Source organism: Eleutherodactylus coqui, unplaced genomic scaffold (assembly GCF_035609145.1).
Source record: "Eleutherodactylus coqui strain aEleCoq1 unplaced genomic scaffold, aEleCoq1.hap1 HAP1_SCAFFOLD_256, whole genome shotgun sequence".
In the NCBI taxonomy this organism is placed as follows: Eukaryota; Metazoa; Chordata; class Amphibia; order Anura; family Eleutherodactylidae; genus Eleutherodactylus; species Eleutherodactylus coqui.
The window spans coordinates 8,970-153,148 of NW_027102521.1; the positions used below are offsets into that span (position 1 = coordinate 8,970).

Genomic DNA, 144,179 nt, shown 5'->3' on the forward strand with positions numbered 1-144,179 from the left:
AACTTGTTCTGAGGAGACTATGCACAGCACCAAATGCAAGTATACAAGGATTGAGGTAAATTCTACCCATATTTATAAGTGCAGTATCTCCATTATTTTTGGACATTTGCTCACGATCCTCACACTATTTGTAAATGAAAATTTAGCCACTAAGGTATACCATCTATTATTAGTACGTTTTATGGGACTCGAATGTACCTATGTTAATTTTTATTGGTGTTTTCAACAAAGTATGATGGCTGAACAAGAAACAGTTGTCCGGGCCAGGATGCAAAAATTATTTCTGTTTCAGGACAATATACAAAGTATGCATCCTGACACAAAGGGGTTAATCCAATCATTAACCAAATATAAGAAATCAGAATTACAGACTTGGTGGGACCAACACTCCCTGAATAAATATTTGGATCTTACAATGATCCCAAGAGGATTGTGTTTGAAAAAATACCAACAACAATTTATGATGATGATTTTCTGTCCAGTTGGAATGATATCCTCTCCGATTGCTCTGATGAGATTGATAGTTGATAATGAGCAATTAAAATTAAATAAATTGCAGAAAGACATACAAGACATTGAACATAAATTGAGAGCAACTTAGAATTCCACAGAATGGGATAATCTAATACAAAAAGAGGATATGGAACTACATAAAATGGAAGAAAAGATAATTCACATAAAAAAAACCAAACTGGAAAGAGACAGACGCGATTACCAAGATGACAAAGTTTACAACTGGAGTTCCAAAAGGATTCAAAAACCCAAATCAATTCTCAAGAAACAATCAATGAGAAGTCATACAGGCAATTTGAATAGTGTCACATTCTCCTCCTCAGAGTGGGAAGGGGACACATCCCATGTATCATCAGATGTCTCCAGTGGTGACCCTCAGGTATTTGAAGAACCAACACAAAGAATGCAGACTATGGGGAGACTGTCAAAAAACAAGGCACCGAGAGGGGGCCATATGCCAAGAAGGAGATACCCCAGCCGCAGACCAACCATTCGGAATTAGCGGACAATATAATTTTTTTCACACCCCGTATTCTCTCTAACCAGCAATTGGAAATTATCAATAAGGGTAGGAATTTTGTACCTGACTGCACGTTTGACCCTTTCAATACTATGCTGGACCTAAACAAATTTGTTCGGGACCTCATTGTAAAGAAGTATTTCTGCGAACAAACCAGAATCAATGGGGCAAACAGAACAGCTTCTTAGGAGTCTGCAAAACAAGACGACAAACATGGAGACCTAACAACAAGGGACACTGCCTTTCTCTGGGATTTAGAACAACTAGAAAAAGAACAGATGGACACTGATATGGCACCAGATTCAATTCCAATGCCATCAGATATGAGGATTCCCAATCCCTCTTTTTACCCCAAACATCTCAGAACTAGATGGCTGGATGATTTTCAAAACAGTATGGAAAGAGATCTTAAAGGAGATGTCCCGAGGCAGCAAGTGGGGTTATACACTTCTGTATGGCCATAATAATGCACTTTGTAATATACATTGTGCATTAATTATGAGCCATACAGAAGTTATAAAAAGTTTTTTACTTACCTGCTCCGTTGCTAGCGTCCTCGTCTCCATGGTGCCGACTAATTTTTGGCCTCCGATGGCCAAATTAGCCGCGCTTGCGCAGTCCGGGTCTTCTGCTGTTCTCTATGGGGCTCCGTGTAGCTCCGTGTAGCTCCGCCCCGTCACGTGCCGATTCCAGCCAATCAGGAGGCTGGAATCGGCAGTGGACCGCACAGAAGAGCTGCGGTCCACGAAGATAGAGGATCCCGGCGGCCATCTTCAGCGGTAAGTATTGAAGTCACCGGACCGCCGGGATTCAGGTAAGCGCTGTGCGGGTGGTTTTTTTAACCCCTGCATCGGGGTTGTCTCGCGCCGAACGGGGGGGGGGTTTAAAAAAAAAAAAACCCGTTTCGGCGCGGGACATCTCCTTTAATGACCTATATAGATCCAGTCAGAAGAAAGATGCATCCAAATATTAAAATGTTAACATCTCAGTGTCCCAGAGACGTGACTTACAGAATCTCATTAACGATACTGATTTAATAATTCAGCAATCGGACAAAGGGGGCACCATTGCCATAATGGACAATGCATTATACAGTTTATGTGTTGAAAAAATACTCAATGATGATAAAACTTATAGAAAATTAGAGATTGATCCCACCGTAACATTCACCCATTCATTGTCTGATTTGATTACCAGAGGGGGCTCAATGGGGGTATTAAGTGACAAAGAAATGGCTTATCTAGTTCCCAAAAATCCTATTCTTGCAAATTTTTATGGGATTCCCAAGTCTCACAAAAATGTATTTCCACCTCCCATGCGCCCAATAGTTTCGGGACGAGGATCCCTATGTGAGAGACTCAGGCTGTAATTTTCTATGTACCCAATTGCTGTGGTAGTTCAAATCCCCGGATATATTCCTAATAGCAATAGTGTCATTCAAATATTAGCAGGACACAAATGGGGGGCAGATAAAACCTGGGTAACTTGCGATGTCAAAGCATTGTATTCCTCTATCCCTCACCATTTGGCGCTACAGGCACTTGCATTTCACCTTAGGTCTCATGCACAATATAATGATTCTCTAAGAGCCTTTTTGATGGAAGCAACATTATAATGAATGCAAACTTGGGACAACCCCTTTTAAGATCAGGCTTCATAGGCAATCTGCAATGGAAGCCCTGGGAGTGTGCAGAAGGCCCCCAGCTGCCATTGTAACCGTTAGGGACCTCCAAACTTCGATCGGAGCATTTAAAGGATTAATATGTTGCAGGCGGGTGTCAGCTATACCAGACAGCATTGTATAGAGTAGGATCGGCCCAGAACCCATTCCATACAAAGCCCAAACCTCCATGACTTAACAGTACATCATGGAGCATTAAGGGGTTAATGTTGTGCATAATTTATATGCGACCTTTATGGTCCCATCCACTTTGCATGTAGTGATGCGACCGCTTTCATCATCATTTGCGATATAACAAGATGGCGGCCTGTGGAGCACTTATTGTGACATCATAGGATGAGAGAATTCTAAACATTGTGACATCACCGCATTCCAAGCTAACCCTGCAGCGTGGAAAGCCTGGAGCTCTGATCACGAGGCGAGGACAAAGAGAGAGGATCCAGCGCAGGTAACACCATCACTTTCCGGAAGTCGCAGAGCTGCTGGCTACCAGGCAATGTGCGTGAGGAACGGGCCAACCTAGACGGACGGGAAGCAAGACCCGAGTTCATGGCATCCAGTGAAAGATTAAGGAAGATACTGAGGAACTACCCAACACCACACGCTACCAACCCGCCAAGCATGGACGATCTGTGAGTAGCCCAGCCCATGCCCAGCCTGCGCGCCACCACACAGCGCCCTCACCCTGCAGGCAGCCTCACAGCGCCCTCACCCTGCAGGCAGCCTCACAGCGCCCTCACCCCGCAGGCAGCCTCACAGCGCCCTCATCCCGCAGGCAGCCTCACAGCGCCCTCACCCCGCAGGCAGCCGCACGGCGCCCTCACCCCGCAGGCAGCCGCACGGCGCCCTCACCCCGCAGGCAGCCGCACGGCGCCCTCACCCCGCAGGCAGCCGCACGGCGCCCTCACCCCGCAGGCAGCCGCACGGCGCCCTCACCCCGCAGGCAGCCGCACGGCGCCCTCACCCCGCAGGCAGCCGCACGGCGCCCTCACCCCGCAGGCAGCCGCACGGCGCCCTCACCCCGCAGGGAGCCGCACGGCGCCCTCACCCCGCACGCAGCCGCACGGCGCCCTCACCCCGCACGCAGCCGCACGGCGCCCTCACCCCGCATGCAGCCGCACGGCGCCCTCACCCCGCACGCAGCCGCACGGCGCCCTCACCCCGCACGCAGCCGCACGGCGCCCTCACCCCGCACGCAGCCGCACAGCGCCCTCACCCCGCACGCAGCCGCACAGCGCCCTCACCCCGCACGCAGCGCACTCACCCCACACGCAGCCACACAGCGCCCCCCAGCTCTACAGAGAGATGCTGCAATAAAGCAAGCATTATCCTCCATTTGCTGTGACAACAATTCTGAATGAATGAAGGCTGTAATTCTGGAAGTACTGATCATGTGACCATGACCTGACAACCAGGATCGCTCATTCATCCACTGGAACAGCAAATGATTCTTCCCTTGAACGGGTACAGTCACACAGCGTCCCACCCTGCGCCCCGCCACACAGCGCCCTCACCCAACAGGCAGCCGCACAGCGCATTCACCCTGCACGCAGCCACACAGCGCCCCCCAGCTCTACAGAGAGATGCTGCAATGAAGCAAGCATTATCCTCCATTTGCTGTGACAACAATTCTGAATGAATGAAGGCTGTAATTCTGGAAGTACTGATCATGTGACCATGACCTGACAACCAGGATCGCTCATTCATCCACTGGAACAGCAAATGATTCTTCCCTTGGACGGGTGCAGTCGCACAGCGTCCCACCCTGCGCTCCGCCACACAGCGCCCTCACCCAACAGGCAGTCGCACAGCGCATTCACCCTGCACGCAGCCACACAGCGCCCCCCAGCTCTACAGAGAGATGCTGCAATGAAGCAAGCATTATCCTCCATTTGCTGTGACAACAATTCTGAATGAATGAAGGCTGTAATTCTGGAAGTACTGATCATGTGACCATGACCTGACAACCAGGATCGCTCATTCATCCACTGGAACAGCAAATGATTCTTCCCTTGGATGGGTGCAGTCACACAGCGTCCCACCCTGCGCCCCGCCACACAGCGCCCTCACCCAACAGGCAGTCGCACAGCGCATTCACCCTGCACGCAGCCACACAGCGCCCCCCAGCTCTACAGAGAGATGCTGCAATGAAGCAAGCATTATCCTCCATTTGCTGTGACAACAATTCTGAATGAATGAAGGCTGTAATTCTGGAAGTACTGATCATGTGACCATGACCTGACAACCAGGATCGCTCATTCATCCACTGGAACAGCAAATGATTCTTCCCTTGGATGGGTGCAGTCACACAGCGTCCCACCCTGCGCCCCGCCACACAGCGCCCTCACCCAACAGGCAGTCGCACAGCGCATTAACCCTGCACGCAGCCACACAGCGCCCCCCAGCTCTACAGAGAGATGCTGCAATGAAGCAAGCATTATCCTCAATTTGCTGTGACAACAATTCTGAATGAATGAAGGCTGTAATTCTGGAAGTACTGATCATGTGACCATGACCTGACAACCAGGATCGCTCATTCATCCACTGGAACAGCAAATGATTCTTCTATTGGACGGGTGCAGTCACACAGCGTCCTACACTGCGCCCCCCCACACAGCGCCCTCACCCAACAGGCAGCCGCACAGCGCATTCACCCTGCACGCAGCCACACAGCTCTACAGAGAGATGCTGCAATGAAGCAAGCATTATCCTCCATTTGCTGTGACAACAATTCTGAATGAATGAAGGCTGTAATTCTGGAAGTACTGATCATGTGACCATGACCTGACAACCAGGATCGCTCATTCATCCACTGGAACAGCAAATGATTCTTCCCTTGGACGGGTGCAGTCACACAGCGTCCCACCCTGCGCCCCGCCACACAGCGCATTCACCCTGCATACAGCCACACAGCGCCACACAGCTCTACAGAGAGATGCTGCAATGAAGCAAGCATTATCCTCCATTTGCCGTGACAACAATTCTGAATGAATGAAGGCTGTAATTCTGGAAGTACTGATCATGTGACCATGACCAGACACCCAGGATCGCTCATTCATCCACTGGAACAGCAAATGATTCTTCCCTTGGACGGGTGCAGTCACACAGCGTCCCACCCTGCGCCCCGCCACACAGCGCCCTCACCCAACAGGCAGCCGCACAGCGCATTCACCCTGCACGCAGCCACACAGCGCCCCCCAGCTCTACAGAGAGATGCTGCAATGAAGCAAGCATTATCCTCCATTTGCTGTGACAACAATTCTGAATGAATGAAGGCTGTAATTCTGGAAGTACTGATCATGTGACCATGACCTGACAACCAGGATCGCTCATTCATCCACTGGAACAGCAAATGATTCTTCCCTTGGACGGGTGCAGTCACACAGCGTCCCACCCTGCGCCCCGCCACACAGCGCCCTCACCCAACAGGCAGCCGCACAGCGCATTCACCCAGCACGCAGCCACACAGCGCCCCCCAGCTCTACAGAGAGATGCTGCAATGAAGCAAGCATTATCCTCCATTTGCTGTGACAACAATTCTGAATGAATGAAGGCTGTAATTCTGGAAGTACTGATCATGTGACCATGACCTGACAACTAGGATCGCTCATTCATCCACTGGAACAGCAAATGATTCTTCCCTTGGTCGGGTGCAGTCACACAGCGTCCCACACTGCGCCCCGCCACACAGCGCCCTCACCCAACAGGCAGCCGCACAGCGCCCTCACCCTGCACGCAGCCGCACAGCGCCCTCACCCTGCACGCAGCCGCACAGCGCACTCACCCTGCACGCAGCCGCACAGCGCACTCACCTTGCACCCCGCCACACAGTGCCCCCCAGCTCTACAGAGAGATGCTGCGATGAAGCAAGCATTATCCTTCATTTGCTGCGACAATTCTGAATGAATGAAGGCTGTAATTCTGGAAGTACTGATCATGTGACCATGACCTGACAACCAGGATCGCTCATTCATCCACTGAAACAGCAAATGATTCTTCCCTCGGACTATAAGGGCGGTGCAGTCACACAGCGTCCCACCCTGTACCCTGCCGTACAGCGCCCTCACCCTGCACCCCGCCACACAACACCCTCACCCTGAACCCCGCCATACAGCGCCGTCACCATGCACCCCGCCACACAGCGTCTACTAGCTGTACACCCAGCCAGCAACTTCATTTGGACACCCACACAGCGCCCCCCCCCCCAGCTCTACATGTACAATGCCCACCATTATCACACTATCATCAGCGGCTCTGATCCAGGGTTCTAGGACTGATCGCCTTTTCCCGGGGTCAAGAAGGAATTTTTCCCCTGTGACACAAATTGGCTAAAAGTGTCGAGGGATTTTTCGCTTTCTTCTGGATCTGCAGCCTTAGGGAAGCCATAACACTAAAATGTTGAAAACCTTAAATAAATAAAGTCTTTTATAATTGACACTTCTCTTAAGTTTTTATTTTGGAGCATGCGAGAATTTATTTTCTGGTGTCTAATTTCTGGTGAAGGCTGATTTTAGACAATACTTTCTAAATAAACCATTTCTTAAATTTATGGAATTGAATCCAAATACATATGGGTGAGAAAATGGTTGTTTGCAGCAAAGTTGTAGCTAGACGGAGGTCAGGGAGGGATCAGAGGGGGCATGTGCCCCAGGTGCCAGGGGGGGGGCCTTGGTGAGGTATGTAAATGAGGGATGAGAAAGGGCATGTGCCCCAGGTGCCAGGGGGGCCTTGATGAGGTATGTAAATGAGGGATGAGAGGGAGCACGTGCCCCAGGTGCCAGGGGGAGGCCTTGGTAAGGTATGTAAATGCAGGGCAAGTGCAACAAACTGAATATTTGCCCCATGTGAAGGCAATTACAGCTCTGGTTTCCACAAAGATATGAATATTAACACGTAAGCCACAAACTGCAGTGCAGCCTGTACGGCAAGCCCAAGGGAAGATATTGTATGTGTAAACCCAGGATCAGAGACACTTGAGATGATCACAGATCCTGGGCATAACCAGACAACCAACCCATCATGTCCTCCTTCCTGATGTGAAGCGATACACTGATTAGTAACATGTAGGGTGGTGAATCCCAAGTGGTTCCCCATTAGGAAAACAACTGCAACCACATTTAGTGTAAACAACGCAACTTTACTAAATGCAACCGCCAACAAGTGGTACAGAAACCTAAAGAAAAGCTTAAACGTTGCAAGTTTATAATACGAGAAAGACTGTTTGTTCTCCTCTACTCTGTTCCTGCTTACTTCACAGGAGCCCCCGTAGAGCATGTTGCTTCATAGAGGCCTGATTGTCCTATAATCCCCAATAGTGTCCACATCCCTAAATTAGGCCACTCACACTAGCCAATCAATCCCATGATACAGCTCTTCCCCAGCACGCATGCTCGCTATCTCTGGCAGTTCCATAGGGATGTAGAAGAAGCAATGTGTATGCTTGACCGCCACTCCATTCATCCATGAAAAACAAAGGACCCCAATTCTTTTCATTGGTAGGTGTACTAGCAACTGGACCTTCACTGATTAAACACTTATTCCCTCATCCTGTGTATAGGGGATAAGTTATAATCTTGGTAGAACCCCTTTAAGGCCCTGGGACCAGAACTGAACTTCATGTGTAGCAGTAAGGAGAGCTCTAAGGCCTCATGTCCACTAGCTAAATGGAATTGCGTAATCCGCAGCGGATTTTGCCCATAGGGAATCATTGGCCATCCACGGTCCGTTAAATTGAATTTTGCACCTGCGGATGGCATTTTAAAAGAATTGCATTTTTCATGCGCGGGAGAAAAAAAGCGGCATGCTCGATTCTGCCGCGCATTCCGCGCGGATCGGCAACATTGCTATCACATTGATAGCAATGTGTGCAGATATCTGCATGCAAAAAAAATACCACTTAAAGCAAATCCGCGGCAGATTCTGCGCGGATTGTATTTTTCAAGTGGACATGAGGCCTTAGGCTTTGTCCGACACTTCTATGTACCCAGTTGTGTGTCCGCATGGCCTCAGCTGGGGTGGTAGAGATGGCCATAAACATTATATATAAGACGTTTAGTTCAAATTAGTTTTCCATACTAAAGCATTTCAACCTTTTTAAAAGTTACCTTATCTTAACATTTCTCACCTGAACCCATAAAAACATTAAAAGAAGTGCAGGGTAGTTCTGTTGCTGAACTGGAAATAGCTGAACCCACAGAAGCCCTGTGCAACATATAATCACTTTGGTCAAAACTCCCTAAACCACTTAGGGGCACCTCACAGTGTGAAGTGAAATACATTTGAACCCGTTCTTCTACCCTAAACCACCAGGAAAACTAGGAGATAAATGTACGAGGCTGGGAGACCGACCACCGGGACCTCCAGTGATCACGAGAATGGCAGTACCCTAGCCCCCTTGTGAATGGAGTTATACTGCTAATGTGTGAGCACGGCTCTATTTCCATGGAACTGATAGATAGCCAACCATTTACTACCTTGTTCAAGCTGCAATTGATAAAATATCAATATATATAGAATATATACATCAAAAGTATATGTAAGGAATATGTTGGCAATTAAAGGGTTATTCCGTGCTTTTACCATTGATGACCTATCCCCAGGATAGAGCACCAACAGTCAACCAGCGGGGATCCGCCGCTCAGGATCCCCGCTACATTAGTTTATCCTCTGGCTCACTGTCAGTACAGCGGGCTGGATATAGTCATTGGTAGTCAAGGCTAGAAATGCAATAGATGGCTTCCCCCCTCACCAAAACCAACAGGAGCGATGCCTCCCATTTCACCTTTGGCTCTGACTGCAATGAGAATCCGGAAGTGTAATTGAAAGCATCACTCCCACTGATCTCAATGGGAATGAAGCCACCCACCACACTCCTGACCCAGACCACCAATGACAATGTCCAGCCTGCTGCACTGACAAGCCGGACAATCAGCTGATCGGCGGCGAATCAAAGTGGCGGACCCCAGCTGGTCAACCACTGACAACCCATCCCGAGGACATCACATCCTCAGCATTAGCCTGCAATACCCCCTTATAGTGGAAGGATTGATTTTGGGACCCACTGACACAAGAGAAAGGACAATAAAGCAGACCGAAGTATTAAAAACAAATAAAAAGGTCCCTTCCATTTCTGGTCTATAGCGGTCCCCAAAAACTGCCATCGCTCTAGAGACCCAGAGCCCATTGTAAATGAAGCCCTGGATTTCTATCGAGGCAGGAGTCACGTCAAATCAGGGTAAAGGTCCCAGGCATCTCATCAGATCCATAGGCGAGCCTGCTGCCCATATACTCTCAGCCCGTCTTATATACTATTTACAAAAATGGTCTACACGCTCGTGTGCACATAGACATTTTATTGTTCATCGTGCTGACTCATCTTAATTCACTATTACCACTGGGGCCGCTATGGGGGGTTGGGGGGCACTATTACTACTTGGGCAATTGTGGGGGTCGCTGTTACTGCAGAGGCCACTGTGGGGGGGGCACTATTACTGCAGAGGCCACTGTGGGGGGGTCACTATTACTGCAGAGGCCACTGTGGGGGGGGGGGTCACTATTACTGCAGAGGCCACTGTGGGGGGGGGGGTCACTATTACTGCAGAGGCCACTGTGGGGGGGGGTCACTATTACTGCAGAGGCCACTGTGGGGGGGGGGTCACTATTACTGCAGAAGCCACTGTGGGGGGTCACTAAACTGCAGAGGCCACTGTGGGGGGTCACTAAACTGCAGAGACCACTGTGGGGGGAACACTTACTGCAGAGGCCACTGTGGTGGTCCCTTTGGGGGAACACCATTACTGCAGAGGCCACTGTGGGGAACACTATTACTGCAGAGGCCACTGTGGGGAACACTATTACTGCAGAGGCCACTGTGGGGAACACTATTACTGCAGAGGCCACTGTGGGGAACACTATTACTGCAGAGGCCACTGTGGGGAACACTATTACTGCAGAGGCCACTGTGGGGAACACTATTACTGCAGAGGCCACTGTGGGGAACACTATTATTACTGGGGCCACTGTGGGGAACACTATTACTACTGGGGCCACTGTGGGGAACACTATTACTACTGGGGCCACTGTGGGGAACACTATTACTACTGGGGCCACTGTGGGGAACACTATTACTACTGGGGCCACTGTGGGGAACACTATTACTACTGGGGCCACTGTGGGGAACACTATTACTACTGGGGCCACTGTGGGGAACACTATTACTACTGGGGCCACTGTGGGGAACACTATTACTACTGGGGCCACTGTGGGGAACACTTACTACTGGGGCCACTGTGGGGAACACTTACTACTGGGGCCACTGTGGGGAACACTTACTACTGGGGCCACTGTGGGGAACACTTACTACTGGGGCCACTGTGGGGAACACTTACTACTGGGGCCACTGTGGGGAACACTTACTACTGGGGCCACTGTGGGGAACACTTACTACTGGGGCCACTGTGGGGAACACTTACTACTGGGGCCACTGTGGGGAACACTTACTACTGGGGCCACTGTGGGGAACACTTACTACTGGGGCCACTGTGGGGAACACTTACTACTGGGGCCACTGTGGGGAACACTTACTACTGGGGCCACTGTGGGGAACACTTACTACTGGGGCCACTGTGGGGAACACTTACTACTGGGGCCACTGTGGGGAACACTTACTACTGGGGCCACTGTGGGAACACTTACTACTGGGGCCACTGTGGGGAACACTTACTACTGGGGCCACTGTGGGGAACACTTACTACTGGGGCCACTGTGGGGAACACTTACTACTGGGGCCACTGTGGGGAACACTTACTACTGGGGCCACTGTGGGGAACACGTACTACTGGGGCCACTGTGGGGAACACGTACTACTGGGGCCACTGTGGGGAACACGTACTACTGGGGCCACTGTGGGGAACACGTACTACTGGGGCCACTGTGGGGAACACGTACTACTGGGGCCACTGTGGGGAACACGTACTACTAGGGCCACTGTGGGGAACACGTACTACTGGGGCTGACGCCAGGAGCAGCGGCACGAGACGGAGGCACGAGCGGGGGGCTGAAGGGGACAGCGGAGCAGCTCAGCAGCCGATACCAGCGCCGAAGCAGGTGCGGGGGCAGCAAGGAGAAGACCGGAGCGCAGTAGCCGGCGCCAAGAGGCCACCAGGAGTCCAGCGCCAGCAGCAGCGGAGGGGACCAGAACAGAGCAGCTGAGACAGGAGGGCAGAGTGAGCGGCCGCCGGGACAGCGGGTGACGTCACCAGGAGGAGTGGAGGAGCTGATAAGTATCTTCTGTTTGTGCTTGTGAGCTAAGTGTGTGTCTTCTGTGTATCTGGTTATTTGTGTCTTCTGTGTGTGTGTGTGTGTCTGGGGGTCTAAGTGTTTGTGAGGGGGATAAAAAAAATAAATAAATTTGTGACCAGTTGTGCATAAGTCTCAGCGGGTAAGAGGTTGCGTGAGAGCGGCAGCGTGAGTAGTTGCACAGAGGCAGCAGCGGGTGAGCGGTTGCAGCAGCGGGTCAGCGGTTGCAGCAGCGGGTCAGCGGTTGCAGCAGCGGGTCAGCGGTTGCAGCAGCGGGTCAGCGGTTGCAGCAGCGGGTCAGCGGTTGCAGCAGCGGGTCAGCGGTTGCAGCAGCGGGTCAGCGGTTGCAGCAGCGGGTCAGCGGTTGCAGCAGCGGGTCAGCGGTTGCAGCAGCGGGTCAGCGGTTGCAGCAGCGGGTCAGCGGATGCAGCAGCGGGTCAGCGGATGCAGCAGCGGGTCAGCGGTTGAGCGGTTGCAGCAGCGTGTGAGCGGTTGTAGCAGCGTGTGAGCGGAGTGTGATCAAGTCTATCTTCACTACTTCCACAAGTAAATTGTAGATCCCCATTAGGATGAGCTCCATGTCTGGCAATGTCATCCAGTGTGCTACTTGTGCAATGTATGCGGTCCTTGATCAGCCGATCGAGGGTGCATACTGTTGCGCAAGATGCGTGCACGTCGCACATTTAGAAGCCCAAATTCTGGATCTAAATGGGCAACTGGCAACACTGAGAGCCATTGACATCATGGAAAGGAGTTTGGTGCTCACTGAGCAGACACTCGCTGGGGTAGAGGCGGGGGCGGATGGTAGTACGGAAGTGCAGGGGGAGCAGGCAGTCAGCTGGGTGTCAGATAGAAGGAGGCGTAGAGGGAATAGATCCAGGGAGGCTGGTCCTGAACTGGCACAACCCAACATGTCTGCAACGTTGGCAGATGAGGGCGATGCCATTACAGAGCCAGCACCGCTGCAGCACGACATGCCCTCTGAACGCCAGGGGGATGACTGCTCCAGTGAGACGGGGACGGGGAGCGCAGGGCAGGCTAGACAGGTTCTAGTGGTGGGGGACTCAATTAGGGGGACAGAGAGGGCAATCTGCCATAAAGACCGGGATCGTCGAACGGTGTGTTGTCTTCCTTGCGCTCGAGTTCGACACATCGCGGATCGGATTGACAGATTACTGGGAGGGGCTGGTGAGGATCCAGCGGTCATGGTGCACGTTGGCACCAATGAACAAGTTAGAGGTCAATGGAGGGCCCTCAAAAATGATTTCAGGGACTTAGGGTCCAAGCTTAGGGCGAGGACCTCCAGGGTAGTTTTCTCGAAAATACTACCTGTACCTAAAGCCACACTAGAAAGGCAGCAGGATCTTAGGGAGGTAAACAAGTGGCTCCGGAGTTGGTGTAAGAAGGAGGGATTTGGGTTCCTGCAGAACTGGGCTGACTTTGCTGTCGGCTACAGGCTCTACCGTAGGGACGGGCTGCACCTTAATGGGGAGGGTGCAGCTGTGCTGGGGGATAAGATGGCTAGAAGGCTGGAGGAGTGTTTAAACTAGGGACTGGGGGGGGGGTAAAATGAGAAATAGTGGGGTAGCCAGTGTAACTAGCGATCCGGGTCCAAGCAAAGGGAATGGGGGTCGAGCAGGGGGTGGGGTTAGTACAGATAGAACTGATAGATCAGCCATAAGTACGAATAGCAACAAAACAAATTTAAAAAACAAAAAAAATGCTATAAATTGTATGACCACAAATGCAAGAAGTCTGATTAGTAAAGTGGGCGAGCTTGAAGCGAGAATGACTGATGAAAACTATGATATAGTCGGAATTACGGAAACATGGCTTGATGATAAGTGCGATTGGGTGGTGAATTTGCAGGGGTACAATCTCTTCAGAAGAGACCGAAGGAACCAGAAAGGGGGAGGGGTATGTCTGTACGTCAAATTGAACTTGAAGCCGAGGCTACGGGAGGATATACAGGTAGGAGACGAACAGGTGGAATCTCTGTGGGTAGAAATACAGGGAGGAAAAAATAACAAAATCCTGATAGGGGTCTTCTATAGACCACCAAAAGCAACAGAAGAAACTGAAAACTTACTACTAAGGCAGATAGAAGAGGTGTCAAAGCGAAACAAAGTAATTATCATGGGGGCCTTTAATTTTCCAGATAAAACATGGGAGAACGAAACCTGCAAATCTCACAGGGGTGATAAATTCTTGAGAGTAATTAAAGACAATTACCTGAACCAACTTGTGCAGGAACCGACAAGAAGGAGGGCCATTCTGGACCTAGTACTAACCAACAAACCGGAACGTATAAAGGGGGTGCAGGTTGAGGGGCACTTGGGGAACAGTGACCACAATATAATCAACTTCCAGCTGTCAATCAATAGGAAGCCTTATCAGGGAGTGACAAAGAAATTAAACTTTAGTAAAGCAAAATTTGATGAGCTTAGAACTACTATCGGTAACATTAATTGGGACAACATCCTGAAAAATATCAGTACGGAGGACAAATGGGAAAAGTTCAAAAGAATCCTAATCGCCTCATGTGAACAGTTCATTCCCTTTAAAAATAAAAGAAACTCAACTAAAAGAAAACCAATGTGGCTCGACAAGACGGTAAGCGGGGCAATAAACGAAAAAAAGAAAGCGTTCAAACTACTAAAGCAACAAGGCAGCGAAGAAGCGCTAAAAACATACAGGGAAAAAAACGAAATATGCAAAGATACGATCAAAACTGCCAAGGAGGAAGCAGATAGACGGATCGCCAAAGAGAGCAAAAACAACCCAAAGCTATTTTTCAACTACATTAACAGCCAAAGGATTTGCAGGGAGAGCGCTGGCCCTTTAAAAAACAATGCAGGAGAAATCATTGATGATGACGACGGGAAAGCAAATCTACTAAACAGTTTCTTCTCAAGTGTATTCACAAAAGAAAAGGAAATGCCACACGAGATGCAGGGGAATAAAACGAACCCCTCACAAAAGATCTCATACCTAACGCAGGAGGAGGTGCGGAAGCGGCTAAAGAAAACTAAAATTGATAAATCGCCGGGCCCAGATGGATTACACCCAAGGATACTAAGGGAACTAAGTGACGAGATAGCTAGGCCACTATACCTAATATTTCTAGACACTATCAAGACCGGTGTAGTACCATTGGATTGGTGCATTGCCAACGTGGTTCCAATTTACAAAAAAGGGAGCAAAAGTGAGCCTGGTAACTACAGGCCAGTAAGTCTCACTTCAGTAACGGAAAATTTTTTCGAGGGGATTCTGAGAGACGCCATCGATGAGTACCTCAAGGAGAATAAGGGAATAACTCCTCACCAGCATGGATTCATGAAGGGTCGCTCATGTCAGACAAATCTGATCAGTTTCTACGATGAAGTAAGCTCTAAGCTGGACCAGGGAGAATCTATTGATCTTGTATATCTGGACTTCTCTAAAGCCTTTGACACCGTGCCACATAATAGGCTAATATACAAAATGAGGAAGCTCGGACTAGACGAAAACGTGTTTAAGTGGGTAAAAAATTGGCTCAATGATAGAAAGCAGAGGGTGGTAATAAATGGTGCGTATTCTGATTGGACCACAGTCTGATTGAAACACAGCTAGCGGGGTGCCACAGGGTTCAGTATTACGCCCCACTCTGTTCAACATATTTATCAATGACCTGATAGAGGGGCTGCACAGCAAAATATCCATATTTGCAGATGACACAAAATTATACAACATAATTAATGCAACGGAGGACAATGTGCGGCTACAAATGGACCTGGATAAGCTGGGGGCTTGGGCAGAAAAATGGCAAATGAAGTTCAATGTTGAAAAATGTAAGACTATGCACATGGGCAGGAGAAACGGATGTCACAAATATTCACTTAATGGGGTACCACTAGGGAAAAGTGATATGGAAAAGGATCTGGGGGTATTAGTGGATAATAGACTAAACTGCAGTAACCAATGCCAGTCAGCTGCTGCAAAGGCAAATAAAGTCTTGGGGTGCATTAAAAGAGGTATAGGGCCACTGTGGGGAACACTATTACTACTGGGGCCACTGTGGGGAACACTTACTACTGGGGCCACTGTCGGGAACACTTACTACTGGGGCCACTGTGGGGAACACTTACTACTGGGGCCACTGTGGGGAACACTTACTACTGGGGCCACTGTGGGGAACACTTACTACTGGGGCCACTGTGGGGAACACTTACTACTGGGGCCACTGTGGGGAACACTTACTACTGGGGCCACTGTGGGGAACACTTACTACTGGGGCCACTGTGGGGAACACTTACTACTGGGGCCACTGTGGGGAACACTTACTACTGGGGCCACTGTGGGGAACACTTACTACTGGGGCCACTGTGGGGAACACTTACTACTGGGGCCACTGTGGGGAACACTTACTACTGGGGCCACTGTGGGGAACACTTACTACTGGGGCCACTGTGGGGAACACTTACTACTGGGGCCACTGTGGGGAACACTTACTACTGGGGCCACTGTGGGGAACACTTACTACTGCGGCCACTGTGGGGAACACTTACTACTGCGGCCACTGTGGGGAACACTTACTACTGCGGCCACTGTGGGGAACACTTACTACTGCGGCCACTGTGGGGAACACTTACTACTTGGGGCCACTGTGGGGAACACTTACTACTTGGGGCCACTGTGGGGAACACTTACTACTTGGGGCCACTGTGGGGAACACTTACTACTTGGGGCCACTGTGGGGAACACTTACTACTTGGGGCCACTGTGGGGAACACTTACTACTTGGGGCCACTGTGGGGAACACTTACTACTTGGGGCCACTGTGGGGAACACTTACTACTTGGGGCCACTGTGGGGAACACTTACTACTTGGGGCCACTGTGGGGAACACTTACTACTTGGGGCCACTGTGGGGAACACTTACTACTTGGGGCCACTGTGGGGAACACTTACTACTTGGGGCCACTGTGGGGAACACTTACTACTTGGGGCCACTGTGGGGAACACTTACTACTTGGGGCCACTGTGGGGAACACTTACTACTTGGGGCCACTGTGGGGAACACTTACTACTTGGGGCCACTGTGGGGAACACTTACTACTTGGGGCCACTGTGGGGAACACTTACTACTTGGGGCCACTGTGGGGAACACTTACTACTTGGGGCCACTGTGGGGAACACTTACTACTTGGGGCCACTGTGGGGAACACTTACTACTTGGAGCCACTGTGGGGAACACTTACTACTTGGGGCCACTGTGGGGAACACTTACTACTTGGGGCCACTGTGGGGAACACTTACTACTTGGGGCCACTGTGGGGAACACTTACTACTTGGGGCCACTGTGGGGAACACTTACTACTTGGGGCCACTGTGGGGAACACTTACTACTTGGGGCCACTGTGGGGAACACTTACTACTTGGGGCCACTGTGGGGAACACTTACTACTTGGGGCCACTGTGGGGAACACTTACTACTGGGGCCACTGTGGGGAACACTTACTACTGGGGCCACTGTGGGGAACACTTACTACTGGGGCCACTGTGGGGAACACTTACTACTGGGGCAACTGTGGGGAACACTTACTACTGGGGCAACTGTGGGGAACACCTACTACTGGGGCCACTGTGGGGGGGGGGTCACTATTACTGCAGAAGCCACTATGGAGGGGTCACTATTACAGCAGAAGCCACTGTGGGGGGGTCACTATTACTGCAGAAGCCACAGTGGGGGGGGGGTCACTATTACTGTAGAGGCCACTGTGGGGGGACACTATTACTGCAGAGGTCACTGTGGGGGGGTCACTATTACTGCAGAGGCCACTGTGGGGGGTCACTATTACTGCAGAGGCCACTGCGGGGGGGGGGGGTCACTATTACTGCAGAGGCCACTGTGGGGGGCCACTATTACTACAGAAGCCACTGTGGGTGTCCCTTTGGGGGAACACTATTACTGCAGAGGCCACTGTGGGGGTCCTTTTGGGGGAACACTTACTACTTGGGGCCACTGTGGGGAACACTTACTACTGGGGCCACTGTGGGGAACACTTACTACTGGGGCCACTGTGGGGCGGGGGGTCACTATTACTGCAGAAGCCACTATGGGGGGTCACTATTACTGCAGAAGCCACTGTGGGGGGTCACTATTACTGCAGAGGCCACTGTGGGGGGACACTATTACTGCAGAGGCCACCTCTTTAAGACTCATCACATCCCCCATGTACTGTCTGCTGCTCCTCATCACATCCCCCATATAATGTCCTCTCACCTTATCCCATCCCCAATATACTGTCCTCTTCCTTCATCACATTCCCCATATACTGTCCTCTCCCCTCATCACAGCCCGCATATACTGTCCTCTCCCCCTCATCACATCCCCCAAATACTGTCCTCTCCTCCTCATCACATCCCTCATATACTGTCCTCTCCCTCATCACATCCCCCATATACTGTCCTCTCCCCTCATCACATCCCCCATAACCTGTCCTCTCCCCTCATCACATACCCCATATACTGTCCTCTCTCTCATCACATCCCCATATATTGCCCTCTCCCTCATCCCATCCCCCCATATACGGTCTTCTTCCCCTCATCACATCCCGCATATGCTGCCCTCTCCTCATCACATCCCCCATATACTGTGCTCTCCCTGATCACATCCCCCATATACTGTCCTCTCCTCAACACATCCGCCATATACTGTCCCATTCCCCCAATCACATCCCCCCGTATACTGTCCTCTTCCCCTCATCACATCCCGTATATGCTGCCCTCTCCTCATCACATCCCCCATATAGTGTCCTCTCCCTCATCACATCCCCCATATACTGTCCTCTTCCCCTCATCACATACCCCATATGCTGTCCTCTCCCCCTCATCACATCTCCCATATACTGTCCTCTCCCCTCATCACATCCTTCAAATACTGTCCTCTCCCCCTCATCACATCCCCCATATACTGTCCTCTCCCCTCATCACATCCCCCATATACTGTCCTCTCCCCTCATCACATCCCCCATATACTGTCCTCTCCCCTCATCCCATCCCCCATATACTGTCCTCTCCCTTCATCCCATCCCCCATATACTGTCCTCTCCCCTCATCAACCCCCCTATATACTGTCCTCTCCCCTCATCACATCCTTCAAATACTGTCCTCTCCCCCTCATCCCATCCCCCATATACCTTCCTCTCCCCTCCATCCCATCCCCCATATACCTTCCTCTCCCCTCATCACATCCCCCATATACTGTACTCTTCCCTCATCACATCCTTCAAATACTGTCCTCTCCCCCTCATCACATCCCCCATATACTGTCCTCTCCCCTCATCACATCCCCCATATACTGTCCTCTCCCCTCATCACATTCCCCATATACTGTGCTCTCCCCTCATCACACCCCCTATATACTGTCCTTTCCCCTCATCACATCCTTCAAATACTGTCTGCTCCCCCTCACCACATCCCCCATATACTGTCCTCTCCCCTCATCACATCCCCATATACGTCCTCTCCCCTCATAACATCCCCCATATACTGTCCCCTCCCGAATCACATCCCCCATATACTGTCCCCTCCCCTCAGCACATCCCCAATATACTGCCCCCCTCTCATAACAACCCCCATATATTGTTCTGTCTCCCCCTCATAACATCCTTCATATACTGCCCTCTCCCTCCTCATCATAGCCCTCATATACTGTCCTCTCCCTCCTTATCATAGCCCCCATGTACTGTCCTCTCCGCTCATTAGAGACCCCATATACTGTCCTCTCCCCCCTTATCACATTCCCCATAATCTGTCCTCACTCTCATCACATTCCTCATATACTGTCCTCTCCCCCTCATCACATCCCCCATATGCTGTCCTCTCCCCTCATCACATCCCCCATATACTGTCCCCTCCCCTCATCACATCCCCCATATACTGTTCCCTCCCCTCATCCCATCCCCCATATGCTGTCCTCTCCCTCATAACATCCTCCATAGACCGTCCTCCCCCTCATCACATCCCCCAACTACTGTCCTCACCCCCCTCATCACATCCCCCATACACTGTCCTCTCCTACCCTTATCACAACCCCCATATACTGTTCTCTCTCACCTTATCACATCCGCCATATACCATAATCTCCATTCATAATATCCCCTATACTGTCCTCTCTCCCCTTATCACATCCCCCATATACTTTACTTTCTTTCTTATCACATCCCCACATACTAACCTCTTCCTTCATCACATCCCCCATATAGTATGCTCTCTCCCCTTATCACATCCCCTATATACTGTCCCCTCCCCTTATCACATCCCCCATATACTATCCTCTCCCCTCATCATATCCCTTATAAATCACAATTATCATATACTGTCTTTTCCTTTCTCATCACATTTCGCATATACTGTCCTCTCCCCTCAATTACAGACCCCATGTTGTCCTCTCTCCCCTTATCACATCCTGCATATACTTTCTGGTACTGATTTACTTTGAGCCACTGGAAGTGGTGGATGTACACCACTGCTAGGCTGCTTGACAGCCTCATCACATCTCCCATATACTGTCGTCTCCCCTCATCACAGCCCCCATATACTGTCCTCTCCCCCTCATCACATCCCCCAAATACTGTCCTCTCCCCCTCATCACATCCCCCATATACTGTCCTCTCCCCCTTATCACATCCCCCATATACTGTCCTCTCCCCTCATCATATCCCCCATATACTCTCCTCTCCCATCATCACATTCCCCATATACCGTCCTCTCCCCTCATCACATCCCCCATATACCGTCCTCTCCCCTCATCACATCCCCCATATACTGTCCTCTCCCATCATCACATCGCTCATATACCTTCCTCTCCCTCATCACATCCCCCATATACTGTCCTCCCTCATCACATCCCCCCCATATACTGTCCTCCCTCATCACATCCCCCCATATACTGTCCTGCCTCATCACATCCCCCATATACTGTCCTCTTCCTTCATCACATCCCCCATATACTGTCCTCTCCACTCATAATATCCCTTATACTGTCCTCTCTCCCTTTATCACATCCCCCATATACTGTCCTCTCCACTCATAATATCCCTTATACTGTCCTCTCTCCCCTTATCACATCCCCCATATACTTTACTTTCTTTCTCATCACATCCCCACATACTAACCTTTTCCTTCATCACATCCCCCATATAGTATCCTCTCTCCCCTTATCACATCCCCTATATGCTGTCCCCTCCCCTTATCATATCCCCCGTATACTATCCTATTCGCTCATCATATCCCCTATACATCACAATTATCATATACTGTCTTCTCCTTTCTCATCACATTTCACATATACTGTCCTCTCCCCCCAATCACAGACCCCATGTTGTCCTCTCTCCCTTTATCACATCCTGCATATACTGTCTGGTAATGATTTACCTTGACGCCACTGGAGGTGGTGAATTTACACCACTGCTAGGCTGCTTGACAGCCTCATCACATCTCCCATATACTGTCCTCTCCCATCATCACAGCCCCCATATACTGTCCTCTCCCCTTCATCACATCCCCCAAATACTGTTTTCTCCCCCTCATCACATCCCCCATATACTGTCCTCTCCCCTCATTACATCCCCCATATTCTGTCCTCTCCCCTCATCAGTGAACAACTGGACGATTCTGATCCAGTCGTTCATTTTCTGCTTGCTTTTACATGGAACGATTATCGTTCAAAACCCCGCGGGAGAAAGCAAGCTACTTCCTAGTTGTAAGAGGCACAAGCTACTTACTATTGACATCGTGTGACATTAGGCCAGTCTGTTGGTTGAACGCAGATCTTAGGAGCGAAAATGTCCAAGTCACCTAAAAATAAAAATAAAAAGTGTTAGAATGGGAGTACACAGCTTTATTTTTGTGTATTGGATGTGGATTTGGAGCCTTCCTTAGCAGCTCCTACCATTAACAATGGTTTACTGTCTTTTGCAGGTCACTTGGAATACCATTCACTGATCATACCTATGAAGACTGCAGACTAATGCTAACAGCTAGAGACCTGACTTTACCCATGGAGGCTGGGCTTGTGGAGTTCACAAAAATCAGCCGGAAGTTTAAGTGAGAAGCAGTTGTTCCCTTTTTTTTGTATAAAAGTTGAATTTGAGTTCTCATTACTTGACTCAATTTGAGCTAGATGATGAGCGCAGGTCATCAAGATCTGCGCTCATTTAAATAGTCTTTACACAGGCCAATGCAGATTGTATGGGAGATGAGTAATCCTTAATACTACCATTCGACCCAAACACACTTTCATCATTGTCGCCACCTATTGATGCATGGAGGTGTGTTGCTGATTGATTTTTGTTAAAGGCTTCTGCAGGCGAGCGCAAGCGCAAATATGCATGCTCCTGCGCAACGTATTTGGGCAATGAAAGGCTTACATATCTTTTTTTTGTTCATGCGCTAGCAATACTTCATGCTGTCATCAGTCACCCAGCCCCCAGTAATCATCCATAAATAGTCCATATGTGTGGCCAACAAAATTGCACGACATCTGTGCACTGCGAGACACACCAATCTCACAAGAATATGAATTGCAGTGTGGGAAAAAAATCGTGGCATGCTCTAACTCCTCACACTCCTCAGAATGCATCGCCACAGCTTTAATGCCTCGCATTGCTCTTGCATTACATGCAATGTGCATGCGAGTGCGATGCAAGGTTGCCATTTAAATCAATGGAAAACGCTTCCGATCCTCTATCGCACCTGAAATTCGTGCAAGAGGATCGGAACTTCACCAATGTATTTATGCCTGAGCAATGCCTCATGAGTGCGGTATCGGGCAGCTTCATGGCCCGACGTCTCACTCGTCCTTGTGTAGGAAGTCTAATGCAAAAAAATAACATGGAAGTTTAAACAAAGCCACAGGTTTCTGAAAAAGTTTTTTTTTGTGCCGCTTGACTTTTCTTTTCAGTGTACAGATGCCTTGGTCTTAAGCTTGACTCTTAGCGCGGCACACCGTCATCACGTTGCATTATCAGGGTGGTTTACTGACACTTGGAATTGATTCTAATGGGTTTTGTTGTGTTAAGATAAGAGAACAATAGGTTTGTCATGGGCAAAAACTTCCCAAATCTTTGAATAAGCTCTTTGCTTTAGACCGCCTTCACACTGGCGAGAAAATCATGCGAGACGCACAAATATAAATCCCGTTCTTTTGAATTGAGTCCTACACATGAAGGATGTTTTCCCGCATGGCACCACAATGCACTGCAGGTAACCAACTGCAGCATGTTCTATCTTGCTGCATAAACTTACATAGCAGTCCCATTGTTTTCTATGGGGCCGGCGGCAGCATCGCACCACATGCTAGGCGCACACGATGCAATGCGAGGTCTCCCATTGAAAACAATGAGAGAAACTCTGCGATCCTCTGCCACGGCTATTAGCTATCCTCCGGCACGGCTACTTACCCGAAGTGATGCGAGGCGGTTTTGAGATAAAAATGCCTCACATCCGCGGGGAAATCGCATGTCGGTGAGCGAGTGATTCACGGCCCGATATCGCACTCGTCCGTGTGTTGTTAGCTTTTTTTTTTTTTTTAAACTTTGTCTTTATTAAGCGGGTCTGGACAAACATGTAACATTACAGTATTTTTGCAGGTTCTTTTTTCCGTATCAGTCTTGGCTGTCCCAGCCTGCATTTTTTATATTATTTATATTAAACTAAACAAAATAAAACAAAACATTGAAACAGACAGATTATATACATGAAATCTAACCTTTGACCCATTTTGACCACGGATATTTTTGGTCTACTGACCTGTATGTTGAGGATCTTCAAAGTTTTCGGAGGCCCCGCAGGCTATGGCACGATTTGTAGATCACCCTAAATTAGTGTGTCTCCCATTGCTATCTGTTCCTGGAACCAGCAGGTTTAGTAGAAGCAGTTTCTTAATTTGTCTTTTACCCTTTGTGGTAATAATTGAATGAAGCTCCCCCAGGTTTCAAAGAAGGTTTGTACCTTCTTTTCTTTGAAAAGTGAAGTTTCCGCCCAATCCATCTGGAACAGGAACGCTAGCTTGTCCAGGAACAGTCTGAATGGGGGCCCTGATGGTTGTATCCATGTTTGTAAAATGGCTTTTAATCCCGCTGCTGCTATGAAGTGCAGTAGTTTTCTAACGCCTCTCGAGCAGTGGTAGACTTCAGAGTCTAAGTAGCCAAATATTGCCCATGTTGGTTCTTGTGGGCAGAAGTTCGTCAGGTGTGTTTTTGTGTACTCTCCTATCCGTGTCCAGAAGTCCTGTATTGGGGGGCATGTCCATAGGTTGTGATATAAGTTTGCATATGGCGCCTGGCATTTGAGGCAATTTGGGGTGTCGTAAGTTCCTATTTGAAATCCCCTACTTGGGGTTATGTATGATCTGTGGGCAATTTGCAGTCTCATCTCCAGAAATCTGGCTGATGGTAAGTATCTGTGTGCTGAGGTCAGAGACTTCATTATCAATGTTGGTGTGAAATCAGGATTGTCCCTGGCCCACTTACCAACCCCCGAGTCAATGTCATCTTGCTCCCTCATATTTCTTATTATCCTGTACAGCTTGGAGATCATTCCCTGTGGGCCTGTTTTCCTAGCCGTCCATATGTCATTTGCTTGTACCCAGTCAGGTTCTCGAAGTCGTGGTATGAGTTCTGTGATATAGTGTCTGACTTAAAGGTATGAAAATAGTGGGATTTGGATCTCAGGGTATTTTTGTTTCGTTTCGTCATATGTTAGGATTCGTTTTTCCTCTGTGTGCAGCAGTCTGTCTATTGTGTATATTCCTTTGGTCTCCCATTCCGCGAATATATTATGGGGATTACCGTCTTGAAAGTTGGGGTTGTTCATTATCGACAGGTATGGCGATACTTGGGGTGATGTTTGGTTATCTTTGCGCAGTTTATTCCATGTTTTCCAGGCCGTTAATATCAGGGGGTTCTTTTTGATTTTTCCTGGGAGTTCTGCGTATGAGCAGTGGAGGATATTCTGGAGTCGTGTTGGGCCGGCCATTTCTTGTTCGAGTGGTTTGTTTGTGAAGTGTGACTTGGAATGAATCCAGTCATGAATGATTCGTGTTTGTGCCGCTAGGTTGTAGTCTCGTATGCTGGGTAAGTTGGTTCCTCCGTTCTCTCTGTGCTTATGTAATATTTTGAGCGCGATGCGTGGTCTTTTCCCTCCCCATATGAATCTCCTGTACAGATAGTTTATTTTCTTTATGTCTTTTAATTTTAGGAATATGGGTAGTGAGTGTAGGATGTATAATAGACGTGGAAATTCTATCATTTTTAATAGGCTCACCCTTCCCAGAAAAGAAATCGTGAAGTTTTTCCATGTGCTTAGGGTCGCTTCTAATTTTTTGATATGGGGATCTATGTTTGTGTTATATAATTTGGAAGGGTTTCTTGTGATTTGTACTCCCAAGTATTGTATTGCGTGTTTTTCCCACTTAAATGGATACTGCATTGCCCATGGGGGTTTGGCCTGTCCCCTAAGAAGTAAAGCCTCTGTTTTGTCTAGGTTTAAAGTGTAACCCGAGAGTTTGCCGATTTTTTCCACGTCCTGTAATAGGGGTGTTAGTGTTTCCCTAGGGTTGTCTATCACCAGTAAAAGATCGTCTGCAAATGCTTCTACTTTTATCTTTGTCCCTCCGCATGTGGCTCCTGTAAATAGCGTTGTTTGTGTCAAGTATCTAAGCAGTGGATCTATTGATAGATTAAACAACAGTGGTGAAAGGGGGCAGCCTTGTCTAGCCCCTCTAAATAAGTCTATGTTGGGAGTATTAAGGCCGTTGACTGTGAGAGTCGTGGTGGCCCTTGTGTGCATTGTGTCTATATAGTTCATAAAAATCTGTCCAAAGCCTCTTTTTTCCAGCAGTCTGTTTAAATATGGCCAGGCCATTTTATCAAAAGCTTTTTCTGCGTCCAGACTCAGCAGCATTGTAGTCTGGCTCTCGGGGTTTTGTGCTATGACCGTCGCCGCTATGGCGGCTCTGATGTTTTTTAAAGCACTTCTCCCTTGTGTAAAGCCTTTCTGTGCTGGATCTAGTATGGACGGGAGGATTAGCTGGAGTCTGTCGGCTAGTATTTTGGACAGGAATTTATAATCGCAGTTTAACAGCGCTATTGGTCTGTAGGATTTTGGTTCTGTCTGGTCTTTGCCCGGTTTGGGGAGTAGTATCGTTCTTGATACTCCAAAGTCCTCTGCTTGTGTGTCGTTTTTGTATATTGTGTTGTACAGTTGGGTCAGTACTGGCACCATATCTGTTATTAGTATTTTATAATATTCCGTCGAGAATCCGTCGGGGCCTGGTGTTTTTCCCCCTAGTGCCCTCGAGATCGCCCCTCTTACTTCTTCCTCCCGTATGTCAGCGTCTAGTAAAGATGTTTGTTCTTCTGTTAGTTTTGGTAGGTTCACAGATTCTAGGAAACTGTTTATGTCCTGCATGTTTGTTGGTTCTGCCCTGTATAGGTTTTCAAAGTATTCGTGTAGTATTTGAGTCACTTCTTCTTGTTTTGTTGTGAGGTTATCTCCATTGGCGTGTCTTAGTGCCAATATTGGTTTGTGTGGTTGTTTTTGTTTAGCCAGGTTGGCTAGCAAGCAACCTGTCTTGTTGCCCCACCTGTAGAACTTGTTTTTTGTTAGTTGTGTTTGCCAGTGTGCGTGTGTATGTACGAATGTGTTTAGTAAATGTTTTGCTGTGAGGAAGGTTTGATATGAATTATCGTCATGGGAGTTCATATGTTCTTTTTGTGCCTCCAGGAGGGAGTGATGTAATGTCTCGAATTCTGTTTGGAATTTTTTCCTCCTATGGGACAGGTAGCTTATGATATGGCCCCTCATCACTGCCTTCGAAGCTTGCCAAAATAGGTTTATGTCCTCTATATGGGCCCTATTGTCGTCTGCGTAATTATTCCAGTTTATTTTCAGGTATGCCCTGAAATCCTCTGATTCCCACAAAAATGAGGGGAATCTCCATATTTTGGTTAGCCTTCGCGGGGCTATCAGTTGTAGTTTCATTGTTATCGGTGCATGGTCACTGAGGGATATTGGGTGGATTATTGATTGGTGGTGATATTCAAAAGTGCTGTTTGATATCAGGAGAAAGTCTATGCGTGAAAATGAATGGTGTGCATTGGAGCAGCACGTGTATTCTTTATTGGTGGGGTTCAGGAGTCGCCACGGATCACATAAGCTGAGTTGTTCTTTTAGCGTTAGTAATGCATGTGTGATTGAGGTTGTTTGGGTGGATGGCCCTGTTCTGTCCAGTATTTCGTCTTGTACGCTGTTAAAGTCTCCTCCCATGATTATTCTATCGTTTAGATACGGTTGTAGTTTTTCTATTAGCGTGGCACAGAATGCCGGTTGATTTGTGTTGGGGCCATATACGTTCACCAAGGTATATATTTGTTCTTCCATTTTGATTCTCATTATTAGATATCTGCCCTGCGGGTCGGCTATATTTTGTAGTATTACATGTGGTGTGTTTTTCCTAATCAAAATGGCTACTCCTCGTGATGCTGATGTATGGGAGGCTGTATAACATGCGTCTATCCAAGGTGCTTTTAGTTCCCCTTTTCCCTCTTTTTTCCAGTGTGTTTCCTGTAAAAACACTATATCTGGTTTATATCTTTTTAAATGTGTGAGTACTTTTTTTCGTTTAATGGGTGTGTTTAGTCCGTCTACATTCCAGGACAGTATTTGTATCGTGGAGGGTGTTTGATATTCAGTTGTCTCTAAGTCTGTGGGCATATTGGTATGTGTCGGTTATAATTACCGTGGTTTTTGCCTCTTTGTTGTCGTCACATCCTTCGGTCCCAGCGAGCCGTGGATGCAACTGGGTGTTGATTGTGCCATGCCTGCGGGGCTCTCCGATCCTCCTTTCGGTCCGTTTTCTAAAGGTCAAATGGGTCAGAAAAAAAATAGAAAACATAAAAAACATGAAAAACATAGTTATAAACATATAAACTTTCAGTATTGAATTCTTTTTCTTTTGCATAACGGGTGCCACATCCACGATGTTTCGAACAGGGTCATAATAAAGAGCAACTATGCAGTTCCTTTTTTCCCCATCTTTCTCATCCCTGTTCTCCGTCTTCTTCCATGCGCAGATGTCTTCTGGCTTCCTCCGGGGTGTTGAATATTAGAGATTTATTGCCATCTTGGATTCGGAGCTTTGCCGGATATAGCAATTGGAAGCGTGTGTTTTGTTCATGTAAGGCCTGGCAGATTGGGGTAAATAGTTTGCGTTTTTGTGATACTGCCACTGAAAAGTCCTGGAACAGTAAGATCTTTGATCCTTGTATTATTAGTTCTCCTTGTCGTCTGTAAGCTTGTAAGATTGTTTCTTTTGTTGCCCAATGCATGTATTTTGCTATCACTGGGCGAGGTCTATTTCTGTTGTTACGCCCCTCCCCCGGGGGGCCAATTCTGTGAGCTCTTTCTATTGTTAGAGGGTCTTTAGGTATGTCGAGCTGGAGTACTTGTGGTAGCTCAGTAGTTAGGTAGGTTATAAGCTGGTTATTGGTTACTGTCTCAGGTATTCCCACAAAGCGAAGATTATTACGGCGATGTCTATTTTCTAGGTCGTCGATTTTCTCCCGAAGCATTTCGGTTTCTGACTGATTTCTTTGTAGCGAGGCTTCCAAGCTTGCTATGGTTTGTTCTGTATTCTGGGTTTTCGCTTCTAATTCCGTCAGCCTTTGGGTGTTGTCCGTGATTTGGGATAATGCTGAATTTATGGATTTATGCAATGCCTCTAATCTGTTATCAAATAGGGGGAGAAGCATTTTTGACACCTCTTGTGCCACCAGTGTTGCCTGGGTTATGTCCATGTTGTTATTCATTGGTTGGTCATTAGTTTGTATGGCGGAAGTGTCCATTGTCTCGTGGTCGGTGTCTGGTAAGACCGCGGTACATGGTGGGGGGGTTCTTCAAAGGGGATGTAGGTTGGTGTGTGCTTTTGCTTTCTCTTTCTTTGATGTTTTTGGCAGCTTTGTTCTTTTGTTGTCCTCCCATAGATGTTTTGTCTGTGTTTGGCTGGCGTGTTGCCCTTGTTGAGGTGCCTGCGTTTTTTTCGTTTAGATATTTGTCCATGTTTTTTTTTTTTGTTTTTTTTTAAGTCGAGTGGTTATGCGGGTTGATTTGCTGAGATGTCTTCCCTGTTCTTGAGGTTTTTCTGGTTTTATTGCAGTTTAATTTTGTTGTGGATGTGGCTTATCTTTCATTATCTATTGCTCCATCTCTGTTTGTCTGGGGTCTTTGGTTCGCTCCGCGACTAATGTTCCTGCTGGTTTCGTTTTGTCGCTTTTATCTCCCCCACTCCTGTTTTTGGTGTACTTTAATTATTCTGTTTTGTGCTGTCTGGGCTTTCTCTCCCCTCTTTTCCTTATTTCCCCCCCCCCCCTGTTGCTGTTTTGTTCTTTAGGGATTTGTCAGGGGTTAAATTCGAATGATAGTCCCTTGGGATCTTTTCTGTGGTATGTACTGGGTTTTGTGTTTTTCTTGAGGTTGGGATGGGGCTCGTGTGGTAGTTATGGTTGCCCACTGTTCTTGGGCTGTTTCCCCCCCCCCCCCTCTCTCTCTTTGAAGGGGATCTCTGTGCCTCTGTTGCGTTCTGGGGCCCTCTCTGCAGCGTTGGTGTGGCTGTGTGGTGTCTTCACACTTCTTTGCTGCCTCTCGGCTCCTTCCCCTGCCTGGTGTAATGGGCGGGGCTTATTGTGGGCATCGCTGTCGAAATTTAGGCTGTGGCTTCTGCTGCCGCTAGGCCGCTGCGTCCCCACAGGTTTTCGGGGGGGGTCGCCGGTTCAGGGGGGGGTTTCTCCGGTTGTCCGGGTGCTCTCCCGGGCTATTCTCCCCGTGCGGAGCTGGGCTATGTCTGTCACGGCCCGGGTGTTGTGGCGCGATGCCCGCTGCTGCCCGCTTTGGTGTTCCGGTGGGGTATCTACTCTCGGGGGGTCTCCCCTAGTCCTCTATGGCTTCCCGAGGTCTTCCCCCCTCTCGCGGCTCTTACCGGGCTTGGTCGCGGTTCTCGCGGCCGGAAATTTAGTCCGCGGCTTTGGGCGCGTCCAGGCCGCAGTGTCCCCGGCGCTCCCGGTATGTCTTGGGCGGGGGCCGATGGGTCTGCAGACCTTACCGGAGATCTTCGGCGGAGGTAAGGTCCCGGCTGGCTATGGGTTGGGCGTCCCGTTTCCTCGCCTCTGTGCCCCGGTTCTCCTTTCCCGCGGTCCGCGTTTGGAGGTTCACGGAGGATCTTCCGGGCCCCTTGCCGGTGTTGGGACTTCTGCCTAGCAAGCAGGGGAGATGTCCGTCCCTGCAGCTGCTTTTTTGTGGGTCACTAGAGGGTCCCGGTGTCTCTGGGAGTTGTGTCACGCAGGAGCTCTGAGAGACACGTCCTGCTTCCTCTGTGTCCTGGGCGGAAGTCCGTGTTGTTAGCTTTTATAGTCGGGGGATAGTTCAGGTATACACGCTGACTTTTATAGTCGGAGGGATAGTTCTGGTATACACACTGACTTTTATAGTCGGAGGGATAGTTCTGGTATACACACTGACTTTTATAGTCGGGGGATAGTTCAGGTATACACGCTGACTTTTATAGTCGGAGGGATAGTTCTGGTATACACGCTGACTTTTATACTCGGAGGGATAGTTCTGGTATACACGCTGACTTTTATACTCGGAGGGATAGTTCTGGTATACACGCTGACTTTTATAGTCGGGGGATAGTTCAGGTATACACACTGACTTTTATAGTCGGAGGGATAGTTCTGGTATACACGCTGACTTTTATACTCGGAGGGATAGTTCTGGTATACACGCTGACTTTTATACTCGGAGGGATAGTTCTGGTATACACGCTGACTTTTATAGTCGGAGGGATAGTTCTGGTATACACGCTGGCTTTTATAGTCGGGGGATAGTTCTGGTATACACGCTGACTTTTATAGTCGGAGGGATAGTTCTGGTATACACGCTGATTTTGTAGCCTAGATGAGCTGTGAATTGAGGTGAATATATATTTTGGCAAGTAAGTCAATGGACCTAAAAGAGGAGTCAAGGCAGGAATTACCTACTTGGGGCTAATGCCCACGGATGGATTTCTGCCGCGTTTCATGAACCCAATAGCTTACTGCCTTTAAATGTTCACGCAGCATGAAATAAATCGTGGCATGTTCTAATTGCGGAAAAACGCGCAGCCGGCGTCCATTGCAGTCAATGGAAGCCATGCATCACGTGATACTTCCGCTGTGAGCACAGCGGAAGTATCGCATGATTACGCGGTTTTTTTTCAGCCTCACTGCGGCTGTAGATCGCTGCGCCTATGTGAGTCCTAAAGAATATTTAACATTAAGCAAAAACTAGTGCCAGATTCTTGACAAGCACACACGCTAGCGCTAATCTCTGCGCCAAAACTATGCCAAATGATTGTGCCCCAATACCTTTACCTTACTTATATTTGTTACTGTATTACTTACTTTCAACAATTTGTTTTCAGCCTAAAATGGAACAATTTTGAGAAACAGCTGGAAGTGTACGCATCTATTGCCGACTTGTCAAAGGGAGGAAGGATTGGAATAGAAGAGTTTGCCAATCATCTCAAGCTGCCGGTGTCGGATCTACTAAGAGAGCTGTTCGCACTGTTTGACCGGGTAAGTCTTATATTATAAGGCTTACTATAAGATGTCACAACTTGAGACGTGTAACTTTTGGGAACTTGGTAGCATATAGTGTTAGGCTGAAAAATGACTTGTGTCCATCTAGTTCAGCCTGCTATCCTGCAATGTTGATCCAGAGGAAGGAGAAAAACCTAATGAGGCCGAAGCCAATTATACTCACTTTAGGAAAAATATTCCTTCCCAACTCCAATCTGGCAATCAGAATAATCCCCGGGTCACCGACCCTTCTGAAGTAATCAGTGACTATAACATATTATATTGTAACACCCAAGAAAGGCGTCCAGGCCTCTCTTGTACGCTTATCATGTTCACCATCACTACATGCTCAGGCAGAGAGTTCCATAGTCTCACTGCTCTTACAGTAAAGAACCCCCTTCTATGTCGGTGTAGAAACCTTCTTTCCTCTAGACGTAGAGGGCGCTCTGTTGGCACAGTCCTGGGTATAAACAGATGATGGGAGCGATCTCGGTATTGTCCCCCGATATATTTATACATAATTATTAGGTCGCCACCCCCCCCCCAACCGTCTTTTTTGCTAAACTAAATAACCCCAATAATAAAACTTCAGTCTTGTGCAAAACTCCACACTGATCATGATCATATTATATCTGTTTAATGGCCGAAGCTCATTTTTCCTGATATAATGCTCCAGTCCCCCTCTATAGACAGACATTGTCCTTGTATTCGGTAATTTCGGTGTTGTCATTGAAATAAATGGAATGCATGCATGTCCTCCATTTCTGTGGGGACAGTCAGGACCGCCATACTCAGGACTCGTGGGAACCCCAGTGGTTACACCCCACTGATCATAGAGTTACTCCCCATCTTCTGAGTAACTTTAGATCTCTTTATATCTTGGTACAACCCCTTAAAGCACATCCTCTGGTACTGGCCAAACAATGATGGCTGGACCGCTTTTTCGACTACCTGATGCATACTGTGTGCATGCAGATCTCACTGGCCAGAGCCGCTCATGTGGGCAGCACTAGTCAATCACAGCAGGCGTAGTGTCTTAGGGATCCGGCACACGGACGTATTAACACGTGTGGATAAAATGTACATGTGCAAAATGCAGAGACGCATGGGTTCGTACACATTATCCTTTTTTGCGTGAGCAGAAGTCTATGCGGGGTGGACAAATGTACAATGGGATCCGTGAAAGAATGCGCATTTAAATCAGGGCGGGCGTGTATCTTGTGCCCATGTGAAGATGCTCTGTGCATGCAAACACGCTCACAAATGCCTTGTGCTAGCAAAAACGCATACGCCCGTGTGAAGCCACCCTTAGACTCAGGCCTCATTCACACGGGTGTATTTGCGCTCCAGATTACGCGCTTAAGGGTGCCCACCCACTAGCGTTTTTTTACTGCGAAATTCGCAGCGTTTTTTTTTTTCTGCAGGGGTCTTTGGGCTATGGGACATGCAAAGCTAAAATCGCAATCGCGATATCGCGGTAAATCGCGATTTTTACATTACAAGTCCCATAGACCCCCTGCAGAAAAAAAAACCCTGCGAATTTCGCAGTGAAAAAAAACGCCAGTGGGTGGGCACCCTTATACGGATAGCATAAACGCCATTGATTTGTATTAGGGCAATCAGACTTGTGTTTTTCACACGTGTATTTTACATGCGTGAAAAAAAAAAACGCAGTACGTCCGGTTATGGTCTGTATTACTGATCGAAATTGTTCATTCAAATCAATTAAATTCAGTGAATCTGTGTGAGATTTTTGCGCTTTTTTTTTTTTTGTGTGTGTGTGAAAAATTGTAGTTTTATACACCTGCAAAGAAAACCACAAGAAAGACCAAATACAGAGTGAGGGCGGTTCCAGATGAGTGCGGGCACAACTACACTCGGCAGTACGGAGCTGCGGTGCGCCTGAACGAGGGGAATTTCTTCCCATTCGTTGGGTTTTCAAACTCCGCATCCGAGTGCAGGAGTTTGAAAATAATCACGAGAAGTCTGATGATGGTTTTGTGGTGCGACTAGCTTCCCCCCTCATGTGAAAGCTCCCTAAGGGCTCCTGCACACTGGCGATCGCGATATCGTGGCAAAATCGCTACTTTTTTCCCCGCAATTTTTTTGAGCATCAGCGCTGCTTTTTTTCCCAAAAACATGGCTGCCGTTCGCGATTTATGAGTCAATTGGACTTTCTAATGTTAAAAAGTCATCGCATGGAAATCACAAGTTGGTGCTTTGCAATGTGATAAAAAGGAGGCGCCATAGGGAAACATGGGAGATAAACAAAGCGCAGAAAGATAGAACACGCCGCTATTTTTTTTTCTTGCAACATCGAATGAGTGAAAACATTGAAAATGTTCTAATTTTGACGCCACATAGACTTTTATGGGAGACTATGCGAGCCAACCGGCAAAGGGAGGGGGGACGGTGTTTAACATCCCTGTGGGGATAAAGGGAGTCCCTACGGGGATGTTAATCTCTTTCCCCCTTCCTTTGCCGATGAAGGTCGTCCCAAGCTGCAGGGATTCCCTTCATCCCTGCGGGGATTCCTTTCAGTGAGGTAGATGGGAGATGCGATGCGAGAGCTCACCCAAAGATAGGACGTGCCGCGATGCGGGAAAACATCGCTCATGTGTATGAGCCCATTCAAAAGAATGGACTTCACATCCGTGCGTGTTTTGTACGCATTGCATCACACAGAAATTGCACAAGTTTCTCGTTCGTGTGAATAAAGCCTTAGGCCTCATGTCCACGGGGAAAATCAGGCCCGCTACGGATTCTCCATGTAGAATCTGCAGCGGGTCCCTCCTGCCCCGCGGACATGAGGGCTGAAAATAAGAATAAATGAGAATTAACTCACCTCCCATCCGCTCCGTTTCTTCTCTTCGCCGCGGTGTCATCTTCTCTGCGTTGCGGCCGGATCTTCTTTCTTCGGCTCGGCGGATGCGCATGATGACGTCGGTGACGTGCCCCGCGCATGCGCCGTCCCGAAGAAAAAAGATCCGGCCGCGACGGAGAGAAGATGGCGCCGCCGCGAAGAGAAGAAACGGAGCGTGTGAGTAAATTCCGAATTTTGTCTCCCGCGGATCCGGACGGCATCCATAGGCTTCAATAGAAGACCCGCATGAAAATGGAGCATGGTCCAGATTTTTTCATGCTCCATTTTTTTTTAAATCACTTTTATTGACGATCCGCGGGTATTTATCTACCCCGCGGGTGGTCAATGCATCCCTATGGGGTGCGGATCCGCGGGCAGGAGAAGAGTTAAAATCCGCTGCGGATTTTAATTCTTATTTTGCCCGTGGACATGAGCCCTTAGAGATCAGTGAGGGCTCTTTCACACGAGTGCTTTTGCGCGCTGAGAATCGGCCGTGGGAACTGCAACCACTGGTCAATTTCACTGCTGGTTGTGTCCCTCTCAGGTGTGAACAGGGCCGCCAGTGCAGAAAAGGACACTTACCTGCGCAGGAACGCTCACAAGACGAAGTGATTGCGCTCCATTTTAGAGTGAAAATGCGTCACACACTCGCGTGATTGCGTCACGCGCGTGTGAAGGAGTGCTAAGGGCTTTACATGGGCGTATGCGTTTTTGCACGCAGTGAACAATTTTTTTTTTACGTGTATTTTACTGTCATTTCTGTGTCACAGGGCCTATTCATTTGCGTGCTGCAAACGAGCCCTCCCCGACTTAAATGGGTATTTACCCTAGTGAGTTCCAGGTGTGTTATTTTTCTCGTGGAATTGAACAGCGTATTGCACGCACATTTGCGCACTCCCTATAGACTTTAAATGCACACAAAAGTAGAGCATGCAGCGGTTTTTTCGCATTTGGGCAAAAAAAAAAAAAGGAAATGAAAACCAATCCATTGAAATCAATGGGTTTTATTCTCTGCGTATTGTGCTCAGAAATTTTGCGCATGCTAACACACGCGTGTAAATGTCCATGTGCAGGAACTCCTGGCTTCACATGGTTGTGTTTGCGTGCGCATTTACGCAGCGAATAGAACCCTGTAGATTTCAATGGGTTTGTTCACAAATGCGCGTTTTCACAATTCACGCAAAAAAATATGCAACATACTCTATTTTGCGGCATTTTTGCACACCAAAAGTCCCCATAGAAGTCAATGGGGATACACAAATATGCATGTGATATGCCAGGAGGTGCGTGATACGCTGCGTAATTGCGCAGGAAAGGAACGCATCCAGAACTCGTTAGACTAATTTCAATAGCTGGGAGCAGCGGTGGGTATTTTTCTGAATGCACAAAAGCCAGCAAAATATCTGCAGATGCGAATACACATACGCGGGCAAGCGCAATATCGCTATTAGAAAATCGGACTGATATCGCACTCATAAAGCTGCTTTCATACAAATGTTTTCTCGCAGATAAACTTCGCCCACAAATCGCCGCCATGTGAAGCATTGGACTGCAATGCATTCATTCACACGGGCGATTATTACCTCCCCTCCCGCACAGCATCAAAATGCTGTATGTAACACACGGTGAACGGAGGCAATAAAAATCTATGGACTTTCACTCTTCCATTCACACCTGCGTGTGGTCACTGCGTATTGACACGCAGGAGAAATTGCAACTTGTTCTATTTCTCCGCGTATCAAACGCAGTCCTTGAATTGGGTGCATATGAAACGCTGTCAATAGAGAACAGGGCGGGTATTTCAAAAGGAAAAATAAAAACCACACTGTACATGTCCGTGACATCAGATTCGCAGCCCTACACAATCTCTGCCAGCAGAGTGTATGGGCGTACAATTTTGGAGTATACTTACAGTGTTGTACGCATATGCCCATGTGAATTAGCCCTAATAGCGCGATGACAGCTCTGGAAAAAAACTACTAAGAATCTACATAGATTCAGGCCTTGTTCACACGAGCGTGGTTTTAGTGCAGAATAGGCGCGTGGAAAAAAAACCTCATGTAATAGAATCAATGGTTTCCTATAGAAGCGTTTAGCTGAAGGAAATCTAGACACGCAACAAACCTTTAAAAATAGGAGATGCACCGTCGCAATACACGCATCTAAGGTCTGTAGTGCGTGAAAAGATAGGACTTGACCTATCTTTGGTGCGTGATGTATGGGAGTTTCCATAGACTCCTGTGGTAGCTGGATAACACGCAACACGCAGCTCCAATCGTGTGAATGGGCAATTTCACTGCTAATTAAGCTGGAGACTTGATAGCTGGAAATCGCCCGTTCACGCTATTTTTTGAGCAGTTAGTCGCAATTTTTTTACGCGCCTTATCTGCACTAAAACCACGCTCGTGTGAACGAGGCCTAAGAACAACATTGCCTTTGTTATTTTAGCAGGGATGAGTGGGTCTAAGTATACATCAGGGTCATCAGTAATACCTACCGCGTTTCCCTGAAAAGAAGACCTACCCCAATAATAAACCCTACCCAGATTTAATTTTTGGGAGGCAAGGGGGTTGTTTGAAGTATAATCCCTCCCTCGAAAATTAATCCTAGCTACAATACATGGGGGGAAAAAAAGCAATATTCACCTAGTAGACGGCATTTGGGTCCCTCTTGCTGGGCTGCAGCGCTGTTGCAGGCTTTCGTGTAGTCCTGAACGCCGCCAGAGCATTTCTTCCTGGTAGCAGGGCTTGAATACTCCGCCTCCAGCCAGTGATTGCTCTGATTGGTTCATTGAGCACCGCATCAAGCAATCAGAGCCGGCGTTCGATTAACCAATCACAGCCATTCAATGATGTCATTCAATGAATGGCTGTGATTGGCTATAATCAAGTGCCAGCTCTGATTGGCCGACGTGGTGCTCGATGAACCAATTAGAGCAATTGCTTGCTAGAGGCGGGGTATTTAAGCTCCGCTACCAGGAAGTAATGCTCTATCAGTGTCCAGGAGTCCACGGAGGCCTGCAGCAGGGCCAGAGACCAGCGTGAGGGACCCGAACACAATCTACTAGGTGAGTATTATAAGACACCCCCTGGAAATAGTGTGTCTTTTGGGGCAAAAATTATATAAGACAGTGTCTTATTTTGGGGGAAACACGGTACATATTCTGTTTTATACAGTTGCATCATCACTAATGTAAAGATATAAAAAGTCAATCTAGTATGACCAATTATCATGGAGTGTTTGTAATGTCAGAGAAGAAGGCAAAAATGTTATTCTGTGAGGCAATTACAATAAGAGTCTTTTTACTATAATTTATATGGCAAGAAGAATATAGCCATTAATTAGTTACCTACTAGAGATGAGCGAGCATACTCGTCCGAGCTTGATACTCGTTCGAGTATTAGGGTGTTCAAGATGCTCGTTACTCGTAACGAGTACCACGCGGTGTTCGGGTTACTTTCATTTTCTTCCCTGAGAAAGTTGCGCGCTTTTCTGGCCAATAAAAAGACAGGGAAGGCATTACAACTTCCCCCTGCAACGTTCAAGCCCTATACCACCCCCCTGCAGTGAGTGGCTGGCGAGATTAGGTGTCACCCGAGTATTAAAATCTGCCCTCCCGCGGCTCGCCACAGATGCCTTCTGACATAAATCAGGGAAAGTGCTGCTGCTATAGGGAGACCGTTAGGAGTTATTTTAGGCTTCAAGAACCCCAACAGTCCTTCTTAGGCCATAGAAATCGCAGATCGCACCTATGTGCGATCTGCGATTCCTGTTCTCTTCTCTATATGCGCTTAATGGGGCCGGCGGCAGCAGCGCCGACCCCATTGAGAACATATAGAAGACAAATCATTCTTCTCTGCCACAGCTGTAACAGCTGTGGCAGAGAAGAACGATGTTTGCCCATTGAATTCAATGGAGCCGGCAATACAGCAGGTTCCACTGAAAGCAATGGGCTGCCGGCGATCGCGGGATGAATTGTCGGGAAGCGCTTAAATATATAAGCCCTTCCCTGCAATTCATCCAGAAATGTGTTACAATAAAAATATATACCGGCGTATAAGGCGACGGGGCGTATAAGACGACCCCCCAACTGTCACCTTATACGCCGGGAATACAGCAGAGCAAAGAATAAAACTCATTACTCACTTCACCGGTGCTTCTGCGGTGCTCCTGCAGGCTGTCGCTCCCTCCTGGTCCCCGGCAGAGCATTGCTTTCTCTACGAAGGGCTTTAAATCCCCGCCTCCAGAAACACACGTGCCTTCAGCCAATCACAGCCAATGACAATGATGTCATTGAATGGCTGTGATTGGCTGAAGGCACGTGTGTTTCTGGAGGCGGGGATTTCAACCACTGCGTCCAGAAAGCAATGCTCTGCCGGGGACCAGGAGGGAGCGACAGCCTGCAGCAGCACCGCAGAAGCATCGGTGAAGTGAGTAATGATTTTTATTCTTTGCTCCGCTGTATTCCCGGCGTATAAGGTGACAGTTGGGGGGTCGTCTTATACGCCCCGTCGCCTTATACGCCGGTATATATTTTTATTGTAACACATTTCTGGATGAATGAAAACCTTAGCGAGCATCGGCGATATACAAAAATGCTCGGGTCGCCCATTGACTTCAATGGGGTTCGTTACTCGAAACGAACCCTCGAGCATCGTGAAACGTTCGTCCCGAGTAACGAGCACCTGAGCATTTTGGTGCTCGCTCATCTCTATTACCTACGCAAAGTATTGCGGATAATGTATTACTAAGACAAAGAAAGGTAAAACTATGCTCTCATTACTAGGCCTGTTTAGTACATCCCATGACTTTTATTTTGCTTGGCAGAAGCCGCCTGGCATTGGTTGCTTCAGTTCAGCTATTTTCTACTTTCACAAAGCAATTTCCATGTTTTTTTATTAATAATAATTTATATAGCGCCAACTTCTACTGCAGCACTTCACAAGCTGTAAAACTAAATCAAAATTGAATAATGACTGAGGGCGCTGCTCTCAAGACTTACAATCTATAAGAAAATTGGGGTGACACGAGGAAAAAGGGTTTGTTCTGTACAATTGTCCATGTTCTTCCAAATAGTGTAGTATAAATAAAGCTGTATGGGCCGATCACCAGCCGGTATCTGCATATCCATGTGGCAGCAATAATGCATTGGCATGCTGTTTTTTTTTTTCTATCACTGAGAAAAAAACTATTCATATATACAAATCTAAATTGTCCACGGTGTTGCGGTATCCTGTGGCGAAGCCCTGCCGCGGGAGCCGCCGCCCGAGAGCAGGGGCTGCTGCCGAATCTCCGCCGGTCAGCCCTATCTGATAGATAGGCTGACTGCGGAGAATCGAGCCAATTCACAGCATGCTACGAATTGCCCGCCGCGAGCAGAGAATCGCAATGATTCTCCGCTCGTGGACAGGGGGCCGGCGCTTTCCATAGCAGTGGCTATGGAAAGCTTCAGAGGACGTGATTCACCGGCAAATCACGCCCGTGGACAGGCACCCTAAATCTCATTAAAATATTGTAGTCCGAGCCAGTGTTGAATGCTAACACAAGGATGGATGGACACTGATAACAAAAACATTAGAAACAATTGGCTGAAGGGAGAGAAAGTACTCGTACTCAACAAAAATAGGAACTCTTCCTCTTCTAACCCAATCGTCACTAGCAAAAGTCCAAAAACCCAACAGATCACATTGCATTCTCATTCACACCACATGGCATGTGAGTGTAAGACCATTTTTTTAACGATCTCATAGAAACTAATTGGTGATTCCATGTGAGGAATTGTCCAAAGATTTCTCAATCTCGCAGCATCGCTGAGAGAAAAACACATTGAAACCAATGCGCACATTGAATAATACACATGAAAATAGAACATGCTGTATATTTTTTAGGGGGAAAATGAAATGCGCACGCAAAATACACTTGTGAGCGAACCCATTAAAATCAATGGGTTCTATTCACTGCGTGTTGCATACACTGCGCAAATGTGCTTGTGTGAATAAGCCCTTAGTTTGAGGAACTAAATATACTGTAGACAGAGGGGACAGGACTGAAACCTTTAATTACATTAAACAGGTTGTGTTGCCGTGACAACATCCTTTAAAATGAAAATGGCGCAGTGATCCGGTTTGCCTTCTGAAACCCCCAGTGATCCACAGTTAGCTCTAGGGGAAGTTGTGGCCAGCCATATAGGTCCTTCTGTAGTATTACGACCAGCGTAGTTCGTACCGCTCTGCTTTGGCCCATTAGTGAGGGCTGTCACAAGTGGAAGGTCCCCATTTTATGATGTCCCGTAGGACATACGGGAAGGCTCCAACCAAACCCTTGAAGGGATTGAATGATAGTTGGTTCTCTTTCTACAGCTGGTAAACCAAAAATAAGGGGGGGCACAAGGTAACTTTAGAAGATCAGAGAAAATTGTTTTACACTGAAAAAAACAGCTTCCTCCCCATGTGATAAGCACTTTACCAAGGGTGTAAAAACATCAATGACAAACCCATCAAAAAGGACAGAAACCAAATCACAGGACTGATGGGGAAAACGGGGCAGACTAGTTGGATTCTGCAGCTGTATTTCTCTTCTGGCTAATCTGTGTGTGGGAGTATTTTCTGTATATTTCATGGCTACGGTTTCATGTCTATTAAAAAGTCCATGTTTAGCCTTTTTACCCAATCACCTTGCTTTAATCCATTCGACTTTTAGTTTTATTTAGAGCGATATAGCTTTCTATTTATGGAGAGTCCGGCTGCTTTTTCCATATAATATACCTAATGATAACCTGAAGGTTTGGGTGACCTTTGTTTCTAATGTGGTAATACCTGTTTAATCTGGACCTTCCATCTGTTGTCTGGGCAACCTTCACACATTGCTTTAGGCCTTCAGGCAGGTAGGTTTTTTTCCTTCTAGGTAATGTGCATTTCCTTTTCTTCAAGCATTAGAGACATACCGAGTCGCGCACTGAAGTATCAGGCGGGCATAAATTCCATAGTGCAAAAAGAATCCTAGACTGTGGTGCACAAGGTAGGACTGACACCTTTACATAAGGGGCACGGCTGAAAGTGTCTGTATGTACACCCATCCTATGCACAGGCCCTATTGGAGTGTAATGGGGGTCTGACCATGTAGACTGGGTGGTGGATGGAACCGGGTCCAGAAGTAGGAATATTCTAGAGGTGGATAAAACATACCTGCAGATGGCAGGGGCTCACTGAGCAAACTTTAATTGCTGCAGGCAGGTAATCACGTTTCGGTCAGGCTGACAGCCAGGGAAACGCTTTCATCTACCTCGGTAGGATGAAGATACAATCACCTGGTACACTTAATAAGGCCGGCTGCACAACCGTATTTGAATCGCGGAATCCGGAGCAGGCATCTGCAGCAAATAACTTCCATAGCATGTTATGGAAAAGCGCTTTTTCTGCACACGAGCGGAAATCAATCGTGATTTGTTTCCGCTTGCGGTGGAAAATTTGCAACATTCTCTATTTTTAAACAGATTCTGCGCGAACGGCTTCCATTGAAGACGGCGAGCCATGCAGGCCATCCGCTGTACAGAAGAGAAGAAGAAATGAGAGGTACGTGTGAACGCTGGCCGGGAACAGGGTGCCCGCAGTGGAATCCGCAGTACAGAAGAGAAGAAATGAGGTACGCGTGGATGCCAGCTGGGAACAGTGTGCCCACAGAGGAATCCGAACTGCAGAAGAGAAGAAATGAGGTACGTGTGGATGCCAGCTGGGAACAGGGTCTCGGCAGCGGAATTCGCACTACAGAAGAGAAGAAATGAGAGATACCCGTGAATACTGGCCGGGAACAGGATGCTCGCAGCGGAATCTGCTGTACAGAAGACAAGAAAAAAAAGAGACTTGCGTGTGGGTGCCAGCCAGGAACAGGGTGCCCGCAGCAAAATCCACAGTACAGAAGAAAAGAAGGAATGATGGGTACCCGCAGATGCCGGCTGGGAACAAGGTGCCCGCAGCGGAATCCGAGGTACAGAAGAGAAGAAGAAATGAGACGTATGCGTGGATGCCAGATGGGTAAAGGTTGCCCACAGCAGAATCTGCAGTACAGAAGAGAAGAAGGAATGATGGGTACCTTTAACCCTTTCCAATCCACTGTCTGACATCTGAAGACATTATGATTTAAGGCTATACAGCTCCGATGTTGAAAGACGTCAGTCGGGGTTGTCTTACTGTATATTGCCAGCCCTTTCTGCTGTCGGAGCCTATCCAACATGTCAACTAATTCAGTACTAGCTTTAGCCAGCAGATAGCGCCGTTTATATAACGGCAGAAAAAGAGTAAGCAACCTAGGAAAACCAGGATACAAATTGGATTGAAAAGGGTTAAATGCCAGCTGGGAACAGGGTGCCCGCAGCAGAATCTGACCCGCTCGTGTGCAACCAGGCTAAGCCATGACTCTGCGAAGCGACACATAAAGAGGTCAGGTCTGCTGGACTTCACGCCGGACTACTGCAAACAGCAGTGCGTCTTCTCTATTTACACTACTGCATACTTTGCGAAAAGCTTCACTCCTAGAAACTCAGTACCCCATGCTGTGACGTCCGCCCCACTGATATACCTCGCCGGGCAACGCCAAGTCTCTTAAGTCCTGGACTCTTCTCAGCTACATGTAAAGAGGTCTGCTGGACTTCACGCCGGTCAACCACAGGCAGCAGTGTGTCTTGTCCTCCATGTACATTACTTTGTACTTCGCTAAAAGCTTCACCGAAAGAAACTCCCCATGCTGTGATGTACATCTTCCTTATATACCCCACCGGGCAACAAATTCAACTTCCTTTTCACTTACAGCAGGGTCTCGCCAGCCTGCAATATTACATTACCACATAACAAAACTTATTAACAGGATTGTCAAACCTTTTGGCATCTCTGGGGCAGAGAAGAGGAGTTGTCTTCGGGCGAACAGTAAATACACAATCACTAACAAAATCTGATAAACAAAACAGATCTGTGCATAATTTTCGTGATATCTGCCATCACAGATAAGTAAAAAAATCCTCCCATAATAATCCTAATCTTCAGTCATCCTAACAACCCCCATCATCCTCCACATAACTCCCATAGTCCTCCACAGTACTCTATACAGCTTCCATCAACCTCCACAGTCCTTCACACAACCCCAATCATCCTCCAAATAACCCCCGCTGCTGCAAGGCCATGCATGCAAGCCTAGACACAGAAGCCTGTGCAGACTCGCATGCAGTTTACAGCCATGGGCCCATTTCTGACAACAGGGAACACAGCGTTGGCCGTCCACTATGAGACCACGTCTCTCGTCCTCACCTTATTACTGGATTGGCAGCAGTCAAGACTTGGAAGGACAAGGAGAATCACACTGGACCTGGAGTAACTCAATCACAGCAAATGCCAGGTACCGCAATGCCACTGCCAGGTACCACCTGCGGCCTCGCCTCCTCCAGATGCAGCCTCCCCTTTGTGTGCCACATTAATAGCCATCCTGGGCCACAGATTCTACACCCCTGCCTTATAACCTAATGCTATTGATAAACACCAGACTTTATAGTAGTCATGCACTTACCTTGAAAGGTAGCAATGCCACCTGTTAGATTTCTTTGCACAATCATAAGGAAAACAGTAGATCTTAAAATGGTTATCCAGGGTTAGAAAAGATGTTGTGTCCCCCCCCCCCCCCCAAACAAAGCAAAACAAAAACAAAACAGCCCATTCATTGTCTATGACCCTGCACTATGACTGATACTGTAGATTAGGCCCATGAACTTGAATGGGAATGCACTGCAAAACAGACAAGAGTGGTGCTGATTGGAAATAAAGTGGCCTTCTTTCTCTAAGGGTGCGTTCACACGAGCGCATAAACGGCGCGTTTTTGCGAACAAACGTATATACGTGACCATCTGAGGCAATGGTTTCGAATGTATTCGTTCACATGGGCGATTTTACGGCGCGTAAAAACGGCAACCTGAAAAAAAAACGGAACATATGCGACCGAAATACGCGCCAACGCATATTCGATGGCCGAAAAGATAGTTTGCAAAGTAGGAACAACCGAAAATACGCTTTCTAGCTCTGGTCGTGATCGGTGAAAAACGTTCTCTCGGGCGATTATACGTTGCGCTCGTGCGAACGTAAATACGCCTACGCTCGTCTGCCCGCACCCTAACCCTTGCTAGCCTTAGGTCCTGTACACATTCTCCAGTCCCCGGACTTGGATGTGACTGCAAGACGCTGATCTATCCCTCAATCTTGCACTCGCCTTACATTCAGGATGCAAACTGAGCATAAAATGCCCCTCAACACACCCCAAGATTCTTGCTGCCATCATTTCTGATGCCAGCACACATGACTCTCCAGCAGACAGGGGCTTAACACATCAAAGGCGATAGATTCAGAGCCACGAGGACTAAGCTTATTAAAGTTATCACATGGGCACGAGTGCAGTTATGTGCACATTTACGCCACATATTTGCAGAATTTATGTTGCATACTTGTATGTGCAAATGCATGTCTTACTTTACTACTTGTGTGCACAAATTGTGTGCATTTGCGCAGCAAAACCAACATGCAACCATACTCCTATTCATTGAAATGGGTAATTAAGTCTAATAGTTCTATATCTGCTATTTGCCTGTGCAAATCCACAGGAAGATAGAGCATGCAGCGGATTTTGTTTGAAAATTTGCACGCAAGATATGCGCACGTGACGAACCCATTGAAATCAAGGCGTTCTATTCATTGCATATTGCGCACAAAGAAAACATGGCAGGGTGGGTGAAGATTCTGGGTCTCTGGTTTTTGCACTCACCTGCCAGGTTGTTCTTCTCTCTCCCCCATCTCACAAGCAACTCTACTCTGCCTGGTGCCTGGCGTCTGGCTCCTCCCACATTCCCGGGGATTGTGATGCCTTGCAAAAAACTGCTAGAATTTAGTTTTGCAAAAACTGATGCACTCTGCAAAACTTGCTGAAGATCTGCTTGGTAAAATCACATCTCTTCTGTACAGTTTAAAGGGGTTGTCCCGCGAAAGCAAGTGGGGGTATACACTTCTGTATGGCCATATTAATGCACTTTGTAATGTACATCGTGCATTAATTATGAGCCATACAGAAGTTATTCACTTACCTGCTCCGTTGCTAGCGTCCTCGTCTCCAAGGAGCCGTCTAATTTCAGCGTCTAATCGCCCGATTAGACGCGCTTGCGCAGTTCGGTCTTCTCCCTTCTGAATGGGTCCGCTCGTAGCTCCGCCCCGTCACGTGTGCCGATTCCAGCCAATCAGGAGGCTGGAATCGGCAATGGAACGCACAGAGCCCATGGTGCACCATGGGAGTAGACCTGCGGTCCACCGTGGGTGTGTGATAGACATGATAATTACCTGTGCACGCTACTAGTATTGTAACATTATACTAGAGCGAGAAGAGAGACCCCTGGTGGTAGTTTTGATCTACACGTATACATTGACATCATAGGATAGCCAAGGGGGGTACCTGACGAGTTTTAAAAATTAGAGACCAAGTTAAAACTAGATTCGAGTCCATTTTCCTGATCATTAGGGTAAATAAATGTTGACTGGATTAATTATGTTTATTATAATTAGCAGTGGTTTATAAATTATACTAGAGACGCCTTATAGGGACTAGTCGACCAATAGGACCTACCTCGACTATGACTTTTTTTAAAATAGAGTGACCTTAGATATGACTTTAGCTAAAAAGGGGAGTGTCTGTAAGATGATAGGGGAGACTTGTTGTACCTACATCCTAGACGACACGTGACCCGCGGGTAAAAACGCAGTTGCCATTAAGAAGCTGACCGCACTGACTAAAAAGAGCTAACTTTTGGGACCAGCACTTGCCTTGGATGAGCGGGTGGTAAAGGATCCTGGCACAGACGGGCGTCGCCGTTGTATGTGAACTGATGGTTACCTTTTCTGTTCTAGTCTGCTGTGTTATTCCCTGTGTCAGAGAGACCTGTGAAACTGATGCTGGAAAAGCCGCTCCCACCATGAGTTTGCTGAATGCATCCCCAGAAGGAGTGGACAAGTCCTACACCCCCTTGAAGACCCTAAAACGAACCTTCAACGCGCTCCGGTTATAGGCTCATGCGCAGAAGACTGTGAAAATTAGATAAAGAATTAGAGGATAGACATTTTAAGGGGGGATTGTGATAGACATGATAATTATTTAGTATAAAATGTCTATCGCTATTTGTATATAACCCAAATGTATTTTGCTATTGTAATGACTTTCAGCTCTGAGGAGTTCAAAGGACACACACACAATCTAATCATAGTATTTGCTCTAAGTACATAGAAGTTGCTCAACCAGTTTCTAAGAGTTAAAGGGCCATAGTGTCGTGTATATCCTGTGTTTAATACTGAGTGTTTGTCTAGCCCCCTTCCACTCCTCATCCTGAAGCTAGGTAAACAATGATTCATCACTACACGGAGATGACTTCAGCTAGAGGACGAAGTCCATACCACCTCAACACTTGGAGGGGGTGGGCAGAGAGGTGGGGGATTCTATATGAACCGACAAATGAGAATCTTATATGTTACTGATGTAATCTCTTGCACGCCCATTGAAGGGCGGTTGTCATGTGTTATAATAAAAGGCTTGAGCCTCTACACATTGTAGAGACTCTCCCAGTTTTAGACCAACATTGGTGTCTGATTCTGGTTCGATGATGTGTGCACACGATACTCAATTTGGAAGCGACAAAATACCCCAAAAGCCTGCTGGAGAAATCATATTCCAGAACAGTGGAGTCCCTGGGTGAGCGAGTGGATCTGTGAGGTCACAGCCTGGAACGTACAGAGATCGGCAGATGGCACGCAGAACTCAGGGGCCCGAAAATCTACAGAACACGGTAAGATTGCTTTATGTAAATCTACCGATGTGATCTGGGTTCTGACTGCTTTTCTGCCTGTTCCTGATCCAGACTGGACCTTCACTGAAAGACAGGTAATAACTCTAGTTCTGTCCACTCGGAAAAATCACCACGTTACCTGTCTAGGGGTATTTTGTATGCTGTGTATATTATGTCTGAGACGGTTAAAAATTGTGTATACAAGACCAAGAGATAAATTCTGTGAGGGTTAATGTGTCGGGAGGGCGGACTCGGCTGTTTAAGTCTGAGGGAACACGCCAGTGACACGTGCTCCTAGGTAAAACTAGTGTGAGGTTAGAAAGATTTATGATACGTATACTTACGTTTTATGATTGAGCGTGTTATGTTCTCATATGTGGAAAGGTATATACTGTGAAGTATAGTCGTGCTTTGTGACGGCTGATTTCTCCAGAATATTATTGAGGTTTTGGTCATTGAAAATAATCGTCAGTCTCTGTGTATAGCTAAATGTCCTGTCTAGATCGTGTACAAGGAGTGCTCTTGGGGATTACTAGTATACGGTGGGCTGTTATAAAGGTAGATGAGATATATACCTTGAGCCGTTGTGGGTATTCTCCAGTAATCCCGTCTGTCTGCTATTATAGAAACAATGTGCAGTGTTGATTATTGGGGGAGGGGTGCTGGTAAGAGAGTGAACTGAAAGCTTTTTCAATTAACCCTTTCTGTTTCCTTTGTCTTTTCTGAGTGGGAAAGAGGGGTTATATGGGAAGGATTTGAAGAAAGCAGATTTTACAAGAGAAACACTATTGTGTCCAGAAACTTTGAATAGAATAGAATAAGCAGGTAGCATAAAGTTGAGCAGATTGAGAAGGTTCAGGCATAGACGCAGGTTGTTTAGAGAATGGGGAGCAAAGTGAGCAAGGACAAAGGTCATAGAGCTTGTGATTTGGTTACTGAACAATGGGAAAGGATCAGGAAAAGTTGCAGAAAGAAATACCAGGTTATAGACAGATAAGATAGATTGTAGAAAGTTTTCAGAAGATGAGCAGGAAGCCTAGCAGAAAGAAATGTGTTTTTAGATTGCTAGGAGGAGGTATAACATAGTTGAGAGATTGAAGAGGGGAAAGCATGTAGGGGGGTATGTGTATTGCTAATGAACAATGTAATGTCTTTGTGTTGACTACAGCCCCTCCCTGTAATGGCGGCCGCGCTTGCAATGTTTACAATCCAACATAGTGTGACTCTGCAGAAAATGTAGTGAGGCCTGCCCCCACCCTGAAGTTACTTCCCCCCCCCATGTGCTCGCTTTCAGGGTGTGTGATGTTACTTCCGGTCCCTCCCCATCCGGGACAGGACCTGGCCCCGCCCCTTCCTCCTCCAGCGGCCATCTTGCCTCACCTGGAAGTGCTGCTACTCAGCAGCCATTTTGCCTCACCTGGGAGTGCGGCTGCCCCTGGCCCCGCCCGTTCCTCCGGCAGCCATTTTGCCTCACTTGGGAGATTTGTAGCCCCGCCCCTTTCTGCCTCTGGCGGCCATTTTGCTGCATTTGGGAAGCCTATATTTCCCAATGCCACTGTATCCAGTGCTAACATCATGATTGTCTGAAGTAAGGTTTTGTTTGACCAGACTTTGTTACGCTCCAAGATGTGGCCACTTTGGATGTGTGATAAGTTCAGGGAAACAAACCTTTGTGGAGATGCAGCTTGGGACATAGTAGATGACTAAGCTGGTTTATAGTGCATGGAAGATTGGAGTTGATGCATGGGGGACAGAGGCCAGGAATACATGACAGGGGACGCTCTCTCATGTTCCCAGGGGCTCTGTTTTCCACTGCCCGCTTCTCCAATGGATACTCAGACCGATGATGTTATGGAAGGCTCCTACAGATGAAATAATTTCCCTATAGTCACCCAGCAAACTTTTTCATGCAATTTGGTGAAGTAATTTTACTTTTTATGTGAAGAAAGAGGGACTGAATTGCCCAGAGTAGGATGTTAATTCATCCGTATTCTTTAGTTTTTTCTTTAAGTCTTTTGTATATTCTAGTGTCAGTTTACACTGAAGCTATAATTATATTCCGACAGGAGAGTAAAAGCTAAACGCTGGCCATACCCTGAAATACTATTACACTGGGTGACGTAAAATTTGAATTGTGTGGCGCCCCCTTGTGTTAAAAAAATACTAACTGCGACCTGAAAGGGAAAAAAATAAAAAAATTTTTTTTTAAGGAGATTTTCGCTCAGACTTCGCTGCATACAATGTCACCTTGACCTACAAAGTGCTTGTTTTTGTGCCTCTTGGTTTACTAGTTTGAACGCAATGACTCTTTTTCCATTGAGTATTGCGGTTCAAAAGGGGGGAGGCATAGGTGATCTGGGTCATAGATGACCTAGGTGTTGTAGATCAGCTATTGGGTTTGAAAAAATAAATAAATAAATGATTTTGTGCTACAAGATTCCGAGCCATGTGAAATAGAACATCAGAACGATTATTTAGCACTAATACAGTAAGAAACTGCAGGTATGCAAACAGTTATCAGAACCTCTGTTGATAATGCATATGTTGAGCTTTTTGTAGATGGTACCAGGGTGAGGATTGATGACTCCACATCGGATATGCAGTGGTCACACAACAAGATGTCCTAGAAGCAGAAGCTCTGCCTCCGCATGTCACAGTACAAGAAGCGGAATTGGAGGCCCTCACTGAGGCGTGTAGAGTGGCGAGAGGTAAGACGGCAACCCTTTACACTGACTCCTGGTATGCATTTGGCACAGCTCATGATTACGGCCCAATATGGAAGGCCAGACAGTTTTTACCTTAGCAGGACAACCAATTGAGTATGGTGCAGCGGTGCAGAGTCGCATGGAGGCCCTGCTTCTACCTGACAAAGTTGAGAGTTCGCACCGAGTCCTACACTGGAGAGGCGAGAGACGACACCCTCGCTGACAGCGCAGCAAAGGCAGCGGCCCTCAAGCCGTGGAAGAAAGAAGAAAGATACTGACAGCATGAGTCAGTGGTAAAAAAACTTTGGACATTGACAAAAATTTGGACTTTGATATGCTAAAGACTTTTACAGTTACAAGCCAGCAAGGAAGAAAAGAATAAATGGACTAATATGGGAGCAGCAGAAACAGGACAGCGTGTGGTGAACAGTCAACAGCACTTGCCCACCACAGTTCCTGTATCCCATGATGGCCCAGCTGATGGACGCAAAGACCCACCTAGTAAAGCAGTAATGACGACGACGCTTGAAAGAGGTTGGGCGACTTCTGGGTTCTCTGTAGCTGCTGCATCATTTGTCCGGTTTAGCATGATCTATGCCATGGGTAAGTCAGGGCAGAAGTAAATTTGCCACACCACACTTGCCGGGACCACTCTACCCATTTCAGGGATTGCAAATTGACTACGTTCAGCTCCCACTTGTTGGGAAGTATGACTACGTGCTTGTTGTTGTTGATGTCTTTGCAGGTTGGAGGCCGACCCTGTTACCAAGGTAAACAAGTAGGTAACCGCAAAGAAGCTCATGAACGAGGTAAACTGTGAATATGGGGTACCAGAGGTGATTCAGAGTCAGACAGAGGTATAAACTTCGCAGGTGAATGTAACATGTCATGTCTGCTCTGGGTGTATCCCAGGCCTTTTACATACTCTACCATCTTTAGAGTAGTGGAAAGGTGGAGAGACGTAGTGGCACGCTAAAAAGTAAGATACTTAAAAATGACGCCACTTTGGAAAGACTGTCATCCAATAGCCTTATACAGTGTTAGATATGAACCCAGGGGGGATTATACATTATCTCCCTACGAGATTGTTTGGGCTAGCCCCAAGGCTAGGTCGTTACTATCCTCAGTGGTTACAATTACAATCTGATGTGTTGACTAATTATGTGATTTCCGTTGTTAAAGAACTAACCAAAGCCTATGCACAGGTGTTCTCTTCCAGACTCAGAGGCAGACACTGGGACACATATCTTGCAGCCTGGGGATTGGGTGTGCGTCAAGAAGTTCCTCAGGAAGCACCCTCCTGAGCCCCGATTTGATGGCCCCTACCAGGTGCTTCTGACTACTGCCACAGCTGTGAAACTAGCCGAAAGACTTACATGGATCCACGCTTCATACTGTAAGAAAGCTTCAGATCCGGGAGACCAGTCTTAGTTGTGCCAAAGACGTTACTCTGGTTAGGGCTAGTGAGAGAGGAGGGTGGCAACTGGAATCCTTAGTCGGAAAAATATGAGGGTATGGTTACCTTCTAGTATAACTCGTCCAATGCTCAAGTAGCCGCATATTCCTTCGACTATTGTACTGTGGTCCCGTGTCTAGGCGCAAGATCCCACCGCAGGCCAGATTTAGCTCAGTCCGGCTGGTTATATGACTTATATACCCGGGGAATACAATATGTTTGCGCCACTGATAACGTCTGGGGAGAAGACTGCCGTTATTGGGGATTAGTGGGATGTAACACAGGAATAGACTGGTCCTATAAACCGCGAAGTGCCTTAAATAAGAAAGATAAGAGCGGGAAATCCCTAATTAGTCGTATAACCCTCCTTGAGAATAATAAGGACAGCAGGTATTGGAAGGCTGAACTTAGTATGTTGCTTGGTTTTAATGCGGTTTTTACATTAACCATGGGAGATCCAAGCCCGGGGGACGGGGAGACTTATAGTCTGGGGACATACCGGTACGGGAGGACAGATCCCTTAGGGAAGTTTAAAATAAGGGGTATGGTAGATGCAGCCGAATGGAAGCCTTCACTTAGTCCCGTGCCCATAATTAACCCCCTCCGCCGTAAGATAAAGACCTTGACGAACATGATGATCATAGCCAACCCTACCTTTGAGGACACCTTGACAGTAGCGACTGGCTACTCTGACCAGAATCTCTGGTTGGAGTTGATGAGGTACAATGCTAACAGGAGCAACAAGTCTAACTGTTGCATGTGCGGTAGTGCCCGACTACACTCGGGGATGGTCCCCCTAAATCTCCCTGTAGATGCTGAAGAGTGGTTTATTAGTCTCTTCACGAACATTTCCGCTAATTTCACTGTCCGTGAGAAATGGAAGAAGGAATACTCTATAACTACTTAAGTGTTTTGCACCGGAGAGAGTATTACTGACTACCCTGGAAACTACACCTGCCGGGCAAATAGGCAGGGTGGAGGGAGATTTTTGGGGAACTCACCAACGGGTATTGCTCCTCCTACAGTATGATAGGAGGGGAATAGATGCAGAATCAGGTCCAGTCCTTAGGAGACGTTTACTGGCTTTGTGGAGACATGAGGTAGAGGACCCGCCTGGAGGGTAATTGGACAGGGGAGTGTGCCTTAGTAAAGCCCTTATGCTCCTCCACATCCTGTCAGACACCAACGTTTCCCTTGCTTGAAAAAGATGAAGAGCCGGTTCCGATAATGCCAACCACATACGCTACCAAATAAAAGGAGAAATGTACTAGTACTGTGCCTGCCCCGATCTCCTAAGATGGATTGTCAGTGGAATTCCCATTTGCCTAGGGATAGTGCAGAAGACCTTAGGTTCCGGCGAGGGCACACCCTGTGGGGTGTTAACTTGTACAGATAGAGGGTATGGATGCCCGTAAATGAGCCCAGGGAATCCATGGCCTCCCTCTGAGGTGAGGTAGGGATCCCCCCCTCCTAGGAGTAGGGACTTACGGGCAGTGGGAAAACCCTGACGCAAGGGTGAGGCGACTTGGACGTGTTCACCATTAGGACTATCTCCAGGAGGGACATTGGTGTGGGTGAAGATTAGGGAGTCCCACGCCGTGCGTACCTGTGCACGCTACTAGTATTGTAACATTATACTAGAGCGAGAAGAGAGACCCCTGGTGGTAGTTTTGATCTACACGTATACATTGACATCATAGGATAGCCAAGGGGGGTACCTGACGAGTTTTAAAAATTAGAGACCAAGTTAAAACTAGATTCGAGTCCATTTTCCTGATCATTAGGGTAAATAAATGTTGACTGGATTAATTATGTTTATTATAATTAGCAGTGGTTTATAAATTATACTAGAGACGCCTTATAGGGACTAGTCGACCAATAGGACCTACCTCGACTATGACTTTTTTTAAAATAGAGTGACCTTAGATATGACTTTAGCTAAAAAGGGGAGTGTCTGTAAGATGATAGGGGAGACTTGTTGTACCTACATCCTAGACGACACGTGACCCGCGGGTAAAAACGCAGTTGCCATTAAGAAGCTGACCGCACTGACTAAAAAGAGCTAACTTTTGGGACCAGCACTCGCCTTGGATGAGCGGGTGGTAAAGGATCCTGGCACAGACGGGCGTCGCTGTTGTATGTGAACTGATGGTTACCTTTTCTGTTCTAGTCTGCTGTGTTATTCCCTGTGTCAGAGAGACCTGTGAAACTGATGCTGGAAAAGCCGCTCCCACCATGAGTTTGCTGAATGCATCCCCAGAAGGAGTGGACAAGTCCTACACCCCCTTGAAGACCCTAAAACGAACCTTCAACGCGCTCCGGTTATAGGCTCATGCGCAGAAGACTGTGAAAATTAGATAAAGAATTAGAGGATAGACATTTTAAGGGGGGATTGTGATAGACATGATAATTATTTAGTATAAAATGTCTATCGCTATTTGTATATAACCCAAATGTATTTTGCTATTGTAATGACTTTCAGCTCTGAGGAGTTCAAAGGACACACACACAATCTAATCATAGTATTTGCTCTAAGTACATAGAAGTTGCTCAACCAGTTTCTAAGAGTTAAAGGGCCATAGTGTCGTGTATATCCTGTGTTTAATACTGAGTGTTTGTCTAGCCCCCTTCCACTCCTCATCCTGAAGCTAGGTAAACAATGATTCATCACTACACGGAGATGACTTCAGCTAGAGGACGAAGTCCATACCACCTCAACACTTGGAGGGGGTGGGCAGAGAGGTGGGGGATTCTATATGAACCGACAAATGAGAATCTTATATGTTACTGATGTAATCTCTTGCACGCCCATTGAAGGGCGGTTGTCATGTGTTATAATAAAAGGCTTGAGCCTCTACACATTGTAGAGACTCTCCCAGTTTTAGACCAACATTGGTGTCTGATTCTGGTTCGATGATGTGTGCACACGATACTCAATTTGGAAGCGACAAAATACCCCAAAAGCCTGCTGGAGAAATCATATTCCAGAACAGGTGAAGATCCCGGCGGCCATCTTAGCAAGGTAAGTAAGAAGTCACCGGAGCGCGGGGATTTGGGTAAATACTATCCGATTTTTTTTTTTAATACATGCATCGGGTTTGTCTCGCGCCGAACGGGGGGCCTATTGAAAAAAAAAAAAAAAACCCGTTTCAGCGCGGGACAACCCCTTTAACCCTTATAATTGCAGAACCTTGCATAAGCTCAGGCTATGATGAAATATAAGTACAAACAACATTCTGCAATGCAAAGTACAAGCTATATATACTATTATGCATGTGAAAAATATGCCTTATGCAACCAAACGGCAACTACCATAGTAATAGTGACCCCCCCAAAGTGGTCTCAGTAGTAATAGTGACCCCCCTCTACAGTGGTCTCAGTAGTAATAGTGACCCCCCCCCTAGTGGTCTGAGTAGTAATAGTGACCCCCCCCCCCCCACAGTGGTCTCAGTAGTAATGCTGACCCCCACTACAATGGTAATAGTGACACCCACCCCCACTACAATGGTAATAGTGACACCCACCCCCCCAGTGGTCTTAGTAGTAATAGTGCCCCCCCAGTGGTCTTAGTAGTAATAGTGGCCCCCCCACAGTGGTCTCAGTAATAATAGTGACCCCCTCCCCCAGTGGTCTCAGTAATAATAGTGACCCCCTCCCCCAGTGGTTTCAGTAGTAATAGTGACCCCCTCCCCCTCCCACAGTGGTCTCAGTAGTAAGTGACCCCCCTCAGTGGTCTCAGTTGTAACAGCGACACCCCGCCTCCTCAGTGGTCTCAGTTGTAAGAACGACCCCCCCCCCCGCGCGCGTGCAGTGGTCTCAGTTGTAATAGCGACCCCCACCACAGTGGTCTCAGTTGTAATAGCGACCCCCACTCGCAGTGGTCTCAGTAGTGTCAAGTGTGTGTGCCTGGAACACTTCCTCCCTTCTCCTCTAATTTCACATGAGTATTAAGGGTGCATTTACGTTTGCTTATACGAGCATAAATGCACCTTTAATCAGAACTGAGAGCATCATAAGGCTGCCTTCCACGGGCGAGGATCCACTTGTGATAAATCGCCCACGGATCACGCTATGAAAAGCTTTCCATAGGCTAACTATGGAAAGCACAGCCCGACATCTACGAGCGGAGAATCATAGCGCTTCTACGCTTGCGGGATTGAAATTGTGGCATACTACAATTTGCCGCAATTCTACACGGTGAGCTTATCTATTAGATAGGCTCATCGCAGAGACCTGTCAGTGCTCCCCCACCCCCTCCTCCCCTGGAGCGGAATATCGCTAGCGATATTCCATCACGGCCGTGGACAGGCAGCCTTAGACCCTCTGAATTTAGAGTAGTAGACCTGTAGAAAGGCTGGAACAGTTGTCTATCTTACGGGCGCATAAATGTACCCACAGTGTGCTTCTATGAAACTGGCCGTAACGAGATTTTCTGCTCTATATACAATTAACTCTTAGTCACCCAATAAATAAAAAGTTCTAAAACTTTATAATGTAATTTCTCACCATTTACAAGATATTAGTTTGCTGTCGGTGAATGAGAACTCTTTTGTGTACATTAGAAGGAAGCAAAGCTGTCCATGACCATACATTGCCTCTATTGGATCAGATGATGTTCTTAGTCTGTAAGGGTTTTAGCAGGCCCAGAACAGTTCTACTTGTTATCAATGTCACCACAGAGGGCTATTTTGCCCTCTCTTTGGAGTTCCTAATGTACAACAAAGCTTTTTATGACCTCATAAAGGAAAATTGTGTGCAAATTTTTTTTCTATAAAAATTAGTAAACACATCTAAAATCTACAAAGAAAACCCAAAGTTACTATTGGGTTAAAATAAAAAACCTGCCAACCCAAACCATAACCCGACACTATATGTAGATACTTCAAAAATCAACCTTCACACATTGCTTTAGGCAATCAGGCAGGTAGTTTTTTTCCTTCTAGGTAATGTGCATTTCCTTTTCTTCAAGCATTAGAGACATACCGAGTCGCGCACTGAAGTATCAGGCGGGCATAAATTCCATAGTGCAAAAAGAATCCTAGACTGTGGTGGACAAGGCAGGACGGACAGCCTTACATAAGCCACCACGTCTGAAAGTGTCTATATGTAACTCATGGGTACGTCCATCCTATGCACAGGCCCCATTGGAGTGTAATGGGGGTCTGACCATGCAGACTAGGTGGCAGATGGAACCGGGTCCAGAAGTAGGAATATTCCAGATGTTGATAGAACATACTTGCAGGTGGCAGGGGCTTCACTGCGCAAGCTTTAATTGCTGCAGGCAGGAAATCACGTTTCGGTCAGGCTGACAGCCAGGGAAACGCTTTTATCTACCTCGGTAGGATGAGGGGCACAAGCGGGATGAAATTACAATCACCTGGTACACTAAATAAGGCCGGCTGCACAACTGTATTTGAATTGCGGAATCCGGAGCGGGCATCTGCAGCAAATCACTTCCATAGCATGTTATGGAAAAGCGGTTTTTCCTGCACACGAGCGGAAATCAATTGTGATTTTCTGCTCGTGGAGGAAAAAATCGCAGCATTCTCTATTTGAGATGGCTTCCATTGAAGACGGTGAGCCATGCGGGCCATCCGCAGTACAGAAGAGAAGAAGAAATAAGAGGTACGTGTGAACGCTGGCCGGGAACAGGGTGCCCACAGTGGAATCCACAGTACAGAAGAGAAGAAACGAGAGGTACGTGTGGATGCCGGCTGGGAACAGGGTGCCCGCAGCGGAATTCGCAGTACAGAAAAGAAGAAATGAGGTACACGTGGATGCCAGTCGGGTATAGGTTGCCCACAGCAGAATCCACAGTACAGAAGAGAAGAAGGAATGATGGGTACCCGCAGATGCCGGCTGGGAACAGGGTGCCCACAGCAGAATCCGCAGTACAGAAGAGAAGTAATGATGGGTACCTGTAGATGCCAGCTGGGAACAGGGTGCCCACAGCCGACTCCGGCTCGCTCATGTGCAACCAGGCTAAGTCATGACTCTGCTAAGCAACACATAAAGAGGTCAGGTCTGCTGGACTTCACGCCGGACTACTGCAAACAGCAGTGCGTCTTCTCTATTTACACTACTGCATACTTTGCGGGAAAAGCTTCACTCCTAGAAACTCAGTACCCCATGCTGTGACGTCCGCCCCACTGATATACCTCGCCGTGGTAGGCGGGAAAGCGTTTTCACGCTATCCTCCGCTGTGTTACAGCAGGAGATAGCGTGAACGGACGGCTTCCATTGACTGCAATGGAAGCCGTCAGCGCGTACACCCGCGGCAAATAGAGCATGCCGCGGGTGAGAACGGGAGATTTCACGGTGCGGAATTCCGCGGTGGAATTCCGCACCGTGTGCCCTGAGCCATTAGGTTCAATAGAACCTAATAGCTGCGGGCAACGCAGCGGATTTTTGCTGCGAATTACGCAGCGGAAATACGTTCGTGGGAAGGAGGCCTTATAAGCAAACAAAACAGATATGTGCATAACTATAGGGATATCTGCCACCACAGATGAGCAAAAAAAATCCTCCCCTAATAATCCTAATCCACAGTCCTCCTAACAACCCCCATCATCCTCCACATAACTCCCATAGTCCTCCACAGTACTCTATACAGCTTCCATCAACCTCCACACAACCCCAATCATCCTGCAAATAACCCCCACTGCTACAAGGCCATGCATGCAAGCCTAGACACAGAAGCCTGTGCAGACTCGCATGCAGTTTACAGCCATTCTGACAACAGGGAACACAGCGCTGGCCGTCCACTATGAGACCACGTCTCTCGTCCTCACCTTATTACTGGATTGGCAGCAGTCAGGACTTGGGAGGACAAGGAGAATCACACTGGACCTGGAGTAACTCAATCACAGCAAATGCCAGTGCCAGGTACTGCCTGCGGCCTCGCCTCCTGCAGATGCAGCCTCCCCTTTGTGTTGGGCCACATTAATAGCCATCCTGGGCCACAGATTCTACACCCCTGCCTTATAACCTAATGCTACTGATAAACACCAGACTTTATAGTAGTCATGCACTTACCTTGAAAGGTAGCAATGCCACCTGTTAGATTTGTTTGCATTTCTTTGCAAAATCATAAGGAACACAGATCTTAGAATGATTATCCAGGGTTAGAAAAGATGCTGTGTCTCTCCCCCTCCCCCCCAAAAAAACCCAGCCCATTTTTTGTCTATGACCTTCCACTATGACTGATACTGTAGATTAGGCCCATGAACTTGAATAGGAATGCACTGCAAAATAGACAAGAGTGGTGCTGATCTGAATTAAAATGGCCTTTTTGTCTAATCCTTGCTAGCCTTATGTCCTGTACACATTCTGCAATCTCAGGACTTGGATGTGACTGCAAGAGGCTGATCTATCATTTAATTTTGCATGCACCTTACACTCAGGAAGCAAACTGAGCATAAAATGCCCCTCAACACACCCCAAGATTCTTGCTGCCACCATTTCTGATGCCAGCACACATGACTCTCCAGCAGACAGGGGCTTAACACATCAAAGGCGATAGATTCAGAGCCACGAGGACTAAGCTTATTCAAGTTATCACATGGGCATGAGTGCAGTTATGTGCACATTTACGCCACATATTTGCAGAATTTATGCTGCATATTTGCATGCGCAAATGCATGTCCTACTGTACTTTTTGTGTGCGCAAATTGTGTGCATTTGCACAGCAAAACGAACATGCAACCATACTCCTCTTCATTGAAATGGGTAATTAAAGGAGATGTCCCGAGGCAGCAAGTGGGTCTATACACTTCTGTATGGCCATAATAATGCACTTTGTAATATACATTGTGCATTAATTATGAGCCATACAGAAGTTATAAAAAGTTTTATACTTACCTGCTCCGTTGCTGGCGTCCTCGTCTCCATGGTGCCGACTAATTTTCGCCCTCCGATGGCCAAATTAGCCGCGCTTGCGCAGTCCGGGTCTTCTCCTCTTCTCTATGGGGCTCCGTGTAGCTCCGTGTAGCTCCGCCCCGTCACGTGCCGATTCCAGCCAATCAGGAGGCTGGAATCGGCAATGGACCGCACAGAAGCCCTGCGGTCCATGAAGACAGAGGATCCCGGCGGCCATCTTCAGCAGGTGAGTATGAAGACGCCGGACCGCCGGGATTCAGGTAAGCGCTGTGCGGGTGGTTTTTTTAACCCCTGCATCGGGGTTGTCTCGCGCCGAACGGGGGGGGGGGGGGTTTAAAAAAAAAAAAACCCGTTTCGGCGCGGGACATCTCCTTTAAGTCTAATAGTTCTATATCTGCTATTTGCCTGTGCAAATCCACAGGAAGATAGAGCATGCAGCGTATTTTGTTTGAAAATTTGCGCGCAAGATTGCGCATGTGAACGAACCCATTGAAATCAAGGGGTTCTATTGATTGCATATTGCGCACAAAGAAAACATGGCAGGGCGGGTGAAGATTCTGGGTCTCTGGTCTTTGCACTCACCTGCCAGGTTGTTCTTCTCTCTCCCCCATCCCACAAGCAACTCTACTCTGACTGGTGCCTGGCGTCTGGCTCCTCCCACATTCCCGGGGATTGTGATGCCTTGCAAAACTGCTAGAATTTAGCTTTGCAAAAACTGATGCACTCTGCAAAACTTGCTGAAGATCTATCTGCTTGGTAACCAAAATCACCTCTTATCTGTACTATTTAACCCTTATATTTAAGCATAGCCTCAGCTTATGCAAGGTTCTGCAAGTATAAGTACAAACGATATTCTGCAATGCATACCGTACTACAAACAATATATATTATTATGCATGTAAAAAAAATGCCTTAGTCCCCCTGCACATGGGCAGAAATTCCACGGCGGGATTTCCGGCAGAATTTCCGCCCGTGGAAGCTGCCATAGGATTGCGTTAGAAAACACGCAGAAAACAAATCAAAATGTATTAGAAAAATTGCATAAAATATAGCAATTGGGCCATATCTGTCTGTTTTAATAGCCTTACAAATGGCAAAATTGCAGAAAAAAGTATCATTAATGGACCTGTTAACACTTATAGAACAAAACTGGTAGTTCTTAGATAAATGACATTCTGTAAAACATTTGTAAGTCATATGAGTATTACTGCTGTGCTTACATAAGACATACGGGGGGGTGGACAAAAATATGGAAACACCGTACAAAATGCATGTTTAGGATTATAATCCATATTTCAATAAGACATATAGAGACCAATTTTAAGTGGAGGTAATAGGACATATATGCTGCTGGGCAAAAGTGAACATCTGCCTGAGCAACAAGGTTCCTTTAATCAGGAGTTTGAGCCACTCAGCTTCTGTTACCAGCTGGCTCCCAAAACCACCCAGAGCAGGGCAAGAGGTAAAGTAAACACAAATTTAGTGGAAAGCTCTCCACTAAGCAGGGGCCGATAGGGCAGCTCAGTGCTAATGATTAAAATCCTATGCATTTCGTTCAGTGTTTCCATATTTTTGTCCACCCTTGTACATGTGGTTGATCAAACGTTCGCTCAAACCCTGGATCCAGTTTATTTGTGTAAAGCACTTGCTATAGGCTTGTAGATGATGAGTCCTGCAGTTGTTTTTTTCTCTTAGGCCGAGGCGAATCCACTTGCGGACGGTAATCCCGGGATTAGCCAGCCATGTGGACAAGATTTTTCAGAAATCTTGTCCACATGGGAAGGCAAATTCATTGCAGCAAAGGTGGCAGAAGCAAGTGCTGTGGCGCAGATTCACTGGCCACAGCATGTCCATTCTTTTATTTTTTTCATTGCGGCCGCGCTCTCCTCTAAGTGCCGCGGGTTTTGAAGTAGCGCTTTGCAGGCGGAAATCTCGCGGTTTTTCGCTGTGGCCAAACTGCGATATTTCCGCCAGGAATACGCCGTGTGGGAACCCAGCCTTAGGGCTCATGCCCACGGCCGTGACTGACTCCGCCAGCGGAATATCACAGCGCAGTCCGCCACGCCCCCTGCACCCCACCACAAAACCTCCATACTGACCGCTCCGGATCCTCTGTACACGTCCCGCATGGAGGGCCAGCAGGCATTCACAGTACAGTGCATGACGTGCCGGCAGTGTCAGATGACGTGGCCAGCGGTGGGCGGGGCCATGTATTTACAGTGGGCAGGGCCACGTATTTACAGTGGGCAAGGCCACGTTGTCTACAATGGAAGCTGGCCACGCATATTCCTGTGGCATTTAAAACTCCGCTGCATGAACATTAAGCTATTAGGTTCAATAGAACCTTATAGCTGCAGGGCAACGTCGCGGAGTTCCGTGGGCATTAGCCCTTATTACTTTTCTCTGTCTCTGTACAGGTATAATAATCACATACAGCTGAGTCTGAAGTAATTACAACATATATCACATGCCATTATAATGTTTTGCTTTACCCTAGTTATTTGATATTGATGGCGATGGCAGCATCACAGAAAATGAATTCAGTTCCCTGTTAAGATCTTCACTTGGCGTTCCAGACCTTGATGTTTCCAAACTTTTCCAGGATATGGATGCTGATGAGTCAGGAAAACTCTGTTATGGTAAGAAAGACCAGAACTAATACATTATCATCACAAAATGACACATTCAAAGGGGATCTGTCATTAATAAGGAGGAATCCCTCCTACTGGCCATGTCTGTGAAGAATGGAAGACCGGACAGTAGTATAAGCATGTGAGGGGAGTTGTCCCACTGTGCAGAAGTCTTGAGAGATGAAGCACATTTTGCAGCAAACTATAACAATGTTTACTTTAAGTTGTACACAATAAACATACAGACCCTTTAAGGGTTGGTCCAGTGGTAGGCTTCTGATGGTCTGTCCTCAAGATGGTTATCAATAGTAGACTGGAATGGGCCTGCTGCATGGGATTCTCACCAATATGCTGTTCTCTGGGCTGGTGAGTTTGTACACTGAGCTGATATTACCAGGAAGCAGACTGCTTCGTTCCCTGGCTACTGCAGTGGAAAAGGGGCTGTCTGCTTCCTGCAAAAATTGGCTCAGTGCATGAGAGCAGTGGACCAGAGAACAGATGATGAGAGGTAGTCCCAGGTGGCAGACACCCACGGATCTGCTATTGATGGCGTTTCCTGAGGATAGACCTTCAATAGCTTACAATTGGACACCCCCTTTAAGTAGCATATGTTTTCAAATGTTGTAATACAGTTTTAAATCCTTTGTCAATATAATTCGGAACACTCAACTACACAGGCTTAGAAATCTTTTTAATGCTGTATTTGCTAGCCAGTCTTTGTGGAATCAACCCCTTAGTGACCAAGCCTGTTTTCGCCTTAATGACCAGGCCAAATTTTGCAAATCTGACACGTGTCAATTTAGCATGGAAAAACACCAGAAAGGTTTTGCATATCCAAGCGATTCTGACATTGTTTTTTCGCCACATGTTGTACTTCATTTAGGTGGAAAAAAAGACCGATAGAATTTGTGTTTATTTATTAAAAGCGCCAAAATTGGGAAAAATTTTTAAAAATAGTCATTTTTTCACATTTCCAACTGCAATATCTCAAATATGTGTAAACATAATATAGAAATTTTTGCTAAGATATATATTTCCATCCGTTTACTTTATTTTGGGCGCACATTGGAAAAACTTTCGTTTTTTTTTTAACCATTTAGGAGACGTACAAATTTAATATTACTTTTCAGCATTTTGAGGAACAGTTTGTTTTTCTACACCAAGCCAAGATTGGAAAGGCTCATAGAAGTCAAAATGATAGATACCCCCACAAATGACCCCATTTTTAAAACTACACCCCTTAACGTATTCACTAAGGGGTGTTATGAGTGTTTAAACCAAACAGGTTTTTTTTAGGAGTCAATGCAATTTAGAAGAGAAAAACTAAAATTTCATATTTTTGCAAATATGTCATTTTAAAGGCAGGAATTATTTCTATAGTACACATGAAAATGAGGATTTGCACCCCAGAATGGATAAGCCTGTTTATCCCGTGCTCAGAAACATACCCATTGTGGCCCTAGTATTACGCCTGTATGCACAATGGGGCCCAAAATGAAAGGAGCAACCGGTGGCTTTCAAAACAGAAAATTTGCTTGAAGGAGATTTAGGCCCTATTGCACACTTGTAGAGCCATTGAGTGACCAAAACGATGGAGAACGCCCACAAGTGACCCCATTTTGAAAAGTAGACCCCTTAACGAATTTATCTAGGGGTACGATGACAAACGCAATCCTATGCAGACGGCTGCAGTTTGGCCGCGCGGCAAACAAACCGCGGCATGCTTTATTTCTGTGCGGGGCTCGTAGAGCAGAAACGTCACTGTCCGGCCACCGGCTCTGGTCTGCGCATGCACCGGCTGCCCAGCAAGCCGGCACATCAAACAGCTGGAGCCGCGGGCGCAGGTGAGTATGCGCCGCTCTCTGCAGGCGCTCGGGTCGGATCCCGTGGCGAGAAACCTCGCAGCCGGATCCGACCCACCCATCTGCAGGCGGCCTAACACAGTCAAGTTACTGGTCTACTTGCAGTCTTTATGATGCTAGTCTATCTCTCATGGACTGCTCAAACCAACAAGTCCCAGTTCAGAGCTACGGTACCATGGTCCAAACTGTCTATGCATTCTCTTCCTCAGGACAAGAGGTTCTAGTAAATTTTCTCACTCACATTGTTTACCAGTATTAGTGTAGTATGTCTTCATCAGAAGTGTGGGCGTGACCGGGCTGAGCTGCAGGTAACGGCTAGGTCACGCCCACAGCTCCCGATTGGCTGTGGCACACATACACCTTCAACCTGGGGTTAACAATGGGAGTCACTGCTCTAATGCACCCTGCAGCTGATGCAGCAGGAGGCTAGCTATCACTGACAGCTGGCTCCCGCTGCCAGAGCTCGTCACTGTGGGGGCTGATAGCAGAACAGGACGCCTGTATCTGGAATCCTCTTGCCATAACAACCCATCGGCAGTACACGATTTTTATCTCGGGGGTCCGATGACAAAAACAGAGGGAGCTGCCTCCCTCTAAGAAAACCCTTAAAGGGGTTGTCCCGCGCCGAAACGTTTTTTTTTTTTCCCAATAGCCCCCCCCCCCCCCCCCGTTCGGCGCGAGACAAACCCGATGCAGGGGTTAAAAAAGAAAACCGGAGAGTGCTTACCTGAATCCCCGCGCTCCGGTGACTTCTTACTTACCTGGTGAAGATGGCCGCCGGGATCTTCACCCTCGGTGGACCGCAGGGCTTCTGTGCGGTCCATTGCCGATTCCAGCCTCCTGATTGGCTGGAATCGGCACGTGACAGGGCGGAGCTACAAGGAGCCGCTCTCCGGCACGAGCGGCCCCATTCAGAAAAGAAGAAGACCGGACTGCGCAAGCGCGTCTAATCCGGCGATTAGACGCTGAAAATTAGACGGCACCATGGAGACGAGGACGCTAGCAACGGAACAGGTAAGTGAATAACTTCTGATAACTTCTGTATGGCTTATAATTAATGCACAATGTACATTACAAAGTGCATTAATATGGCCATACAGAAGTGTATACCCCCACTTTGTTTCGCGGGACAACCCCTTTAACAGCGTCTCTATGATGCACCGAGCTTTTGGCAGCTCGGTGAAGGTGTGTATGCCACAGCTAATTGGGAGCTGTGGGCGTGACCTGGGCATTACCTGTAGCTCAGCCTTGTCATGCCCACACTTCCGGTGTAGACATACTACACTAATACCCTGTTTACCTTCACCCAGCCTCTTCCCCACAGCAGGCGTCACAGAACTTCACTTGTGACTAATGACTATAGGTTGCATCAACTTCTGTTTGAACCTCACAATTCTCTTGCGCACTTCATCAGCACAGAAAACGCAACCCTCAGCTGTGCACCACACCCTGCCTATCATACCCCAACAGGCACCTTCCCACAGAATCAGACTTGATCCACTATTCATCCATCCAACACACATACTCTGCGCAGCACGATACCCGGGGAGAAACACCCAAAAAATGACTGGGATACAAACTAATCCTATGACGTCCATGGAGGCTATGACAGAGACTATCACACTTTCTAACTGCATGGTCACAAACAATACTCATCATCAGTCAGGCAGTAATCATCAGCCGAACTCTCATGTCAGCAATTACATCAAACAGTTGTATAATACACAATTACAATATCCAATATACCTCTGTAGTTATGTAATAAACAACACAGTATTTGCTATGATAAACCTGAGTATTTCCTTTACTAAACACTAACATCTGTGTAATAAACCATATTTTTCCCATTAAATATAACGTTAGTATCACTTTTCTTCATATACATTAGTGTTTGCATTAGTTTCTTCACTTTTAGCATTAACATCACTCCTCTAACTATGCTCCATTCAACAACATCATTTCTACAAAAGCATTCTATCTAGAGATGAGCGAGCATACTCGATAAGGCAAACTACTCGAGCGAGTAGTGCCTTATGCGAGTACCTGCCCGCTCTTCTCTAAAGATTCGGCTGCCGGCGCGGGTGACAGGTGAGTTACGGCGGTGAGCAGGGGGGAGGGGGGGGGGGAGAGGGGGAGAGAGATCTCCCCCCTCTTCCTCCCCGCTCTTCCCCGCAGCTCCCCGCCGGCACCCAAATCTTTAGAGACGAGCGGGCAGGTACTCGAATAAGGCCCTACTCACTCGAGTAGTTTGCCTTATCGAGTATGCTCGCTCATCTCTAATTCTATCACCAATGACATTTGACTATCCAGTCTGCGTTACCTTTTCACATCCCACTTACATACAAAGCATTAGAGGTCATACAGATCATACACATTTTCCAAATGTGTATAAAAGAAGAGGAATATATGGCAAGGACAATACATATATTTTCATTAATCAAATGCCTCCCTCTGCAAAACCATTCCCCACACAATTCTCTCCCCAGGGGATATAACCCAGCCTAACACATGTGATTATTATATACTTACTAATGGAGGAGTTCAGTGTCTTGTAATTTCATGTCCCTCTCTACTTAGTATGCCAGTTCTTTACTTTTATAGACCTTCAAATGTATCTATGAAAAACATTTTATTTGGAGTGTTAAATGGTGAGAGCTTTAAAATCCCTTATTTTGGAGGTGTGGTAGACATGGGAAGTATTCAAATGGATGCCCATATATTGCAAGATTGCCCCATTTGTCTGGCTTTAAAGAGGACCTGTCAAGAGGCCCGACATACCCGTTTTGGTAAATAATTGTATTCCCCATTATTGTCGCGACCTTGGAGCAGCTTTACTTATAGCTCTTTGTTGTACTATTCCTTTATTGTTCCTTCCACTTCTATGGTATGAATAGCTTGACCACTTGGTGTTACTAGTTGGGGGTCGTGTCCCTAGACATTCTCACACTATCCAATCAGTGCTTGACAGAGTCAGGTTGTGTAGAGCAATGGTCCCCAACTCCAGTCCTCAGGGACCACAAACAGGTCATGTTTTCAGGATATCCTATAGAAAGAACACCTGTGCCAATGTCTGAGGCACCAACAATAATTACATCACCTGTGCATCACTGAGGAAATCCTGAAAATATGACCTGTTAGCGGTCCCTGAGGACTGGAGTTGGGGAACCCTGGTGTAGAGACACACCCGTTTCACAAGAGGAATAACAGAGGAACAGCACAACACAATGTTATAAGAAACTATGTTCTAAGATGTTTCATGGAGAAAAAAAGTATTAACTAAAATGGACAAGTCAGGAGAGCTAACAGGCCCCCATTAACCCCTTAGTGACCACTCATATGTGTTTTTACATCCTGGGTTTCCGGGCTTTAATCCCCAGGGCTGTAAAAACATGCTTGCCCTGGATATTAAGGCCCCGGGGTCTGTGTGGGTGACAGCTCCCTGCTAAAGTTTGCCGGAGGTTGCTGATAGCCTGTAGTTGTGATGGGTCACACGATTGTGATTATGCAATAATGGCGATCGCATAAAAGTAAAAGAAAAGTTGGAGAAGGTTAAAGTTTCATGTCCCCACACGGATTGGATCCATAGGAAGAGCTGAGAGTCCTTCCAGGACCTGACACAGTCTTCTGCACATGTGCGTCGGTTTTCAAAATGGGGTAATTTGTGGGGTTTCTCCATCATTTTGGCCACTCTAGGGCTCTACAAATGGGCAATGGGGCCTTAAACACTTTCAAGCAAAATTTCTGTTCTGAAAGCCACCAGCTGTTTCTTTCGTTTTGGGCCCCATTGTGCATACATATATAAGATTAGGGCCACAATGGGTATGTTTTTGAACACAGGACAAACAGGGGTATCCATTTTGGGGTACAAATCCTCATTTTCATGTGCACTATAGAAAAAAAAACTGTCTTTAAAATGACATATTTTCAAAAATATAAAATTGTTGTTTTTTTCTCCTCTAAATTGCATTGACTCCTGAAAAGAAACTGTGGGGTCAAAATACTCAAAACACCCTTCGGTGAATATATGGGGTCAAGTGTGAGGGTATCTGTCATTCGGACACCTATGAGCCTTTGCAATCTTGGCTTGGTGTAGGAAAACAAAATGATTCTCAAAATGTTAATGTTAAATTTTGTATGTCTCCTAAATGGTTAAAAAAAACAAAGGTTTTTCCAATGTGCTTCCAGAATAAAGTAAACAGATGAAAATATATATCTTAGCAAAAAAGTGTACAGTATGTTTGCACATATTTGACATATTGCATTTGAAAATGTTAAACTGACAATTTTCTCAAAATCTTCCCAATTGTGGTGCTTTTAATAAATATACACAAATTCTATTGGTCTGTTTTTACCTAAATGAAGTACAATATGTTGCTAAAAAACAATGTCAGAATTACTTGGATATGCAAAAGCTTTTCGGAGTTTTTCTATGTTAAAGTGACACGTCAGATTTCCAACATTTGGCCTGATCATTAAGGCACAAACGGGCTTTAACACTAAGGGGTTGAACTATCAGCCAGTTTTCTAAACCAGACAACCCCCTTATACACTGTATGCCTTCAACCAAACCAAGTCTTTTAAATTTACTGCTGTCATAAATTAATGTCAGATTAATGGTGTTGTCCAACTGGAAACTATTGATGGCCTATCTTTATCCAATAGCAGATTGGTGGGGTTCCGCTGCATTGTATTCCACCAATCACTCTTTGCGGGGCTGCTTTGTTCAAGTACTGAGCTGATTTCTAAAATAAGCAGATAGCTTCAGTTTCACTGTAGTGGACCAGCTTGGTATTACAGAAAATGTTTCTAATTACTTTAATGGGAACCTTGGCTGCAATACCAAGCCTCACCACTACAGTGGGAAAGGAGCTGTCTGATTGCTGCAGAATTCTGCTCATTGCATTAGTGCACTGGCTTGGCAAACAGCTGATGGACAAGGATCCTGGGCGGCAGACACCCATTAATCTACTATTGATGGCCTATCGTAAAGATAGGCCAACAATAGTTTACAACTGGACAACTTCATTAACTATATATGCACCAACCTACAAATCTAGAAATACTAGAAGTACAGTAGGCAAAATATGTAACTTTATTATAAAAAATAAAGGTAGTACAGGTATGCTGAAAAGCAGTAGCCACGGGTAAAAATCAGTGTATTTTTTAGCTCTGTCTTCTATGGAATACCATGTTTGTCTGCCTCATGTACATGAGATGCTGCAATAATATGTTTATGGTTGTGCACCAAAATTCTTCATGGCTTATTTTAATTCTATTTCTATTTCTTGTAGAGGAGTTTAAAAACTTTTTCCTGAGTCATCCAGAATATTCAAAATTGTTTACAACCTACCTTGACCACCAGAAATATTACTTGCATGTACTGCAGCAAGAGGAAGAGGAAGACAAGAATTTAGAACCCTTCATAGCCGGAAACCAGGGCACCAACAGCAGCATAGAGGAAGCTACTAGTTCATCAGACAAAAAAGTAGACTGAATGAGACTAAAAAGAATAAGGATTTTTAAATAAAGTTGTGCTTTATATCTGTGTTAGGACGCAGGGGGCTTTTCCCCACTTTTTGCCTGTGTGATACATTACTCATTGAAGATGATTATCATAGTTCGCTGGTTTATATTTAGTTTCTCCTTTTTTGAAATTTAGGGAACCATGTCCACAATTAAAACCATAAGTTTTATGCAGAGCCCAATGCATGGGGCCTGTATGGTAGTGCATGAAGGGCAGGTAGGTCCTTAGTATGGAGTCGCCCCACCTCTGAGCACTGTCATTCAGTCTCAATCAGACTCCCTATGTAAGGAGAAATAAGCTAAGGCACAGCTATAGTAGAAAATCTCTGCACAAAAATCCATGTAATTTGGTTTGATTGTTCCTGCAGTATGTGCATGGGGCTTTTAGAAACCAAATTCACCTGCGGAATACATTTTTACTGCAGAAAATGTTCTGCAACAGATCTACCTCAAGGGAGCATACATTTAGGAGCCGATTTTTCTTTTTGAGGAAGGGAGGGGCAAAATAAGAAGTCACCAGCAAAACACACCAAAACGGGGCTAGGTGAGCAAGACCTTAATTGGCTGTCTCATTACGAGTACCCCTTTCGTTACGCCCTTTTTACTCTTTCTAGGCATATGGTTTTCTCTACTGGAGTTGTTCCAGATTATTCAAGTATTATATGGATGGCTCTGCATTTTAACGGCTTTAATTGAAAATATACAACAAGCCATAGTTCCTGGGGCTGGCCTCAGTCTAAATTCTTTTTTTAAGTGTTCTAATACACCTGAAACTAAAAGCAAAGGAACTTTGCATAAATTTAAAGGGGTCTTCCAGGAAGAATACTACTGATGATCGGTGATGATCGGTCATCAATAGTTGATCAGCTGGGGTCCGTAGCTTGGGGCCCCGACCGATCTGCTAAGTGGGCACATGCTGCAAATACAGAGATCGGAGCGGAAGTCTCTGAGCCGACCTCTGTGTAGTGGCTGGCACTTGTAACTGCAGTCACAGCTCACATTGATTTCAATGAGAGCCATGCCTGCAGTTACGAGCGCCGGCCACTAGACTGAGGTTGGCGCGGAGACTTCCACTCTGACCTCTGTGTATTTGCGACGCTGACAGCATGCGCCCGCTCAGCTGAACGGTCGGGGTCCCAAGCGGCAGACCCCAGCAGATCAACTATTGATGACCTATTAAAAGGACAGGTCAGCAGTAGTATTCTCCCTGGAAAACTCATTTAAACATTTCCTACCATTTTGTTTCTGCAGCTCCTATATAGTTCTATGTGTCTCTATGGTAACAGACTACAGATATGCTCTGTGTAGTCTGATCCAGTTGTCATACATTTTTTCTGTCCCTTTTGTCATGATTATCTACTGAATGTACTTTACCAAGATTTAGCGGACATATATAAGGATGTATGGCATCAACAGAAACATCAGACAACGTAGGTTGTATTTGTTGTTTGTTACAAAGGGGAAGCATAGGTCTACATAGGAGCTGTAGAAAAACATTGTTTGCCAAGGTGGACATAGCCTTTTAGCACAACATAACCTTATGTCTGAACCCTACCAAATATTTCTCATTGTACTGTGAGGTTGACCCTAGTGAAATACATCATGTTTTTTTAAAATAAAAAGTGATTAAAAGATGTAAGTAAAGTGAATATTTCTGCATATTTTGTAAATTTACTGTGTAAAAGTATGATTCTCCTTTAACGTTATTATTAGAGATGAGCGAGTATACTCGTTTCGAGTAATTACTCGATCGAGCACCGCGATTTTCGAGTACTTCCGTACTCGGGTGAAAAGATTCGGGGGGCGCCGGGGAGCGGGGGGAGGCATGGCGGCGCGGGGGTTAGTAGCGGGGAACAGGGGGGTGCCCTCCCTCTCCCCCTCACTCCCCGCTGCAACCCCCCAGTCACCCACGGCGCCCCCCGAATCTTTTCGCCCGAGTACGTAAGTACTCGAAAATCGCAGTGCTCGGGCGAAAAAGGGGCGTGGCCGAGTATGCTCGCTCATCTCTAGTTATTATTCATGGTGCCATGGTCCAAACGAAAGTTCACAAATTCCATACCAAGTTTTCAGCTCACAGTATCCGAATAGAGCGCTGGATCTGGAACCTATACATTTCTTCATACCATGGTCCAAAGCCTCCCATAGCAGCCATCAATATAAAAAACAATCACAGTTCTTTCAAATGGAGAATATTTACATGCAATATCTATCTACACCAGCGATCTAATTGACTGACAACTGTCGCCCCAGCCTCATATATTTCACATCTGCTTTAGGGCTTTAGTTATAATTTCATTCCTCTACTCCATTTTTTTTGGAGCATAGAAGCGGAATTAAAACAGAAACTGATTCATTTTTTTCCACCATTTTAATAGGGCTTTTAAAAATGGAAAGAAAACTGAAAGCTTTTGTTTGCTTCCATTACATTAGGGCTCTGTTTTTTAAACAGAGCAGATAACGCTGCTCTATTTGTTGCATTTAAAAAAGGAACAGACGCAAATAGCAGCTATTTTTTGCTTTCAGTTTTTAAAAACCCCATTAATATCAATAGTTGAAAAAACAGATCAGTTCATTTCCGTTTTAATTCCATTTCTCTGCTCCAAAGACTGAGAAGAGAAACCAAATTATAACTGAAAACCTAAGGCCCAGCTCTCACAACCATTCAGATTCTGCATGCTGTGAGCCCGGCCATTGACCCTGCGTACGGAACTAACCTGTACTGCATATGGCCTCCTAGGCTTGGAGGCGGTCATGCGTAGTACAGGGGGGGGGGGGTTGTTTGTATTTCTTGGGCAATCGCTTAGTGGATTAATTGCATGGGCTGCGGGTCGAACACCTCCATTGACTTTAATAGAGGCTGTCTGTGCAGAGAGCATGCTGCGATTTTTCTTCTGCTTGCAGAATACACAATACGTATGCATGAGTGTGAGGGAAAAGAAAATCGGAACCACATGGCTTTCAATGCCTGTGTTTTGCTGCGGGAATCCACGCAAGCGACAATCGCGGAATCCGCATTTCAAATTTGGCTGTGTTAGGCAGGCGCACATAAAAATGCCAACGGCCATGTGAATAAGCCCTTTAATAAACAAACCAAGGGGGCAGTTTTTTAATTGGCTCAAAAAAATTTTTTTATTGTCCCTATGTGCATCCTCTAGTTATGATATCAACTAAACACCTAGTAAGTAATATTACTGTTATATAGTATATAGTTTGTAAGACTGAAAAGAGACATAAACCGACCATAATATACTATAGTGCTGATCCAAACTAAAGCAAAGACCCCCATGAGTCAAAAGCTATTTTTCATCTTGCCCCATGGAAACTGTTGCAGACTTTGCTGTTCAGTGAGGTTGTCAAGGGTTAATCGCTTCATTGACCTCTTGTGCACCAATGGTATTCAAAAATTGAGAGCCGCCTTGAAGTACAGTAATGAGGAAAAAGAAAAGTTTAAAACATGGTGCGTTAGGGCTTAAACAGGTGACAGTGATTTTGTCCAGCGTTGTGGTGTGAAAATCACACATGCAAAACGGAACGAAACGAAGTCATTGATTTCAATGGCTTAGTTCTCACAGCCGTGTTTCTCGAGTGCAGGAACTGCGTGTGAGAAAAGACTTTTATTTTATGCCTAAACATGTCTGTCACTGACTCCCAAAAGGGGTATACTGTACATTGCTAAAGTTGTAGGTAGCTGTGAAAAAAGGTTGCAAAGTAAGAAATACTTATGCTAGAAATTAATTGATTTGGCACGAGCATTTCTATATTTGATACTTTCCCAGAAGAAAAAGTGTACAAAGTGTGTTATTTTTTTTCTAGAATGTTTGCAGAAGACAGCAATGGATGCTCCAAAACAGCTCAGGAGGGTTTTAGCTACATAGATTTCAGGGCACTATAGAATTCCCAGCCCTGTACTACAGTGAATCTCACTGAAGCCTGCACCATCACTCACCATATGCCAGCCCTGACTGACCTTCGTAACCTGCCTCTTCTTTACTTTCAAGGCAGGTTTCAAATCAGTGGACTGGTGCGGGAGAGCCCAGTGTGACGCGGCATGTCTACTCCTTACATTGTCTTAGATGTTAGGGCGACTTGGTTCTCTAGGCCGCCATTCTGTAGGACCCAGGGTGCATTCAGGGAGAGCTGCCTGTGATTGGCTGAGCACATCAGCCAAGCATATTCAGCTCTTTCAGCAGCCGGGGATTTAAAATCCCCGACTGCTGATAGATCAGCACCACAGTGCAGGGGACAGGAGGAGAAGCAAGGTGAGTATCTATTTTTTTGTTTTTTAAACCACTTTCACTTGATTTTCAGGAAAGGGCTTATATTTAAAGCCCTTCCCTGAAATCAATTGCTGGCAGCAGAATCCTCTACCGCAGCGGACATGTGTGACAGCTGCGGTAGAGAATTGAAGAATTCCTCTGCTGCATCTGCCACAGATGTGGCAGATGTAGCAGCAGGGAATTCTTTTAACTAGTGGGGATGAAGAAAACATCTGTCGCATGTGGCAGATGTATTCTTCATCCGTGCAAGGGACACAGCAGCGGCGGACAGGTAACTAATATTTTTTTTTTACACTAAAATTTTTCTTTTTCAGGGAAGAGCTTATATGGAAAGCTCATCCCTGAAAAACAGTTCAGTGGTGCCAGCAGACCGTTGTCTCCAATGGAACCACCGGGAGCAGCACCGGCTCCATTGAAGAGAATGGCTGCATTTTTTTTATTTTTACACTAAAATTTTTCTTTTTCAGGGAAGAGCTTATATGTAAAGCTCTTCCCTGAAAAAGAATGCAGGGAATCGGTAGATCATTGTTTTCAATGGAGCTGCCGGCAGCAGCCGCGGCTCCATTGAAGACAATGCGTGCATTCAAAGTACGGACATGTGCAAAGTACGGACATGTGCAAACACCATAGGGAATGCATTGTTCCAAATAGAAGTGTGTTTTTGTGCATGCAAAATGTGCGCACAAAAACACGCTCGTGTGAACGCCCCCCTAGAGTGGGTTCACACGAGCGTGTTTTTGTGCGCACTTAGGTGCGTACATACGGGCACACCTAGGTACGAGCAAAAACATGCATAAACACAGCTGCGTGCTTGTTGCCAATGGAGCCGCGGCTGCTGCCGGTGGCTCCATTGAAAACAATGCTCTGCCGGCCCTCTGCATTCTTTTTCAGGGAAGGGTTTTACATATAAGCTCTTCCCTGAAAAAGAAACATTTTAGTGAAAAAAAAAACAAACTTACCTCTGCACCACTGCTGTGACCCCCGTGGGCATGAAAAACACATCTGCCGCATGCAGCAGATGTTTCCTTCATCCCCACTAGTTAAAAGAATTCCCTGCTGCTACATCTGCCACATCTGTGGCAGATGCAGCAGAGGAATTATTCAATTCTCAACTGCAGCTGTCACTGCGATAGACAATCCTGCTGCCGACATCTCGTCAATGGCTTTTCAGGGAAGGGCTTCATAAGCCCTTCCCTGAAAAGCCATTTAAAAAAGTGTATAAAAAAAAAATCAATACTCACCTCCCTTCAGCTGCTGGGGCTCAGCCGCGACTTCTGGCGCTGTCCCCGTCTCTGTAGTTCTGAGCTATCAGCAGCCGGTGATTTAAAATCCCCGCCTGCTGGTAGCTCTGATTATGATTGGCTACCAGAGATACCAGCAGGCAGGGATTTTAAATCTCCGCATGCTACTAGCTGAGAACTATACAGCTGGGGACAGCGGCAGAAGTCGCCGCTGAGCCAGGGCATCCCCGTCAATGACTTTTCAGGAAAGGGCTTCATAAGCGGCGAACAGGTAATTTTTTTTTTTTACACTAAAATTATTGTTTTTCAGGGAAGGGCTTATGTTTAAAGCCCTTTTCTGAAATCCAATGACAGGGAGCAGCAGGATCCTCTACCGCAGCTGTCATGTGTGACAGCTGCAGTAGGGAATTGAAGAATTCCTCTGCTGCATCAGTCACAGTTGTGGCATATGTAGCAGCAGGGAATTCTTTTTACTAGCGGGGATGAAGGAAACATCTGCCGCATGTGGCAGATGTGTTCTTCATCTCCGCGGGGGACACGGCAGCGGCGGAGAGGTAAGTTTATTTATTTTTTTTATTACACTAAAATTATTGTTTTTCAGGGAAGGGCTTATATGTAAAGCCCTTTCATGAAAAACATTTAAGGTGCCCGCGGCTCCATTGAAAACAATGCAGAGCATGAGTCACCTTGAAAAATGCTCGAGTCTTCCATTGACTTCAATGGGATTCGTTACTCGAAACGAGCTCTCGGGCATTACAAAAAGCTCAGCTTGAGTAATGAGCACCCGAGCATTTTGGTGCTCGCTTATCTCTATTGCTAATTTTTAAAATACTGAACCCAGCTAGTCTAGCATACTAGAGAACAGTGGAGACAATGACATGCATAGCAAAGGATGTCTACAAATATCTGAAGGGCTGTCACAGTGCAGAGGGATCAGACCTATTCCTATTTGCACAAGGAAAGACTAGAAGCAATGGGATAAAACACAGATTAGATATTAGAAAAAATTTTTTGACAGTCAGGGTGATCAATGTTCTGCCTCTATTCACTGAATGACTATCAGTCCTGTAAGAAAGCAGGAGCGATAAGTCTGGGGATGATTGTTTGGCACTCATGCACCTGACAGTCATCCCATGTAAAGTAACTTTAAGATCCATAGTCCATGACCTCAATCTGAAGAGAAGTGGGAACATGCAACAAGACAATGACCCAAAGCACACAGGTACATCAACTAAAGAATGGTTAAAAAATTAAAAGATTGTTTTCCACTGCTCATAGTCCGATTTTCACTCTCTTTTTTCCCCTGAAGTCTCACTCTTCTGCCTCTCTTAGGGTTCCTCCACACGGGCACTGCGATGTTCGCTCACGACTGCAGCGTAGCCAAAAATCGCATGGAAGGGAGGCAGCTGTCACCACGTCACGGCTGCATCTCCTGTTTATGCGCCCATTCAGACTGCCTAGGTGTGGTGAGTATATGCTGCACCCAGAATACCGCCAGGTGGGGAAGAGAGTTTAGCTCCGCTAAAATTCCTCCCCCTTTTTGCCCCTTGATGGCTGTTGGCAAAGGGAGGGGGCAGGATCTAATGTGCTAATCTCCCATCCCGCCCCCTCCCTTTGCCAACAGCTGGCAAGGGATGGAAGGGGGAGGGAGTTTAGCAGAGCCACTGCTATAGGGAGAGTGTTAGTGTCTACAAGAACCACAACGGTCCTTCTTAGGGCCACAGCTCACCTAGTGCATTACTGTTGTGGCTGCTGTGAGCAGTTTTGCCCTTTTTTTTTTGTGTATCGGCCGTGCAGGCTATAGCGTTCTCAGGCTGCAGTCTGCACTACGTAGTATAGGGGCAGTATTGGTCAGGCAGGGACAGTGGTAGTGTAGAATCCTGTCTACAAAACCCCAATGGTCCTTCTTAGGGCTACCTGTGACCGTGTGCATTTAACTCCGTGGTTGCTTGGGGTTGTAGTACCTCAGTATTGCACAGCAAGGCCTGCGTGCAGCCTTCATTTAAATATTTTTCTGGGTGCAGTTAGCGTAACGTAAGCGCTGTCTGCCTCCAAGTGCACGCCAAGAAACCACAAATTTTTTACAGTGCTCTGTGTTAGCCCTCAGCTGCCTTCACAGTGTACGGTGTCAGACACACATAGAGTGAAAGTCCAATACACACTGCATAGCCTGCATTGCATAGAAAAAATATATAATAAATAAAGAAATCCTTTTTACGGCTACCGGTGACCCAGTGCATTTGACTGCGTGGCCTGTGGGACTTCAGGTGCATCACAATTGCATATTGCACAGCTAGTCTTGCTTGCATCCTTCCTGATAATTTATCTCTGGCTAAAATTTTGCATTATATAACCGCTGGCAGCCACCAACTGCGCGGCAATAATTCACAAAAATGTTTACACCGCTCAGTGTCTGCTCGATTCTTAATGCACCATGCTGAGGGGTAGGGGTAGAGGACGTGGACGCGGTCGAGGATGCGGAGTTCCACGTGAGAGTGTGGGCATAGGCCCAGTTCCTGGTCCAGGTGAGAGGAAAGTTTCTGGGGTCCCCAGCTTCATATCACAATTTTTGGGTCCACGTCGTAGACCTTTATTAAAAAACGAGCAGTGTGAGTGGGTCCTGTCGTGGATGGCAGAAAGTGCATCCAGCAATCAATCGACCACCCAGTCTTCTACGCCGTCCACTGCTGCAACTCTGAATCCTCTCGCTGCTGCTCCTCCTTCCTCCCAGCCTCCTCACTCCATGAAAATGACACATTCTGAGAAGCAGGCAGACTCCCAGGAACTGTTCTCGGGCCCCTGCCCAGATTGGGGAACAATGATTCCTCTCCCACCTGAGGAGTTTGTCGTGACCGATGCCCAACCTTTGGAAAGTTCTTGGGGTCCGGGGGATGAGGCTGGGGACTTCCAGCAACTGTCTCAAGAGCTTTCAGTGGGTGAGGAGGACGATGGGGATGAGACACAGTTGTCTATCAGTGAGGCAGTAGTAAGGGCAGTAAGTCCGAGGGAGGAGCACACAGAGGATTCGGAGGAAGAGCCGCTGGACGATGAGGTGACTGACCCCACCTGGTGTGATAAGCCAACTGAGGAGAGGTCTTCAGAGGGGGAGGCAATTGCAGCCGCAGGACAGGTTGAAAGAAGCAGTGGGGTGGCCAGGGGTAGAGGCAGGGCCAGAGCGAATAATCCCCCAGCTGTTTCCCAAAGGACCCCCTCGCGCCAAGCCACCGTGCAGAGACCAAGGTGCTCAAAGGTGTGGCAGTTTTTCACTGAGAACGCGGACGACAGACGAACACTGGTGTGCAAGCTTTGTCGCGCCAAGATCAGCCAGGGATTCACCACCATCAGCATGCGCAGGCATATGATGGCCAAGCACCCCACAAGGTGGGACGAAGGCCGTTCACTGCCTCTGGCCTGCACCACTGCCTCTCCCCCTGTGCCCCAACCTGCCACTGAGATCCAACCACCTCTCAGGACACAGGCACGAGTGTCTCCTGGCCTGGACCAACACCCTCACCTCCGCTGTCCTCGGCCCCATCCAGCAATGTCTCTCAGCGCAGCGTCCAGCTGTGACTAAGAGAATCATTGGAGCGAAAGCGCAAATACGCCGCCACGCACCCGCACGCTCAAGCTTTAAATGTCCACATAGCCAAATTGATCAGCCTGGAGATGTTCCCGTACAGGCTTGTGGAAACGGAGGCTTTCAAAAACATGATGGTGGCGGCGGCCCCGCGCTACTCGATTCCCAGTCGCCACTATTTTTCCCGGTGTGCCATCCCAGCCCTGCACAACCACATCTCCCGCAACATTGTACGCGCCCTCACCAACGCGGTTACTGGCAAGGTCCACTTAACAACGGACACGTGGACAAGCACTGGCGGGCAGGGCCACTATATCTCGCTGACGGCACATTGGGTGAATATAGTGGAGGCTGGGACCAAGTCAGAGCCTGGGACCGCTCACGTCCTACCCACCCCCAGAATTGCGGGCCCCAGCTCGGTGCTGGTATCTGCGGCGGTGTATGCCTCCTCCACTAAACCTTCCTCCTCCCCTTCCTCCTCCTCCTACGCAACCTCTGCCTCGCAATCCAGATGTGTCAGCAGCAGCACGTCGCCAACAGTCTGTGTCATGCGGCATGGCAGCACAACGGTGGGCAAGCGTCAGCAGGCCGTGCTGAAACTACTCAGCTTAGGAGAGAAGAGGCACATGGCCCACGAACTGTTGCACGGTCTGACAGAGCTTTCGCCGCTGAGCCTCCAACCGGGCATGGTCGTGTGTGACAACGGCCGTAATCTAGTGGCGGCTCTGCAGCTCGGCAGCCTCACGCACGTGCCATGCCTGGCCCACGTATTTAATTTGGTGGTTCAGCGGTTTCTGAAAAGCTACCCACACTTGTCAGACCTCCTCGGCAAGGTGCACCGGGTCAGCCCACATTTCCACAAGTCCAACATGGACGCTGCCACCCTGCGGACCCTGCAACATCGGTTAAATCTGCCAGTGCACCGACTGCTTTGCGACGTGCCCACATGGTGGAACTCTACGCTCTACATGTTGGCCAGGCTGTATGAGCAGCGTAGAGCTATAGTGGAATACCAACTCCAACATGGGCGGCGCAGTGGGAGTCAGCCTCCTCAATTCTTTACAGAGGAGTGGGCCTGGTTTTCAGACATCTGCCAGGTCCTTGGAAACTTTGAGGAATCTACCCAGATGGTGAGCGGCGATGCTGCAATCATTAGCGTCACCATTCCTCTGCTATGCCTCTTGAGAAGTTCCCTGCAAAGCATAAAGGCAGACGCTTTGCGCTCGGAAACGGAGGCAGGGGAAGACAGTATGTCGCTTGATATTCAGAGCACCCTCATGTCTATATCTCAGCAGGTTGAGGAGGAGGAGGAGGGGGAGGAGCAGGAGGGAGAAGAGACAGCTGGGCCCACTGCAGAGGGTACCCATGCTGCTTGCCTGTCATCCGTTCAGCGTGTATGGCCTGTGGAGGAGGAGGAGGATCCTGAAAGTGATCTTCCTAGTGAGGACAGCCATGTGTTGCGTACAGGTACCCTGGCACACATGGCTGACTTCATGTTAGGATGCCTTTCTCGTGACCCTCGCGTTAGATGCATTCTGACGACTACGGATTACTGTGTGTACACACTGCTCGACCCACGGTATAAGGAGAACCTTTCCACACTCATTCCCGAAGAGGAAAAGGATTCGAGAGTGATGCAATACCACAGGGCCCTGGTGGACAAACTGATGGTAAACTTCCCATCCGACAGCGCTAGTGGCAGAAGGCACAGTTTCGAGGGCCAGGTAGCAGGGGAGGAGCGGAGATTAGGCAGCATGTTCAGCGCAGGCAGGGGAACACTCTCCAAGGCCTTTGCCAGCTTTAGGGCTCCCCAGCAAGACTGTGTCACCACTCACCAGTCAAGGCTGAGTCGGAGGGAGCACTGTAAAAGGATAGTGAGGGAGTACGTAGCTGATCGTACGACCGTCCTTCGTGACGCCTCTGCTCCGTACAACTACTGGGTGTCAAAGCTGCAACTGCAGATGGAAGCATTGTTCTCTATCACCGTAAAAAAAAAACCAGGGACCTTTACCTTTATCAATCTGTGTACGATATTTGTCCTCCTCCTGCTCCTCCTCCTGAAACCTCACGTAATCACCCCGAACTGGCAATTTTCCGGTGGCCCAAAAGGCTCATATAACTTTTGTAAACAATATTTATACGTTTCAATTCTCATTAAAGCAATGAAACTTCCACCTGAACCAATTTTTATTTTAACTGGGCTGCCTCCAGGCCTAGTTACAAATTAAGCCACAGTAAGCGAAGCGATTAATGGGTTTCACCTGCCCTCTGGGTTGGACATGGGCAATTTTTCTGGGGTACATTTGTACTATTGGTACACCAATATTTTGGGCCCTCGCCTACAATGTAATCCAAGTAATTTTTATGGACTTCGCCTGCACTCATGGTACACCAATGTGTTTGGGGTTGGCCTACACTTTTGCTACATAAATGTAACTCTGTTCTGCCTACCTATACTTCTGCCACAGTAATGCTAGAGGGGTCTGACTATACTTCTGAAATGTTACTTCGGTCTGCCCATAATTCTGCTTCTGAAATGTTACCTTGGTTTGTGTATACTGTTACTACTGTAATGTTACTAATACTGGCCTCTGGCTATACTGCTGCAACGGAAATGTTACTGGGGTCTGTCTATACTGCTACTACTAAAATGTTACAAATACTGTGCTCTCCCTATACTGCTGCAACAGAAATGTTAATGTGCTGCTTTGCCCTTACAGTTGCTACGGAAATGTTACTGGGGTCCGTCTGTACTGCTACTACTGAAATGTTACAAAGACTGTAATCTCCCTATACTGCTGCAACGGAAATGTTACTGGGGCTGTCTATACTGCTACTACTGAAATGTTACTAATACTGGGCTCTGCCCATACTGCTGATATGGAAATGTTACTGAGGGCCTGTCTATACTGCTACTACTGAAATGTTACAAAGACTGTAAACCTCCATATACTGCTGCAACGGAAATGTTACTGGGGCCTGTCTATACTGCTACTACTGAAATGTTACTAATACTGGGCTCTGGCCATACTGCTGCTACGGAAATGTTACTGGGGCCTGTCTATACTGCTACTACTGAAATGTTATAAAAGACTGTAAACTTCCTTATACTGCTGCAACGGAAATGTTACTGGGGCCTGTTTATACTGCTACTACTGAAATGTTACTAATAAATGGCTCTGGCCATACTGCTGCTACGGAAATGTTACTGGGGGGTGTCTATACTGCTACTACTGAAATTTTACTAATACAGGGCTCTGCCCATACTGCTGCTAAGGAAACGTTACTGGGGCCTGTCTATACTGCTACTACTGAAATGTTACAAATACTGTGCTCTCCCTGTACCGCTGCAACGGAAATGTTAATGTGCTGCTATGCCTATACAGCTGCTATGGAAATGTTACTGGGGCCCGTCTATACTGCTACTACTGAAATGTTACTAATACTGGGCTCTGCCCATACTGCTGATACGGAAATGTTACTGGGGCCTGTCTATACTGCTACTACTGAAATGTTACAAAGACTGTAAACTTCCTTATACTGCTGCAACGGAAATGTTACTGGGGCCTGTCTATACTGCTACTCCTGAAATGTTACTAATACTGGCTCTGGCCATACTGCTGCTACGGAAATGTTACTGGGGGCTGTCTGTACTGCTACTACTGAAATGTTACTAATACAGGGCTCTGCCCATACTGCTGCTAAGGAAACGTTACTGGGGCCTGTCTATACTGCTACTACTGAAATGTTACAAAGACTGTAAAACTTCCTTGTACTGCTGCAACGGAAATGTTACTGGGGCCTGTCTATACTGCTACTACTGAAATGTTACTAATGCTGGCTTTGGCCATACTGCTGCTACGGAAATGTTACTGGGGGCTGTCTGTACTGCTACTACTGAAATGTTACTAATACAGGGCTCTGCCCATACTGCTGCTAAGGAAACGTTACTGGGGCCTGTTTATACTGCTACTACTGAAATGTTACAAATACTGTGCTCTCCCTATATTGCTGCAACGGAAATGTTAATGTGCTGCTCTGCCTATACAGCTGCTATGGAAATGTTACTGGGGCCTGTCTATACTCCTACTACTGAAATGTTACTAATACTGGGCTCTGCCCATACTGCTGATACGGAAATGTTACTGGGGCCTGTCTATACTGCTACTACTGAAATATTACAAAGACTGTAAACTTCCTTATACTGCTGCAACAGAAATGTTACTGGGGCCTGTCTATACTGCTACTACTGAAATCTTACTAATACTGGCTCTGGCCATACTGCTGCTACGGAAATGTTACTGGGGGCTGTCTGTACTGCTACTACTGAAATGTTACTAATACAGGGCTCTGCCCATACTGCTGCTAAGGAAACGTTACTGGGCCCTGTCTATACTTTTACTACTGAAATGTTACAAATACTGTGCTCTCCCTATACCGCTGCAACGGAAATGTTAATGTGCTGCTCTGCCTATATAGCTGCTATGGAAATGTTACTGGGGCCTGTCTATACTTCTACTACTGAAATGTTACTAATACTGGGCTCTGCCCATACTGCTGATACGGAGATGTTACTGGGGCCTGTCTATACTGCTACTACTGAAATGTTACAAAGACTGTAAACTTCCTTATACTGCTGCAACGGAAATGTTACTGGGGCCTGTCTGTAAATCTATTACTGAAATGTTACTAATACTGGCTTTAGCCATACTGCTGCTACGGAAATGTTACTGGGGCCTGTCTATACTGCTACTACTGAAATGTTACTAATACTGGGTCTGCTCATACTGCTGATACGGAAATGTTACTGGGGCCTGTCTATACTGCTACTACTGAAATGTTACAGACTGTAAACTTCCTTATACTGCTGCAACGGAAATGTTACTGGGGCCTGTCTATACTGCTACTACTGAAATGTTACTAATACTTGGCTCTGCCCATACTGCTGATATGGAAATGTTACTGGGGCCTGTCTATACTGCTACTACTGAAATGTTACAAAGACTGTAAACTTCCTTATACTGCTGCAACGGAAATGTTACTGGGGCCTGTCTATACTGCTACTACTGAAATGTTACTAATACTTGGCTCTGCCCATACTGCTGATATGGAAATGTTACTGGGACCTGTCTATACTGCTAGTACTGAAATGTTACAAAGACTGTAAACTTCCTTATACTGCTTCAATGGAAATGTTACTGGGGCTTGTCTATACTGCTACTACTGAAATGTTTCTAATACTGGGCTCTGGCCATACTTCTGCTACGGAAATGTTACTGGGGCCTGTCTATACTGCTACTACTGAAATGTTATAAAAGACTGTAAACTTCCTTATACTGCTGCAACGTAAATGTTACTGGGGCCTGTCTATACTGCTACTACTGAAATGTTACTAATACTGGCTCTGGCCATACTGCTGCTAGGGAAATGTTACTGGGGGCAGTCTATACTGCTACTACTGAAATTTTACTAGTACAGGGCTCTGCCCATACTGCTGCTAAGGAAACGTTACTGGGGGCTGTCTGTACTGCTACTACTGAAATGTTAATAATACAGGGCTCTCCCTATACCGCTGCAACGGAAATGTTAATGTGCTGCTATGCCTATACAGCTGCTATGGAAATGTTACTGGGGCCTGTCTATACTGCTACTGAAATGTTACTAATACTGGGCTCTGCCCATACTGCTGATACGGAAATGTTACTGGGGCCTGTCTATACTGCTACTACTGAAATGTTACAAAGACTGTAAACTTCCTTATACTGCTGCAACGGAAATGTTACTGGGGCCTGTCTATACTGCTACTCCTGAAATGTTACTAATATTGGCTCTGACCATACTGCTGCTACGGAAATGTTACTGGGGGCTGTCTGTACTGCTACTACTGAAATGTTACTAATACAGGGCTCTGCCCATACTGCTGCTAAGGAAACGTTACTGGGGCCTGTTTATACTGCTACTACTGAAATGTTACAAATACTGTGCTCTCCCTATACCGCTGCAACGGAAATGTTAATGTGCTGCTCTGCCTATACAGCTGCTATGGAAATGTTACTGGGGCCTGTCTATACTGCTACTACTGAAATGTTACTAATACTGGGCTCTGCCCATACTGCTGATACGGAAATGTTACTGGGGCCTGTCTATACTGCTACTAATGAAATGTTAGAAAGACTGTAAACTTCCTTATACGGCTGTAACGTAAATTTTACTGGGGCCTGTCTATACTGCTACTACTGAAATGTTACTAATACTGGGCTCTGCTCATAATGCTGATACGGAAATGTTACTGGGGCCTGTCTATACTGCTACTACTGAAATGTTACAAAGACTGTAAACTTCCTTATACTGCTGCAACGGAAATGTTACTGGGGCCTGTTTATACTGCTACTACTGAAATGTTACTAATACTGGCTCTGGCCATACTGCTGCTACGGAAATGTTACTGGGGGCTGTCTGTACTGCTACTACTGAAATGTTACTAATACTGGGCTCTGCCCATACTGCTGATACGGAAATGTTACTGGGGCCTGTCTATACTGCTACTACTGAAATGTTAGAAAGACTGTAAACTTCCTTATACGGCTGCAACGTAAATTTTACTGGGGCCTGTCTATACTGCTACTACTGAAATGTTACTAATACTGGGCTCTGCTCATAATGCTGATACGGAAATGTTACTGGGGCCTGTCTATACTGCTACTACTGAAATGTTACAAAGACTGTAAACTTCCTTATACTGCTGCAACGGAAATGTTACTGGGGCCTGTTTATACTGCTACTACTGAAATGTTACTAATACTGGCTCTGGCCATACTGCTGCTACGGAAATGTTACTGGGGGCTGTCTGTACTGCTACTACTGAAATGTTACTAATACAGGGCTCTGCCCATACTGCTGCTAAGGAAACATTACTGGGGCCTGTTTATACTGCTACTACTGAAATGTTACAAATACTGTGCTCTCCCTATACCGCTGCAACGGAAATGTTAATGTGCTGCTCTGCCTATATAGCTGCTATGGAAATGTTACTGGGGCCTGTCTATACTTCTACTACTGAAATGTTACTAATACTGGGCTCTGCCCATACTGCTGATACGGAGATGTTACTGGGGCCTGTCTATACTGCTACTACTGAAATGTTACAAAGACTGTAAACTTCCTTATACTGCTGCAACGGAAATGTTACTGGGGCCTGTCTATACTGCTACTACTGAAATGTTACTAATACTGGCTTTAGCCATACTGCTGCTACGGAAATGTTACTGGGGCCTGTCTATACTGCTACTACTGAAATGTTACTAATACTGGGCTCTACTCATACTGCTGATACGGAAATGTTACTGGGGCCTGTCTATACTGCTACTACTGAAATGTTACTAATACTGGGCTCTGCTCATACTGCTGATACGGAAATGTTACTGGGGCCTGTCTATACTGCTACTACTGAAATGTTACAAATACTGTGCTCTCCCTATACCGCTGCAACGGAAATGTTAAAGTGCTGCTCTGCCTATACAGCTGCTATGGAAATGTTACTGGGGCCTGTCTATACTTCTACTACTGAAATGTTACTAATACTGGGCTCTGCCCATACTGCTGATACGGAAATGTTACTGGGGCCTGTCTATACTGCTACTACTGAAATGTTACAAAGACTGTAAACTTCCTTATACTGCTGCAACGGAAATGTTACTGGGGCCTGTCTATACTGCTACTACTGAAATGTTACTAATACTGGCTTTGGCTATACTGCTGCTACGGAAATGTTACTGGGGGCTGTCTGTACTGCTACTACTGAAATGTTACTAATACAGGGCTCTGCCCATACTGCTGCTAAGGAAACGTTACTGGGGCCTGTCTATACTGCTACTACTGAAATGTTACAAATACTGTGCTCTCCCTATACCGCTGCAACGGAAATGTTAAAGTGCTGCTCTGCCTATACAGCTGCTATGGAAATGTTACTGGGGCCTGTCTATACTGCTACTACTGAAATGTTACTAATACTGGGCTCTGCCGATACTGCTGATACGGAAATGTTACTGGGGCCTGTCTATACTGCTACTACTGAAATGTTACAAAGACTGTAAACTTCCTTATACTGCTGCAACGATAATGTTACTGGGGCCTGTCTATACTGCTACTACTGAAATGTTACTAATACTGGGCTCTGCCCATACTGCTGCTACGGAAATGTTACTGGGGCCTGTTTATACTGCTACTACTGAAATGTTACAAAGACTGTAAACTTTCTTATACTGCTGCAACGTAAATTTTACTGGGGCCTGTCTATACTGCTACTACTGAAATGTTACTAATACTGGGCTCTGCTCATACTGCTGATACGGAAATGTTACTGGGGCCTGTCTATACTGCTACTACTGAAATGTTACTAATACTGGGCTCTGGCCATACTGCTGCTACGGAAATGTTACTGGGGGCTGTCTATAGTGCTACTACTGAAATTTTACTAATACAGGGCTCTGCCCATACTACTGCTACAGAAACGTTACTGGGGCCTGTCTATACTGCTACTACTGAAATGTTACAAATACTGTGCTCTCCCTATACCGCTGCAACGGAAATGTTAATGTGCTTCTCTGCCTTTACAGCTGCAACGGAAATGTTACTGGGGTCTGTCCATACTGTTACCACTGAAATGTTACTAATACTGGTCTCTGCGTATACTGCTGCAACTGCAATGTAATGGGCTCTGCCTATACTGCTGCTACGGAACTGTTACTGGGGTCTGACTATACTTATACTACTGAAATGTTACTGGGGTCTGTCCCTACTGATGCTACTGAAATGTTACTGGGGCCTGTCTATACTGCTACAACTGAAACGTTACTAATACTGGGCTCTCCCTATACTGCTGCTCCGGAAATGTTACTGGGGTCTGTTCATACTCTAGCCACTGAAATGTTACTAATTCTGTGCTCTGCCTATACTGCTGCTACTGCAATGTTACAGGCTTGTGGAAACGGAGGCTTTCCAAAGACATGAGGGCGGCGAGGCCGCGCTACTAGGTCCACTGTCGCGACAATTTTGCACCAACACGGTTACTGGAAAGGTGCATATAACCACGGACACGAGGACAGGACATGTACTGCCTCAAAAACATCCCCCTCCACCATGTCTTGCCCAACTCCGCACAAAGTCATAGATGAATTCCAAAAACAAATGCTACATTTTGTGTGGGGAGGAAAGAGACCCAGAGTTGCGGCAAACATTCTTTATCTTCATCGTAGACAAGGGGGCTTGGGAATACCCAACCTGTGGTCTTATTATCAAGCAATAAATGTAAACCAATCAACACTATGGTTAGAAAACTCACAGAAACCACCATGGAGCTTTATGGAAAAACAACTAAATGATGACAGACCTTTAGACTCCCTCCTCAAGGCCTCAATTCTCAGCATTTTATACCCAAACCTCCCTATGTCCTTGGACATGCATAACCTGTCACCTCCCATCCTGACATCTCTTCAAGCCTGGAATCTTTTGGCTTACAAATATAAAGATAATCCGGAAAGAAAATCCTTAACACTTCCTTTAGAGATACTCTCGTATTTTATCCCTAATTTGCCTATACAAAATTGGTCCAGACTTGGGATTAAATGGATTTCTGACTTAACAGTTGATAACAAGCTTATCCCTTTCCAAGCTCTTATAGAGACATTCCATCTCTCCCAAAATGATTTCTACCTATGGTATCAGATACAATCCTTCTTAAACAAATCTCAAATTTTGGAGTGTACGTTTCCAAATAAATTGATCTCCTTTTTAACCAAAAACCCTACAACCCAAAAAGCTATAACACGGAAATGTTACAATTAGACATGAGCGAGCACCAAAATGCTCAGGTGCTCGTTACTCGAGACGAACTTTTCGCGATGCTCGAGGGTTCGTTTCGAGTAACGAACCCCATTGAAGTCAATGGGCGACCCGAGCATTTTTGTATATCGCCGATGCTCGCTAAGGTTTCCATTTGTGAAAATCGGGGCAATTCAAGAAAGTGATGGGAACGACACAGCAACGGATAGGGCAGGCGGGGGGCTACATGTTGGGCTGCATCTCAAGTTCACAGGTCCCACTATTAAGCCACAATACCGGCAAGAGTGGGCCCCCCCCCTTCCCAACAATTTTTACTTCTGAAAAGCCCTCATTAGCAATGCATACCTTAGCTAAGCACCACACTACCTCCAACAAAGCACAATCACTGCCTGCATGACACTCCGCTGCCACTTCTCCTGGGTTACATGCTGCCCAACCCCCCCCCCCCCCTCACGACCCAGTGTCCACAGCGCACACCAAATTGTCCCTGCGCAGCCTTCAGCTGCCCTCATGCCACGCCACACTCATGTCTATTTATAAGTGCGTCTGCCATGAGGAGGAACCGCAGGCACACACTGCAGAGGGTTGGCACGGCTAGGCAGCGACCCTCTTTAAAAGGGGCGGGGCGATAGCCCACAATGCTGTACAGAAGCAATGAGAAATCCAATCCTGTGCCACCTCCATCTGGAGCTGCACACGTGGGCATAGCAATGGGGAACCTATGTGCCACACACTATTCATTCTGTCAAGGTGTCTGCATGCCCCAGTCAGACCGCGGTTTTTTATAAATAGTCACAGGCAGGTACAACTCCGCAATGGGAATTCCGTGTGGACCCACGGCATGGGTGGCTCCCTGGAACCCACCGGCGCTACCTAAATATATCCCATTGCAGTGCCCAACACAGCTGATGTAATGTCGTGCTTAATGCAGGTGGGCTTCGGCCCACACTGCATGCCCCAGTCAGACTGGGGTTCTTTAGAAGTGGACACATGCAGTTACAACTCCCTGTGGACCGACAGCATGGGTGGGTGCCAGGAAGCCACCGGCGGTACATAAATATATCCCATTGCATTGCCCATCACAGCTGAGGTAATGTCGTGCTTAATGCAGGTGGGCTTCGGCCCACACTGCATGCCCCAGTCAGACTGGGGTTCTTTAGAAGTGGACACATGCAGTTACAACTCCCTGTGGACCCACGGCATGGGTGGCTCCCTGGAACCCACTGGCGCTACCTAAATATATCCCATTGCAGTGCCCAACACAGCTGATGTAATGTCGTGCTTAATGCAGGTGGGCTTCGGCCCACACTGCATGCCCCAGTCAGACTGGGGTTCTTCAGAAGTGGACACATGCAGTTACAACTCCCTGTGGACCCACGGCATGGGTGGCTCCCTGGAACCCACCGGCGCTACCTAAATATATCCCATTGCAGTGCCCAACACAGCTGATGTAATGTTGTGCTTAATGCAGGTGGGCTTCGGCCCACACTGCATGCCCCAGTCAGACTGGGGTTCTTTAGAAGTGGACACATGCATTTACAACTCCCTGCAACGGAAATGTTAATGTGCTGCTCTGCCTATACAGCTGCTATGGAAATGTTACTGGGGCCTGTCTATACTTCTACTACTGAAATGTTACTAATACTGGGCTCTGCCCATACTGCTGATACGGAAATGTTACTGGGGCCTGTCTATACTGCTACTACTGAAATGTTACAAAGACTGTAAACTTCCTTATACTGCTGCAACGGAAATGTTACTGGGGCCTATCTATACTGCTACTACTGAAATGTTACTAATGCTGGCTTTGGCCATACTGCTGCTACGGAAATGTTACTGGGGCCTGTCTGTACTGCTACTACTGAAATGTTACTAATACAGGGCTCTGCCCATACTGCTGCTAAGGAAACGTTACTGGGGCCTGTCTATACTGCTACTACTGAAATGTTACAAATACTGTGCTCTCCCTATATCGCTGCAACGGAAATGTTAATGTGCTGCTCTGCCTATACAGCTGCTATGGAAATGTTACTGGGGCCTGTCTATACTGCTACTACTGAAATGTTACTAATACTGGGCTCTGCCCATACTGCTGATACGGAAATGTTACTGGGGGCTGTCTATAGTGCTACTACTGTAATTTTACTAATACAGGGCTCTGCCCATACTACTGCTACGGAAACGTTACTGGGGCCTGTCTATACTGCTACTACTGAAATGTTGCAAATACTGTGCTCTCCCTATACCGCTGCAACGGAAATGTTAATGTGCTTCTCTGCCTTTACAGCTGCAACGGAAATGTTACTGGGGTCTGTCCATACTGTTACCACTGAAATGTTACTAATACTGGTCTCTGCGTATACTGCTGCAACTGCAATGTAATGGGCTCTGCCTATACTGCTGCTACGGAACTGTTACTGGGGTCTGACTATACTTATACTACTGAAATGTTACTGGGGTCTGTCCTTACTGATGCTACTGAAATGTTACTGGGGCCTGTCTATACTGCTACAACTGAAACGTTACTAATACTGGGCTCTCCCTATACTGCTGCTCCGGAAATGTTACTGGGGTCTGTTCATACTCTAGCCACTGAAATGTTACTAATTCTGTGCTCTGCCTATACTGCTGCTACTGCAATGTTACAGGCTTGTGGAAACGGAGGCTTTCCAAAGACATGAGGGCGGCGAGGCCGCGCTACTAGGTCCACTGTCGCGACAATTTTGCACCAACGCGGTTACTGGAAAGGTGCATATAACCACGGACACGAGGACAGGACATGTACTGCCTCAAAAACATCCCCCTCCACCATGTCTTGCCCAACTCCGCACAAAGTCATAGATGAATTCCAAAAACAAATGCTACATTTTGTGTGGGGAGGAAAGAGACCCAGAGTTGCGGCAAACATTCTTTATCTTCATCGTAGACAAGGGGGCTTGGGAATACCCAACCTGTGGTCTTATTATCAAGCAATAAATGTAAACCAATCAACACTATGGTTAGAAAACTCACAGAAACCACCATGGAGCTTTATGGAAAAACAACTAAATGATGACAGACCTTTAGACTCCCTCCTCAAGGCCTCAATTCTCAGCATTTTATACCCAAACCTCCCTATGTCCTTGGACATGCATAACCTGTCACCTCCCATCCTGACATCTCTTCAAGCCTGGAATCTTTTGGCTTACAAATATAAAGATAATCCGGAAAGAAAATCCTTAACACTTCCTTTAGAGATACTCTCGTATTTTATCCCTAATTTGCCTATACAAAATTGGTCCAGACTTGGGATTAAATGGATTTCTGACTTAACAGTTGATAACAAGCTTATCCCTTTCCAAGCTCTTATAGAGACATTTCATCTCTCCCAAAATGATTTCTACCTATGGTATCAGATACAATCCTTCTTAAACAAATCTCAAATTTTGGAGTGTACGTTTCCAAATAAATTGATCTCCTTTTTAACCAAAAACCCTACAACCCAAAAAGCTATAACACGGAAATGTTACAATTAGACATGAGCGAGCACCAAAATGCTCAGGTGCTCGTTACTCGAGACGAACTTTTCGCGATGCTCGAGGGTTCGTTTCGAGTAACGAACCCCATTGAAGTCAATGGGCGACCCGAGCATTTTTGTATATCGCCGATGCTCGCTAAGGTTTCCATTTGTGAAAATCGGGGCAATTCAAGAAAGTGATGGGAACGACACAGCAACGGATAGGGCAGGCGGGAGGCTACATGTTGGGCTGCATCTCAAGTTCACAGGTCCCACTATTAAGCCACAATACCGGCAAGAGTGCCCCCCCCCCCAACAATTTTTACTTCTGAAAAGCCCTCATTAGCAATGCATACCTTAGCTAAGCACCACACTACCTCCAACAAAGCACAATCACTGCCTGCATGACACTCCGCTGCCACTTCTCCTGGGTTACATGCTGCCCAACCCCCCCCCCCCCACGCCCCAGTGTCCACAGCGCACACCAAATTGTCCCTGCGCAGCCTTCAGCTGCCCTCATGCCATGCCACACTCATGTCTATTTATAAGTGCGTCTGCCATGAGGAGGAACCGCAGGCACACACTGCAGAGGGTTGGCACGGCTAGGCAGCGACCCTCTTTAAAAGGGGCGGGGCGATAGCCCACAATGCTGTACAGAAGCAATGAGAAATCCAATCCTGTGCCACCTCCATCTGGAGCTGCACACGTGGGCATAGCAATGGGGAACCTATGTGCCACACACTATTCATTCTGTCAAGGTGTCTGCATGCCCCAGTCAGACCGCGGTTTTTTATAAATAGTCACAGGCAGGTACAACTCCGCAATGGGAATTCCGTGTGGACCCACGGCATGGGTGGCTCCCTGGAACCCACCGGCGCTACCTAAATATATCCCATTGCAGTGCCCAACACAGCTGATGTAATGTCGTGCTTAATGCAGGTGGGCTTCGGCCCACACTGCATGCCCCAGTCAGACTGGGGTTCTTCAGAAGTGGACACATGCAGTTACAACTCCCTGTGGACCCACGGCATGGGTGGCTCCCTGGAACCCACCGGCGCTACCTAAATATATCCCATTGCAGTGCCCAACACAGCTGATGTAATGTTGTGCTTAATGCAGGTGGGCTTCGGCCCACACTGCATGCCCCAGTCAGACTGGGGTTCTTTAGAAGTGGACACATGCATTTACAACTCCCTGCAACGGAAATGTTAATGTGCTGCTCTGCCTATACAGCTGCTATGGAAATGTTACTGGGGCCTGTCTATACTTCTACTACTGAAATGTTACTAATACTGGGCTCTGCCCATACTGCTGATACGGAAATGTTACTGGGGCCTGTCTATACTGCTACTACTGAAATGTTACAAAGACTGTAAACTTCCTTATACTGCTGCAACGGAAATGTTACTGGGGCCTATCTATACTGCTACTACTGAAATGTTACTAATGCTGGCTTTGGCCATACTGCTGCTACGGAAATGTTACTGGGGCCTGTCTGTACTGCTACTACTGAAATGTTACTAATACAGGGCTCTGCCCATACTGCTGCTAAGGAAACGTTACTGGGGCCTGTCTATACTGCTACTACTGAAATGTTACAAATACTGTGCTCTCCCTATATCGCTGCAACGGAAATGTTAATGTGCTGCTCTGCCTATACAGCTGCTATGGAAATGTTACTGGGGCCTGTCTATACTGCTACTACTGAAATGTTACTAATACTGGGCTCTGCCCATACTGCTGATACGGAAATGTTACTGGGGGCTGTCTATAGTGCTACTACTGAAATTTTACTAATACAGGGCTCTGCCCATACTACTGCTACGGAAACGTTACTGGGGCCTGTCTATACTGCTACTACTGAAATGTTGCAAATACTGTGCTCTCCCTATACCGCTGCAACGGAAATGTTAATGTGCTTCTCTGCCTTTACAGCTGCAACGGAAATGTTACTGGGGTCTGTCCATACTGTTACCACTGAAATGTTACTAATACTGGTCTCTGCGTATACTGCTGCAACTGCAATGTAATGGGCTCTGCCTATACTGCTGCTACGGAACTGTTACTGGGGTCTGACTATACTTATACTACTGAAATGTTACTGGGGTCTGTCCCTACTGATGCTACTGAAATGTTACTGGGGCCTGTCTATACTGCTACAACTGAAACGTTACTAATACTGGGCTCTCCCTATACTGCTGCTCCGGAAATGTTACTGGGGTCTGTTCATACTCTAGCCACTGAAATGTTACTAATTCTGTGCTCTGCCTATACTGCTGCTACTGCAATGTTACAGGCTTGTGGAAACGGAGGCTTTCCAAAGACATGAGGGCGGCGAGGCCGCGCTACTAGGTCCACTGTCGCGACAATTTTGCACCAACGCGGTTACTGGAAAGGTGCATATAACCACGGACACGAGGACAGGACATGTACTGCCTCAAAAACATCCCCCTCCACCATGTCTTGCCCAACTCCGCACAAAGTCATAGATAAATTCCAAAAACAAATGCTACATTTTGTGTGGGGAGGAAAGAGACCCAGAGTTGCGGCAAACATTCTTTATCTTCATCGTAGACAAGGGGGCTTGGGAATACCCAACCTGTGGTCTTATTATCAAGCAATAAATGTAAACCAATCAACACTATGGTTAGAAAACTCACAGAAACCACCATGGAGCTTTATGGAAAAACAACTAAATGATGACAGACCTTTAGACTCCCTCCTCAAGGCCTCAATTCTCAGCATTTTATACCCAAACCTCCCTATGTCCTTGGACATGCATAACCTGTCACCTCCCATCCTGACATCTCTTCAAGCCTGGAATCTTTTGGCTTACAAATATAAAGATAATCCGGAAAGAAAATCCTTAACACTTCCTTTAGAGATACTCTCGTATTTTATCCCTAATTTGCCTATACAAAATTGGTCCAGACTTGGGATTAAATGGATTTCTGACTTAACAGTTGATAACAAGCTTATCCCTTTCCAAGCTCTTATAGAGACATTTCATCTCTCCCAAAATGATTTCTACCTATGGTATCAGATACAATCCTTCTTAAACAAATCTCAAATTTTGGAGTGTACGTTTCCAAATAAATTGATCTCCTTTTTAACCAAAAACCCTACAACCCAAAAAGCTATAACACGGAAATGTTACAATTAGACATCAGCGAGCACCAAAATGCTCAGGTGCTCGTTACTCGAGACGAACTTTTCGCGATGCTCGAGGGTTCGTTTCGAGTAACGAACCCCATTGAAGTCAATGGGCGACCCGAGCATTTTTGTATATCGCCGATGCTCGCTAAGGTTTCCATTTGTGAAAATCGGGGCAATTCAAGAAAGTGATGGGAACGACACAGCAACGGATAGGGCAGGCGGGGGGCTACATGTTGGGCTGCATCTCAAGTTCACAGGTCCCACTATTAAGCCACAATACCGGCAAGAGTGCCCCCCCCCCCCCCCAACAATTTTTACTTCTGAAAAGCCCTCATTAGCAATGCATACCTTAGCTAAGCACCACACTACCTCCAACAAAGCACAATCACTGCCTGCATGACACTCCGCTGCCACTTCTCCTGGGTTACATGCTGCCCAACCCCCCCCCCCTCACGACCCAGTGTCCACAGCGCACACCAAATTGTCCCTGCGCAGCCTTCAGCTGCCCTCATGCCACGCCACACTCATGTCTATTTATAAGTGCGTCTGCCATGAGGAGGAACCGCAGGCACACACTGCAGAGGGTTGGCACGGCTAGGCAGCGACCCTCTTTAAAAGGGGCGGGGCGATAGCCCACAATGCTGTACAGAAGCAATGAGAAATCCAATCCTGTGCCACCTCCATCTGGAGCTGCACACGTGGGCATAGCAATGGGGAACCTATGTGCCACACACTATTCATTCTGTCAAGGTGTCTGCATGCCCCAGTCAGACCGCGGTTTTTTATAAATAGTCACAGGCAGGTACAACTCCGCAATGGGAATTCCGTGTGGACCCACGGCATGGGTGGCTCCCTGGAACCCACCGGCGCTACCTAAATATATCCCATTGCAGTGCCCAACACAGCTGATGTAATGTCGTGCTTAATGCAGGTGGGCTTCGGCCCACACTGCATGCCCCAGTCAGACTGGGGTTCTTTAGAAGTGGACACATGCAGTTACAACTCCCTGTGGACCGACAGCATGGGTGGGTGCCAGGAAGCCACCGGCGGTACATAAATATATCCCATTGCATTGCCCATCACAGCTGAGATAAGGTCGTGCTTAATGCAGGTGGGCTTCGGCCCACACTGCATGCCCCAGTCAGACTGGGGTTCTTTAGAAGTGGACACATGCAGTTACAACTCCCTGTGGACCCACGGCATGGGTGGCTCCCTGGAACCCACCGGCGCTACCTAAATATATCCCATTGCAGTGCCCAACACAGCTGATGTAATGTCGTGCTTAATGCAGGTGGGCTTCGGCCCACACTGCATGCCCCAGTCAGACTGGGGTTCTTCAGAAGTGGACACATGCAGTTACAACTCCCTGTGGACCCACGGCATGGGTGGCTCCCTGGAACCCACCGGCGCTACCTAAATATATCCCATTGCAGTGCCCAACACAGCTGATGTAATGTTGTGCTTAATGCAGGTGGGCTTCGGCCCACACTGCATGCCCCAGTCAGACTGGGGTTCTTTAGAAGTGGACACATGCATTTACAACTCCCTGCAACGGAAATGTTAATGTGCTGCTCTGCCTATACAGCTGCTATGGAAATGTTACTGGGGCCTGTCTATACTTCTACTACTGAAATGTTACTAATACTGGGCTCTGCCCATACTGCTGATACGGAAATGTTACTGGGGCCTGTCTATACTGCTACTACTGAAATGTTACTAATACTGGCTTTAGCCATACTGCTGCTACGGAAATGTTACTGGGGCCTGTCTATACTGCTACTACTGAAATGTTACAAAGACTGTAAACTTCCTTATACTGCTGCAATAGAAATGTTACTGGGGCCTGTCTATACTGCTACTACTGAAATGTTACTAATACTGGGCTCTGGCCATACTGCTGCTACGGAAATGTTACTGGGGGCTGTCTATACTGCTACTACTGAAATTTTACTAATACAGGGCTCTGCCCATACTACTGCTACGGAAACGTTACTGGGGCCTGTCTATACTGCTACTACTGAAATGTTACAAATACTGTGCTCTCCCTATACCGCTGCAACGGAAATGTTAATGTGCTTCTCTGCCTTTACAGCTGCAACGGAAATGTTACTGGGGTCTGTCCATACTCTAGCCACTGAAATGTTACTAATTCTGTGCTCTCCCTATACTGCTGCTACTGCAATGTTACAGGCTTGTGGAAACGGAGGCTTTCCAAAGACATGAGGGCGGCGAGGCCGCGCTACTAGGTCCACTGTCGCGACAATTTTGCACCAACGCGGTTACTGGAAAGGTGCATATAACCACGGACACGAGGACAGGACATGTACTGCCTCAAAAACATCCCCCTCCACCCTGTCTTGCCCAACTCCGCACAAAGTCATAGATGAATTCCAAAAACAGATGCTACATTTTGTGTGGGGAGGAAAGAGACCCAGAGTTGCGGCAAACATTCTTTATCTTCATCGTAGACAAGGGGGCTTGGGAATACCCAACCTGTGGTCTTATTATCAAGCAATAAATGTAAACCAATCAACACTATGGTTAGAAAACTCACAGAAACCACCATGGAGCTTTATGGAAAAACAACTAAATGATGACAGACCTTTAGACTCCCTCCTCAAGGCCTCAATTCTCAGCATTTTATACCCAAACCTCCCTATGTGCTTGGACATGCATAACCTGTCACCTCCCATCCTGACATCTCTTCAAGCCTGGAATCTTTTGGCTTACAAATATAAAGATAATCCGGAAAGAAAATCCTTAACACTTCCTGTAGAGATACTCTCGTATTTTATCCCTAATTTGCCTATACAAAATTGGTCCAGACTTGGGATTAAATGGATTTCTGACTTAACAGTTGATAACAAGCTTATCCCTTTCCAAGCTCTTATAGAGACATTCCATCTCTCCCAAAATGATTTCTACCTATGGTATCAGATACAATCCTTCTTAAACAAATCTCAAATTTTGGAGTGTACGTTTCCAAATAAATTGATCTCCTTTTTAACCAAAAACCCTACAACCCAAAAAGCTATAACACGGAAATGTTACAATTAGACATCAGCGAGCACCAAAATGCTCAGGTGCTCGTTACTCGAGACAAACTTTTCGCGATGCTCGAGGGTTCGTTTCGAGTAACGAACCCCATTGAAGTCAATGGGCGACCCGAGCATTTTTGTATATCGCCGATGCTCGCTAAGGTTTCCATTTGTGAAAATCGGGGCAATTCAAGAAAGTGATGGGAACGACACAGCAACGGATAGGGCAGGCGGGGGGCTACATGTTGGGCTGCATCTCAAGTATACAGGTCCCACTATTAAGCCACAATACCGGCAAGAGTGGGCCCCCCCCCTCCCAACAATTTTTACTTCTGAAAAGCCCTCATTAGCAATGCATACCTTAGCTAAGCACCACACTACCTCCAACAAAGCACAATCACTGCCTGCATGACACTCCGCTGCCACTTCTCCTGGGTTACATGCTGCCCAACCCCCCCCTCCGCACGACCCAGTGTCCACAGCGCATACCAAATTGTCCCTGCGCAGCCTTCAGCTGCCCTCATGCCACGCCACACTCATGTCTATTTATAAGTGCGTCTGCCATGAGGAGGAACCGCAGGCACACACTGCAGAGGGTTGGCACGGCTAGGCAGCGACCCTCTTTAAAAGGGGCGGGGCGATAGCCCACAATGCTGTACAGAAGCAATGAGAAATCCAATCCTGTGCCACCTCCATCAGGAGCTGCACACGTGGGCATAGCAATGGGGAACCTATGTGCCACACACTATTCATTCTGTCAAGGTGTCTGCATGCCCTAGTCAGACCGCGGTTTTTTATAAATAGTCACAGGCAGGTACAACTCCGCAATGGGAATTCCGTGTGGACCCACGGCATGGGTGGCTCCCTGGAACCCACCGGCGCTACCTAAATATATCCCATTGCAGTGCCCAACACAGCTGATGTAATGTCGTGCTTAATGCAGGTGGGCTTCGGCCCACACTGCATGCCCCAGTCAGACTGGGGTTCTTTAGAAGTGGACACATGCAGTTACAACTCCCTGTGGACCGACAGCATGGGTGGGTGCCAGGAAGCCACCGGCGGTACATAAATATATCCCATTGCATTGCCCATCACAGCTGAGGTAATGTCGTGCTTAATGCAGGTGGGCTTCGGCCCACACTGCATGCCCCAGTCAGACTGGGGTTCTTTAGAAGTGGACACATGCAGTTACAACTCCCTGTGGACCCACGGCATGGGTGGCTCCCTGGAACCCACCGGCGCTACCTAAATATATCCCATTGCAGTGCCCAACACAGCTGATGTAATGTCGTGCTTAATGCAGGTGGGCTTCGGCCCACACTGCATGCCCCAGTCAGACTGGAGTTCTTTAGAAGTGGACACATGCAGTTACAACTCCCTGTGGACCGACAGCATGGGTGGGTGCCAGGAAGCCACCGGCGGTACATAAATATATCCCATTGCATTGCCCAACACAGCTGAGGTAATGTTGTGCTTAATGCAGGTGGGCTTCGGTCCACACTGCATGCCCCAGTCAGACTGGGGTTCTTTAGAAGTGGACACATGCAGTTACAACTCCCTGTGGACCCACGGCATGGGTGGCTCCCTGGAACCCACCGGCGCTACCTAAATATATCCCATTGCAGTGCCCAACACAGCTGATGTAATGTCGTGCTTAATGCAGGTGGGCTTCGGCCCACACTGCATGCCCCAGTCAGACTGGGGTTCTTTAGAAGTGGACACATGCAGTTACAACTACCTGTGGACCGACAGCATGGGCGGGTGGCAGGAAGCCACCGGCGGTACATAAATATATCCCATTGCAGTGCCCAACACAGCTGATGTAACGTCAGCAGTAATGCAGGTGGGCTAAAAATTAATTTGATTACACTGTAGGCGAGGGCCCCCAAAAATTGGTGCACCAACAGTACTAATGTACCTCAGAAAAATTGCCCATGCCCAACCAAGAGGGCAGGTGAAAACCATTAATCGCTTTGGTTAATGTGGCTTAATTGGTAACTAGGCCTGGAGGCAGCCCAGTTAAAATAAAAATTGGTTGAGGTGAAAGTTTCAACGCTTTAAAGAGCATTGAAACGTATAAAAATTGTTTACAAAAATTATATGACTGAGCCTTGTGGGCCTAAGAAAAATTGCCCGTTCGGCGTGATTATGTGAGGTTTCAGGAGGAGGAGCAGGAGGAGGAGGAGGAATATTATACACAGATTGATGAAGCAAAAAGGTCCCCGTTTTTGATGGGGATAGAGAATGATGCTTCCATCCGCGGGTGCAGCCTACGTATTGCTTAGGTATCGCTGCTGTCCGCTGGTGGAGAAGAGAAGTCTGGGGAAATCCAGGCTTTGTTCATCTTGATGAGTGTAAGCCTGTCGGCACTGTCGGTTGACAGGCGGGTACGCTTATCTGTGATGATTCCCCCAGCCGCACTAAACACCCTGTCTGACAAGACGCTAGCCGCAGGACAAGCAAGCACCTCCAGGGCATACAGCGCGAGTTCAGGCCACGTGTCCAGCTTCGACACCCAGTAGTTGTAGGGGGCAGAGGCGTCACGGAGGACGGTCGTGCGATCGGCTACGTACTCCCTCACCATCCTTTTACAGTGCTCCCGCCGACTCAGCCTTGACTGGGGAGCGGTGACACAGTCTTGCTGGGGAGCCATAAAGCTGTCCAGGGCCTTAGAGAGTGTTCCCCTGCCTGTGCTGTAAATGCTGCCTGATCTCCGCGCCTCCCCTGCTACCTGGTCCTCGGAACTGCACCTTCGGCCACTAGCGCTGTCGGATGGGAATTTTACCATCAGTTTGTCCGCCAGGGTCCTGTGGTATAGCATCACTCTCGAACCCCTTTCCTCTTCGGGTATGAGAGTGGAAAGGTTCTCCTTATACCGTGGGTCGAGCAGTGTGTACACCCAGTAATCCGTAGTGGCCAGAATGCGTGTAACGCGAGGGTCACGAGAAAGGCATCCTAACATGAAGTCAGCCATGTGTGCCAGGGTACCTGTACGTAACACATGGCTGTCCTCACTAGGAAGATCACTTTCAGGATCCTCCTCCTCCTCCTCCTCCTCAGGCCATACACGCTGAAAGGATGACAGGCAAGCAGCATGTGTACCCTCAGCAGTGGCCCAAGCTGTCTCTTCCCCCTCCACCTCATCCTCCTCATGCTCCTCCTCCTCCTCACCGCGCTGAGATATAGACAGGAGGGTGCTCTGACTATCCAGCGACATACTGTCTTCCCCTGGCTCTGTTACCGAGCGCAAAGCGTCTGCCTTTATGCTTTGCAGGGAACTTCTCAAGAGGCATAGCAGAGGAATGGTGACGCTAATGATTGCAGCATCGCCGCTCACCACCTGGGTAGACTCCTAAAACTTTCCAAGGACCTGGCAGATGTCTGCCAACCAGGCCCACTCTTCTGAAAAGAATTGAGGAGGCTGACTCCCACTGCGCCGCCCATGTTGGAGTTAGTATTCCACTATAGTTCTACGCTGCTCATAGAGCCTGGCCAACATGTGGAGCGTAGAGTTCCACCGTGTGGGCACGTCGCACAGCAGTCGGTGCACTGGCAGATTAAACCGATGTTGCAGGGTGCGCAGGGTGGCAGCGTCCGTGTGGGATTTGCGGAAATGTGCGCAGAGCCGGCGCACCTTTCCGAGCAGGTCTGTCAAGCATGGGTAGCTTTTCAGAAAGCGCTGAACCACCAAATTAAAGACGTGGGCCAGGCATGGCACGTGCGTGAGGCTGCCGAGCTGCAGAGCCGCCACCAGGTTACGGCCGTTGTCACACACGACCATGCCCGGTTGGAGGCTCAGCGGCGCAAGCCAGCGGTCGGTCTGCTCTGTCAGACCCTGCAGCAGTTCGTGGGCCGTGTGCCTCTTATCTCCTAAGCTGAGTAGTTTCAGCACAGCCTGCTGACGCTTGCCCACCGCTGTGCTGCCACGCCGCGCGACACCGACTGCCGGCGACGTGCTGCTGCTGCTGACACATCTTGATTGTGAGACAGAGATTGTGTTGGAGGAGGAGGAGGAGGGTGGTTTAGTGGAGGAAGCATACACCGCCGCAGATACCAGCACCGAGCTGGGGCCCGCAATTCTGGAGGTGGGTAGGACGTGAGCGGTCCCAGGCTCGGACTCTGTCCCAGCCTCCACTAAATTCACCCAATGTGCCGTCAGGGAGATATAGTGGCCCTGCCCGCCTGTGCTTGTCCACGTGTCCGTTGTTAAGTGGACCTTGACAGTAACCGCGTTGGTGAGGGCGCGTACAATGTTGCGGGAGACGTGGTCGTGCAGGGCTGGGACAGCACATCGGGAAAAGTAGTGGCGACTGGGAACTAAGTAGCGCGGGGCCGCCGCCGCCATCATATTTTTGAAAGACTCCGTTTCCACAACCCTATACGGCAGCATCTCCAGGCTGATAAAGTTGGCAATGTGCACGTTTAACGCTTGAGCGTGCGGGTGCGTGGCGGCGTACTTGCGCTTGCGCTCAAACACTTGCGCTAGCGACGGCTGGACGGTGCGCTGAGAGACATTGGTGGATGGGGCCGAGGACAGCGGAGGTGAGGGTGTGGGTGCAGGCCAGGAGACGGTAGTGTCTGACACATTGGTGGATGGGGCCGAGGACAGCGGAGGTGAGGGTGTGGGTGCAGGCCAGGAGACGGTAGTGCCTGTGCCCTGAGAGGGGGGTTGGATCTTAGTGGCAGGTTGGGGCACAGGGGGAGAGGCAGCGGTGCAAACCGGAGGCGGTGAACGGCCTTCGTCCCACCTTGTGGGGTGCTTGGCCATCATATGTCTGCGCATGCTGGTGGTTGTGAGGCTGGTGGTGGTGGCTCCCCGGCTGATCTTGGCGCGACAAAGGTTGCACACCACTGTTCGTCGGTCGTCTGCACTCTCAGTGAAAAACTGCCAGACCTTTGAGCACCTCGGCCTCTGCAGGGTGGCATGGCGCGAGGGGGCGCTTTGGGAAACTGTTTGTGGATTCTTCGGTCTGGCCCTGCCTGTACCCCTGGACACCGCACTGCCTCTTGCAACCTGCCCTGCTGCTACCCTTGCCTCCCCCTCTGAAGACCTGTCCTCAGTAGGCGTAGCAAACCAGGTGGGGTCAGTCACCTCATCGTCCTGCTGCTCTTCCTCCGAATCCTCTGTGCGCTCCTCCCTCGGACTTACTGCCCTTACTACTACCTCACCGATAGACAACTGTGTCTCATCGTCATCGGCCTCCTCACCCACTGAAAGGTCTTGAGACAGTTGCCGGAAGTCCCCAGCCTCATCCCCCGGACCCCGGGAACTTTCCAAAGGTTGGGCATCAGTCACGATAAACTCCTCTGGTGGGAGAGGAACGATTGCTGCCCAATCTGAGCAGGGGCCCGAGAACAGTTCCTGGGAGTCTGCCCGCTCCTCAGAATGTGTCATTGTAATGGAGTGAGGAGGCTGGGAGGAAGGAGGAGCAGCAGCCAGAGGATTCTGAGTTGCAGCAGTGGACGGCGCAGAACTGTGGGTGGACGATAGATTGCTGGATGCACTTTCTGCCATCCACGACAGGACCTGCTCACACTGCTCATTTTCTAATAAAGGTCTACCGCGTGGACCCATTAATTGTGCGATGAATGTGGGGACGCCAGAAACGTGCCTCTCTCCTATTCCCGCAGCAGTCGGCTGCGATACACCTGGATCAGGAGTTCGGCCTGTGCCCACACCCTCACTTGGGCCTCCGCGTCCTCGGCCGCGTCCATGTCCTCTAGGCCTACCCCTACTCCTCAGCATGCTGTATTACCAGTGATTTGATTTCCCAGCCAGGAAATAATTTTGCGCAAGCCTGCTGTAACACTTAGCTGGCTGCGTATGAATGAGGAGGACTACTACACCCAGCACAGACCCAGAACACTGAGGACAGTCACAGCCAGCCCAAATAGATTTTTTTCCCCAATTGTTTTTGCAAAGGCCCACTGCCTATATTCAATCAATATATCTTTTCTCTCTCTGCGTCACCACTTCTGGCCCTCGAGTATGTCAAATAACTGCAGAACGTTGCACTGTGAACTGCAATACAGCGGTGATTTAACAGCCCAGACAGAGCCAGGAAATAATTTTGCGCAAGCCTGCTGTAACACTCAGCTGGCTGCGTATGAATGAGGAGGACTACTACACCCAGCACAGACCCAGAACACTGAGGACAGTCACAGGCAGCCCAAATAGATTTTTTTCCCCAATTGTTTTTGCAAAGACCCACTGCCTATATTCAATCAATATGTCTTCTGTCCCTGCCTCACAATATATGTGTTCTGTCCCTGCCTCACAATATATGTCTTCTGTCCCTGCCTCACCACTACTGGCCCTGCACTATATCTAATTACTGCAGGGCGCAATGCTCTGCACGGCCGATATACCAAAAAAAAAAAAGTGCAACACTGCAAAAAGCAGCCTCCACAGTACTGCACACGGTTAGATGTGGCCCTAAGAAGGACCGTTGGGGTTCTTGAAGCCTAAAATACTCCTAACGCTCTCCCTATCGCAGCTCCACCAAGATAGCACTTTCCCTAAAGTATGTCAGAATAAATCTGTGCCGAGCCGCGGGAGGGGCCGATTTATATACTCGGGTGACACCTGATCTCGCCAGCCACTCACTGCAGGGTGTGGTATAGGGCTTGAACGTCGCAGGGGAAAGTTGTAATGCCTTCCCTGTCTTTCTATTGGCCAGCAAAGCGCGCTAACGTCTCAGAGATGAAAGTGAAAGTAACCCGAACATCGCGTGGTACTCGTTACGAATAACGAGCATCTCGAACACGCTAATACTCGAACGAGTATCAAGCTCGGACGAGTACGTTCGCTCATCTCTAGTTACAATGCATTCTCGGGAGACATGGGGAAAATAAAAAAGGTCCATCTGCTCAACTGGGAGAAAGATCTAAATGAGGTTATTACAAAAGAAAAATGGCTATCTTCTTTTGAGTGGGCAAACAAATCTATTTTAATTGCAAACCTTATGTAAACTCATTATAAGGTGTAGGGGGTCTAAAGCAGACCGTTGAGCTAATGCTGTCCGCCTCCCAATTGGTTTCAGGATTGAGTACTCAGAGACAACTTAGATGGGTGACCACACGTATGCGGTTAGCTAAAGAAGAAGTGAAAGTTTATTCAAAGAATTACAGATAATATAGAAAAGGTTTGCTGACGTATTGATTTGATTACTGCGCATGCCCAAGGTTACATAGCATCTGCAGATTTTAATTAGCATTACACATCTTTTAGAGAAGTCTCCTACATAAACAATATATCAATGTCCGGTGACACCTGTAACAAAAACAAAACATTCCTGGACGCTTATTACTGGAAGGGAGTCAGCTTTCTCAAGGGAAAGGAGGTATGAGAGAGAGAAAGCTGATAAGAATTCAAAGTCATTATTATAATTGGATCTAACATTTTTCTAGGTAAAAGGTGAAATTAATACAGATACATGTGTTGAAGCAAAACAAGCAAAGAGATACAAAATGGAGTCGCTGTAGTCTATTATTAAGCGTCGGCCCTTACACGTATAAGCTTAGACCTTTAGCAGAAGAACACGCAAATTATAAACACATAAGTATTCTGTGAAATACACTTATCAATTTAAAGGCATAAACGTGAATTAACCCCTCACATTCCCCCGTTTTGGACATGGAGTCAAGACAAGTATGACTCCTAGTCCATAAACACGTGATTCATATCGGCGAAAAGAAAGCTTTTTCAGTACATTTCGAAATACATGAAATTATAACCTTAATTGCTCTATAAATGCATAATAAAATCATCACAACTTGTAATATACTTTGTAGGATCCCCATAAACCAACCTCCTAAACCAGAAAACCAATTGGCAGGGTTCAAAGAACTAAATGTGTTACCCCACCAGCTATCTCTGGTTTCTGAGTTTTCATTTGTCCATGCAAACAGTTCTTTTGACGGAACAGGAACAGCCAGGAAAGGAAAACCAGTGGCACCAGGTGTGTGTACAAGTCCAACAGTACTTGGTGGTGTCTAACAAGGTGGTTCTGGGCATTGTCCCTTTGCACCCTCTCACAAGGGCGAAGCATGGAGTGAGGAGTCCAAAAGTCCATCAATAAACAAAATGTCCTTCATTTTCCTTCTCATGGGGGGGGGGGGGAAAGGTAAGGCATGAAAAGTCCATTAGTCCCAAACCAAACAACAACTCCTTCAACATTTACCACAGTAGGTGCGGTCAGCAGGACTCGATAGGGCCCCTCGAGTCTGGGCTCTAGAGATTTCCGGACAAGCCTCTTTACGACCACCCAATTTCCAGGTAGTAGGGAATGAGATCCCTCTAGGTTGTCTGGGCCTGGAATGGGAGAAAAAGACTAGATTCTGGGTTACCATTAGTTGGTCACACAGGTGCTTTACACATCCGGCTACTATGTCATAGCCCTGCTGCAGGACCTGTGGATGATACAGCCCCAATCTTGGCATAAAGCAAAACAACACTTCTTTTAACTTAAGCGTACCATTTAGTCTTTTAACTTTGTCTAAACTCTGCAGGTGTGAAGTGTGTACCTTTGTTTGAGTCAATCACTTCCGGTACCTCGTATCTGCGGATTACCTCATTCATCAGCTTCTGTGCGATTACCTGCTTATTTACCTTGGTAACAGGGTAGGTCTCCGACCTGGAAAGACATCAACAACAACAAGCACGTATTCATACTTCCCAACAAGTGGGAGCTGAGTGTAGTCAAATTGCAACCCCTGAAATGGGTAGAGTGGTCTAGGCAAGTGTTATGTGGCAAATTTACTTCTGCCCTGTTGCTTACGGCAAAGATCATGCAAAATTGTACAAGTGATGATGCAGCAACTACAGGAAACCCAGGAGCCACCCGTCCTTGTTCAAGCATCGACATCATTGCTGCTTTGAACGGGGTGCTGGATGAGGCAAGCATCGCCACCATGCTGAAGGAGGTGCTAGAAGGCCTGGAGTACCTGCATAAGAACGGCCAGATCCTCAGGGATGTTAAGGCTGGAAACATCCTCCTGGGTGAAGACGGTTCCGTGCAGATCGCAGATTTCGGCGTCAGTGCGTTTCTAGCCACAGGAGGCAACATTATCAGGAATAAAGTCAGAAAGACCCTTGTGGGCACGCCATGCCGGACGGCACCGGAGGCGACGAAGCAGACCAGAGGACACGACCTCAAGGCGGACTTCTGGACCCCCGGTAGGTGTGTCTTTCCGTGCATTCGCTGGGCCATCATGGGACACAGGGACGGTGGTGGGCAAGTTCTGTTGACTGTTCGCCATTCACCGTCCCATTTCTGCTGCTTCCATATTTAGTCCATTTGTCTTTTTCTTCATTGCTGCCTTGTAACTGTAAAGTCTTTAGCATATCAAAGTCCAAAGTTTGTATCAAAGTAATTCAAAGTCCAAGGTTTATATCAAAGTCCAAAGTCATTGTTAAATTCTTCTTTTCTTCTTTTCTTCCACGGCTTAAGGGCCGCTGCCTTTGCTGTGTGATCTGTGATGGGGTTACCTCTTGTTTCTCTGCTGTAGGGATTGGTGTGAGTTTTCCACTTTGTCACCGCTGCACCATTCTTAACAAGCTGTCTGGCCTTCCATGTTAGGCCGTAGTCATGAGCTATGCCAAATGCATACTGGGAGTCAGTGTAAATGTTTGCCGTCTTACCTTCTACCACTCCACACGCCTCAGCGAGGGCCTGTAATTCCGCTTCCTGTCCTGGGACATGCGGAGGCATTCTGTTTTTAGGACATCTTGTCGCGTGACCACTGCATATCCAGCGTGGAGTCTTCAATTACCCTGGTACCATCTACAAAAACAACTCAGAATATGCATTATTAACAAGGGCTTTCAGTTAACATTTATTATGGCCACCTGTTCTGGCAACATGATGTCTTCCATTAGTAAACTTACAGCTTTTCTATTCTTGATGGAGGAAACACAAAAGGCTTAGGGATGCATTGAGGTAACTATTTGGGTCAGGAGTACATAAAAAAAGTAAATCATCAACATATTACAAGAGGGTGGTGCCCTCGGGAATTGGCCAGGCGTCTAATGCATCTGGTGAACTGGTTTTGGGCTATTCTGTGCCCCTTGTGGCAGCACTGTCCAACAGTACTGCTTTCCTCTGAAAATAAATGCAAACAAATACTGACAGTCTGACTGGCCCTTTTAACTCTTTCTCTTTAACGGGGAACAAAAGGGGTATTGGCTGGGAAGACACATTTCTTAAGGGCTTTAAGTTAACATAAAGAAGAGACAGTGTCTGCAATTGCATCTTCCTGGACATGTGCCAGGGGGTACTGACGGACCAAGGGGGCTAAGAGCTTGGTCCTCTGCGTACGTAAGAGTGAGGACGGGTAGAGGTGTCGCTTGGTCTGCTGCCATCCGACATAAGGTCGGGTGACTTTCAGACCCGGGGTGTATACAAGCCTCACCGGACAGGTGAAGTTTGATACAACCTCCCAAGGGTCCCATCACGCAATTCTCAATATGCTTTCAGGACCTTCCAGCATAAGGAAGCGCGTGAGGTATCGTGACCCTTTAAACATTACCTCAAGCGGTTCAGTTTCTGCCAGCTGAATTGGCACTTCTGAAGCCCCTTGTACCGATTACCGCTAGACAATCAGGCTGGTATTCTATTTCAAATAGATCATAACCTTGTTGTAAAAAGAAAAAGAAAAAAATTTAAAAATTTAAAAATAGCTGACCTGCAATACCTAGATCACCTATATCTTCTCCCCCCCCCCTTTTGAACTAGGGTACTTAATTGGAAGGGTAACCGAGTTCAAGGTAGTAGAAGAATGACAAGAGCACATTGTAGCTGGATTTGATGGGCCAGAAATAAGTGCTTGGGTTGCACTTGCGTGTATATGCTCCAGGTGTCATGGGGGGGTGAGGACCACTAGGGGGAGTTGGTTCAATACCAACTCCGAAGATTTGTTAACCATTGCCTGTACTGCTGCCACCGCACAAACACATGAGGGAGCTCCTCGAGCCACTGGATACAGCTTAGTAGCATCCAGGTGGCCGTGGTTGTCCCCTGGACTTTTGTGTCAATACTGTCACGTGGCCAGAAAATTCAGTACAGAAAAGAATAAAGGATAAAGTATAAAAGAAAAAAAAGGGTGAGAAATGAGCTTCAGTGGAGAGAGAGAGAAGAGAATGATTGAAAGACAGTCATAGAGTAGTTGTACAAGAGCGGAAACAGAGTGGACCAATGGGCGGCAGTATGAAAACAAGGCCCAGAAAGGTGCGGAGTTTGGCAGCAGGTGTAAGTACAGGTATGGCCGTCCGTACGTTTCTTCTATAGAGCATTCTCAGAAACAGTATAATTATGACTTGTTGGCAGGCTTCCAAATTATCAGCACACAGCGCCTACATCACACATTAACTCTCATCCGTTCATGCAGTCAAGTCTCATTCAAATATTAGTAAGAGTTCACACAGGACGTAACGCGTATGATACAACTGTCCTCATCTTGCAAACAAATGCATTCAATCACTGCCACCCCTCCCTGGAATCAGTCAAACTTTAACTGTCTGTAATACCAGAGAAGTATACCACACTAATATTTCCCATAAAAGGAACACACATTCAGCAATTATACACACGTCCGACCAGTTACAGAACTGACACTTACACAAAGAACAGCAAAACTAATATTCACTGGATTCATTACGGGTTTTATTCTATTCAAGCAAGCAGGGTTACTCGTCCAGTGTGCTCTGCTCTAATTTTTGGCCTTGAGAGGCACGCATTCCAGTGTTCTGTAAACACTCACTATACCCCCCTTTCAAAGACAAGGGGGGGGGGGGGCTTGCAGCTGCGGCTTTTCACAAGAAGCACACATTAACCCATTATCGCTCTCTAATCTTCCATTTCCAAAACCATACAATTCAGACAATACATTCAACGTCTGTCTTTCTTCTCTGACTTTGAATTTTTCATCTCTCTCTGGAATAGAACAATCTTATATTTTTGGCAAACAGCCAGAAATATCCAGGCTCCAAGCAACAAGAGAAACCTAATATTTCTCTGCACTGACTATCAAACCCAGACGGCAGAGGAATAGTTAAACACATAAAAGAAAGGACAAAACGTATAGATTACATAACATAAAGACATACAGACAATATTGGTTATTTGACACATAATTATCCACAGATTCTACATGAACTTGCTTTATGTCCCAAAGGAACACAAACTATAAAAGAATTCTCTTTCTCTGATAACTACCGTATCTACACGTACCTTATTCCATCTATCTAACCTACGTTACCCAACTTTGGCTTATCTCCAAATCTTTCTGAGACTTGTGGGTCTCAGATTCCCAAAATTCTAACTTGCTTTGTCTGTCCTTTGTTATTTCTCTAACTTGCCTTAAACATTTCTACTATTTCACATGAATTTTTGAGACAGGATTTGTAGCCCCAGTGTCTATAAGGAAGGGCACTTCCTCACTTCATATGGAAGCAGGCTCCAAAGTCTGAGTGCCTCTTTCCTCTGTTTCCACGGTAGGGATACTGGGGCGGGATCGCTGGAACTTATGAAAGCAATCCCTGGCCAGGTGGCCTACTTTGCCGCAATTATAACACTTGCGTTTTTCTCTATGGGGTCTGTCCCGGAGCTGGACCTTCCCCTCCTGGTTGCTATAGTATTTAACCGCCACTGCGGGGCGCTCCTCATCCATAGCAAACCCTACTGCCTTTTTATACAAGTCTCCGGGCTTGGCTTGCCGCCAATCAGGGGTGCATGCTTTTATTTTATCTGCCAATGATGGGCCAATACCTTGCATGAACGCTTCACACATCATTGGGTGGTACACTTCATCTGCACAGAGGGTGAGACCCATGTCTCTAGCCTTTGTTTCTAGTCTGCCAAAATAGCATTCAACAGTTTCATTCTTTCCCCGTCTGCACATAGTTAAAGCTGTTTGTTTTTGTAAAGGGTTTTGTTGTCCGCACCTGGGACAATGCCAATAAGGTTTTTCTCTTCGGGGCTCTTGTGGCGGATTAGGCACCGGGGATGCATACACAAGTATGCCCTCATCCCTCGGTTCACAATCCCACCGTTCTACGTTTACCTTTCTACTGTATTTGATTATGGCCTCTATTCCTTTATCTAGACCAGCGTCTTTGATAGCTTTCATGTGTTTTATTCCGTACTGCCGCCAAAACTCATAGTTAAAAGTTCCTGCTCTTTTAAGCCCTATCAGCTTGTAAACTTTACGGGCTTGCTTATAACTGTCGTAGACTGTCTGGACCCCATACTAATAATTGGACTTGCCATTTTTGATTTACCCAAGCACAGAGTAGTGAGGATGCACAAAGCGTCCTCTGGGTAAATCTAGCTGTCACAAAGACCTTTAGTCCCTTCTGCCAAATCGCGACTGGCAGGACACGAATGTTTACTATGGACTTGATGTCCGCTGTTTCTACCTCAGTCACGCAGCATAAGGATGCACAGAGCTTCCTTCGGGTAGATCAGGACAGTCCCTTCTGTCAGGTACGTGGCTGACAGGGCACGTATGCTTCCTTATTAGTAGACTTTTTATGGAGAGAGAGGAGACCACGGCTCACCTCTATACACGGATCTTATAACAAATTACAGCTAGGAAAATGAGTGCGGCAGTCAAAGTACAACAAAAAGCTATCAGTTCAATGCTTCCAGCAGACAGCATGGCAATATACACATGTGGGTTCTTCCGTCTAGCACGGTTATCAAGAACACCGTAAATAACGGGCAGAAGTATCCTATAAGCATGCAGCGACAAACCTCTCTGTCGACACGTGACTTTTGAAGACAGGGAAACTCAGATCTAGAACGGTCAATGGCTTACCTTACACCGGTGTTTTGTAGATCTGAGGTCCCGTGGCCCCCAGTCCAGGTGGTCGGCAGGCAGGGTCATCAGATATCGGCTGCAGGTAAGGAGTTAAATTCTGCCCCACGTTGATGCGCCAAGTAATGTAGGGGGTCTAAAGCAGACCGTTGAGCTAATGCTGTCCGCCTCCCAATTGGTTTCAGGATTGAGTACTCAGAGACAACTTAGATGGGTGACCACACGTATGCGGTTAGCCAAAGAAGAAGTGAAAGTTTATTCAAAGAATTACAGATAATATAGAAAAGGTTTGCTGACGTATTGATTTGATTACTGCGCATGCCCAAGGTTACATAGCATCTGCAGATTTTAATTAGCATTACACATCTTTTAGAGAAGTCTCCTACATAAACAATATATCAATGTCCGGTGACACCTGTAACAAAAACAAAACATTCCTGGACGCTTATTACTGGAAGGGAGTCAGCTTTCTCAAGGGAAAGGAGGTATGAGAGAGAGAAAGCTGATAAGAATTCAAAGTCATTATTATAATTGGATCTAACATTTTTCTAGGTAAAAGGTGAAATTAATACAGATACATGTGTTGAAGCAAAACAAGCAAAGAGATACAAAATGGAGTCGCTGTAGTCTATTATTAAGCGTCGGCCCTTACACGTATAAGCTTAGACCTTTAGCAGAAGAACACGCAAATTATAAACACATAAGTATTCTGTGAAATACACTTATCAATTTAAAGGCATAAACGTGAATTAACCCCTCACAAAGGTACTAACGAGGTGGTATTATACACCATTTAAATTAGCTAAATGTTTCAACAATGTTGACAGTCAATGCTGGAGAGATTGTGGACAGATGGGAACAATTTTCCATATCTTCTGGGAATGTCCTTTGATCCAACCATTCTGGGAGGCAGTTTATCTACTAATATTTGAAGTAACAGGTCTTAGAATACCCATAAGACCTAAGACGGCCTTGTTACTAATTGATAGCAATCTAATTTTACTAAGACATAGAAAATGGATCTGTCACTGTTTACTCACAGCTAAATTAGCTATAACCTGAAAATGGAAATCAAAGCACCATTAAAATAATGTTTTATTAGTTTACTTTATCTTATGCAAAGAATAGGATATAGTCTGAGAATAAGTTCATGAGAATTTCTATAGATTTTTTTTTACACAACTGTAAGAATGTCTAATCAATATGTACATTGCATACTATCCTATATACAAAACATGTACCCCATATACAATTAAAAAAAATTTCAATAAAAAATAATTGAAAAAAAAACAAAAAACATCCCCCTCCTCCTCCTCCAACAATAAAAACATTCTTGGCAAATGCTTTTGCAATGGTCCGTCTGGCGGCGGTCCAAGAATTTCACCTTTAAGCAACACAAAAAGAAAGCCCCCCACCACCCCCCCCCCGCCACGGCCGACTTAATCCTGGCCACATTCCGAAAACCAACTAAATAAAACCGCGGTACCAGGTCTACACTCCACAACTTACTCCTGGCCACATTCCTAAAACGAACTAAATAAAACCGTGCTACTAGGCCAACACTCCACAACTTACTCCTGGCCACATTCCGAAAACCAACTAAATAAAACCACTGTACTAGGTCCACACTCCCCAACTTACTCCTGGCCACATTCCGAGAACCAACTAAATAAAACCGCGGTACTAGGTCCACACTCCACAACTTACTCCTGGCCACATTCCAAAAACCAACTAAATAAAACCGCGGTACTAGTCTGTTATTCCTAGCTGAAGCTTTCAGCCGACTGGTAGGGCAATGGTGGCTTCCAACTTGTTGGTACTGCTAATTACAAAGATAAGCGTACAGCTGAGGTAGGAATAGAGCCGACTATAGAACACAGCATCCCTGCAGGGCAAGGGACAGAGTGGCAGCAGGCACCGATCCTTGGTGGAAGCAGGCCAGCTGAGAATCACATAGTCCCGGAATGATTTTGGACTGACTGATGAGGCCTTTACTTGTGATCATGTTTGGTAATTCCTAACAAAGATGCGTGGTAGTAGCCAGAAACTTGGATTGCTATTTGCTAACACTTTCAAATGGTCAACAGAAAACATATGAATGAAGCCTTTCCACATTTCAGCTTGAGATGAGGAGGAGTGCAGACTTTCAGTACCTTGAATATCCTTTTCATTGCAATCAAATGCCCCTCTCTTGGCTTAGAAAATACTAGCTTTTCCACATAGGTGTTGTCTATCTGTCTATACTGTTACTACTGAAATCTCACTAATACTGGGCTCTGCCTATACTGCTGTTACGGAAATGTTACAGGGGCCTGTCGAGACTGTTACTACTGAAATGTAACTGATACTGGGCTCTGCCTATACTGCAGCTACTGAAATGTTACTGGGGTCCGTCTATACCGTTACTACAGAAGTGTTACTAGGGTCTCCCTAGACTTCTGCAACATAACTGTTAGTGGGGGCATCTTATACCTTTTGCTACAGGAGTATTACAGGGGTCTGTGCATACTATGGGTGCACTAAGTGTTTCTATCGCGGTGTTCAACGTACAAGGCCCAAAAAAAAACAACCTAGACTGACTTGGGCATGCAGTGTGGGCCGAAGCCTACCTGCATTTTATCTCACGTTACCTTAGCTATTCGGGGGGAATGCAATGTTATGAATAATACTCTACCTCTGAACCTATGACTCAAGTACTGTATCTCCTGATGATCCAACAAATTAATGGTGAAACGCGTAGAGTATAAGTACTGACCAACTCTAGTACTGATCTGAGTATTTGTACTGGCTTACTCAAGGACTGATCATCATAAGTGAATACCTAGATGGTGATCCTGTCTTGTCAACACCCATAACAATTCAGGACGCTCAATTGTTGGAGCCTGAGTCCTGATCACTGATAGTGATAGTGTTCCATCACAAGTGAGAGTCCAAATGGTAACCCTGCCTTGTTTACACATAGAATAAACCAGCTCTTTTGGCTCCTATATTGAATCATCCTTTGCTTTTTTGAATCCATCTTGGGTAGAGTGTTTTTGTTTGTTATCATAAAACATCTTTTTATCGCTTATCAAGTATCAAATAACTCCAGGTCCTTATCCTCCTATAACGAATCTGTGTCTGGAGGTACCTGGTTGCTGTGTGTTGTCTTTGTAGTGCCCAGTTTATGTTTTTTAATACATTTAATAAAATACGTTTTTAGTGGTAGTCACGTCTGTGAATTGGGCTTATATTTCTTGGTGACTCTATACTGCCCCCTCTGTGAAGTTGTTACGACAAGTACTAAGGGTTCACTGTGTAGTCATGTCTGGGTCCCCTATATATTAGGACAAGTACTAAGGCTGTACTGTATAGTCATGTCTTGGTCCCCTATATATTAGGACAAGTACTAAGGGTGCACTGTGTAGCCATGTCTGGGCCCCTTTATAATAGGACAAGTACCAAGGCTGTACTGTGTAGCCATGTGTGGGTGCCCTATTTATTAGGACTAGTACTAACGATGCACTGCTTAGCCATGTCTGGGTCTTCTATATATTATGACAAGTACTAACGGTGCACTGTGTAGTCATGTCTGGGTCTCCTATATATTACGACAAGTACTAAGGGTTCACTGTGTAGTCATGTCTGGGTTTCCTATATATTAGGACTAGTACTAAGGGTGCCCTGTGTAGCCATGTCTGGGTCCCCATACATATTAGGACGAGTACTAAGGGTGCACTGTGTAGTCATGTCTGGGTCCCCTATATATTAGGACAAGCACTAAGAGTGCACTGTGTAGTCATGTCTGGGTCCCCATATATATTAGGACAAGTTCTAAGGGTGTGCTGTGAAGTAATGTCTGGGTCCCCTATATATTAGGACAAGTACTAAGGGTGCACTGTGTAGCTATGTCTGGGTCCCCTGTATATTAGGACAAGTACTAAGGGTGCACTATGTAGTCATGTCTTGGTCCCCATATATATTAGGAAAAGTACTAAGGGTGCAGTGTCTAGCTATGTCTTGGTCCCCTGTATATTAGGACAAGTACTAAGGGTGCACTGTGTAGTCATGTCTGGGTCCCCTATATATTAGGACAAGTACTAAGGGTGCACTGTGTAGTCATGTCTGGGTCCCCTATATATTAGGACTAGTACTAAGGGTGCTCTGTGTAGTCATGTCTGGGTCCCATATATATTAGGACAATTACTAAGGGTGCACTGTGTAGCTATGTCTGGGTCCCCTGTATATAAGGACAAGTACTAAGGGTGCACTGTGTAGTCATGTCTTGCTCCCCATATATATGAGGACAAGTATTAAGGGTGCACTGTGTAGCCATGTCTGGTTTCCCTATATATTAGGACAAGTACTAAGGGTGCACTGTGTAGTCATGTCTGGGTCCTCTATATATTAGGACAAGTACTAAGGGTGCACTGTGTAGCCATGTCTGGGTCCTGATATATTAGGACAAGTACTAATGGTGCACTGCGTAGCCATGTCTGGGTCCCTATATATTAGGACTAGTACTAAGGGTGCTCTGTGTAGTCATGTCTGGGTCCCATATATATTAGGACAATTACTAAGGGTGCACTGTGTAGCTATGTCTGGGTCCCCTGTATATAAGGACAAGTACTAAGGGTGCACTGTGTAGTCATGTCTGGGTCCTCTATATATTAGGACAAGTACTAAGGGTTCACTGTGTAGTCATGTCTCGGTCCCCTCTATACTAGGACTAGTACTAACGATGCGCTGTGCAGTCATGTCTGGCCCCCTATATATTAGGACTAGTACTAACGGTGCACTGTGCAGTCATGTCTGGGCCCTAAATATTAGGACAAGTACTAAGGGTGCGGTGTGTAGCCATGTCTGGGTCCTGATATATTAGGACAAGTACTAACGGTGCACTGTGTAGCCATGTCTGGGTCCCTATATACAAGTACTAAGGGTTCACTGTGTAGTCATGTCTCGGTCCCCTCTATACTAGGACTAGTACTAACGATGCGCTGTGTAGTCATGTCTGGCCCCCTATATATTAGGACTAGTACTAACGGTGCACTGTGCAGTCAAGTCTGGGCCCTATATATTAGGACAAGTACTAACGATGCACTGTGTAGCCATGTCTGGGCCCCTATATATTAGTACAAGTACTAATGGTTCACTGTGTAGCCATGTCTGGGCCCCTATATATAAGGACAAGTACTAAGGGTGTACTGTATAGTCATGTCTGGGCTCCTATATATTAGGACTAGTACTAAAGGTGCACTGTGTAGCCATGTCTCGGTCCCCTATATATTAGGACAAGTACTAATGGTTCACTGTGTATTCATGACTGGGCCCCTATATATTAGGACAAGTACTAAGGGTGCACTGTGCAGCCATGTCTGGGTCTCCTATATATTAGGACAAGTACTAAGGGTGCACTGTCTAGCTATGTCTGGGTCCCCTGTATATTAGGACAAACACTAAGGGTGCACTGTGTAGTCATGTCTGTGCCCCTATATATTAGGACAAGTACTAAGGGTGCTCTGTGTAGTCATGTCTGGGTCCCCTATATATTAGGACAAGTACTAAGGGTGCACTGTGTAGTCATCTCTGGGTCCCCCATATATTAGGACAAGTACTAAAGGTGCACTGTATAGTCATGTCTGGGCTCCTATATATTAGGACAAGCTCTAAGGGTGTGCTGTGAAGTAATGTCTGGGTCCCCTATATATTAGGACAAGTACAAAGGGTGCCCTGTGTAGCCATGCCTGGGCCCCTATATTTTAGGACAAGTACTAAAGGTGCACTCTGTAGTCATGTCTGGGTCCCATATATATAAGGACAAGTACTAAGGGTGCAGTGTCCAGCTATGTCTTGGTCTCCTGTATATTAGGACAAGTAATAAGGGGCACTGTGTAGTCATGTCTGGGTCCCCTATATATTAGGACAAGTACTAAGGGTGCACTGTGTAGTCATGTCTGGGTCCCCTATATATTAGGACAAGTACTAAGGGTGCACTGTGTAGTCATGTCTGGGTCCCCTATATATTAGGACAAGTCCTAAGGGTGCTCTGTGCAGTCATGTCTGGGTCCCATATATATTAGGACAAGTACTAAGGGTGCACTGTGTAGCTTTGTCTGGGTCCCCTATATATTAGGACAAGTACTAATGGTTCACTGTGTAGTCATGTCTGTCCCCCTATATATTAGGACAAGTACTAAGGGTGCACTGTGTGGCCATGTCTTGGTCCCTATATATAAGGACAAGTACTAAGGGTGTACTGTGTAGTCATGTCTGGGCCCCTATATATTAGGACAAGTACTAAGGGTGCACTGTGTAGCCATGTCTGGCCCCTATATATATAAGGACAAGTACTAAGGCTGTACTGTATAGTCATGTCTGGGCCCCTATATATTAGGACAAGTACTAAGGGTGTACTGTGTAGTCATGTCTGGGTCCTCTATATATTAGGACAAGTACTAAGGGTGCGGTGTGTAGCCATGTCTGGGTCCTGATATATTAGGACAAGTACTAACGGTGCACTGTGTAGTCATGTCTCGGTCCCCTCTATACTAGGACTAGTACTAACGATGCGCTGTGTAGTCATGTCTGGGCCCCTATATATTAGGACTAGTACTAACGGTGCACTGTGTAGCCATGTCTTGCCCCTATATATTAGGACAAGTACTAATGGTTCACTGTATAGTCAAGTCTGGGCCCCTATATATTAGGAGTAGTACTAAGGGTGCACTGTGCAGCCATGTCTGGGTCTCCTATATATTAGGACAAGTACTAAGGGTGCACTGTGTAGCTATGTCTGGGTACCCTGTATATTAGGACAAGCACTAAGGGCGCACTGTGTAGTCATGTCTGTGCCCCTATATATTAGGACCAGTACTAAGGGTGCGGTGTGTAGCCATGTCTGGGTCCTGATATATTAGGACAAGTACTTACGGTGCACTGTGTAGCCATGTCTGGGTCCCTATATATTAGGACAAGTACTAAGGGTTCACTGTGTAGTCATGTCTCGGTCCCCTCTATACTAGGACTAGTACTAACGATGCGCTGTGTAGTCATGTCTGGCCCCCTATATATTAGGACAAGTACTAACGGTGCACTGTGCAGTCATGTCTGGGCCCTATATATTAGGACAAGTACTAACGATGCACTGTGTAGCCATGTCTGGGCCCCTATATATTAGGACAAGTACTAATGGTTCACTGTGTAGCCATGTCTGGGCCCCTTTATATAAGGACAAGTACTAAGGGTGTACTGTATAGTCATGTCTGGGCCCCTATATATTAGGACAAGTACTAAGGGTGCGGTGTGTAGCCATGTCTGGGTCCTGATATATTAGGACAAGTACTAACGGTGCACTGTGTAGCCATGTCTGGGTCCCTATATACAAGTACTAAGGGTTCAGTGTGTAGTCATGTCTCGGTCCCCTCTATACTAGGACTAGTACTAACGATGCGCTGTGTAGTCATGTCTGGGCACCTATATATTAGGACTAGTACTAACGGTGCACTGTGTAGCCATGTCTTGCCCCTATATATTAGGACAAGTACTAATGGTTCACTGTGTAGTCATGACTGGACCCCTATATATTAGGACAAGTACTAAGGGTGCACTGTGTAGTCATGTCTGGGCCCCTTTATATAAGGACAAGTACTAAGGGTGTACTGTATAGTCAAGTCTGGGCCCCTATATATTAGGACAAGTTCTAAGGGTGCACTGTGTAGCCATGTCTGGCCCCTATATATAAGGACAAGTACTAAGGCTGTATTGTATAGTCATGTCTGGGCCCCTATATATTAGGACAAGTACTAGGGGTGTACTGTGTAGTCATGTCTGGGTCCTGATATATTAGGACAAGTTCTAACGGTGCACTGTGTAGCCATGTCTGGGTCCCTATATATTAGGACAAGTACTAAGGGTTCACTGTGTAGTCATGTCTCGGTCCCCTCTATACTAGGTCTAGTACTAACGATGAGCTGTGTAGTCATGTCTGGGCCCCTATATATTAGGAGTAGTACTAACGGTGCACTGTGTAGCCATGTCTTGCCCCTATATATTAGGACAAGTACTAATGGTTCACTGTATAGTCATGTCTGAGCCCCTATATATTAGGAGTAGTACTAAGGGTGCACTGTGCAGCCATGTCTGGGTCTCCTATATATTAGGACAAGTACTAAGGGTGCACTGTGTAGCTATGTCTGGGTCCCCTGCATATTAGGACAAGCACTAAGGGTGCACTGTGTAGTCATGTCTGTGCCCCTATATATTAGGAAAAGTACTAAGGGTGCTCTGTGTAGTCATGTCTGGGTCCCCTATATATTAGGACAAGTACTAAGGGTGCACTGTGTAGTCATGTCTGGGTCCCCTATATATTAGGACAAGTAATAAGGGTGCACTGTATAGTCATGTCTGGGCTCCTATATATTAGGACAAGCTCTAAGGGTGCACTGTATAGTCATGTCTGGGCCCCTATATATTAGGGCAAGTACTAAAGGTGCACTCTGTAGTCATGTCTGGGTCCCATATATATTAGGACAAGTACTAAGGGTGCAGTGTCCAGCTATGTCTTGGTCCCCTGTATATTAGGACAAGTGCTAAGGGTGCACTGTGTAGTCATGTCTGGGTCCCCTATATATTAGGACAAGTACTAAGGGTGCACTGTGTAGTCATGTCTGGCCCCTATATATATAAGGACAAGTACTAAGGCTGTACTGTATAGTCATGTCTGGGCCCCTATATATTAGGACAAGTACTAAGGGTGTACTGTGTAGTCATGTCTGGGTCCTCTATGTATTAGGACAAGTACTAAGGGTGCGGTGTGTAGCCATGTCTGGGTCCTGATATATTAGGACAAGTACTAACGGTGCACTGTGTAGCCATGTCTGGGTCCCTATATATTAGGACAAGTACTAAGGGTTCACTGTGTAGTCATGTCTGGGCCCCTATATATTAGGACAAGTACTAAGGGTGCACTGTGTAGCCATGTCTTGGTCCCTATATATAAGGACAAGTACTAAGGGTGTACTGTGTAGTCATGTCTGGGCCCCTATATATTAGGACAAGCACTAAGGGTGCACTGTGTAGCCATGTCTGGCCCCTATATATATAAGGACAAGTACTAAGGCTGTACTGTATAGTCATGTCTGGGCCCCTATATATTAGGACAAGTACTAAGGGTGTACTGTGTAGTCATGTCTGGGTCCTCTATATATTAGGACAAGTACTAAGGGTGCGGTGTGTAGCCATGTCTGGGTCCTGATATATTAGGACAAGTACTAACGGTGCACTGTGTAGCCATGTCTGGGTCCCTATATATTAGGACAAGTACTAAAGGTTCACTGTGTAGTCATGTCTCGGTCCCCTCTATACTAGGATTAGTACTAACGATGCGCTGTGTAGTCATGTCTGGGCCCCTATATATTAGGACTAGTACTAACGGTGCACTGTGTAGCCATGTCTTGCCCCTATATATTAGGACAAGTACTAATGGTTCACTGTATAGTCATGTCTGGGCCCCTATATATTAGGAGTAGTACTAAGGGTGCACTGTGCAGCCATGTCTGGGTCTCCTATATATTAGGACAAGTACTAAGGGTGCACTGTGTAGCTATGTCTGGGTACCCTGTATATTAGGACAAGCACTAAGGGCGCACTGTGTAGTCATGTCTGTGCCCCTATATATTAGGACAAGTACTAAGGGTGCGTTGTGTAGCCATGTCTGGGTCGTGATATATTAGGACAAGTACTTACGGTGCACTGTGTAGCCATGTCTGGGTCCCTATATATTAGGACAAGTACTAAGGGTTCACTGTGTAGTCATGTCTCGGTCCCCTCTATACTAGGACTAGTACTAACGATGCGCTGTGTAGTCATGTCTGGCCCCCTATATATTAGGACTAGTACTAACGGTGCACTGTGCAGTCATGTCTGGGCCCTATATATTAGGACAAGTACTAACGATGCACTGTGTAGCCATGTCTGGGCCCCTATATATTAGGACAAGTACTAATGGTTCACTGTGTAGCCATGTCTGGGCCCCTATATATAAGGACAAGTACTAAGGGTGTACTGTATAGTCATGTCTGGGCCCCTATATATTAGGACAAGTACTAAGGGTGCGGTGTGTAGCCATCTCTGGGTCCTGATATATTAGGACAAGTACTAACGGTGCACTGTGTAGCCATGTCTGGGTCCCTATATACAAGTACTAAGGGTTCACTGTGTAGTCATGTCTCGGTCCCCTCTTTACTAGGACTAGTACTAACGATGCGCTGTGTAGTCATGTCTGGGCCCCTATATATTAGGACTAGTACTAACGGTGCACTGTGTAGCCATGTCTTGCCCCTATATATTAGGACAAGTACTAATGGTTCACTGTGTAGTCATGACTGGGCCCCTATATATTAGGAAAAGTACTAAGGGTGCACTGTGTAGTCATGTCTGGGCCCCTTTATATAAGGACAAGTACTAAGGGTGTACTGTATAGTCAAGTCTGGGCCCCTATATATTAGGACAAGTTCTAAGGGTGCACTGTGTAGCCATGTCTGGCCCCTTTATATAAGGACAAGTACTAAGGCTGTACTGTATAGTCATGTCTGGGCCCCTATATATTAGGACAAGTACTAAGGGTGTACTGTGTAGTCATTTCTGGGTCCTGATATATTAGGACAAGTTCTAACGGTGCACTGTGTAGCCATGTCTGGGTCCCTATATATTAGGACAAGTACTAAGGGTTCACTGTGTAGTCATATCTCGGTCACCTCTATACTAGGTCTAGTACTAACGATGAGCTGTGTAGTCATGTCTGGGCCCCTATATATTAGGACTAGTACTAACGGTGCACTGTTTAGCCATGTATTGCCCCTATATATTAGGACAAGTACTAATGGTTCACTGTATAGTCATGTCTGAGCCCCTATATATTAGGAGTAGTACTAAGGGTGCACTGTGCAGCCATGTCTGGGTCTCCTATATATTAGGACAAGTACTAAGGGTGCACTGTGTAGCTATGTCTGGGTCCCCTGCATATTAGGACAAGCACTAAGGGTGCACTGTGTAGTCATGTCTGTGCCCCTATATATTAGGACAAGTACTAAGGGTGCTCTGTGTAGTCATGTCTGGGTCCCCTATATATTAGGACAAGTACTAAGGGTTCACTGTGTAGTCATGTCTCGGTCCCCTCTATACTAGGACTAGTACTAACGATGCGCTGTGTAGTCATGTCTGGGCCCCTATATATTAGGACTAGTACTAACGGTGCACTGTGTAGCCATGTCTTGCCCCTATATATTAGGACAAGTACTAATGGTTCACTGTATAGTCATGTCTGGGCCCCTATATATTAGGAGTAGTACTAAGGGTGCACTGTGTAGCTATGTCTGGGTTCCCTGTATATTAGGACAAGCACTAAGGGCGCACTGTGTAGTCATGTCTGTGCCCCTATATATTAGGACAAGTACTAAGGGTGCGGTGTGTAGCCATGTCTGGGTCGTGATATATTAGGACAAGTACTTACGGTGCACTGTGTAGCCATGTCTGGGTCCCTATATATTAGGACAAGTACTAAGGGTTCACTGTGTAGTCATGTCTCGGTCCCCTCTATACTAGGACTAGTACTAACGATGCGCTGTGTAGTCATGTCTGGCCCCCTATATATTAGGACAAGTACTAAGGGTGCCCTGTGTAGCCATGTCTGGGCCCCTATATATTAGGGCAAGTACTAAATGTGCACTCTGTAGTCATGTCTGGGTCCCATATATATTAGGACAAGTACTAAGGGTGCAGTGTCCAGCTATGTCTTGGTCCCCTGTATATTAGGACAAGTACTAAGGGTGCACTGTGTAGTCATGTCTGGGTCCCCTATATATTAGGACAAGTACTAAGGGTGCACTGTGTAGTGATGTCTGTGTCCCCTATATATTAGGACAAGTACTAACGGTGCTCTGTGTAGTCATGTCTGGGTCCCATATATATTAGGACAAGTACTAAGGGTGCACTGTGTAGCTATGTCTGGGTCCCCTGTATATTAGGACAAGTACTAAGGGTGCACTATGTAGTCATGTCTTGGTCCCCATATATATTAGGACAAGTACTAAGGGTGCACTGTGTAGCCACGTCTTGGTCCCCATAAATATTAGGACAAGTACTAAGGGTGCACTGTGTACTTATGTCTGGGTCTTCTATATATTAGGACAAGTACTAACGGTGCACTGTGTAGCCATGTCTGGGCCCTGATATATTAGGACAAGTACTAATGGTGCACTGTGTAGCCATGTCTGGGTCCCTATATATTAGGACAAGTACTTAGGGTTCACTGTGTAGTCATGTCTCGGTCCCCTCTATTCTAGGACTAGTACTAACGGTGCACTGTGTAGTCATGCCTGGGCCCTATATATTAGGACAAGTACTAACGATGCACTGTGTAGCCATGTCTGGGCCCCTATATATTAGGACAAGTACTAATGGTTCACTGTGTAGTCATGTCTGGGCCCCTATATATTAGGACACGTACTAAGGGTGCACTGTGTAGTCATGTCTGGGCTCTATATATTAGTACAAATACTAATGATGCACTATGTAGCCATGTCTGGGCCCCTACATATTAGGACAAGCACTAAGGGTGCACTCTGTAGTCATGTCTGGGTCCCCTATATATTAGGACAATTACTAAGGGTGCAGTGTCTAGCTATGTCTTGGTCACCTGTATATTAGGACAAGTACTAAGGGTGCACTGTGTAGTCATGTCTGGGTCCCCTATATATTAGGACAAGTACTAAGGGTGCACTGTGTAGTCATGTCTGGGTCCCCTATATATTAGGACAAGTAATAAGGGTGTACTGTGTAGTCATGTCTGGGTCCTCTATATATTAGGACAAGTACTAAGGGTGCGGTGTGTAGCCATGTCTGGGTCCTGATATATTAGGACAAGTACTAACGGTGCACTGTGTAGCCATGTCTGGGTCCCTATATATTAGGACAAGTACTAAGGGTTCACTGTGTAGTCATGTCTCGGTCCCCTCTATACTAGGACTAGTACTAACGATGCGCTGTGTAGTCATGTCTGGGCCCCTATATATTAGGACTAGTACTAACGGTGCACTGTGCAGCCATGTCTGGGTCTCCTATATATTAGGACAAGTACTAAGGGTGCGGTGTGTAGCCATGTCTGGGTCCTGATATATTAGGTTAAGTACTTACGGTGCACTGTGTAGCCATGTCTGGGTCCCTATATATTAGGACAAGTACTAATGGTTCACTGTGTAGCCATGTCTGGGCCCCTATATATAAGGACAAGTACTAAGGGTGTACTGTATAGTCATGTCTGGGCCCCTATATATTAGGACAAGTACTAAGGGTGCGGTGTGTAGCCATGTCTAGGTCCTGATATATTAGGACAAGTACTAACGGTGCACTGTGTAGTCATGTCTCGGTCCCCTCTATACTAGGACTAGTACTAACGATGCGCTGTGTAGTCATGTCTGGGCCCTATATATTAGGACAAGTACTAACGATGCACTGTGTAGCCATGTCTGGGCCCCTATATATTAGGACAAGTACTAATGGTTCACTGTGTAGCCATGTCTGGGCCCCTATATATAAGGACAAGTACTAAGGGTGTACTGTATAGTCATGTCTGGGCCCCTATATATTAGGACAAGAACTAAGGGTGCGGTGTGTAGCCATGTCTGGGTCCTGATATATTAGGACAAGTACTAAGGGTTCACTGTGTAGTCATGTCTCGGTCCCCTCTATACTAGGACTAGTACTAACGATGCGCTGTGTAGTCATGTCTGGGCCCCTATATATTAGGACTAGTACTAACGGTGCACTGTGTAGCCAAGTCTTGCCCCTATATATTAGGACAAGTACTAATGGTTCACTGTGTAGTCATGTCTGGGTCCTCTATATATTAGGAGAAGCACTAAGGGTGCGGTGTGTAGCCATGTCTGGGTCCTGATATATTAGGACAAGTACTAACGGTGCACTGTGTAGCCATGTCTGGGTCCCTATATATTTAGACAAGTACTAAGGGTTCACTGTGTAGTCATGTCTCGGTCCCCTCTATACTAGGACTAGTACTAACGATGCGCTGTGTAGTCATGTCTGGGCCCCTATATATTAGGACTAGTACTAACGATGCACTGTGTAGCCATGTCATGCCCCTATATATTAGGACAAGTACTAATGGTTCACTGTATAGTCATGTCTGGGCCCCTATATATTAGGAGTAGTACTAAGGGTGCACTGTGCAGCCATGTCTGGGTCTCCTATATATTAGGACAAGTACTAAGGGTGCACTGTGTAGCTATGTCTGGGTCCCCTGTATATTAGGACAAGCACTTAGGGTGCACTGTGTAGTCATGTCTGTGCCCCTATATATTAGGACAAGTACTAAGGGTGCTCTGTGTAGTCATGTCTGGGTCCCCTATACATTAGGACAAGTACTAAGGGTGCACTGTGTAGTCATGTCTGGGTCCCCTATATATTAGGACAAGTACTAAGGGTGCAGTGTCCAGCTATGTCTTGGTCCCCTGTATATTAGGACAAGTACTAAGGGTGCACTGTGTAGTCATGTCTGGGTCCCCTATATATTAGGATAAGTACTAAGGGTGCACTGTGTAGTCATGTCTGGGTCCCCTATATATTAGGACAAGTACTAACGGTGCTCTGTGTAGTCATGTCTGGGTCCCATATATATTAGGACAAGTACTAAGGGTGCACTGTGTAGTCATGTCTTGGTCCCCATATATATTAGGACAAGTACTAAGGGTGCACTGTGTAGCCACGTCTTGGTCCCCATAAATATTAGGACAAGTACTAAGGGTGCACTGTGTACTTATGTCTGGGTCTTCTATATATAAGGACAAGTACTAAGGGTGCACTGTGTAGCCATGTCTGGGTCCTGATATATTAGGACAAGTACTAATGGTGCACTGTGTAGCCATGTCTGGGTCCCTATATATTAGGACAAGTACTAAGGGTTCACTGTGTAGTCATGTCTCGGTCCCCTCTATACTAGGACTAGTACTAACGGTGCACTGTGTAGTCATGCCTGGACCCTATATATTAGGACAAGTACTAACGATGCACTGTGTAGCCATGTCTGGGCCCCTATATATTAGGACAAGTACTAATGCTTCACTGTGTAGTCATGTCTGGGCCCCTATATATTAGGACACGTACTAAGGGTGCACTGTGTAGTCAAGCTGGGCCCTATATATTAGTACAAATACTAACGATGCACTGTGTAGCCATGTCTGGGCCCCCACATATTAGGACAAGTACTAAGGGTGCACTCTGTAGTCATGTCTGGGTCCCCTATATATTAGGACAATTACTAAGGGTGCAGTGTCTAGCTATGTCTTGGTCACCTGTATATTAGGACAAGTACTAAGGGTGCACTGTGTAGTCATGTCTGGGCCCCCTATATATTAGGACAAGTACTAAGGGTGCACTGTGTAGTCATGTCTGGGTCCCCTATATATTAGGACAAGTAATAAGGGTGTGCTCTGTAGTCATGTCTGGGTCCTCTATATATTAGGACAAGTACTAAGGGTGCGGTGTGTAGCCATGTCTGGGTCCTGATATATTAGGACAAGTACTAACGGTGCACTGTGTAGCCATGTCTGGGTCCCTATATATTAGGACAAGTACTAAGGGTTCACTGTGTAGTCATGTCTGGGCCCTATATATTAGTACAAATACTAACGATGCACTGTGTAGCCATGTCTGGTCCCCTACATATTAGGACAAGTACTAAGGGTGCACTCTGTAGTCATGTCTGGGTCCCCTATATATTAGGACAATTACTAAGGGTGCAGTGTCTAGCTATGTCTTGGTCACCTGTATATTAGGACAAGTACTAAGGGTGAACTGTGTAGTAATTTCTGGGTCCCCTATATATTAGGACAAGTACTAAGGGTGCACTGTGTAGTCACGTCTGGGTCCCCTATATATTAGGACAAGTACTAAGGGTGCTCTGTTTAGTCATGTCTGGGTCCCATATATATTAGGACAATCACTAAGGGTGCACTGTGTAGCTATGTCTGGGTCCCCTGTATATTAGGACAAGTACTAAGGGTGCACTGTGTAGTCATGTCTTGCTCCCCATATATATTAGGACAAGTATTAAGGGTGCACTGTGCAGCCATGTCTGGTTCCCCTATATATTAGGACAAGTTCTAAGGGTGTACTGTGTAGTCATGTCTGGGTCCTCTATATATTAGGACAAGTACTAAGGGTGCACTGTGTAGCCATGTCTGGGTCCCCTCTATACTAGGACTAGTACTAACGATGCGCTCTGTAGTCATATCTGACCCATATATATTAGGACTAGTACTAACGGTGCACTGTGTAGTCATGTCTGGGCCCTATATATTAGGACAAGTACTAACGATGCACTGTGTAGCCATGTCTGGGCCCCTATATATAAGGACAAGTACTAAGGGTTCACTGTATAGTCATGTCTGGGCCCCTATATATTAGGACAAGTACTAATGGTTCACTGTGTAGTCATGTCTGGGTCCTCTATATATTAGGACAAGCACTAAGGGTGCGGTGTGTAGCCATGTCTGGGTCCTGATATATTAGGACAAGTACTAACGGTGCACTGTGTAGCCATGTCTGGGTCCCTATATATTTAGACAAGTACTAAGGGTTCACTGTGTAGTCATGTCTCGGTCCCCTCTATACTAGGACTAGTACTAACGATGCGCTGTGTCGTCATGTCTGGGCCCCTATATATTAGGACTAGTACTAATGATGTACTGTGTAGCCATGTCATGCCCCTATATATTAGGACAAGTACTAATGGTTTACTGTATAGTCATGTCTGGGCCCCTATATATTAGGAGTAGTACTAAGGGTGCACTGTGCAGCCATGTCTGGGTCTCCTATATATTAGGACAAGTACTAAGGGTGCACTGTGTAGCTATGTCTGGGTCCCCTGTATATTAGGACAAGCACTTAGGGTGCACTGTGTAGTCATGTCTGTGCCCCTATATATTAGGACAAGTACTAAGGGTGTCCTGTGTAGTCATGTCTGGCCCCCTATATATTAGGACAAGTACTAAGGGTGCCCTGTGTAGCCATGTCTGGGTCCCCTATATATTAGGACAAGTGCTAAGGGTGCAGTGTCCAGCTATGTCTTGGTCCCCTGTATATTAGGACAAGTACTAAGGGTGCACTGTGTAGTCATGTCTGGGTCCCTTATATATTAGGACAAGTACTAAGGGTGCACTGTGTAGTCATGTCTGGGTCCCCTATATATTAGGACAAGTACTAACGGTGCTCTGTGTAGTCATGTCTGGGTCCCATATATATTAGGACAAGTACTAAGGGTGCACTGTGTAGTCATGTCTTGGTCCCCATAAATATTAGGACAAGTACTAAGGGTGCACTGTGTAGCCACGTCTTGGTCCCCATAAATATTAGGACAAGTACTAAGGGTGCACTGTGTACTTATGTCTGGGTCTTCTATATATTAGGACAAGTACTAAGGGTGCACTGTGTAGCCATGTCTGGGTCCCCTATATATTAGGACAAGTAATAAGGGTGCACTGTGCAGCCATGTCTGGGTCTCCTATATATTAGGACAAGTACTAAGGGTGCGGTGTGTAGCCATGTCTGGGTCCTGATATATTAGGTTAAGTACTTACGGTGCACAGTGTAGCCATGTCTGGGTCCCTATATATTAGGACAAGTACTAATGGTTCACTGTGTAGCCATGTCTGGGCCCCTTTATATAAGGACAAGTACTAAGGGTGTACTGTATAGTCATGTCTGGGCCCCTATATATTAGGACAAGTACTAAGGGTGCGGTGTGTAGCCATGTCTGGGTCCTGATATATTAGGACAAGTACTAACGGTGCACTGTGTAGCTATGTCTGGGTCCCTATATACAAGTACTAAGGGTTCACTGTGTAGTTATGTCTCGGTCCCCTCTATACTAGGACTAGTACTAACGATGCGCTGTGTAGTCATGTCTGGACCCCTATATATTAGGACAAGTACTAATGGTTCACTGTGTAGTCATGTCTGTGCCCCTATATATTAGGACACGTACTAAGGGTGCACTGTGTAGTCATGTCTGGGCCCTATATATTAGTACAAATACTAACGATGCACTGTGTAGCCATGTCTGGGCCCCTACATATTAGGACAAGTACTAAGGGTGCACTCTGTAGTCATGTCTGTGTCCCCTATATATTAGGACAATTACTAAGGGTGCAGTGTCTAGCTATGTCTTGGTCACCTGTATATTAGGACAAGTACTAAGGGTGCACTGTGTAGCCATGTCTGGGTCCCTATATATTAGGACAAGTACTAAGGGTTCACTGTGTAGCCATGTCTGGGTCCTGATATATTAGGACAAGTACTAACGGTGCACTGTGTAGCCATGTCTGGGTCCCTATATATTAGGACAAGTACTAAGGGTTCACTGTGTAGTCATGTCTCGGTCCCCTCTATACTAGGACTAGTACTAACGATGCGCTGTGTAGTCATGTCTGGGCTCCTATATATTAGGACTAGTACTAACGGTGCACTGTGTAGCCATGTCTTGCCCCTATATATTAGGACAAGTACTAATGGTTCACTGTATAGTCATGTCTGGGCCCCTATATATTAGGAGCAGTACTAAGGGTGCACTGCGCAGCCATGTCTGGGTCTCCTATATATTAGGACAAGTACTAAGGGTGCACTGTGTAGCTATGTCTGGGTCCCCTGTATATTAGGACAAGCACTAAGGGTGCACTGTGTAGTCATGTCTGTGCCCCTATATATTAGGACAAGTAGTAAGGGTGCTCTGTGTAGTCATGTCTGGGTCCCCTATATATTAGGACAAGTACTAAGGGTGCACTGTGTAGTCATGTCTGGGTCCCCTATATATTAGGACAAGTAATAAGGGTGCACTGTATAGTCATGTCTGGGCTCCTGTATATTAGGACAAGCTCTAAGGGTGTGCTGTGAAGTAATGTCTGGGTCCCCTATATATTAGGACAAGTACTAAGGGTGCCCTGTGTAGCCATGTCTGGGCCCCTATATATTAGGACAAGTACTAAAGGTGCACTCTGTAGTCATGTCTGGGTCCCATATATATTAGGACAAGTACTAACGATGCGCTGTGTAGTCATGTCTGGGCCCCTATATATTAGGACTAGTACTAACGGTGCACTGTGTAGCCATGTATTGCCCCTATATATTAGGACAAGTACTAATGGTTCACTGTGTAGTCATGTCTGGGCCCCTATATATTAGGACAAGTACTAAGGGTGCACTGTGTAGTCATGTCTGGACCCCTTTATATAAGGACAAGTACTAAGGGTGTACTGTATAGTCATGTCTGGGCCCCTATATATTAGGAGTAGTACTAAGGGTGCACTTTGCAGCCATGTCTGGGTCCCCTATATATTAGGACAAGTACTAAGGGTGCACTGTATAGTCATGTCTGGGCTCCTATATATTAGGACAAGTAGTAAAGGTGCACTCTGTATTCATGTCTTGGTCCCATATATATTAGGACAAGTACTAAGGGTGCCCTGTGTAGCCATGTCTGGGCCCCTATATATTAGGACAAGTACTAAAGGTGCACTCTGTAGTCATGTCTGGGTCCCATATATACTAGGACAAGTACTAAGGGTGCACTGTGTAGTCATGTCTGGGCCCCCTATATATTAGGACAAGTACTAAGGGTGCACTGTGTAGCCATGTCTGGGTCCCTATACATAAGGACAAGTACTAATGGTGTACTGTGTAGTCATGTCTGGGCCCCTGTATATTAGGACAAGTACTAAGGGTGCACTGTGTAGCCATGTCTGGCCCATATATATAAGGACAAGTACTAAGGCTGTACTGTATAGTCATGTCTGGGCCCCTATATATTAGGAAAAGTACTAAGGGTGTACTGTGTAGTCATGTCTGGGTCCTCTATATATAAGGACAAGTACAAAGGGTGCACTGTGTAGCCACGTCTGGGTCCTGATATATTAGGTTAAGTACTTACGGTGCACTGTGTAGCCATGTCTGGGTCCCTATATATTAGGACAAGTACTAAGGGTTCACTGTGTAGTCATGTCTCGGTCCCCTCTATACTAGGACTAGTACTAACGATGCGCTGTGTAGTCATATCTGGGCCCCTATATATTAGGACTAGTACTAAGGGTGCACTGTGCAGCCATTTCTGGGTCTCTTATATATTAGGACAAGTACTAAGGGTGCACTGTGTAGCTATGTCTGGGTCCCCTGTATATTAGGACAAGCACTAAGGGTGCACTGTGTAGTCATGTCTGTGCCCCTATATATTAGGACAAGTACTAAGGGTGCTCTGTGTAGTCATGTCTGGGTCCCCTATATAATAGGACAAGTACTAAGGGTGCACTGTGTAGTCATGTTTGGGTCCCCTATATATTAGGACAAGTAATAAGGGTGCACTGTAGAGTCATGTCTGGGCTCCTATATATTAGGACAAGCTCTAAGGGTGTGCTGTGAAGTAATGTCTGGGTCCCCTATATATTAGGACAAGTACTAAGGGTGCCCTTTGTAGCCATGTCTGGGCCCATATATATTAGGACAAGTACTAAAGGTGCACTCTGTAGTCATGTCTGGGTCCCATATATATTAGGACAAGTACTAAGGGTGCAGTGTCCAGCTATGTCTTGGTCCCCTGTATATTAGGAGAAGTACTAAGGGTGCTCTATGTAGTCATGTCTTGGTCCCCATATATATTAGGACAAGTACTAAGGGTGCACTGTGTAGCCACGTCTTGGTCCCCATATATATTAGGACAAGTACTAAGGGTGCACTGTGTAGTCATGTCTGGGTCTTCTATATATTAGGACAAGTACTAAGGGTGCACTGTGTAGCCATGTCTGGGTCCTGATATATTAGGACAAGTACTAATTGTGCACTGTGTAGCCATGTCTGGGTCCCTTTATATTAGGACAAGTACTAACGGTGCACTGTGTAGTTATGTCCGGGCTCCTATATATTAGGACAAGTTCTAAGGGTGTGCTGTGTAGTCATGTCTCGGTCCCCTCTATACTAGGACTAGTACTAACGATGCGCTGTGTAGTCATGTCTGGCCCCCAATATATTAGGACTAGTAGAAACGGTGCACTGTGTAGTCATGTCTGAGCCCTATATATTAGGACAAGTACTAACGATGCACTGTGTAGCCATGTCAGGGGCCCTATATATTAGGACAAGTACTAATGGTTCACTGTGTAGTCATGTCTGGGCCCCTATATATTAGGACAAGTACTAAGGGTTCACTGTGTAGCCATGTCTGGGCTCCTTTATATAAGGACAAGTACTAAGGGTGTACTGTATAGTCATGTCTGGGCCCCTATATATTAGGAGTAGTACTAACGCTGCACTGTGTAGTCATGTCTGTGCCCCTATATATTAGGACAAGTACTAAGGGTGCACTGTGCAGCCATGTCTGGGTCTCCTATTTTTTAGGAGAAGTAATAAGGGTGCACTGTGTAGCTATGTCTGGGTCCCCTGTATATTAGGACAAGCACGAAGGGTGCACTGTGTAGTCATGTCTGTGCCCCTATATATTAGGACAAGTACTAAGGGTGCACTGTGAAGTCATGTCTGGGTCCTTTATATATTAGGACAAGTACTAAGGGTGCCCTGTGTAGCTATGTCTGGGCCCCTATATATTTGGACAAGTACTAAGGGTGCACTCTGTAGTCATGTCTGGGTCCCCATATATATTAGGAGAAGTACTAAGGGTGTACTGTGTAGCCATGTCTGGTTCCCCTATATATTAGGACAAGTACTAAGGGTGTACTGTGTAGTCATGTCTGGGTCCTCTATATATTAGGACAAGTACTAAGGGTGCACTGTGTAGTCATGTCTGAGTCCCCTATATATATTAGGACAAGCACTAAGGGTACACTGTGTAGCCATGTCTGGGCCCCTATATATTAGGACAAGTACTAAGGGTGCACTGTGTAGTCATGTCTGGGTCCCCTATATATATTAGGACAAGCACTAAGGGTACACTGTGTAGCCATGTCTGGGCCCCTATATATTAGGACAAATACTAAAGGTTGCACTGTGTAGTCATGTCTGGGTCTCCTATATATTAGGACAAGTACTAAGGGTGCACTGTGTAGCCATGTCTGGGTTCCCTATATATTACGACAAGTACTAAGGGTTCACTGTGTAGTCATGTCTCGGTCCCCTCTATACTAGGACTAGTACTAACGATGCGCTGTGTAGTCATGTCTGGCCCCCTATATATTAGGACTAGTACTAACGGTGCACTGTGTAGTCATGTGTGGGCCCTATATATTAGGACAAGTACTAACGATGCCCTGTGTAGCCATGTCTGCCCCCCCTATATATTAGAACAAGTACTAAGGGTGCACTGTGTAGCCATGTCTGGGCCCCATTATATAAGGACAAGTACGAAGGGTGCACTGTGTAGTCATGTCTGGGTCCCCTATATATTAGCACAAGTACTAAGGGTGCACTGTGCAGTCATGTCTGTGTCCCCTATATATTAGGACAAGTACTAAGGGTGCTCTGTGTACTCATGTCTGGGTCCCATATATATTAGGACAAGTACTAAGGGTGCACTATGTAGCTATGTCTGGGTCCCCTGTATATTAGGACAAGTACTAAGGGTGCACTGTGTAGTCATGTCTGGGTTCTCTATATATTTTAAGGCAAGTACTAAGGGTGCACTGTCTCGCCATGTCTGGGTCCTGATATATTAGGACTAGTACTAACGGTGCACTGTGTAGTCATATCTGGGCCCTTATATATTAGGACAAGTACTAAGAGTGCACTGTGTAGCCATGTCTGGGCCCCTTTATATAAGGACAAGTACTAAGGGTGCACAGTGCAGCCGTGTCTGGGTCTCCTATTTTTTAGGACAAGTACTAAGGGTGCACTGTGTAGCCATGTCTGGGTCTCCTGTATATTAGGACAAGTACTAAGGGTGCACTGTGTAGCCATGTCTGGGTCCCCTGTATATTAGGACAAGCACTAAGGGTGCACTGTGTAGTCATGTCTGTGCCCCTATATATTAGGACAAGTACTAAGGGTGCACAGGGTAGTCATGTCTGGGGCCTTTATATATTAGGACAAGTACTAAGGGTGCCCTGTGTAGCCATGTCTGGGCCCCTATATATTAGGACAAGTACTAAGGGTGTACTCTGTAGTCATGTCTGGGTCCCCATATATATTAGGAGAAGTACTAAGGGTGCACTGTGTAGCCATGTCTGGTTCCCCTATATATTAGGACAAGTACTAAGGGTGTACTGTGTAGTCATGTCTGCGTCCTCTATAAATTAGGACAAGTACTAAGGGTGCACTGTGTAGTCATGTCTGAGTCCCCTATATATATTAGGACAAGCACTAAGGGTACACAGTGTAGCCATCTCTGGGCCCCTATATATTAGGACAAGTACTAAGGGTGCACTGTGTAGTCATGTCTGGGTCCCCTATATATATGAGGACAAGCACTAAGGGTACACTGTGTAGCCATGTCTGGGCCCCTATATATTAGGACAAATACTAAAGGTTGCACTGTGTAGCCATGTCTGGGTCCCCTATATATTAGGACAAGTACTAAGGGTGCCCTGTGTAGCCATGTCTGGGTCCCCTATATATTAGGACAAGTACTAAGGGTGCACTGTGTAGTCATATCTGGTCTCCTATGTATTAGGACCACTACTAAGGGTGCACTGTGTACCCAAATCTGGTTTCCTATATATTAGGACAAGTACTAAGGGTGCACTGTATAGCCATGTCTGGTCTCCTCTATATTAGGACAAGTACTATGGGTGCCCTGTGTAGTCATGTCTGGCCCCCTATATATTAGGACAAGTACTAAGGGTGCCCTGTGTAGCCATGTCTGGGTCCCCTATATATTAGGACAAGTACTAAGGGTGCACTGTGTACCCATATATGGTCTCCTATATATTAGGACCACTACTAAGGGTGCACTGTGTACCCATATCTGGTCTCCTATATATTAGGACAAGTACTAAGGGTGCAATTTATAGCCATGTCTGGTCTCCTATATATTAGGACAAGTACTATGGGTGCCCTGTGTAGTCATGTCTGGCCCCCTATATATTAGGACAAGTACTAAGGGTGCCCTGTGTAGCCATGTCTGGGTCCCCTATATATTAGGACAAGTACTATGGGTACACTGTGTAGTCATGTCTTGGTCCCCTGCATATTAGGACAAGTACTAAGGATGCACTGTGTAGCCATATCTTTGTTCCCCTGCATATTAGGACAAGTACTAAGGGTGCACTGTGTAGCCATGTCTTTGTTCCCCTGCATATTAGGACAAGTACTAAGGGTGCACTGTGTAGTCATGTCTTGGTACCCTGCATATTAAGACAATTACTAAGGGTGCACTGTGTACCCATATCTGGTCTCCTATATATTAGGACAAGTACTAAGGGTGCACTGTATAGCCATATTGGGTCTCCTGTATATTAGGACAAGTACTAAGCGTGCACTGTGTAGTCATGTCTGGTTCCCTATATATTAGGACAAGTACTAAGGGTGCCCTGTGTAGCCATGTCTGAGTCCCTATATATTAGAACAAGTACTAACTGTGCACTGTGTAGCCATGTCTGGTCTCCTATATATTAGGACGAGTTTTAAGGGTGCACTGTGTAGTCATGTCTGGGTCTCTTGTATATTAGGACAAGTACTAAGGGTGCACTGTGTAGCCATATAGGGTCTACTATATATTAGGACAAGTACTAAGGGTGCACTGTGTAGCCATATCTGGTCCCCTATATATTAGGACAAGTACTAAGGGTGCACTGTGTAGCCATATCTGGTCCCCTGCATATTAGGACAAGTACTAAGGGTGCACTGTGTAGCCATATCTGGTCTCCTGCATATTAGGACAAGTACTAAGGGTGCACTGTGTAGCCATGTCTGGTCCCCTATATATGAGGACAAGTACTAAGGGTGCACTGTGTAGCTATGTCTTGGTCCCCTGCATATTAGGACAAGTACTAAGGGTGCACTGTGTACCCATATCTGGTCCCCTATATATTAGGACAAGTATTAAGGGTGCACTGTGCAGCCATATCTGGTCTCCTATATATTAGGACAAGTACTAAGCGTGCACTGTGTAGCCATATCTTTGTTCCCCTGCATATAGGGACAAGTACTAAGGGTGCACTGTGTAGCCATGTCTGGTCCCCTATATATTAGGACAAGTACTAAGGGTGCACTGTATAGCCATGTCTGAGTCCCTATATATTAGGACAAGTACTAAGGGTGCCCTGTGGAGCCATGTCTGAGTCCCTATATATTAGAACAAGTACTAACTGTGCCCTGTGGAGCCATGTCTGGTCTCCTATATATTAGGACAAGTACTAAGGGTGCACTGTGTAGCCATATCTGGTCTCCTATATATTAGGACAAGTACTAAGGGTGCACTGTGTAGTCATGTCTGGGTCTCCTGTATATTAGGACAAATACTAAGGGTGCACTGTGTAGCCATATTGGGTCTCCTATATATTATGACAAGTAGTAAGGGTGCACTGTGTAGTCATGTCTGAGTCCCTATATATTAGAACAAGTACTAACTGTGCCCTGTGGAGCCATGTCTGGTCTCCTATATATTAGGACAAGTACTAAGGGTGCACTGTGTAGTCATGTCTGGGTCTCCTGTATATTAGGACAAGTACTAAGGGTGCACTATGTAGCCATATTGGGTCTCCTATATATTAGGACAAGTACTAAGGGTGCACTGTGTAGCCATGTCTTGGTCCCCTGCATATTAGGACAAGTACTAAGGGTGCACTGTGTACCCATATCTGGTCTCCTATATATTAGGACAAGTACTAAGGGTGCACTGTGTAGCCATGTCTTGGTCCCCTGCATATTAAGACAAGTACTAAGGCTGTATTGTGTAGCCATGTCTGCGCCCCTTATGTATTAGAACAAGTACTATGGGTGCACTGTGTAGCCATGTCTGAGTCCTCTATATATTAGGACAAGTACTAAGGGTGCACTGTGTAGCCATGTCTGAGTCCCTTTATATTAGGACAAGTACTAAGGGTGCACTGTGTAGCCATGTCTGGGTCTCCTGTATATTAGGACAAGTACTAAAGGTGCACTGTGTAGCCATGTCTTGGTCCCCTGCATATTAGGACCAGTACTAAGGGTGCACTGTGTAGCCATATCTGGTCTCCTATATATTAGGACAAATACTAAGGGTGCACTGTGTAGCCATGTCTGGGTCTCCTGTATATTAGGACAAGTACTAAGGGTGCACTGTGTAGCCATGTCTTGGTCCCCTGCATATTAGGACCAGTACTAAGGGTGCACTGTGTAGCCGTATCTGGTCTCCTATATATTAGGACAAGTACAAAGCGTGCACTGTGTAGCCATGTCTGGGTCTCCTGTATATTAGGACAAGTATTAAGGGTGCACTGTGTAGCCATGTCTCGGTCCCCTGCATATTAGGAGAAGTACTAAGGGTGCACTGTGTAGCCATGTCTTTGTTCCCCTGCATATTAGCAGAAGTACTAAGGGTGCACTGTGTAGCCATGTCTTGGTCCCTGCATATTAAGACAAGTACTAAGGCTGTATTGTGTAGCCATGTCTGCGCCCCTTATGTATTAGAACAAGTACTAAGGGTACACTGTGTAGCCATGTCTGGGTCCCCTATATATTAGGACAAGTACTAAGGGTGAACTATGTACCCATATTTGGTCTCCTATATATTAGGACAAGTACTAAGGGTGCACTGTGTATTCATGTCTGGGTCTCCTATATATTAGGACAAGTACTAAGGGTGCACTGTGTATTCATGTCTGGGTCTCCTATATATTAGGACAAGTACTAAGGGTGCACTGTGTAGCCATGTCTTGCTCCCCTGCATATTAGGACAAGTACTAAGGGTGCACTGTGTAGCCAAGTCTTTGTTCCCCTGCATATTAGGACAAGTACTAAGGGTGCACTGTGTAGCCATATCTGGGTCCCCAATATATTAGGACAAGTACTAAGGGTGCACTGTGTACCCATATCTGGTCTCCTATATATTAGGACAAGTACTAAGGGTGCACTGTGTAGTCATGTCTGGGTTCCTATATATTAGGACAAGTACTAAGGGTGCACTGTGTAGTCATGTCTGGGTCCCTATATATTAGGACAAGTACTAAGGGTGCCCTGTGTAGCCATGTCTGGTCCCTTATATATTAGGAAAAGTACTAAGGGTGCACTGTGTAGCCATGTCTTGGTCCCCTGCATATTAGGACAAGTACTAACGGTGCACTGTGTAGCCATGTCTGGTCTCCTATACATTAGGACAAGTACTAAGGGTGCACTGTGTAGCCATATCTGGTCCCTTATATATTAGGACAAGTACTAAGGGTGCCCTGTGTAGCCATGTCTGGTCCCTTATATATTAGGACAAGTACTAAGGGTGCACCGTGTAGCCATGTCTTGGTCCCCTGCATATTAGGACAAGTACTAAGGGTGCACTGTGTAGCCATATTTGGTCTCCTATATATTAGGACAAGTATTAAGGGTGTACTGTGTAGTCATGTCTGGGTCCCCTGTGTATTAAGACAAGCATTAGTGTGCACTGTGTAGTCATGTCTGGGTCCCCTATATATTAGGACAACTACTAAGGGTGCACTGTGTAGCCATGTCTGGGTCCCCTATATATTAGGACAAGTACTAAGGGTGTACTGTGTAGCCATATCTGAGTCGCCTACATATATTAGGACAAGTACTAAGGGTGCACTGTGTAGCCATATTGGGTCTCCTATATATTAGGACAAGTACTAAGGGTGCACTGTGTAGCCATGTCTTGGTCCCCTGCATATTAAGACAAGTACTAAGGCTGTATTGTGTAGCCATGTCTGCGCCCCTTATGTATTAGAACAAGTACTATGGGTGCACTGTGTAGCCATGTCTGAGTCCCTATATATTAGGACAAGTACTAAGGGTGCACTGTGTAGCCATGTCTGGGTCTCCTGTATATTAGGACAAGTACTAAGGGTGCACTGTGTAGCCATGTCTTGGTCCCCTGCATATTAGGACCAGTACTATGGGTGCACTGTGTAGCCATATCTGGTCTCCTATATATTAGGACAAATACTAAGGGAGCACTGTGTAGCCATGTCTGGGTCTCCTGTATATTAGGACAAGTACTAAGGGTGCACTGTGTAGCCATGTCTTGGTCCCCTGCATATTAGGACCAGTACTAAGGGTGCACTGTGTAGCCGTATCTGGTCTCCTATATATTAGGACAAGTACAAAGCGTGCACTGTGTAGCCATGTCTGGGTCTCCTGTATATTAGGACAAGTACTAAGGGTGCACTGTGTAGCCATGTCTCGGTCCCCTGCATATTAGGAGAAGTACTAAGGGTGCACTGTGTAGCCATGTCTTTGTTCCCCTGCATATTAGGAAAAGTACTAAGGGTGCACTGTGTAGCCATATCTGGTCTCCTATAGATTAGGACAAGTACTAAGGGTGCACTGTGTAGTCATGTCTGGGTCCCTATATATTAGGACAAGTACTAAGGGTGCACTGTGTAGCCATATCTGGTCCCTTATATATTAGGACAAGTACTAAGGGTGCACTGTGTAGTCATGTCTGGTCTCCTATATATTAGGACAAGTACTAAGGGTGCACTGTGTAGCCATGTCTTGGTCCCCTGCATATTAGGACCAGTACTAAGGGTGCACTGTGTAGCCATATCTGGTCTCCTATATATTAGGACAAGTATTAAGGGTGCACTGTGTAGTCATGTCTGGGTCCCTATATATTAGGACAAGTACTAAGGGTGCACTGTGTAGTCATGTCTGGGTCCCTATATATTAGGACAAGTACTAAGGGTGCCCTGTGGAGCCATGTCTGGTCTCCTATATATTAGGACAAGTACTAAGGGTGCACTGTGTAGTCATGTCTGGGTCCCTATATATTAGAACAAGTACTAACTGTGCCCTGCGGAGCCATGTCTGGTCTCCTATATATTAGGACAAGTACTGATGGTGCACTGTGTAGTCATGTCTGGGTCTCCTGTATATTAGGACAAGTACTAAAGGTGCACTGTGTAGTCATGTCTGGGCCCCCTATATATTAGGACAAGTACTAAGGGTGCACTGTGTAGTCATGTCTGGGTCTCCTGTATATTAGGACAAGTACTAAGGGTGCACTGTGTGGCCATGTCTGGTCCCCTATATATTAGGACAAGTACTAAGGGTGCACTGTGTAGTCATGTCTGGTCTCCCATATATTGGACAAGTACTAAGCATGCACTGTGTAGCCATGTCTGGGTCCCCTGCATATTAGGACAAGTACTAAGGGTGCACTGTGTAGCCATGTCTGGTCTCCTATATATGGGACAAGTACTAAGCGTGCACTGTGTAGCCATGTCTGGGTCCCCTGCATATTAGGAAAAGTACTAAGGGTGCACTGTGTAGCCATGTCTGGGTCCCCTATATATTAGGACAAGTACTATGGGTGCCATGTGTAGTCATGTCTGGCCCCCTATATATTAGGACAAGTACTAAGGGTGCCCTGTGTAGCCATGTCTGGGTCCCCTATATATTAGGACAAGTACTAAGGGTGCACTGTGTACCCATATCTGGTCTCCTATATATTAGGACCACTACTAAGGGTGCACTGTGTACCCATATCTGGTCTCCTATATATTAGGACAAGTACTAAGGGTGCACTGTATAGCCATGTCTGGTCTCCTATATATTAGGACAAGTACTATGGGTGCCCTGTGTAGTCATGTCTGGCCCCCTATATATTAGGACAAGTACTAAGGGTGCCCTGTGTAGCCATGTCTGGATCCCCTATATATTAGGACAAGTACTATGGGTGCACTGTGTAGTCATGTCTTGGTCCCCTGCATATTAGGACAAGTACTAAGGATGCGCTGTGTAGCCATATCTTTGTTCCCCTGCATATTAGGACAAGTACTAAGGGTGCACTGTGTAGCCATGTCTTTGTTCCCCTGCATATTAGGACAAGTACTAAGGGTGCACAGTGTAGTCATGTCTTGGTACCCTGCATATTAAGACAATTACTAAGGGTGCACTGTGTAGTCATGTCTGGCCCCCTATATATTAGGACAAGTACTAAGGGTGCACTGTATAGCCATATTGGGTCTCCTGTATATTAGGACAAGTACTAAGCGTGCACTGTGTAGTCATGTCTGGGTCCCTATATATTAGGACAAGTACTAAGGGTGCCCTGTGTAGCCATGTCTGAGTCCCTATATATTAGAACAAGTACTAACTGTGCCCTGTGGAGCCATGTCTGGTCTCCTATATATTAGGACAAGTATTAAGGGTGCACTGTGTAGCCATATTGGGTCTCCTATATATTAGGACAAGTACTAAGGGTGCACTGTGTAGCCATGTCTTCGTCCCCTGCATATTAGGACAAGTACTAAGGGTGCACTGTGTAGCCATATCTGGTCCCCTTTATATTAGGACAAGTACTAAGGGTGCACTGTGTAGCCATATCTGGTCCCCTATATATTAGGACAAGTACTAAGGGTGCACTGTGTAGCCATATCTGGTCTCCTGCATATTAGGACAAGTACTAAGGGTGCACTGTGTAGCCATGTCTGGTCCCCTATATATGAGGACAAGTACTAAGGGTGCACTGTGTAGCCATATCCGGTCTCCTATATATTAGGACAATTACTAAGGGTGCACTGTGTAGCCATGTCTGGTCTCCTATATATTAGGACAAGTACTAAGGGTGCACTGTGTAGCCATGTCTTGGTCCCCTGCATATTAGGACAAGTACTAAGGGTGCACTGTGTAGCCATGTCTGGTCTCCTATACATTAGGACAAGTACTAAGGGTGCACTGTGTAGCCATATCTGGTCCCTTATATATTAGGACAAGTACTAAGGGTGCACTGTGTAGCCATATCTGGTCCCTTATATATTAGGACAAGTACTAAGGGTGCCCTGTGTAGCCATGTCTGGTCCCTTATATATTAGGACAAGTACTAAGGGTGCACTGTGTAGCCATGTCTTGGTCCCCTGTATATTAGAACAAGTACTAAGGGTGCACTGTGTAGTCATGTCTGGGTCTCCTGTATATTAGGATAAGTACTAAGGGTGCACTTATTAGCCATGTCTGGGCCCCCTGTATATTAGGACAAGTACTATGGGTGCACTGTGTAGTCATGTCTTGGTCCCCTGCATATTAGTATAAGTACTAAGGGTGCACTGTGTAGCCATATCTTTGTTCCCCTGCACATTAGGACAAGTACTAAGGGTGCACTGTGTAGCCATATCTTTGTTCCCCTGCATATTAGGACAAGTACTAAGGGTGCACTGTGTAGTCATGTCTTGGTCCCCTGCATATTAAGACAATTACTAAGGGTGCACTGTGTAGTCATGTCTGGCCCCCTATATATTAGGACAAGTACCAAGGTGCCCTATGTAGCCATGTCTGGGTCCCCTATATATTAGGACAAGTACTAAGGGTGCACTGTGTAGCCATATCTTTGTTCCCCTGCATATTAGGACAAGTACTAAGGGTGCACTGTGTAGTCATGTCTTGGTCCCCTGCATATTAAGACAATTACTTAGGGTGCACTGTGTAGTCATGTCTGGCCCCCTATATATTAGAACAAGTACTAAGGGTGCCCTGTGTAGCCATGTTTTGTCCCCTATATATTAGGACAAGTACTATGGGTGCACTGTGTAGTCATGCCTTGGTCCCCTGCATATTAGGACAAGTACTAAGGGTGCACTGTGTAGCCATATCTTTGTTCCCCTGCATATTAGGACAAGTACTAAGGGTGCACTGTGTAGCCATATCTTTGTTCCCCTGCATATTAGGACAAGTACTAAGGGTGCACTGTGCAGTCATGTCTTGGTCCCCTGCATATTAAGACAATTACTAAGGGTGCACTGTGCAGTCATGTCTGGCCCCCTATATATTAGGACAAGTGCTAAGGTGCCCTATGTAGCCATGTCTGGGTCCCCTATATATTAGGACAAGTACTATGGGTGCACTGTGTAGCCATATCTTTGTTCCCCTGCATATTAGGACAAGTACTAAGGGTGCACTGTGTAGTCATGTCTGGGTCCCTATATATTAGGACAAGTACTAAGGGTGCACTGTGTAGTCATGTCTGGGTCCCTATATATTAGAACAAGTACTAAGTGTGCCCTGTGGAGCCATGTCTGGTCTCCTATATATTAGGACAAGTACTAAGGGTGCACTGTGTAGCCATGTCTGGGTCCCTATATATTAGGAAAAGTACTAAGGGTGCACTGTGTAGCCATGTCTGGGTCCCCTGCATATTAGGACAAGTACTAAGGGTGCAC

At 46.6% G+C, this 144,179-nt stretch overlaps 1 protein-coding gene across 1 annotated transcript; it reads left to right on the forward strand.

Moving 5' to 3' along the window:
* Nucleotides 1-21,977: 21,977 nt before the first annotated feature.
* Nucleotides 21,978-70,447, forward strand: LOC136604692 (lysophosphatidylcholine acyltransferase 2-like; the record flags this gene model as incomplete). The annotated part of the gene is made up of 5 exons (XM_066588916.1): nucleotides 21,978-22,103; nucleotides 31,516-31,669; nucleotides 31,782-31,928; nucleotides 61,925-62,066; nucleotides 69,211-70,447. Coding segments are annotated over 5 exons (772 nt in total), but the record flags the coding sequence as incomplete, so codon positions are not given.
* Between the last annotated feature and the right edge of the window lie 73,732 nt (nucleotides 70,448-144,179).